General features: G+C 39.8%; 3 protein-coding genes across 4 annotated transcripts; 2 read left to right on the top strand and 1 right to left on the bottom strand.

The window, feature by feature from the left end:
• The first annotated feature begins 21,572 nt into the window (after positions 1 to 21,572).
• On the top strand, positions 21,573 to 74,599 carry TBC1D9 (TBC1 domain family member 9). Of its 2 annotated transcripts, none has more exons than XM_050320433.1 (21): positions 21,573 to 21,796; positions 36,318 to 36,428; positions 43,780 to 43,898; positions 45,331 to 45,559; positions 46,599 to 46,860; positions 48,006 to 48,213; positions 50,911 to 51,117; positions 52,759 to 52,929; positions 53,377 to 53,527; positions 55,086 to 55,300; positions 57,319 to 57,436; positions 58,399 to 58,684; positions 59,404 to 59,533; positions 62,575 to 62,703; positions 62,825 to 62,893; positions 64,281 to 64,521; positions 68,815 to 68,880; positions 70,155 to 70,241; positions 71,136 to 71,210; positions 71,349 to 71,449; positions 72,394 to 74,599. In XM_050320433.1, the coding sequence occupies exons 1-21, from the start codon at positions 21,670 to 21,672 to the stop codon at positions 73,105 to 73,107; spliced, it is 3,816 nt and encodes a 1,271-aa protein (XP_050176390.1). In that variant the 5' UTR covers positions 21,573 to 21,669; the 3' UTR covers positions 73,108 to 74,599. The 2 variants fall into 2 exon arrangements, with proteins under 2 accessions (XP_050176390.1, XP_050176391.1); XM_050320434.1 differs by having other exon boundaries at positions 21,577 to 21,796; positions 62,605 to 62,703.
• A 4,898-nt stretch (positions 74,600 to 79,497) lies between these two features.
• ELMOD2 (ELMO domain containing 2) lies at positions 79,498 to 90,821 on the bottom strand. The gene is made up of 8 exons (XM_050320435.1): positions 90,561 to 90,821; positions 89,378 to 89,406; positions 88,673 to 88,767; positions 87,758 to 87,887; positions 86,694 to 86,827; positions 86,053 to 86,121; positions 84,559 to 84,692; positions 79,498 to 84,132 (listed from the first exon to the last, which is right to left on the bottom strand). Exons 1-8 carry the CDS (start codon positions 90,703 to 90,705, stop codon positions 83,975 to 83,977), a joined length of 894 nt encoding a protein of 297 aa, XP_050176392.1. The 5' UTR covers positions 90,706 to 90,821; the 3' UTR covers positions 79,498 to 83,974.
• A 5,962-nt stretch (positions 90,822 to 96,783) lies between these two features.
• Positions 96,784 to 130,138, top strand: MGAT4D (MGAT4 family member D). The gene is made up of 15 exons (XM_050320550.1): positions 96,784 to 96,874; positions 106,699 to 106,860; positions 109,415 to 109,555; positions 111,329 to 111,462; positions 113,613 to 113,659; positions 116,167 to 116,280; positions 117,595 to 117,670; positions 120,724 to 120,835; positions 121,554 to 121,684; positions 124,796 to 124,903; positions 125,843 to 126,036; positions 127,302 to 127,380; positions 127,491 to 127,569; positions 129,460 to 129,572; positions 130,103 to 130,138. Exons 1-15 carry the CDS (start codon positions 96,784 to 96,786, stop codon positions 130,127 to 130,129), a joined length of 1,608 nt encoding a protein of 535 aa, XP_050176507.1. The 3' UTR covers positions 130,130 to 130,138.
• The last annotated feature ends 1,792 nt before the right edge of the window (positions 130,139 to 131,930 follow it).

Raw genomic sequence — 131,930 nt, forward strand, 5'->3', positions numbered from 1 at the left:
CTGCCACGGGTACTCACAGCCCGGCGTGACAGCAACAATGCTCCCTGTTCGGGAGGGTGCTCAGGGCTGTGCGCAGGCTGTTCCTGGGCACCCATGTCCCAGCAGGGCAGGAGCAGCAATGCCGTGCTGCCAGCACTCGTGCAGGGTTCAATCCCTTCAAAATATTTTGGGCAGTCCATGAAGTGTAAGGGCAGGAGTCCTCCCTGCAGTGTCCCTCTGAGGCAGCCTGTTTGTGAGCTGGCAGCATATTGCTGGTCAAAGGCAGCCTGTCTGCTTTGCTCGATTTTGTAGCACATTTTTCTTCTCTCCTTTTAGTGCAAGTTCTTAGCTGTTCATATTCTGATCACACAGGAGGAGCTATTTTCTGCAGCAACACCTTTCCATGCTGGCTGTACTCAGGCAACTCTGGCCTGGTTTTCGTTCATCACAAAAAAGGCAGAGAAAAAGGTGGTTCTCTATCTAGGGTGTATATGAATGAATTTGAAGTATGGTGGGGTTTTTTATTTGGGATTTTTTTATTTCCACAGAAAAGCTTTATTCTTTGGCTGTGGAGAGTCTATGTACATACAGAAATTCAGGTTCACCTGCCTCTCGTGGTGATGGTTATCATTCACCTTCATTTATCACCTGCTTGTCTACATGTTCAGAGCATCCCCAAATCCAGGTTCCTGGGAAACATGATGGTGGTGAAGCTTGCCACACAGGGATGTGACACAAACCCACATTGGTGATGGATGCTAGCAGCGGAAATAATTCACTGTGTATCAAGGGTTGTGCCCATCTTGGGGAGCTGAGGTGGGCAGAAGAGCCATGGTTGCCTTCAGAGCTGGCTGCTGGGATGGGGCTGGAAATCACACCAGGGCTCGTGTTAGCTGGTGTTCTGTGTCTGCAGTGCTTTGGGCACTTCTAGTCAGTCCTCAGAAAACTGATATCTGCTGCAAGAAGTACCCAGAGAGTCATAAATATTGTAGGATACAAAGCACTTTCTAACCCCATTAAAGATGGATATCAAAATGTGTGTTACTTTGTTTGTAGAGGAAGCTTAAGGGATGTGTAAAATACCATTGCAGAAAACAATCACGTAGTTATTTACTTCTGTCTGAGATAAAGGCATGGAACATGTGAAACCTAAAAGCAATGAAAGGAAATAACATAATGCAGTATCCTATTGATCTGTGGGATTTGCTGCTGCTTAAGATGATGGCGCCACAAGTAATATTTGTAGTTGTACTAACTAGAATTAAAATAATTATAGGATGGAAACAACCCAAAACATGAACTCCTCAGGCTTAAAGCTTTCTGCTGCTCACTTGTTGGCTGGTGGGGCCCAAGGGGTTCTGCTATCCCTGCGTATTACTGCAGTGCCCAGTTACACATGATATGAATGTTTTGTGTCTTGCTGTGTAGTCACTGGTAACATCTCCCGAGGCAGGCTGAGTGCCAGGCCCTCGGCTGATAGAAATCGATGTGGTGCTGAGTTCGCAGACAGCCTGTCCCTGTCATGGGCTCAGCCAGCTCCCTCCCAACCCAGTGCCTTTAGGGAGGTCACATATGGAATAAAATCAGAATATGTCCAAGTAACAGGGTAAGAAATGAAGGAAAACCCTCCTTCTGCTAGGGGGACAAACAGCCTGGCATCCCAAAACAAAGAAGCAAGGCACAGAGACCTGCATAGCACAAGGTAGCAGGGAAGGTGTGATGTAGTTGTAGGTAATCGGTAGCACCGTGGTAATAAGTAAACGATTAATTTTAATTATGTTGTGTCACAGAGCTGTAGTTGAAAGCTGAGCAAGTAACAGGTGATAGCATGGAGACAACTCAACTTTTCCCTAAGAACCATTGCTGTGTTCACTGTCACAGATTAGTGTGAGTGGATGCCAGTACAATAGTTTTTATTTATTTCATCCATTTCCAGAGTAAACACAGTGTCAGGTCCTTCAGGAGCTGGGGGTAGGCTCCTGGCCTCACCACACCTGCAGAGCTTCCAGGGTACCCACATCCAAGCTGCGTGCAGAGATGCCTTGGTGCATGCTTGTGCTTGGGTCAGATCTGTACTTGAAGGCATTCATACCAAGCAGTAACTGCTTAGATGATTCCTTTCCAGTATGTAGCAGTTTCCATTACGCTTCAAGTCAAATATACTTTCTGCTATTAGAGAGAGAAAAAAAATATTAAAAATAAAATGCAGTGACTGCAGGAACCATGGGATTTTTTTCATGGGAAGATTTGACTGCTTTTGACTTGCATTAAAGCTGATCAATGAGGGCTCAGGTTGCATCATCCTTCATAAGAGAAAACCAGCTCACAGGAATAGCTTCTTCAGTGATGTGCTACTTCAACAGGCAGGTCTTAGAGACCACACAGAGATTTAAGCACCTGCAAAACCTAACCTCCAAGTTACCCCTGTCAGCCCTCTCTGAAGTGATGCATAACATTTATTCAGGAGAATATGGCAGTCCACAAAACCCTGATGCCTTTCATCCTGCCCCCCCCCTCCACCCCAACCTCAATATCCTGCTGTATCCTTGGATCCTACCAAACAGTCACTAATCAGTCCGTGGGTCTTTTCTTCACAGTAACAACTTGTAGGGGAACCAGATGGGAGCTGAGACTTGTGCCATGGATTTTCATACAGGCAGAGAAACAGGGGCTTTAGCTAATTACCCATAGAACTGGCTATAGGAAAAAAAGCCTCAAAATTTGTCTTCTGGGTTTTCAGCTGCATATCAAGTAGTAGGCACTCCCAAGGCTCTGGGTTTTTTCCACCAGCCCAATGATGATGGAAACGTTCCTGTGAGAGCTGGGTAAGACTATTTCCCTTGCAATTCCTAATATCCCACTACGTTGTTGTAACACCTTATTTTCCGTGTTTATTTGCTTTTTCTAAAGAGACCCCTGAAGGCAGGTGAACAAAATCCTTTGCCCGTTTTGTCTCCCTTTCCTTCTCGTGTGATGCTTCAGCACAGCTTTGAGTGAGGCTTTGGTATCAGCCCACAGGGATTTTGCAGGCTCTGTTAGCGCAGTGTCTGAGTCATACTCTAAAAATAGCCAGGAAAATGTCAGCCCAGCCAAAGTCATTGGTTGATTAACAATGAAGTTTCGTGATTCCGGCTACCTCCAGATACACTCCTGATCTGAACTATGTATCTGAGCTTTTTAAAATAAATAAATAAATAAATATGTAATAAATTATGAGTAGGGAGTTTAAAGGAAAAAAAGCCCCAAAACACGTTAGAGGTAGTGCAGAAACAGCTTTCCTTATCCTCCCCAGGAAGGTGTGTGATTAGGAAAGGGCTAGAGGGACTGTCTGGCTGGAAATGCAGCATGTCCCTTCTAGCAAGAAGAATGAGAAAGAAATTAAAGACTGGACAGGAATGAAGATGAAGCAAATCTTTGGTCCTTGAGGGCAATGTGGTACTGTGACTGTGGTCTCTGTGAAAGTAGAAGATGGTCTGAGGATAACCTGAAGCCAGGCTCTGGGACAAAGTGGAGGATCAGCCATGATGCCTGAGCCCATATGTGGGAGCTTGTCAGGCAGAGGTGGGTGGAAAGCCTCTTGCTAGGAGGAGTTGTGCTTGGCCAAGGAGGCAGGTCTGCTTTACCAGGACTGATGCAGTTAAATGTCCCTCCAGCACCTGTGTGCAGTGTCATCCAGTGCCTGTGGATGAGCTGCCAGTCTCTGAGCTGTGGTTAGGCGTGGGAGCTTGGCCAGAGGTGCAGGAGAGAACACCCCAGTTTCAGAAACATCTGTCTGCTGCAAGAGTTGAGGGTGTACCTGAAAGAGCACCTGGCAACAGTCCCATCAAGAGCCTCGGGAAATAAATAAGATGGAACTAGTTCTCTAAAAGCTGATGTGGTGCCAAGTGCAGGGACCTTAACGCTGCAGCAGCACCTTGTAATGGCCACACATCCCTTGGGCCAGACACACCAAATGGCTTGTAGTGTGGTGCTGGCAGGCTCTGGGAAAAGAAGCTGAAATACCTCATCTGGAGAAACAAGGGAATGAATTGACAGTGAGCAAATTGGGCACTGGTGGCTGACAGCTGCTGCCAGATAGTGAATGCCCTGCTGGCAGAGTTACCTGTGCCTGTTACTTTATTCTGGAAAAATCTTTGCTCCTTGTTGCTGATTCCTTACATGGGACTCAGCCAAAGGCTGCTGCCCACATGGGCAAGGGGAGAAAAAAAGGGATGCTCAGATATGACCGAGCTGTTGGAAACGGCAAGGACAAGGGTGGTGGTGCCAACACCCTCTCCAGTATCCGGTCTGCTTTGTGTGCCTGGGAGGGAGTGTTGTTTTGCTGCAGCTTTGGCAGTCTCTTCACACCCCCTTGTGAGCTCATCACCGGTAAAGTGCCCAGGATAGTTATAGTGGGAGTCACGACCAAAACAACATAAGTATGAATGAGCACATTGCTCCTGCACATGGTCCTTAAGTCATCCATTCAAATAAATGAGCTTTTCTACCAGTTTTTTCTGGCAGGGAGTATGTTAAGTTACTTGAAAAGATGTCTTGCTAGGGTGAGTAGCTAAACAAAATTGCCATTAATGGCAAGGAAGGGAGAGCAAAAGCTTTTAACCTGATATTTCTGATGTGCTTTCCTTCAAAAGAGGAAGGAAATGTGATTCCCTGCCAGACCTCATCATGCTTGATACAGCACAGTGGGATGCTTTCTGCAGGTACATGCTGCAAATAGCCTTTCCACCCTGGGAGTCATCACCTTCTCCCTGCACATCACAGCTCTGGTGGGCCCATGAAGGTGAAATCACGTTAAAGAAACAGTGATGGAGTGAGGTTACCCTGTAAGAGGCACTCCTTCCCCCATGGCATGGATGTGCCTCTGCATCCAGCCAAGCAGGTGCTGGTGGGGGAGCTGCTGACACCCCTGGCACCACTCCCTGTGTTCACCCTTTAAAGACTGACCCGTGGCGTTGCCTGCCTGAGTCAGTGGGTGGGAGAGTTGGGGAGCACCCATTGAGGAGGGGGATCACATTTGACACCCCATAATGTTGCAGTGGTGTCCCGACTGATGGCTGATGTCTCTGCAGGAACATCCTCTGCCCCCACCAGGGGACCTTCTTGTTCTTCCTGAGCTCACTGCCTCACTCCTTTGAAATTTAAGGTCACTGACCCATGGAAGAGCTACCTTCTTGTCAGCTTGCTGAGCTCATGGTTGAGCAAACACTGCCTCCAAGGCTGATACTCAGCTGCTGGGCATGTGAAACAGTCAGGATGTGCAACGTGGTCTCCTGGGTCCCTCCTTTGCCAGATAAAGGTTACCATTTCTTGCAGAGGAAGATTAACTCCTCTTGAAAAAGAACCTCCACATGGTGCACCTTGAAAAGCTTAATGTGCCTCAGTGAGGAAGTAGGGCTTGGTTGACCCTGTTTTGGGATTTTAAATCTGTATCCCTTGTTTACAGTCCAGAGAAAAGTATATTTTCATAAGGAGAGTGGCCCCACTTTTCCAGCTCCTACCCTGGCCTAGCTGCTCTTGGTGATTCAAGAGAGGTGAGAGAGAGAGCTATGTGCTTCACAAAGAGGATGCAGGAGTGGGTGTGGGTAGGTTGCTTGGTGCACTCTGAAATCCAGATCCACTGGAGCAAGGGCAAGGCTGTGGATCTGGATTGAGTAGCACAGGAAAGAGCATGGAAGTGACTTGACTGTTGTTTGAACTAATGTAATTATTAAAAAGCGGTTTAAACATTCAAAGGGATGTAATGTTTAAATCTTTCACTAATGCTGCTTACCACTGAAGTGTATGCTATGAAAAAGAAAATATTTCTACCAAGTGATTTTTAAATAAGTATTCTTTCATGACCTCTGAGCTTTAGTAGATGCATCTGTATAAGCTGAATAGATGCAAATTAGCAATAATGTTTTCCTGATTTGGCAGTCCTTCCACTTTCACTGAGGACAACAGGGGTGCAGCAGATAATGGGGTATTGTTTATATGTGCTAGGAGAGGCCTCTTCCTTCTCAATAATCAAAGAATAATTTCCCATGCCATCCTGGTGTCATAACGTGCTCTTGCCATCCATCAGTGTTACCCTGCACTGTAACTCCATCTGTCATCCCTCATAAATAAGTTTGAAAGATGCAATTGGTTAAGCAAGCAGTGCAGCTTTATCAAATAAATATTTTGTGCCCACAAATAATAAAGCAGAATGAGGCATGAATGAATAACTCATCCATCATATGCCTCCCTGTTCTGGCTGTTACCAGACCACCTCCCATCCGGACACACAGGTGAACATTGGGAAACAAATATGTGGGCTCCCCTGGCTACTGAGGCCATCAGCAGAAAGGAAGACAGACCATGCTGGCATGTGTGGACACAAAATGCAAAGCTAAATATAGGCCATGATAGTGCATAGACACAACTGAAATGCATCAGCATAAAGCTGTTGATGTGTGGATTTGCAGCAGGTGGAAGCCACTGTTATCTTCCCAGTGGTGTCACCCTGGTCTGGATCTACTGACCTAAGTGATGATTGGTAATCAATGGACTATCCCCAAACCTCCAAATTATCCCTGGTCCCATGGTCATGAACTAAGATGCAGCTGCTAAAGCATCATTTCAAAATACTTATAATAGCAATAATTTTCAATTTTGTCCTTCTTCAAAACACAGATCTACATATGAAAGTTAAGGTAGGTTATGTGAGGTGTGGATTTATATTGCAATACTTGTATCTGAAGGATTCCTTGGAACATTATCTTGTTCTGGGAGGAAAAAAGTAGTTGCTTGATCCAGATCAATACAATTCACTTTCAGATTTAAGCTTGATGAAAGCAAATTTGTTCTTAAATGTGTCTGAGGAGTTATTTTGGAATGATTACACAGGTTATTCATTACACTGGAGTTTTGTTCCTTGAACAGATTACCCAGATTCCACTGATATATTTTTCCTCCCTACCTTTTTTCTTCTCTTCCTTCTCCAATTACTTTGATACTCAGCTACTAAAGAGCACAGAGGAAATGCTGAGAGACTGACCTACAGCTGGCAGGCAGCCCATGAAAACTTTATCAGGTCAGAACACTGTTTCTTTAGCACGGTTTTTTCCTGCTTTCTGAAACTAGTACTGGCACTTCATTATCAAGAATATCTGAGGGTAAATGTCTCTCTACAAATCATCTAGGTTTGAGTTCTTTTATTTGCTTGGTTGTTTGGTTGTGGTTTTTTTAACAGGAAATGTGGTGAAAGCAGGTGTGTAACTTTTGCACATTATCCAACTGTGACTGTACCTCCTGTTTCTTGTATATGTTAAATGTCACGGACTAACAATATTACCCTCTCAATATTCTGGTAACAGTCTGCACAAAAGTGCTCTCTTGAGGTCCTTCTGCATTAAGGAAGGCACATTTTTGCATCTTTTGACCCGAGTGAGAGACAACTCTAAGCTTAAACAGAATTTACCTTGTTGTTGGTCATTTATTATGGAAAATTACCAGTGAGGGTGGCTCTCATTCATGGATCTCTTCAGAGGTGTTCTTATCCCAGGCTGTGTTTGATGTCTGAAGGTGTCAGCAGTTTCCTTTACGTTTTGGAGTATGCTGAAGACTCTCACAGATTTTAAGGGTGTTAGATACTTTTGCAGGTACAATCAGAGGGTTGGAGTCTAAAGCAAGTGGCAAAATCATTTTCAACAGATTGGTGTTCCAGCTAACTGTTGAAATTTGCAGGGTTGGCTCCAAAAGGGATTTTTGACTACATGATCAGTTTGTAGAAAATCAATCACAGAATTAGGGTTGGAAGGGACTTCTGGAGATTGTCCAGCCCAACACCTGTGCCAAGGCAGGGTTACACAGGAACACGTCCAGGTGGGTTTGGAATGTCTCCAGAGGGGAAACTCCATGACCTCCCAGGGTAGCATGTTCCAGTGCTCTGCCACTCTCACTGTAAAGAAGTTCTTCCTCATGCTGAGGTGAAACTTCTTGTGTTTTGGTTTACTGCTATTGCTCCTCATCCTGTCACTGGGCACCACTGAAAAGAGTCTGGCACCATCATTCTGGCACCCCCCTGTGTGCAACTAATATGCATCAGAAATCAATCAGAATGAGAAGAAAACACTGTAAAAATGTAGATGGGCATGAAGACTTGTGCTTTGGTGAAACATGCATGCAACAGCAGGGCCTTCTGATAGCCAAAATGCATAGAATTGTAAAATTATTTGTGTTGGAAGGGACCTTAAAAGTCATCTAGTTCCAATATCTGTCTGTGCTATGTGTTTGTGTGAGCCTGTCTTCATCTCTATAGCAATTTCCTTCTGTATCAAGAGCTTGTTTTCTTCCCCCCACTTTTTTTTTTTTTAAAGAGTAAAACAAAATCAGTCTGATCCAGACATACATGACTTTCCAGTCTCTGAAAAACTCTGTGTCTGTTCTTGCCTTGAGAGCAGAAACACTTCATCTTTTCAGAGCAAACCACGAATAAAATAAGTCAGGAAGCTGTGCAGAGAATGAAATGGCTGCTTCTCTCTGATATGCACAAATTGATTTCTGAGTTTTTCCATTCTATATATATGTGTGTGTACATGCATTTTGAAATATGTTAGGACTGTAACTGCTTTAATGATTGTTTTATGTAAAATTGAATCAATATTTTCTGAATTTATTGTACCAGATTACCTGCAATGCTTTTCAACCTTGTCAGATTAACTTCCTTGAATTTCCACAACTCTTTTTCATGACTACAGGAATATCACTTCTCTGCATAGGTATGCTTACAGAAAAAAAAAAATGAGTTCTGAGGTATAAAATAGTTATTTTTCCTAAATTACTTGTTGTAAAATTTTAGACATTGAATGCTCGAGCCTCCATCCTACCACAAAACTGATGTCTGCGATGACACACTTCGGTCTTTATGTGAAAACCATCCATGCTTCTATAAAAAGGAAAAGAAACAACCCATAGTCATTATTTTCAACCCTAATTTTCTCTTGTCTGCAGTTGCTGATTTGTAAGGAGCTATGAGCTGCGGAGTTTTGAGATAGTTGCTGTGCATGAATGCTTCTGAGTGGGGATGAAAAAATCCTCAGGTCATCAGGTATTTCTTTGGCATTTGACAGCTTCTGGAAGGGGACAAACCAAAGTCATTAGCGCGGGTTTACAAAGCTATTAATAATGCATATGCATACAGTATACATAATAATAAATAATAAGTTGATTCTACAGAGAAACTAATGAAGCTTATCAGCAGGGGACCTTCAGAACGGTATAGGCAGTCAGTTCAGAGCTTCCAAGTGGTAAAAATGTTCACTTGTTGAAAGACTGTGGGGTGTTATTAATAGAAAATTTTAATATGTGTATGTAAACTTGTTTCAACATTGGAATCAGTTTAAGATGGAGTGTGAGTTACTTAGAAAGGAGTTTTTTTCTTTCTATATGTTGCTATGTTTATGGACTGCTCTGTATAATTCAGAGCTGATATTTTATGGGATAGTGTTATATTCTGAAAATACACTTAACAAGTAGTTAAGCACAGCTGAAGACTGAGTAATGCTTCTGGTGCCCTACCTGTTGTGAAACAATTTCATACTTAGTCATACCTAGAAAAATTATTGAAAGTGCTAAAAGTGGTTTCCTGCTGTGGTTATGTGCCACTACCAACTTTACTTTTGGATGCTGCATGGAAAAAAACCCACAGAAGCAGCTTTTTTGTGTTTTAATGGAGCATATAATAGTGCTTGAAATGTGTCTTTCTTGAAAAATTATTTTGAAAGATTCATTTAATGCATCCTACTTTTTGTCTTCAGAGGACAAGATAGAGATTTCAAGAATAATTAATTTCAGTAAGAGAGCCATGGTGTGCACATTGATATACTTACTAGCTGTGAGATAATGACTTTTCTCCATAAGTCTATTAAGTAAATTCTTCCACCATCAATCTTAGGTACTGGCATATTTTATTCCCTTTCTTTTTTATCATTGCTGTCATCTTTCATTTATTCTGTCATCCTTGATTTGTTAACTGTTTTTCTCTTTTTTTTTCAACAATGTTTTTTGACCATTCTAATACAAAACCCTTTCTGAAATGGTCTCATCACCATGCTTGGTCATACTTAAACCCTCACCGAATCTGTTTTCCTTTCCTGCTATTATAGAATGATGACTTCTTCAACTTCTAAATTATTTAAGTTCTCCAGGTCACACTGGTTTTGCTGCTCTTGGTGGGTTGCTTTGTTTTTCCCTCAGCCAGTAGCACGTCTCTTGCCCTTTTCTGTGTAATGAGCAGATGATTATGCCACTTAAATTGGGCTGATGCTAAGCAGCAGGATTAATGGGGATAAGGCTTTCTTTGTGTCAAGTGATCTCTCTTCAGCTGTTTGTGGTTTTTTGGTGGTTTGTAATTTGAAGGGTTTTTTACCTTGCAATTGTGCAGTGAAAGTAGGCAATTTCATTCTGCCACTGGTAGAGCAAGCCTGACCCTGATGACATCCCATCATGATGGAAAGAAGGAAAATAAGGCACTGCCAGAGATGACAGGAGCACTCCTACGATGCTGTGGGCCCATGGAATCACAAGCCAAAGCACTGAGAATTGCCTTCCACTGAGGTTGAAAGTGGCAGCCAGAAAGAAACCACTCCCAACAAAAAGGAGCTGCCCTGAGGAGTGAAAAAGGAGATGAGCAGAAAGCAAGGCTCTGGCACAGGGCACAAAGCTCCAGCAGCACTTGCCAGGACCTGGCAGCGTTGGCTCTGCACACGCCTTGGCATGGATTGCCAGGATGTTTTTGTTGACTGAATTCTCCTGTGCTCCAAGAAAGCAGGCAACAAGGCACTGAAACAGTTTTCCAGTGATAAAACACTGCTATAATTTGATGTTCTGCCTTGGCCCTTTAATTTCTTCCTTTTTGTCCTTTAGTTCCCCATCCCATCTTCTGTACATGTCTATTAGTTGTTTTTCTCTGCCTCTATTTGTATATTTACGTATCCTTTTCTCTTACTTTTCCTTCAACTTTAAACCATTTCCTTTTGCATTCTCCTTCTTCCATTTCTCTCAACCCTTTCTTTCACTTTTGTTTTACAGTAGCCAAGAATGGGGTGAAGAATGATAAGCTTTCCACCCTTCACCCTGGCACAGATTACCAGAATGGCTCCAGGGCACAGTTTTGCCCTGAGCTCTGATGTTAACAACCAAGGACTTATCCCAGTAACAGCAAATACTTTGCATATTTGCATCTAGACAGGGTATGAGCCTCCATCAAGCACATTTTTGTTGGATTTAGCAGTGCTTTTGCTGTTTCTGCATATGTGTATGTGAGTAGGTACCCTGGAGCTTTACACTAATATGTCTTGGTGCAGTGCCAGAAATCAGGCTGTCTTTGCCTCAGAGGGGAACTGTGGGAAGACATTAGGACCTTTTTGGATGCCTGGAAAGCAGGCAGCTACTGAGCTGAATTAACCTGGAGCCTGTGCAGATTACAACCACTTAGGCTGGGCTAGCTCTGTCTCCAGCTCCAGCCCCAAACACCCCTTGTACCAGAGGCTGAGGACACTGGTGGAGAAGTTGGCTGAGCACTCAGGATAACACCACTGCCAGTAAAAGTAGGCATTTTGTGTGGAGATGGAAACCCTGATCCCAGATTCTCAGCAGCTGCTTGGTGGGCAGCCAGGAGGAGTTGGATGGAGGGAGAGCAGCAGCTCAAAGCTGCTTTTGTCCACACTGTTGAAATTGTGTGTGATATAATGTGACCTAATTAACAAGGAAACCCAAATGAAGACAAGTTCCCTGTAGCTGTGGCTGTGCAGTCACTGGGCTGCATCAGCAGGACTCCTCCATCATCAGAAACAACAGTGGGATCTGTTTTTTCCTGGGGTGGCAGGGCGAGGTAGCAAAGACTAAAGCTGTTATAAGCAGAACAAAATGACAAATGTCAACCTTTTAATTGGATCTTACCTTGAAATAAGAGCTTTAATTTTGTTTTGGATGTACCTCATTACATCAGTAGCATACATGGCTTAGAAATCTCCCAGTTCTTTCCTTCTTACATGTGAAATTTGACCTTCCTGTTTGTTTCAGTTTTCAGAGACCTCTAAAACTTCAGGTTTCTCCAAAGTGTTGCAATTCAGGACTGTTGGAAATTCTGTCATGGCAATGTGACCACAGTATGTATACTGATAAATTTGTTTGAAAATAAAATTGGCAAATGATTCACTGGATACTGGGTATCATCTTTTATTACTGGCAAATGCATCTAAAATGTTGTCTATAAATGCATAGACATATAGATAAAGAAAATTTATATTTGTATGTTTACAGAAGTTCACATTATTTGAGTGCTATTTTTTCATTTGCAAGTCACTAAAAATTCCATGAGCTCAAAATCCTTACCACCAACAAAGGGTTGTTTGTGGTTGCCCACACACACCACCACCCCTGTGTACCACTCCACCTCCACCCTCCAGCAAAGTGTAGCATGTAAAATTATAGTTTAAATCAATATGTAAGGTTCTACAGATCCAGCTTAATGTGCAGTGACAAGCAGGATGGGTGTTCAGCTGTGAGGTTATCTGTCATGTATACTACATTTCTGGAAGGTTTAGGAACAGATTTGGGCACGTGTGGTATAAAGCACAGGCATGATCCTCTCTGCTACAGTGTGATGTTCTAAAGGCTTTCTCTAACATTAATTTCCACCCCAGAACTTAGAAATAAAGCTCTTCATGCAGACATACTTCTTCCTGACTATTGATTTTAAACATATATGATATGTTTAACAGAAGTTTCATTTCTGATACAAATCAACTTTTACACATCAACTCCATCAAGGTAAACAAGTAGAGAAGAGTAAAAAGATGTCAGAGTTACTATAGGACATTTAACAAAATAACACAGACCCCTAGAAATGCTGTTATCAAGGCAGTCTTGGATGTAACAGTCCATGTGAATTGCAAATCAAATGAACTGCAAAACAAAATATTCATTGTATTGGAAGCATAGCCCATGTTGTAGTTCAGGTTGTAATCCAATTGCCATAGCTCTGCGTGTTTATGACTTGTTGGTCGTGTGACTTTCACAACAGATTTCTTTTAGAGCTGATATTTTCCATGACTGCTCTTAGAGGCTGTTTTCAAGTAAAGAGGAAAATTTGATGAAATTCCACTTCTTGGTTTCTCTGCTCTGCACAAGTGAGAATATCCACCTGAAAATGATCCAAATATCATTATCTACAGAAAGCTACTGCCTGTACATGTGGTCAGCTGCAACATTTGATTTACTGTAGATAAATTTCCCTAGGCAGTGGAATGGAAGGTAAATTGTTATAAATGACTAATGAATCATTTTTAAGTATTCCTGGGGGGCCCTTGTTCTTACCAACACCTACTGGTCCCTTATTCCCTCACTCCAAATTCTTTCCATACAGCTCCCTTGGGACAGGGAGCACAGAGCAGTTCCTTGCATAGGAGAGAAGCATAAGACAACATGAAGTCATTGCCCAGCCCACAGCAGCCATTTCTTCTGAGGGGAGGGGGCTGTGAGTTGTCGTATTCTGCAATTTACCACAAGGTTTGCTTTTTTGTGTTCAAACAGTCAACTTCTGTATTTTTCCAGACGTTGCACAGTGGTATGTGCACGCTGGTAAAGTGTTGCTCATCCAGGAACTGTGCAGAAATTGCATCCACCATGATGGTTTCTACATTCATTTGGGTAGACACACTTCTTTGGTCTGTTCACTATGCATGTATTGCAATACCAAAATAAACTGCCACTCTCTTCTGCCTACAGAGAGAAAAGGGGGCTGGAAGAAAGTAAGGAGGATCCTAATGAAGAAATACTGAATTTTACAGGCTGGGACTAGAGAGGTGTGAATGACCAGATTTAACAAAAAGGCTGAGGGGTAAGTTGAGACTAGATCCCCTCCCTAACACCCACCATGGCAACGGCCCCCTGTAGTGACCTCTGCAACTTCAGATGGCTTGGGAGCCACAACCAGTACTCACTTGATGAAGCAACATACCTGTGACCAGGCCTATTTTTTGACTCATCTTCCCTCGCTCCCTCCTTGGAGGGAAGTAGGCTAATTCTAGACATAGAATGAAGATGGGGTAGGTCTAAACTTCAAGCAAGTGAAGGGTGGCAGTTGAGGTTTTTTTTGTTTTGGTTTGGTTTTTTTTTGTTTGGTTGGGGTTTGTTTTGTTTTGTTTGGGGTTTTGTGGTTTTTGTTTGTTTGGTTGGTTGGTTTGGTTTGGTTTGGGGTTTTTTTTGGTGGTGGTGGTGGTGGAGGTGGAGAGTTGTTTTGAGAGGAATCTGAGTAGGCCTTCCATGCTGCTTCACAAACTTGTTTCATACCTTTTCCCTTCCTGCAGTAATCAGTTTTTATCTCCCTCCACCTAAATATTCTCTTGCAAGTTTCCTAAGAACTGTAGATTAATTAAGAGTCCATGTGACATCACACTGGGTATCGCCCATCCCAAAGTTATAACTGTCCATTTCAAAACCTCCTTTGTCCACAGCTTTTTGGTGAATGCTGAAGTATAGCAGGCTTTTTTTGATCTACAAAGCCAGTAATAAGAACAGCAACAAAACCTTGCATTCTTTCTTCTTTTGTGTTTCAGAGAGCTACCATATTGGGTTTGTGTAGCAGGGTAGCTTTCGTGAGAAGCTGCCAGAAGCTTCCCTTGTGTCTGATGGAGCCAATGCCAGCCAGCTCCAAGAATGGAGGCCAAGGAAAGCCCATCAGCAACAGTGGTAGCACCTCTGGGATAACAGATTTAAGACAGAGGGGGAAAATAACCCCAAAAGCAACTGAACAATTGCAGCTAGAGAGATGAGTGAGAATATGTGAGTGAAACAAGTCAGTGGGCACCAAGGGGGAAGAGCAGACTGCCAGGTCAGTCTTTCTTTAAATGGTTCATTCAGAAAATTAGTAAAAACCAATTCATGTGTTCAGTTTCTGTGGGGCTGTGTAGATCCACTGCAATGGCAAATCTGTCCTCCTGGGTTGCACCAAGTACAATGCCATTATTTATGGGGGATTTTAATGTATTCAACTGCAAATGATGTGATGCTTTCAAGGGAAAACAGCTCTTCAAATTTCAGTATCTTAACTAATCTTGGTGCTGTCTATGTTACTTTCAATAAACAGGCAAGTAAGTGGTAAACAGTTTATTACCCATCATTTAGATGTCAAATCAAGCATATTTTATCAGCATTTCAGGAGCCATCTAGTTCCTTTAAGAACATGTAACAGAAATTTCATCTATCAATTCAGATACCAGCTGACACATATTAATTTTGTAAACATTTAGTCACACAAAGCAAGATTCCTTGTTGATGTATCTCTACTGACTGCACTGAGTTGTATTAGGAGCTTCTTGGGTGTATGCCACATACTCTTATATTCTGTAAGCAAGCACAGAACATCTCAGAGACACTTAAAAAGAAAGATAAAATAAAATAGGTAAAATGAGAGAAAAATACACAGCACAATAATTTGTGAAAGAAGGTAATGATTATTCAACTGAACCCAATTTTCCCCAATTTTTTTTTGAAGGACCTTAGTAAGACCAGCGAGGAGTTTAACCCAAAAATGACGCCCCCAGTTTAACCCAAGCTCAAAGTGTCAGAAATAATATCAAAGATAATTGGTTCTCTGAAGAGCCTGTTCAACAGAAAAGACATAACTTAGAACACAAACCTATATTGACTACTACTTTATATAATAAACCCCAGACAAACAAACCAGAAATAAGCAAAACCCCCACCTGCATTTACAGACTCTCTGAACAGACACATCCACACCCACAAATTATTTTACCATCTCCATGCCAGCACTTGCTAAGTCGACTTCTTTGTTGACTCCCTCCATAATCACATTGCATTATTTGGTAAGAGGTACACAATTAAACAGAAAAATCACAATTATAACATATTACTACAACTTTTATTTATCCACTGAGTTTGTAAGCCAAACCAGAGGGGAAAATGTGTATTCTGCTTCCTGATATCTCCCTGCCCATTTATGCTTGGAAGATCTCTGAGATGGTTTTCAGGTTTCTGATTTCAGCAACCAGAAACATTCCTGGAGACCCCGGGCTACAGTAAGAAAAGCATTGCAGTAAACTAACTGCAAATTAACTTAACCCTGTAAATCATTCAATACACAAATGAGTAAACGGACAGACTAGAACCCTGGCTTTTACTTGTAACCAGAGGTCTAATGTAGGTTTGTTCCTCATTCCTGATGGAATGTTGCTTCCCTAAATAATTGCACATCAGATGTACGCTCTTATTTTAAGATAACACAAACAATAAAAACAGCATATAGAAAAGCAAGGAACACCATAAACAAAATTTATTCTGAATTTAAGGATAAACAAACCTAACCAGTTTATGAATGGGCTAAGCTAATTAAGTCTTATGACACATACAAAAGTATTTAAATGTAGGTACTTCGCATAAGTAATTAATGAAGAGATTCTGTGGTAAGTAATTACTGAGAACTAACACTCTTAAAGACAAATTAAGTCCAGCATTTCTCTGTTGTTCAACAAAACTTATGTTGTTCCTCAAGAAATCTGTCATCTCCAACTGGTTCAAATTATTATCTACAAGAGCACGTAATGAAATCATTGAAATCTTTAAAAGAAACCTCATTCCTTGCCAGTATTTTTCTTCAAACTTTTTCACTCCTGTCATGCGGAAGAGGCAATGCCAAGGAAGCTGCTTGCTGAACTGGTTTGGTGACTTCTCATCTGCCTGGCTGCTGGTGGCTCTGGAAGGTGCTGACAGAAAGGTGCAAGATGGAGTTGGATCACAGAATCTGAGAGAAAGGGGCCAATTCTGCTGTTATCAAGGTGTACACCTCCCTTTTTTCTTAGCATCTCACTGAAACATCTTAACTGTGCCTTTTTCAGAGTACTGTTGCATTAAAATATCATCTGCAATGTTTCTTGGCTTTCCACTTCTGTTAGTAACATTGGCTCAGCTATGTGAAGTCTCCTAAGGCATATCAAAAGAGCTGCTTTTCTTCTTAGCTTTATCATTATGTCAGCTTTGTTGTCACAGGAAATTTTAATAACTTATTTGGAGTTTTCATTCTTAAGCTTTTTCTTTTTCCACTCCACTGGAAGATACCAGATGTTGAAATTCTTATATGTTCATCTGTATACTGATGTAGTTGCCACATTTTGAAACAAGCAGCTCTGTTAATTAGTTAGACTGAACAAATATGAACCAGATCATTACAATAGCAGAATAACCAATCTGTCACAATGTTAACAGATAGTTCCAGGATGAGAATACAACTGTATTTTTTCTTGACCATTCCAAATACGGTCTTGTGGAAGTAGGTCCTGTCAAACAAAGCTTGTTTTTTGGCAGGGTGAAGGCTTTAGGTAATAGACATAGTAGAGTTGAGTTGATATCACATGTCTGGGCTTTGCTGAAAGAGTTTTAATTGTGAAGATGGATCGTGTATGAAATTAACTTGGTCATAAGATCTGGGTTTGAAACAAGCCCACCGAGATATTTAAGAAAAGGGGATAATAGATGATTGGGAAACTTGTAGCAGTCCATGTATAATTTTAATATACCACATGATCAACACTCTGCTAAAGAATCTTTATGACACTGTTTCTAAATGACATAGGGATTGACAAGATAATACATAGTGATGTAAGGTCACTGCTGTATCAGTACTCAGATCACTCTACTACAGCCCAGTGCTTATATCTGTAAATCAGATGTAAGGCAAATGGTGCCAGTTATAGCCAAAATATGAATCCCTGATTTGGAAAGCTTTCACTGCATGAAGATTTTGGATAAAGTGCTCATTGTGATCCCAGGGCAGTGCTCTGTGAAAAAAACAAAACAAAACAAAACAAAAAGATGATTCAGACAAATGTGTCCAAACTAGCAAAGAGATCCCAGAATTACAGATCACAGAACATCCTGAGTTAGAAGGGACCTACAAGGATCTAGCCCAGCTCTTAAGTGAATGGCCTGTAGAGGGATCAAACCCACAACCTTGGCATTACTAGCACCATCCTCTAAACAACTGAGTCTGTTTCTGTTGAAACAAAACAAAAATTGGCAAAGCTCTGTTAACATACAGAGTCCAGCTCTGTTAACATACAGAGTCCAGTTCTGTTAACATACAGAGTCCAGTTCTGACACCTACACTTCAGAAATTACCAGAGTTCAAAGGATCTTATAGACACGACAGGAGAGCTGGAAAGTTTGAGTCTGCACACCTCATGAAACAAGGTAGTCCACAAATAGATGTGTGGGCTTTGGACAGGCATCCCCCTTACCCAGGGAGAGCCTGGTACACCAACAGGGCTTTAGCAAGAGTAAAGTAGTCAGTATGGCACCTAAGGGTGGCTAAATATAATATGTTGCTGGAAAGGAGGGAACTGCTCTTTACCAACCTGCAACAAGTTGTCTCTTTGTCAGGACAGAACAGCAGAATCCTACGCACACACACACACACACAAAAAAAAACAAAAACAAAAAAACCCTAAGAAAGCTGTTATTCACAGTGAAAGTAAAGTAGTAAGTGGTAGGGAATTGCAAAAAAATACATCACAGAATATGAAACTGTTTTATTTAACCTTCCTGATGAGGTAGGTTCCTCATCCAGACTGAAAGCTTGCAGTCAGTTTGTTTCTCCTGAATATATATGTCTGTTATTCCAACCTGAGCAATGTGTGCATTTCTCAAAGATTATTTTTTGACATTCTGATACTTAATCTTTGCTCCTAGTCAACTGAATGGCTATCCTGAACCACTAGCAAATGCTACTTGGCTGCAGCTGAAGAACAGGTCCATTGTAAGAAGGACTTCTGGGGAATAAATGTCTGCTTTATTTAATCTTTTTTCCTGCTTGAGTAGTGTTAATATGCATTAGTCTGTGATACTAAGCAGAATGGTTGTCCTTCTAGAAACATGTTTATTTTCTTCCCTGAGAGGCTTATAATACATCACTATATGAAATAACTCCTTAGTTTGTATTGATATCTGCATCTGATTTCTTTAATTCATTTTTCAAAATTGAATGGCATATGTTGAAGTTTTAAATCTAGTGACAGAGAGAACTTTAAACAGCCCCATTCAGTGTTAATACAACAATGAGGTTTCAACCTGATACAATTAAAAAAAAACAAAAACCAAACCTCTACAAAGCATGCAGGGGCAATTATTCTTTTATTTCCATTTCACACTTTTTAAAAATTCCTATCATATTTCACAGAACTAGCCAGAAGTTTTTAAATTTGTTCCCAAACTACATGATGAAAAAGAAACTTTTGAAACTTTATCATGGAGCATTAAGACTCCAGAAAACTCCCCCCAAACACATAGACAAGCACTCTGCATGAAGGATAAAAATATGTGATGAGCATGCAAGAAAAAAAACATATGTACATTTGCTTCATCAAACAGGTCAGCCATGATAGCACAACACCTATTTTACATTACAGTGAAAGCAGATCAGTTCCCATTTATAAATGCTTTGATACTATCTACAACACAGCAGCAAAAAGACACAGTACAACCTCCTTTTAAATGCCATTTACTTGAGTGATGGTATTTCTTTCCAATTTTATTCAAATGCTCTGTAACACTTAATGGAAAATAAATAGGAAATATGTTAGAAGTTCTGCTTTTCTAATATATGTCACCCTACTCACACAAAACTGACTAATTGGCAATAATAGGGTGTTTTTGGTGCTTACACTTTTCCATTCATAACTGTCTATGCCCATTTCAACAATACTAAAATTCAAAATAACCTCATTCTGTGATAAATTCAGAAGGGGTAAAGAAGCTCTTCTGCATTATCATTTGAAGTGCAGCTGCCCTTTAGCAATGATGATGAATATTCGCCATGGTGCACTGGAACTGAGAGCAGTACTGGGAACTTTTAAGTGTCCATCAGAGATGGTCACTTCCTTCTCCTGAACCTTTTACCTACACAGTAACAGCCTCATGACTGCTACCTCAGATGAAGAATCATTTCTCACATGACCATGTGTCCACCTCCACATGATGAGCACTGGGCACCAGCTCCATGCCAGCACCGGCTGATGAAAGGCTGAACTCCATTGCAAAGCTACAGCCTGCACAGGAGTAGTTTGTGCTTGGAATAGGGTTTTAATGTTTTCTTTGGGGCTTAATTTATTCTTCTCCACATCTTTAATAAACCAAAGATAAGCATCTGACTGGATAGTGACAGTTTTCAGAGAGAGTAAAGGGAGGCCAGCCAGTCCAGTCCTTTCCTGACAACTTGGAAAGCAAAGAGTGTTCAGAGCTGCAAGGGAAGAAAACTTAACCTATGCATACTACTGTTGCCTTTGAGTGTTCTTGGCATACCTGCCAAGTATACTGGTTTATTTTAGAGCTTTTCAGGGCCTTGAAAATTATCCCTATTTTGAGCAATAGGCATGATGTGGTCTTCACCAGCAGAGGTGAATTTCAGATCTGATGAGGGCTATAGCAGAGAAGGGATACTTAGAAAAGGGACTGTGGAAAGAGAATGGTCTCACCACCTCTGGTGGATGGCTTCCTTCAAAGTTGAGGCCAGAGCCCTCTCTTAACACCCAATTTTACAAACTTCTCTGAGACATAGGATGAGAAGGTCAAATCTTTCAAGGCAGGCAGTTAAAAGAGGGAATCACAGAATGGTTTGGACTGGGTTGGAAGCAACCTTAGAGATCATCCAGTTCCAATTCCCTGCTATGGGCAGGTACACCTTCCATTAGACTAGCACTGCCCAATCTGGCCTTGGACACTTTCAGGGATGGGGCATCCACAACTTCACTGGGCTACCTGTTCCAGTGCCTCACCACCCTCCTACTGAAGAATTTCTTCCTAGTATCTAATCTACACCTGCCCTCTGTCAGTTTGAAGCCACATGCTCTTGACAAACGTCCTTCTCCAGCTCTCTTGTAGCCCCTTCAGGTACTGGAAGGTGCTCAAAGGTCTCCCCGAGCCTTCTGTTCTGCAGGCTGAGACAGCTCTGGTGTTCTCACAGAAGGCTGGACGCAGCACTCCTGCTGGGGTCTCACCAGAGCGGAGGGCAGAATCCACTCCCTCGCCTTGCTGGCCGCGCTGCCGGTGATGCAGCCCAGGACAAAACTGGCTTCCTGGGCTGCGAGCGCGCCTTGCCGGCTCACGAGCAGCAGCTTTTCCTCCAGCGGAACCCGCGGGTCCTTCTCGGCGGGGCTGCTCTCGCCCCGCACCTCCCTCCCCGCGGTGTCCCTGCGGATCCGTGCCGTGCCACGGGAAGCACCGTGCCCGTGCCCGTGCCCGGGGCGCGCAGGTGCGGGAGCGGGGTGCGCGCTCCCCGCCCGGCGGGCGGAGCGAGCGGGGGCGCGCACGGCGCGGGAGCGCGGCGGTTCCCGCGGGCTTTTGTGCGGGAGAGGAGCGCGGAGCGGCGGCGGGGCTGGCGCTGATGTCACCGCTGCGGCGGGAGCTGCCGCCGCCCCGGGCCGCCGCAGCCGCCCCTCCGCGCCCGGCGGAGCGCGGGTAGGCGGCGGGGGCCATCGCGGGGCTATGCGGCTGCTGCTGCTTCCACCGCCGCCCCTCCGCCCGGTGCCCGCCGGTGCCCGCGGGGCTGCGCCGTCGGCCGCGCCGGCCGGGCATGGTGGCGCCTGATGCGGGCGGTGCGAGCGTGAGCCGCCCCCGCAGCCCGCCGGGCCCGCCTTTGTCCGCGCCGGGAGCATGTGGGTGAACCCCGAGGAGGTGCTGCTGGCGAACGCGCTGTGGGTGACGGAGCGGGCCAACCCCTACTTCATCCTGCAGAGGAGGAAGGGGCACGGCGGCGATGGCGGCGGCGGGGGACTGGCGGGTAAGGGCGGCGGCGGCGGGCAGGGGTCCGGGCGGGGCGGTGCCCGGGGTGCGGGGGGTCCCCCGGGGATGTGGGCGGCGCGCCCCGATCCTGTCGCCCTCCAGAGTGTCCGGGCTGGGGGCGCCCCGTCGATGCTTAGGTGCCTGGAATACGCCAAGATTCCCGTGAGGATTTACGCACTGGAGCTTTGTGGGATGACCCCCCCCGCCCCTCCGGTGTCCAATGGCTCCATACATCGGGCTGTGACTTGCCCAGATTCCGGGAGCGTTTTGTTGTTGAGCCTCTAACACGCCTTCTATAAAACGTTTTGTAGACCGTGTTGTAATTCATAAATTAGAAGAGATTTGCTTCGGCTTCTCCGTATTCTCCACGATGTCCTTGTGAAGTATGTTCCCTGAATGCTTTTGTTTCCGACTGCTGGCTACTGGAGAAGCTTTTGTAGATGTTTGGATCATAAGCATCTGAGTCTCAATGATACTGTGCATATCCATTTGTCAAGATCTTCCACCCTTCTCTAGGCAATGTGTATACACATTTGCATATGGGTGATACAGACCCCAGTGGTATTTCCATTGGTACATTTTTGTATATTGGAGATACAGAACCCAATGGTGTTTCCACTGGTACTTTTTGAATTGTTACAGAACAGTCAAACTCATTCTCTGAAAACCTGTGCTTTCTTCTTTACCCACTTCCATGACAACTCGTACTTCAGACTAGGCAAAGTAAACATGTGGACTACATCTGTATTTGATTCAAGGTCCTGTACATATTTGCCAGGAGATTAAGTGTTTCTTCAGCTTTTGAATGCTCTATGGACTTGTAAACAATTTATAATCTGAACTAAAGCATTGCTGTGAAGTGTGTTTTCGTGTAGACTGCCAAGGTCTTCAGTGTTGTGTGTTGATAACCCACCTCATTCTTGTGTGGGAAGAGACCAGCAGCCACTCCAGATTGACTGTAGATTTTTAATTATTTTTTAAAATCTTTTGAATTATGGACAGGGTTGTCAAATCAATAAAAACACATATTGTGCCTCAAAAGTTCACCCCTACTCTATTTACTGAGAAGTTCTTTTCAGGCTCTCCTTTCATGGATTACCCCCTGGCCTCTGAAGGTCTGACAAGGCATTCTTCTACCTTTCTGGCTTTGTTATCTTTGAATTAGAGATCGTTTTAGATACCCATCTATTTTCCAGTCATTCCTCAGTTGTTGAGGCAACATTTTGAGAATTTAGAGTTTTCTCTTCAACCTGTTTGCACAGTGCATATATACCTAAGTCTTCTTGCAGTTGTATATATAATAGTCTGATTGGTGATACCACTGTACAGGTGGAGAGATCACTTTTGAAGATTTTGTCCTTGAGTGGGAGTAGGAATCATAAATGTGCAGGTTTTTTTGTGAAAGCCAGATAAGCCAGCAGCATTTGGTAGAAGAAATAGTCCCATCTTTGTTTCTTGCATTTTCCCCCTCCCCTTTGGAATGTAAATATTTGTGCACTGTATCCATTATTTTAGTATGTGAATGGAGTTTGTGTAGTGAATACTGTTTATAAGGCAAAATTGTTAATATTTTGAAACCTGCTTTCCATGTAGCTTTTATTAGTTCCTATGCTTTGCCTAGAATTGCAGCAGCAGTGGCATTGAGGCAGTAGCAACAAGGCAACTTCCAGGGGATTTGTTTGTTTGCACAGAGAAGAGACAGAAAAAAGTTGTACTTTTTCCAGTATGTTGCCAAAACCATAACTAATCAATCCCCCATTATGAAGTTATTAGTGCTGTCAGCATTTAAAGGGGCTGTACGGGAACTTGTTAGACCACGTGCTATAAAACGTCAAGAATTTTTGACACAGTGGTCAATAGAAGGTGGGAGAGGAAGGAAGGGAGGATAAAAGAAGGAAAGAAAGAGAGAAAGAAGGGGATGTAGACTGCGCAGGCCAATCACAGATTGGAACTTAGGATAATTTGTTTTTCATGGAAATACTGGAATTTTACATTGGTTGTTCTAACAGCTGTGGTCTGCCCGTTGAGGGCCAAGGCAGGCCGAGAAAGCCAATGGATTGTTGCCAGTAGGAAAGACTGGCTAAAAGCAAGGTATTGAGGGACCTAGCTGGTTCTGAGGCTTCAGAATATATAAATCTGCCGAAAAAGTAAACAGGATATATAATTTGCAGCAATGATAGCATTTAGGATGACCCTGTGGAAGTTCTGTAGATGATAATGATACTGTTCTTGTGACAGAAGTGGAGGTTATCTGATCAAAAGTGAGGAAACAGGAGTGAAAAAAACCTTTTATGAATGGTGGGTTAGGTTTTTTTCCTCCCTAATTGTCCTTTCTGTAGTGATGTAATGCTGAAATTTGCTCAGAGATAATCTAAAAAGTTATCCACCCATGAATGTGGTATAAAATTTGGCCTGGTTGCTCTGTGGGAAACCAGCTTATACGTCCTTGAAACTACCTAGAAATACTGTATGCTGGAGTTTTCACTGTGGTGGGGATGGCCTGAATTCATATATGCAACAGAGGATGTAAATACAACTGTCCTTTATTTTTTATTTTTTGATCTAGCTTTTGCTGACTTGTACTCCTTCATTATTGACTCTTGAAGTCATTTGTCTTGAACTGTAGAATGACAATTGACTTTCAGATTGATGAGACTATGGGGTTGATGACATTACATGGCTTCATTGTGTAACTTTAGCAGGGGGCAGACAATGAGAAGCATTGATTTTTCTGGCAGAGCTCTCAAATCTAGATTTGCTGTGAAACTACCCCATCAGCAAACTGATCAGTGTTAAGTGTGATGCCCTTCTCTTCATCTGTGGTCACGTTAAGTTTCAAAGAACTTTAGGTGGGGCTGCTCTGTAATGCAGCTGAAGGAAGAAATAGAGTGCTTTCCTGTGAGTGAGTTGAGAATGAGGCGGGGAAGGCTGGGGACAGACCTCTTTGGAGGTGAATGGAATGCTGTGACTCTGAAAATGAGTCTGGAAGGCATGAAATGTCTACCAGGGTCTCTGTGTTATCAATCTGCCATCACTTAACTACCATCCTGTGGACAAATGTTACCATCGCCAAAGTCTGGAAGTCCTCATCTTTCAGGTCTTTTGACACATCTCAGTCTAAACCCAGCCTGGGGGGTGGTGAAACTAATTCCTGATGGCTTTGTGTTGGAGCAGAAGAACAGTACTGGTGTTATCTGTCCTGGATCTGCTCTGAGTGCTGCAACCCTTTGCAGGTAAAGGGAGTATCAGTTGCTTTGGGGGAAGGGGTAAAAAATCGGCCCTTTCTTCTCTGGTTCTCTCCTCTTGGCCTTGGTTTGTGTAACAGTTGAACAGAGAAACACTCTTATTTAAATATTTGTTTGGAAATTGGAGATGTTTTCTCCACTTATTTTAATATTGTATTGTAAGAAGTTAGAAGAATTAGGATGATCTTTGTTATGTGTTAAGGCAGTGCTGATTAGTGAGTCCATAGGGGTCATCTCTGCTAATAAAGTGTATTTGATCAATAGTTTATTAAGAGATACAGCATTTCTGCTAAAAGTCTTACTGAAGTAAGGTCTGTACTCATTTAAATTATTGTGTCTATGTCAGCACTGCTCACATCAATGTGACTTTTCTTTGTAAGCATGCCTTAACTGAAGGGTTGCTTGGGTTTTATTTTCCTTTTTAACAGAAGGAAAATAGGAAAGACTTGTGAATTGGATTTTAAATTGGATTTTCATAGCTGTTCTGCAAATTCACATTATCTTGCATCATTGCATTAATCTTCCGGGACAGGAGCAAAAAAGTATATTTTGCTGCTTTAAAAGTATTTGATGGTTGATGAACCTTCTCCTAAATTAAATTGTTTTGTGCATTGCACATAATGCCATGCCTATATTTTGCTTCTCTGTGACCTTTGCTCGAGAGCTTCATCTTCCCTTTGTTCACCAACAGGGAAAAAAGGATTTTCTTTCCTCTTATTAGTTTTGTCAAAGGTGTTGAATGTTTTTAACCTTCTCTCTATATATATTCTGCTTGCTTCCATGGGCAACCTGGTAGTTTGGCCTACATGAAATAATTCCTTTTCCAGAGGAATCTGATGTATTTATTTGCACAGCAGCCTGCAATCAGCTGAAGCAAAGGTGTTTGGAGAGAACATGAACCCAGATCTCTACCATCCTTTGGGCTCTGTGCCCTGTATGATAGTATTACTTTCATGGACGTAAGGATCTTGAACATGCCATAAAGTTTATAAACAACTAAAAGGCTCATGTTTTTAAGCGTATCTTGCATTCAGATGCGACAAATAGGTTTAAAAATGTATCTCACTGCTTTCTGCTACACTGGGATAATGTTTGCCAAACTCTTCTACTTGGAAACATTATTAAAAGGAGTTAGTGAGACTAATAGTGGATGGCAGAGCAATGTATTCACTTGGAGCTTACAGGAAGAGAGACTTGAGTGTGCGGTACAATTATCTTGTGTCTACTGTGCTCCTTTTGCATGTGTACATTTGTGGGTGAAATAGAGATGAATTCTAAGGAATTTTAAGTGTTACTGTAAGATCTCTTTGGATCCCAAGGCAAATAAATTGTTCTTAGCTTGCAAGAACTGTTTTTAGGAGTGAATTATTTTGCAGAGTGGGTATATTTATACTTAACAGCTGGGACAGTGCATGCGTGAGAGATGCAGTAGGAGTTTATAAGTTTATGAGATGTTGCCAAAGATGATTCAAATGTTTAAGCAGAAGAGAGCAGATGGAAATTTGCTGACTTCTGGTGATAAAAGAATCTGATGAAGTACTATCTTTCTCCCCAGATATTTTTGCAAAAGGAATTATTGTTTAATTTCCACGCTGGAAGGGCAGAAAGGAGAGGTTCTGAACTTGGCTGGCTTATGTGATCCTTCAGTGTCAGATCTAATACAATTTTTAATACTGTGACAGTGTTCTAACTTGAAAGACTTTTCTGCAGCCTTGCTGGACAACACAATTAGTAAATCAAATTTGGAGATAAGATTCTGTCTTGCTCTCTCAGCCTGTCAATTCAGAGGGCTGAGGACGAGGTTGCTTGAAAACCTGGTTTTATGCTTAAGGTTTAGAAAATCTTTTGACCAGTGTATCATCTGCCTGAACAAAGGATGGTACATGCTTTAACAACCTTGGCACTCTCTGCCCTTGTTGACTCAAGCAGTTAAGATTGTGCATGTCAAACTTGATACACTTGAATAGAAAGCGTGTGCTTTTTCCAATACTTCAAATGTAGCATTTATCAAAATGGATGCCATTAGCATAACGAATAGGGGTGGCCAGCCTGTCTACCAGCTTTTCATGTTTATTTCAGCTCATGGAGTGGAAACCAGTCTCTTTTGCTCCACTCTGTCATTTGGCAGTACCCCAAATCTGCTCTGATGCTTCTGAGCTTTTCCTTGGGATCTGCTGCGGGTGTGTTTTGCTTTTTCATAGTAGTGGATTTCCATTTCAAGAGAACATGCAGATGTCTAGGGTTGAACTGCTGTTTGATTCACCAGTCTTTCTGTTGAATTCCCAGATGCTTTCCCAGTTCCTCAGTTGGAAGGTGTGTCACTTCCTACTTAAAGTTTCTCTTGATCTCCAGTTCTTGCAGCAGGGCATTGTTTGCACAGATACAGGGCTGGAGATGTTGCTTGGTGTAGCTTTGCTTTCTCTGCTGTAATGCTTCTTGGTCAAAGACTTTTCTTGAATGATACTTCACCTTTTACACTGTGAGTAGTTTCCATATTTCCATCACTCCACTGTCCAGTTATGCATCCTTGTAAGAATATATCATATTTCACAGAGATTTGGGCCCTCAATAGTTTCAATTCTGCAGTTTCAATTTCTGCAGAATTAAAAATGGTTCCACAAAGTATGCCAGTATATACTCAAATGCTTTTGGAGCTTAATAAAAACACGTGTATTGTCATACAATATTTCTTCTTGTAAATATTTGGCATAGGCAGAATCCACTCGGTTTTCTTCCCCAGGATTTGTGACCTCTACTTGTTTTTATCCATCATAGTATCACACTACATATAGCTTTTCCTGTAATAGATGGGAGTTGTCCCTGCCACTGATGCTATTGAAGTATGATGATACAAAATGTATAAAGAGCTGTTAAGCATTTGGCTGAAATCTTGCTTTTCTTTCCCTCTTTGATCACTAATCATCCTTCTGTTGTCTGATCAGTGTTGATATTCAGAAATTTCATTCACATTTTTGCCTTTAAATCTGGTACTTAGGTAGGCTTAGGTTCTGGAGGACTTCTTGAAAACCTTTCCATTTGTTTTCTTTTCAGAAGAATGATTGTAAGTATTTTCTAGGCCTGATTTCTGATTTTTTTTTTTCTTGAAGTTTCCAAGTAGGGGTGTATGAATTTGTTCTACAGCAGTAGTTTTAGTGTCACCTAGTAATTTTAAATTTTTTTTTATTGTTCTTCTTTCCTCACAGTCCTGTCTTATGCTTTCCCTCTGCCTTTTACAATATTTTGTTAGTCAAAATTACTGAAATTTTTTGTTCAGCATCATTCATTTCCCGGTAAAATACCTCCTCTCATACCTTATTGAAATCTCACCTATATGCAGGTATTCAATCAGAACAGTTAGAAATTAAAATTATCTTTTTCTGAAACTCTTGCTTCTCTTCAGGTTTAGCTTGTATTTGACCATGCTGTGCTTCAGAACTGTTCCTTCTTAGTTAAAGCTGAGTTTACTGTACACACTTCAGTTCTCAATTTAAACCATCGATTTCATATGACTAGATTTAATTTACAGTAATTTTTCTTGGGTTAGCAGTGCTGATGTTTGTTTGGGTTTTTTTCTGTTTTGTAGGGGACTTTTTGTTTGGTGGTTCTTCTTGGGAGTTTTTATGTTTGGGGGGGTTTGTTTGTTTTTATTTGGTGGTGTTTTGTTTTTGTTTCTGTTTCCCTATAGGGCTCATTCTTACTTGATTTGTTCATTAGTCTTACATAGTTTCTCTGAACGGTATATTGGTGCAGATGTACTTGATTTAAATTCTGCTCTTAGATGAAATCTGTTTAATTTGCTTATGCTACTCTGAGAGAATGAGATACTTAAAATAATTAGTTTTGAGTGAAATTCAGTGACTTCACTGCTGCTTTGGTCAGTGACACATGACATTGCTTTTCCTAAAAAAAATTTTTTTTTAAACAAATTTATGAATAATTGTTTATATCAAACCAAAAGTAGTATAAAATTTATCTTCTTCAGGACTGTGAGGTTATTTGTTTGAGGTTTTGTCCAAATACCAGTTTTACTCTGTGTTGTAAGCCATGGCATACCTGTAACTGTCCAGCATGTCCTGTCAGTGCTCATCTGTCTGTATTTTCCTAAGTCTAGTAGGTTTTGTTTCAGTTCAAGTCTGGTGGGTTTGTTTGTGGGAACTTACTATTTGGATGTATTATTGTGTGAGTTCTTTGCCTGGACTTTTCATCATCTACAAAACTGAGCCTCAGTGGAAATTTTTTTTATTTTTTTATTTTTTTAAATTATTTTACTTTGTGTGTATTTATCAGTATGTAATGATAGATACAGAATGTAATGCACATTCTGGTTTCTTCTCTGTTGCAGAGAAAGCCAGCAAAGGTTTATAAATCTGAAATACTTTAACTATTGTTTAGTAGGTAACACTGGCAAATGTGGTTACACTTACACTGCTTAGGGCCCTTCAGCTTAGCAGAAGAAGTTACCAAAAATTCTGAAAGCTGGAAGTGTAAGCCCAATCAGATTTAGGTTTGAGTTAAGATACAGATTTTTTACAGGGATGGTCACAAGTTGTTGGGACACCTTGACAACTATTGTGGTAGTCATTCAATTGCTGATCACTTTAACATATTTGGAAGTTAATCTAATTCAATTACAATTGCTAAACTTGTAGGTTGGATGAAAGCTTTAATGTTTGTTACTGCTTTATCCCTCAGTAGTCAAGCCAGATCATCAAGATCATCACACTGACCCTTCCTGAGCTTCTTTTTTTTTTTGAAAGATTGGTGGTTAGGTTTTCTATCTTCCCTCATTTGTGTCCATCAGTCTGAAGACAGAAAATGCAACTACTGTCTTTGCTACTTTTCTGGCTGAACTGTCAGTAGAGGGACAGTTCATCCCCAAAGTCCATGGCACTGAACATGTTTGAAAAGTTGTGTGTAAAGGAAATGGTGAGAGGAACAAAGGCAGACACTGGAGAAAACATAACAAATCTTAGTTTCAACACCTTATGTTCAGAGGAAAAATTTCTTTTTCTTGATACCACGTTACATGCCCATGTAAGCAAATGCTGTATAACCCACATGGGAAGACAGTTATGAAATAAATCTTTGGAGTTTATTTTACCTTTGTTTATGTGAATGAACACCTGTTAAAAAATCCCTAACCTGTATAACCCTTCATAAAGTTTTAAGAGCGGTGTTCACGGTGAAGAGGTTATATTCCTACTTTTGTGGGTATTATTACTGGTATTGAAAGTTTAACACTGTAATTATTTTTGAGTGATGTATAATATTTACTATTCATATAGGCTTTCCCATGAAATCAAACCAAACAGAATTGACCCTCCCTGTTAAAAGGATTTGTCCACAGTATTATCCATGGAGTTCAGACTGTTGCTCTAGGTTGAGTTTTGACAGACAAGTAATTGGATGATCTCATCCTGTAATAACAAATGAGAGGTAATCACATGAGCTGCCTTGAGAAAGAATGGAAGAGTAATGGTTCATTACACTTACTAGGAAAAACAATAGCTTATACTGTATGTTTTAGCTATGTATTCTTATGAACTATTGTTTTTATAATCCAGGAAGTAATACTTAAACTTTAGGAGGAGTTTATTTATTGTCCATTAAATCGATATAAAACTGAATGGTCGTGGTACAAATATGACTTAAATCAACCCTATTGATTGAGGCTTTCTTGGAAATCATCTGACATCTACGGTCTAAATAGGTCCCTTGGGTGTTCCAGGTTTATGACCAGAGCTCATTATGTGTCCATCACTTCAGTGGAAAGAGGAGACGTCATCATCAGCATACTTTAAATACTGAGAACCTTTTAAGCAGTGTGCTTCTGATTCAGTGTTGGAATGTCACGATGCCTGTTTTGAAAAGTTCTTACTAATGGTACATGTGACGTTGCAAGTTCTGGTAGTCGCAGTGTTGAGCTCCTACACAAATAGGCTGCTGGCATGCACAGGACTCTTTGACTGATAGCTCATGAGCATGACTCCAGGAATCTGTCTGACCTGTACTATATCTCACCTCTTTTGGAGGATATAGTTTTGTGTTTGCTCTGCATGCTAAAAACACGTATGCTCTTTGTTCAGGCATTTTTTTAGATAGAAATCTCCTATCAGAAGGTGTCCTGAGAGCCTGTCAGGCTGTAGATTGTATTCATGTAGATGTGGAAGAAGGATATGGCAGGGCAGGGCTCTGCTCCTGGCAGCCAGGTGAATAACACATTTGTAATCTGGCCAACTGGGGGAAAGGAGGGTGTTCCTGCATGGCAACGTTGCACAAAAACAGTGATACCAACTGCAGAGTGACCTCGTTCCAGCTCTGGGCAAGGTGTGATACAAGTTGCCCCCGAGTCACTGAAGAGTGGATGCATCACAGATCACTGGGGTGTGCTGAAAGCACCTGTGCTCTAAGGTTAAAGCTGAGTTGGAAACATCACTGTCTGATACCATCCCAAACTTTTTCATGGTGCTTGCTGTGCAACAAAGCCGTGGCTGCTGGTAACTCCTAAGCTTTGAAGTGTCATTATTTATTGTAATTCATTGGCTTCAGTGTTTTAATAAGGTGTGCTAGAGGTAGGTCTAGCACACGTGTGTGACCTGTGCCAGGTCCTCACTGTTGAATATGTAATCCAATTTACTCTGAGAACCCGGTGTATTTTAGCAGGTAAAACGCCAAAGCCTCACAGATATAATTGTAACATTGCTGTTAGAGGGACTGTAGAAAGGTGATAAAGACTCTTTAGTCTTTGTCTGTGTTTTATTTAAATTAAAGTGTGACTTACTGTGAAAGAGGATTGCTGTTGTCATAAGAAAATCCATCAATAATAAAAGAGATTATTCATGTGTACAGTGCATAAACTCCCTTTTCCTTTAAAAACACGAGTAATCAATGTTTTACAAAGCAACTTCCTTGTGAAAGATAAAAGAATAATCACTAGTTCTACTTTAAAAGAAAGAAAGTAAAGAGGAAGAAATATTCCTGCAGTGAAGATCTGTGCCATGGATATGCACTCACAGACATTGTGACTTATTACAGGTATTTGAGTCCCCATACTCTTAAAGTATGTGTGCTTTCAGTGGTAACTTGCAGTGTACCAGGTTGATTCTACAGCAGATCATCCCTTGATTTCATTACTGTTTGTGGGCAGTTTGTAATCAGTCTGGACTGTAAGTCATGTGGAATGCTGGTCTCCCAAGAGCAGGGAGTGCGGTGATGCTTGGAAAAATCTGAACTGGCTGAAGCAATTGGCTTAGTTTTCGAACCAAAATGACCTACCTTTCTGGAAAATATTCTTTGGTGAGATAGAAATAATTTGACTTAAAAGGAGTCTGTGTTGTGCAGGAGGTCAGGCTTCATGTGATCATAATCCCTTCTAGAAAAAAAACAGGTTGAAAATCATTTGCTAGGACAAGGATACAAGTAGCGTACATCATAATTTGATGTGTGAATACAGACTGCTAGTCTGTACACTTTCTGCAGTGGTTACAGGCTCCCCCTCCAGTTTATGGCTAAATGTGAGCCACCACTGAATGTGGTCAGATAAGTAAAATGTAGTGTGATATCTTCCTTCAGCACAAATTGCATCAGGTAACTGAACCCCTTTCCAGTAATTCCCTCTAGTGCATTGGTTGTCCTTCCAGTAACATGATGCAAGAGCAATTGCCCAGGCCCCCAGCCAGTTGTGGCTTTGTATTCCCTGGTTCCAGGTATTGCATATCACTGGTTTTCCTCTGGTAATGTCTATGTTTTACAGAAAAGAAAGAGAATACTGAGAAATTTTCTGTACCTTTGCTTTAGAATTCAAGGTTGTGAAAGAGGAAGCAGACTATACAAAAAAAAGTTGTACCAAACAAAATGAAGGCTTCATCCCTCCCTTTTCCCTATATTGGTATGGTTGCTCTAGAAATTTGGCAAGTGTGTCTGATGGGACTGTTCCTCGATATAGGGTTGCTTGTGCTTTAGTGCCTTCAGGGTCGGGGCTGCCACAAGTTAGACAAATGTTAACCCTACAAATTATACCGTGTGCTTTAAACCTTTGCTCATGAAAACATCACACTTCAACAAGGGCTTGCAGATCTAGTATTCTTACATTGAGAATTTCTTCCCTTATTTCAGTATGTAGTCAGGAACCTGATGAAATAATGGGAAAAAATTTGCAATCAGTATAGTCATGTGATTTGATGCCTGGGTAATTTACTGGCTCTTGCCCAAGGGTCTGTCTAATCTAAGGAATATGATTCCTTGTTTCTGTTCTGTTTCTATAGAAACTTTCAGTTACTTAATCACATCTGAAAAGGTACTTGCTCTATGAAGAATTAATGAACAGTATTAAAATGCTGTTAATGGTCTTGGTTTTTTTTTTTAAATTTTCATTTCTACTTCATGTTGAAAGTCCCCAAAGAGATCATCAGCATGAAATGCTGTGACTTCATTCTGGCTGCATCACATGTCTGCATTGCAAAAAAACCCCAACCAAACAACAAATATCCAAAAACCAAAAAGACAATGCCGACTTAACAATGCAAAACAGAACAGTTCCTGAAGGAGGGCAGACAGGTGTAGCTGCATGACTGCACAAGGAAATATTAACCAGTTTTAATGTTATAAAACCACATAATTTTTAAAAAATATGGCATGTATTATCTATGAAAATAGTTATTTCATGATAGAAGTAAGATTTTCCTGATAAACTCTCTGTAACAATTATCTTGGTAAGCTAAATTTTGAATTTCCATGGGATCTTCTGGAATTCTGTGAATTTCCTTCCTTTAACCTCACTACACGGTTATTTCCATGTCCTGTTGCCACTGCTGAAAAGCCCCAGGGTAACACCTACTTACTGCACCATTGGAAAGTATTGTTTTCTTTTCCTTTCCTACCTCCCATCTATTGTTTCAGTGCTGGCTTGTCTCTTTTGTTAGTGTTTTTTGGGGTTTTTTATAGTGCTTTCCACGTTTCTTGGGTACATGCTCTATCTTACAATGTTTGGTGGCACAGGGGGCTGTTCCTCTCCTGTCTCCCATATCCAGGGGAGAAGGAGTTAGGATGGGAAACTCTTCTGAACTTGACGTTTCTGCACCAAGTCAGTAGGTTTGTTCTGACTCCCTGACCTTACCTGCATATCCCAGTTTTCACAGCTGCAGTCCCTCCTAGAACTAGGGGCAGAATTTGTTGCCAGGACCACCCACACGCCAACAAATTTGGAAATACAGCAGGAGGAGAGAAACAAGCATGTTTTTAAAGAATGCAGGGAATTAACAGCGTTTCTGTAAGCTCAGAGAAGATTGCATTTGGCCAGCATACAACTTTATTTAGATATTACATCATGCCTAGTGCATATTTAGTACTGTCAGTAGTCATGTGAAGCTGAAAAGCATAAAGAATCTTTTGCTTAATTCTGCTGTGTTTGCAGCAAACCCAGATGATGAAGGCAGTGTAGTGTCTGTCTGGCTTGGTCTGCACTCCAGCTGAGCAGTACTCTTGAGCTCATTGGCAGCTTTAGGTGTCTGAGGATCTTTGCCCTCAGTTGAAGCAGTCATGTTCGTTCTGGACCGGGACCATACTGGGTTTGTGAAGCTCAGATGGAGAGTATATTTAACTGGAGAAAAAAATAATTTAAAGTAACATTAACATTATAACCTACTTAATTCTCCTGAGTTTGGAGGGAATCAGGGTGTATCTAGCAGGACTGGGGGAGGATTGTTCAGAGGCAGCTTCTCAGTGTATACCAGTAATCAAAATGCTTGAGAGATGAGGGATTAAGATGGCAATAGGAGCGGCTAAAGCTAGTTAGACTAATGAATTTTGGGATATTTTACATTAATAGTTTTGTTCCTATCTTATAATCAGCAGATAGGTTTGTAACACAACTTACTAATGTCCTCATGTTGTGTCCAGACTGGTTTCTCGTGTATTTTAGAACTCTTGTATTAAAAAGTGGTGGATATTAATGCACTGGGCAGAAAGAGGTTACAACTGGTCTGACCTGTGAAGATCTGTATAAAACAAAATACAAATAGAAAACATAAAATGGGGAAATACAAAATCACTGATAAGCAGGGTATTTCTAAGTATCAGTTTCAGTTCAGATTTAAGGGATCTACTGAGATGGAAAACAGGTAGTGCTTTTTTCTCTTTGTGATGCATAATGCAAATCTGAAAGAAGAACAGCAAGGGAAAGAGTCTTCTGAACCAGTTGTGACAGAGGAGAATGAGGAACTAATAAAACTAATGACAGTAAAAAGTGAAAATAACCACTGGAAAGGAGAAGAAACTTTACCAGGGGTGTTTTAAAATGTTTATTTCAGCTGTTTACAAAAAAAACCCTAATAAGTATTTGCAGAAAAAAAATCTTCAGAACTTCATCCATTTGTTTTTAGTGTGTTTGAAATTTTTTTCAAACAATTGAAACAATTTGCTGGGAACTTCAGCATGAGAATTTAAATCTGACATCTCTGCAGGGGAGATGAAAAGTTCTTTTGGAGGTGAAAAGGGGGAAACCTTTTATTTCTTTCAAAAATAAATCTGTCTTTCTTGTGGGAGAGAGTTTTGGGGGGTTAGAGTTCTGTGTGTCGTTTATTATAAAAATAGGATCAAGACTTTGTGGAAATATAGTGAGGAATTATTGGTAGCTTTTGGTATGCAACTGTTGATGGCCCCCTCGGTAGCAAAGAATTTTCAAAGCTACTTCTGGAAAACAGTATGGCTTTGTCTTTCCCTAGTATCCTTTCATCTGAGAAACAGCTTGACTCTAAGGTATTTTGATCCTTTCTACCCTGAAGAATCAGACGGTTAAGTAGCAAGATTATTTTTGCTGGAAGTCTTAGCTTTTTCCTAGCTGACATTCCAGTTTTGAACCTTTCAGGGTGTAATCGTCTGGGTTTTTTCTGTTGGTGTTGGAGGAGAGGGTTGTAGTTGGTGGTTTGTGTTTTTTTTTCCCCAGGGTTCCAACAGTATATGAAACACAGGAAAGAACTAAATAAATTTTGGACATGATTTCATAACACAACTACCTTCTGCTTTGTTTCAATTTGTTTGTCTTCGTGCTAGAATTGAGGTACATTTAAGAGTTGAAGTCCTGTTGAAATGGAAGATTTTTCCTTCTTGGGTCACTTTTCCTCTTTACAACGTGAGACAACAAGCAAGGCGATGAATATATAGGTCTGCATTTTGCCATGATGGGTGAAATGAAATGGGGAGGGGCTGCAGAGGCCCCTCCTGGGGAATTTTGCATGATCCATGACTGTTTATTCATCATAATTTCCTGTTCCATAGGTCTCCTTGTGGGTACTCTTGATGTTGTGTTGGACTCCAGTGCCAGAGTGGCACCATATCGAATCCTCTACCAAGCTCCAGACTCCCTGGTCTATTGGACTATTGCCTGTGGTAAGGACAAATACACTGACGTGTGGATTTTTATTCTTCCTGGATACTGTGTCACATAACTTAGAGAGCAGCCTTCCTGCTGAGCACAGTCGTTTCAGGACAAATAAATGGGTCAGGATGAAAACCTGCTGTAGTGGTAAAACTGAGAAGCTCACGAGTTTCTGATAGTCAGACTTGAATGCCAGAGTGTGTGTGTGTGTTATGCACAGTGACTGAGTGAAACTAGGAATAGCCATGAAGCAGGGACAGAAGCCTCTGTTATTTCCCACTCTTCATCTCCCAAGGGTGTACCCTGACAAGCAATATTGTATCCATTCCTTGTTCTTGCATGCTCTTCTCCATGCCCATGGCTCACTCCTGCAGCGCTTCTGAAGTGCAGCATTCCTGGGGGCTGGGGTATCTCTAGAGAGGATGGTGGGAGGAGTACCTGAGTTATAGGCTCCAAATTACCGAGACAGGGCACCTGTCCTCCCTTGCAGTGGTAACCAGGAAAAATATGCAGCCCCAGTGCTCACCTGCATACCTACACGCTGATAGCACTTCCTGGGTGTGAACTCAGTCTCCTCCAGGATAATACCATCTAGATCCCAGGGATGCCTACCTCATGGATGTTTATTTCAGGCAGTGTGTGGTCCTTCTAAATATGATGTACTTAGAAATCCAGCAAGATGATAGCTAGGTTAGAGTTAAATACAGAAGTGTATGTTTTGGTCATTAATGCTCCAACTTGCATAGATCTAACAGTAAGACTGCTCCTTCTGTCATTAATAGTGGAAACAATTGAGTTTTGAAAAACAATTGAGTTATGAAAACAATTGAGTTAATAAAAACAATTTTCATACATTAAATAGGATTTTTGAATGCATCAGATCCTGTGCTAAATGCTTCTTTCTGTGGTCAGGTACCAACTGTTAGTAGCATTAAAGAGAATGTAGTTGGTCTCGTGTTTTGTTTGCTGGTTTTGTGTCCTGAGTTGAATGCAGAAGATGAAGGTCTCTTGGCTTTGATTGGCTAAGCCTGTAAGGTCAGATCCTCAGTTTGATAGTTTCAGGCTTAACAAATGGTAACTTTTCGATGCAACACCTCCAACTCAAGAGTCTCAGCAGCTGTTTTAGGCAACAGCTAAAATTCAGTTTCATTTGAAAGAAAATTGAGGAAAAAGGGTCAGATGAGGAGTGCACACATGCCTGTCATCTCTTCAATGGCCTGGTAACCTCCAGCACCCTCAACACTGCCTGACTTTCAGAAATACTAGTTAATGAAGCTCTAGGACTCTTCTGGCCTAACAGTTCTGTCTCATCAGTGCACATTCTCTCAACAAAAATTTTGGCATTTAGATAATTTGGATGACTTCTCCTCCGGAAAAATCCCCTCTTGGGAAGGGAAGAGGAAGAGGAATGGATGAAGGTTTGCTATAGATGTAACAATGTTAGCAGTTCAGAGCAGGCTCTGTTCTTAGAAGCCTATGATTTGTGTGTCTGACAAAGGTGATATTGAACCTGTGTCACATTCTAGATCCAATAGCAAATTTTTTAATGTCTCGTATTAGCACAAGTATTTCTTGTTATTTTTGATAGTATCAGACCTAAAAGAAGGCATCAATTTAAACAACCTTTCCCCCCCCCTACATCTGTTAGTACTAACTCCATGAGGATTTTAAAATTCATATGACATAATTTATCTTTTGTGACAGCTAATAGTAAACCCAGATATTAATGAGACTGTCAATAATATGAAGGTTTTTTCCAAGTCTTCATTTAACTGCTTGCTTTGTACTGTCATCTACTCTGCTGTGACCATAAAAAATGCATGTTAGCTTTGCATGGATCTCAGTCATGAGAAAGAAGTTTAAAAGTACTTGCCTATATGTTTATTTACACTATTGGTGCACAAGTAGAGGTAGTGGCACGTACAATCCCTTTTTCCCTTCATCCAGGTGTCAATGTGCAGCGATTAGTAACCACCTCCTTCCCATAAACTTGAAAGGGAGTAACTGAGGACACAAGCTTTCTTGCTGTTTGCAGATTCATTTCCAAAGAAAATAACTTTGGAAATAGGCCATATGACTTTTCTTTAAGTACATATTTGCAGGTTGTTTTGCATGGTGCCTATAGGCAATGACTATAATTTTATACCTACAGTGTGTGTCCTCAGATAACCAGGGGCATAAAGTGGAAGGCAGATGAGTTAAGGCCCTAGAATAAATGAATGTACCGTTCATGTAGAAATTTATGGTGTTGATGAACTGTGAGAGTTTTTTTTTCTCTTCTGTGACCAATATTGTTGATTTTATGCAAAAATATGGTGCTGTGTTTACATTTAAGCTACTATTAATAAACATGCTCTTCAGCTATGAGTCTTAGCCCTAATTGAAATTGGTAATGTAGTTAATGTATGTATCTGTGATTTTGTTTAGTGGAGTGTTTCTTGAATTTTTAGTCTCCTAATATCTGGGTGATAGCTTAGTTATTTTTGTTAAATTACAAGACAGCACCAGCTTAGTCTTGTCACCTGAGGGGAATAGTGTGGGTTTAACAGGGAGGTAAAATTTTACAGAAAGCAAACAATTTATCTACATAACCTTGAAGCTGAGCAGCCCAGGGTTCCCTAAGGCTCTGCACTGTGGTTATTTTATGAATTTGCAACTAAAGCAATTCCGTCTGAACTGATCAAGGGTTGTTAAAAATATATGGGTTACTAAGGAGTTTGGCTGCATTTAGCTATGCAACTCGGATTTGTCCTGCATTGTCCTTCCATGTTCCCTAAGGGAAGTGCTGGTTATTTGGTACTTGTAAGCTCTTACTTTTACAGAAATGTGTCATATTCTTCATTGCCATTCGGTTGAGGGAAGGGATTGTCCCACTCTGCTCTGCTACTGGGGCGGCCTCACCTTGAATATTGTGGGAGTTTTGGGCACCACAATGTAAGAAAGATATTAAGCTGTTAAAGAGTGTCCAAATGAGGGAATGAAGATGGTGAAGGGCCTTGAGGGGGAGCCGTATGAGGAGTGACTGAGGTCACCTGGTCTGTTCATCCTGGAGGAGACCTCACTGCAGTTACAACTTCCTCGTGAGGGGAAGGGGAAAGAGGAGAGGCAGGCACTGATCTCTTCTCTGTGGTGACCAGTGACAGGACCCGAGGGAATGGGCTGAAGTTGTGTCAGGGCAGCTTTAGGTTGGATATTAGAAAAAGGTTCTTCCCCCAGAGGGTGTTTGGGCACTGGAACAGGCTCTCCAGGGAAGTGGTCACAGCTCCAAGCCTGACAGAGTTCAAGAAGCGTTTGGACGATGCTCTCAGGCACATGGTGTGAATCTTGGAAATGGTTGTGTGCAGTGCCAGGAACTGGACTCAGTAATCCTTGTGGGTCCCTTCCAGCTCAGCATATTCTGTTGATTCTGTCTTCAGTAAAGAAATAATCTCCATCTTCAGCAAGTAGATGTACAGACTGACTCAAAGAAATGTATTTGTTTCCTTGTTTGTTCATGCTGCATGACATTTGGGCTTGCTTGGTACAAAACTATTCAGAGGGTGAAAAGTAATCCAGCGGCGTTTGTTTGCTCTGAAATGGTTATTGACGTTATGTTTACATACAAGATTTATTTATAATTAATTTTGGATGTTAATTTCTTGGGTATTAACTCTACTGATCTAGGCTGTATGAGAATGGTAGCTCGTAGATCTTAGGCTTTATAGCTCTGGAGAAGAGGCTTCTTAGTAGTCCTTTCTCCAGTGCAGTGTTGTGTTAGAGGTGTCATGGCTTAGACTTCTGTCTACTGAATTATACTGGTAAGATGTTATTGGTAATTTTGCAAGATCAATTTTAAGCATATTAATGGTCTAGAAATCCAAAATGTTGCACATGATCAGCCTTTCATATTGTAATAGCTCTTCTGTTTCCACGTCAGTGTCCCTCCCCTATCTGATAGTGCTCAATTTAAAGGGAAAATGGTGGTGGAATTTGTAAACTCTGGTTGGAAATGAACTTTTTTAGGTCCTTCTCCAGCTATAAAATCAGTCATTTTTACAATGGCTTTGTGTGTTTTTCAGGTATAGAACTGCTGTGGGGTTTTTGTGGTAATGGTATTTGTATGCATTTTCGTAGAAGTTACACATGTGAAAACAAAAATGAGGTACTGATTACTTTAAAGCACCAGCCTTAAATTTTTATTACATGCCTTGGACAAGGTTTTTAGAAAAGCCTATGTGTTTCATTTAACAAGTTTTATTTAGAGTGCTGTTGAGTTTACCTGCTGTAACTATTTTCTCCTCCCTCGCTGTGCAAATTGAGGTTTTGCCAGACCATTCCTGAACCTGCAGTTACTGGCAATAACAGCTTTAGGCTCCCTGAAGTGTTTCAGGTTCTCTTGCAGGGCATTTTGTTAATGGCAGCAAGTTCAGGTTGATAACAAGCATTTCAGGGAAGTATATCTTCTTGGAAGAGAAAACTGGACATGATAGCCTCATCAGCTGTCTCAAGTTATGCCATTCCTATTTCTTAGTCACCAGCTGAAACAAAACTGAGATTATACTTCTGAGTATGTTTGAAAGCATGTTTATATGACTTATACATTTTCTTCTCAGAACTTAACTTGGTCACTCTTCCTCCGTACCTACACCTCCTACCTTAGACAAACCAACCTATATGTTGGAAACCTAACCCGGACACTGAGAGACACTCCCATGTTGTTCATGCTGTTACTGCACCTCCCCTGCCAGGCAACTGCCCCTTCTCATCTTCTCTGCACTTGGGGATATTAATCAAGTTTATTACTGACAAAATCAGAGCAGGATAAAGAGAAGTAAAACAAATCTTAAAACCACTTTCCCTCCACCCCTCCCTCCTTCCCAGCTCTACCTCCTCCCCACAGCGGCACAGGGAGACAGGAGCGGGTGGGTTACGGTCAGTTCATCACAAGGTGCTTCTGCCGCTGCTCAGAGAGAGGAGTCCTTCCCCTCCTCCAGAGTTGGGTCCCTCCCATGGGAGAGAGTGCTCCATGAACTTCTCCCACGTGAGTCCCTCCCACAGGCAACAGTTCTCCACAAACTGCTGCAACATGCGTCACTCTTCCATGAGATGCAGTCCCTCAAGAACAGCCTGCTCCAGCATGGGTCCCCCACAGGGCCACAAGTCCCACCAGGAAATCTGCTCCAGTGTGGGCTCCTCTCTCCATGGGTCAGCAGGTCCTTGCCAGCAGCCCACTCCATCATGAGCCTCCCACAGGGTCACAGCCTCCTCTCAGACATCCACCTGCTCCGGTGTGGGGTCATCCACAGGCTGCAGGTGGATCTCTGCATCCCAGTGGTCTTCTGCCAGCTGCAGGGGCACAGCTGCCTCACCACGGGCTGCACCACAGGATGCAGGGGAACCTCAGCTCTGGCATCTGAAGCACCTCCTCCCCTTTCTTCTCCACTGGTCTTGGTGTCTGCAGAGTTTAATACGCTAAGATAGGCAAAAACTTGCCAGTAGTGGAGAGAAAATAACCTGTAGTTTAAAACGCTGCAGCAAAAGCGTTTTTTAAGCCTGAGTGAACAAAACAAAGAGAAAGATCTAGCCTGTGATGATGAACTGATGAGAACTGGGGTGTAGGTTTTGGGCTGATTTCATGATCTTCTGAGACTTGGGAGAGTAAATAGTAATACAGTGGGGACAAAAAGCGGTGGTAAAAATCAGATGGATTGTCGAGAATCCATCTCAGTTCTCAGGTTGAGAATAGTCAACCAAAGCAGGTCCATAAGAAGTGATGAAAAATAATTGATGAACCACAAACCTAAAATAGACAGCTTTAATAAATAGTTCATCATGATATCCTGTCTGCACTGCTTGTCACTGATCTTCAAGAGATAAGCAGTTTGTCTGATGACAGTCTAGTTTTTTATATATAGCTCATGCATTTCATCATTGATTTTTACAACAGTGTAAAACCCAAGAAGAAATAAAATGGTCTTCAGACCACCTCCTGAGTTCCAGAAAGGTCTGGTTGCATCGAGTAGTTTTAAGGAGAAGCAGCAGTGGTTCTGAAATATTGATTACATATGCAGGCTGTTCTGCAACATCATTTGTGTATCCGTACTACAACTAGAATTGTGAAATTCCTCTGGAAGTTGCACAGAATGTTGCGTTCTGTTGCCTTCTTGGAGTTGTGTTAAAGCTCTGATTGTATGCTGTACAAAGAATATTGTTCCCTATCATTTGCTGTTGAAGGAAGCTGAAGAAGTAATTAGGAGCAGCATGTTGCTGTTTAACCTCTTTCCGATGGCTGTTTCACATGAGCCCCTCTTTTTGTTGGGTTCTGTAGGCATTATTTAGCTGGTAACTCTGTGAATATGTAATATTTGTTTTCTGAAACGACTTGAATTTTGACATAATTTTTGACACAACATACTTTTTGGGGAACAATTTTTTTTTAATAATTGGGTTTATCCTTCCTTCTGGGAGGGGGGCACAGGGAAATCCTGAAGAGCACCAGTGACTTTAATTCTGGAAGATGTTGAGAACAGGATCAAAATAGAAGTTATCTTTATTACAATTCCATTTGTAATAATGAAGTATTTACTTCATTAATCAGTAATTACTGAAGTAAAATGGAAACAAAGTTTTGCATTTATGAACACTAGTTCATACATGAAGCTTTTTCATCCCTTTCTGTAAGGCTTTACAGACTACATGTATGCAGATTCCTCAGTATCAGTTGTCTCACTTGACCCCTTTTGATCTCCTAAGGAAAAAAGGGTCATCAAAGTTTAGTTTATTATTTTATCATTAAAAATAAATCACCTCTAACAATCGTCTTCCCCTAACAGGTACAGCTTTTTTATAGGTCATTCAGCACTCTCCTTTTGAGGAAGGGACATTGTAGTAGAATTGTCAGGAAAATGATCTCTTTTAGCTATTATTCTTGAAATTTTGTCATTGTTTTGTAATTTGTAGGTGCATCTAGTAGTGGAGATTCTCTGAACCAGTGTTAGAATATACAGCTGTAGGGGTTGTGTTGTCAGTTCCTGAAAGATGCAGGTAATACCTTTCTAACTCTTTAATGTGACAATAGGCAGCTCAGTGTCATTGTAGTTAGAATTCTACATGTAGGGGGCTTTTGCTCACGATACTGACATAAGTAGCTTGTGCTTCTCACAGCATAATCTTGAACGCTGCTGTCTATTTATTATGAAATTAAATACAATGGGAGAAAATTTTGGAATTTCCAGAGGGATGGCATCTAGTGAAATCCTGCATCTCCAGTTACTGGCAAATTTTCTTAGAGTCTTCTGTTTATGATTAAGAGGACATTGACACTGGTGAAATACTCCTTTTGTTACTTTTGGTTTGGTTGGTTGTTTTTTTTTTGATGTACAGGTTGCTCAAGGAAGGAAATCACTGAACACTGGGAATGGCTTGAACAGCATTTGTTGCAAACTCTTTCAATCTTCGAAAATGAGAACGACATAAATACATTCGTCAGAGGAAAAATACAGGTAGGGTATATACTACTGTAAATGTTGTTAGTGATAAATGTGACTCTGGAAGGAAAACTGATGTGAATTCCAAACAGATTTGACCTGGTAGTCCCTAGGCTGCTCTGTGTTTCTGAAGGAAAACCAGATGCTAGGTAGCAACATGTGTGTAAAAATCTGGGAAACTGGGATTAGTGCACATAACTATAGCACTATGATCTAAAAAATCCCCATATAAATATATAGGCAAGGCTTTAGACATTATAAGTTCTAAAATTAATTGTGCTGTTGCCTGTCTTAAACTTTGACAGTTTTCTGCGTAACTGTTTTTCCAGTGCAAAGCTTATTTTTTTTTTCCCGTGTACTAATAATGTCTCTTTCCCCTCTTCTGTGTAGTTAAATCCTTAGTTCTGGCATTTACATTTCATGCATTAGGGATTGCTGGTTCTTTATCTGTTTGGTTGGTTGTGGGGTGTATGAGGGTCTTGGTTTTCTCAGAATTTCTTTTTCTCTTCCTAGGAGATATAGTAGCTATACAGGTAAATTCTGCACTAAGAATTATCTAAAGATAAATACTTGGTAAAAGATTGATTATAAGCAACATAACTATGCTCACTGGGTGTGTGTTCTAAGCATTCACTTTGTTTCATTCCTTTTTTAACAGTTCATGTGATAAGTTCAACTGTCTTAAGAATCCTTGCTTGTGTTTTACTAGTGACTCAGATTTGAGGGCTGTAGATGGTCATGGTAACATATGAGAAGATCTCTCTCTTGTGAAATATAATCCTTTAGGTGATTAGATATCCTTAGAATTGGACAAACACTAAATGTGAATTTAGTCTTATACTACTAAATATTACTCAAAAGTAGTATTATACTACTTCTATTACTAAATGTGAATTCTCTGTCTTATACTCTGCATTCCATGTAAATATGGAGCAAGTTGAAGGCAAAAAGTCAGTTTCCATTTTATAACTTTAATATGAAAGGCAATAGAGATTATTATAAAAGAAATGAGAAAAATAAGTGAATAGACCAGAGCTTCAGCATAGACCAGAAGAAACTGTAGTCTTCCAGATATCAAGAGCAGCTTTTCACCAGACAGTTGCCACTTCAAATTTCATGAAGCTTGTCTGTACCTGAAAGTGGGAATAATTTTTCCATCATGACAGTTAATCTAATAGAAGATTTTTTTTTCCTTTTGCTCTCCTCTCTTGCTCAAGGTCCAGTGAAAGGGGTCAGAGAAGTCGTTTGGTATTTTCCCTGATGGATAGCAGATCCTTTTTTCCTTTTATTTTTCCTTCCCTTTTGAAAAAAATTTTCTGGTGAAATCCTATCCCAGGGAGCACATTTATGTGGAGGAGGAAAATATTAAAAGTCAGAATGGTAATTAGGATATCTGATGCCCCGTGTCAATTAACATGATATGTGCTTCTCTCACTCGCTACTCTAGGGCATCATCGCTGAGTACAACAAAATCAATGGCATCAAAGAGGATGACGATACAGAGAAATTCAAGGAAACCATAGTGAAATTTCACAAGCTGTTTGGGATGCCAGAAGAAGAGAAACTGGTGAACTACTACTCCTGCAGTTACTGGAAGGGGAAGGTGCCTCGTCAGGGCTGGGTGTATCTCAGCATTAATCACCTTTGCTTTTACTCTTTCCTTATGGGCAGGGAAGGTATGTTTTCGGTGGAATGGTAATCTGTGCATCTAAGAATTGTTGGGAAATCTTCTGTAGTTTGTTACTGTTCACTTGCTGAATGCTGGGGGTACAAAAGACACTGCTGAGGAAAAGAGGAGGAGGGAGCAATTCCCTGATTGTCACCCTGCCTCACTGCACGCTTTTGTTCCCTTGTTTGTTGAGTATTTCTCAAAGTAGTTCTCTCTAAAACAATACCTCTGCATTGTTTAGAGACATGGTTCACCTCGAGGACTGTGCCCAAAAGGGAATAGGGACGAGATCACACCAGTTTTGGCTCCTTCTGCTCTTATACAATCCTCCAGTACTTCTCTGGCAGACTTTGCAACCCTCAAATGCCACATGTACTCTTGTACAACTCCAGAACATAAAGGTCTCAGAGGAGACCCAGAATGAGCTACATAGTGTGGATGCAACCAGTCTGCTCTAGAGGGAGTTAATTCGAAGCAGTGTGGAGGTGAATAGAATCTACAGTACTTGGTTATGGGCAGTGGATCAGTCTCCAGTCATGAATGGTTGGTTTTCCTGTTGTTGTTTTTTTTTTTTTTTTTAAGTAAATGTAGATTTAGCCTCCATTTTAAGTACACCACCTGTATTGGTGTTGGAAAAAAAAGCAAAGGATCTGTCATTGCTGTAATACTTGAAACTTTTAATTGTATAAAAATAACGCAAGCCTGTCTGATGTCTTTAGACTGTTTTCTGTGCTTCCATAGGAAAAGAGCATATCAGAGTCTGAGCAAGTGCTGTGGCAATGATAAGTTACATTAGACTACTCAGCACTGTAATGCTTGTGTGGTGTTCTGTAAATGGAGTAAATTGTATTTAAACTCTTTTATCTGCTGCTTGGCAGGTGATAGTAGTTTGTTTGTATAAGCTGGGTCTATTTATCCTGAGCTCCCAACTTTTCAAGATGCAAGGAAAATTCATCTGAATGCACTTCATAGGAAGAGGAAGATAAATGCTCTTGAATATGCTCATTTTTGTGCTGAGTGTTTTTTCTCTGTTTGCTCCTGTTCAGCAAAGTTAGTTATCCGCTGGGTTGATATCACTCAACTTGAAAAGAATGCTACACTGCTCTTCCCTGACATGATCAAAGTGAGCACAAGGTCAAGTGAACATTTCTTCTCAGTATTCCTTAATATCAGTGAGACATTTAAACTAATGGAACAGCTTGCCAATATAGCTATGCGACAGCTTTTGGACAATGAAGGATTTGAACAAGACAGGTCATTACCCAAACTGAAAAAGAAATCCCCCAAAAAAGTATCTGCACTAAAACGGTAGGTAGCACTGGCTCTTAGTCATTCGTTCTTCCTCAACCCTTTTTACTTTCAGGATTTTGTCCAAAAGTTTTCTAATGTTGCTGTCATTTACTGTTACTGCAAAAAGAATGATTGATTCCAGCAGTGGCAAAATGTGAGTAATTATATGAATATAATTACTTTGTGTCCTGTTGAAATAGGAAAGGGAAAAAACATTTGAATATGAACTTATTGTAAAAAATAAACTTGAGCCAAGTTCTAGTTTGTTGAGAAGCTCTTTAGAGTATTTCTCAACACTAGCTGCATTAAGTATATGTTTTAAGGCCATTTTATGTCACTAGGGGAAGGTAATTAGTGATTTAAGTGTTATTAAGAAATATGCCTGACATTAATCTTTGGTCCTAAAACTGAGATTGAAAAATGACTCTAGATAATGAATTCTATATAAAACTTACTTTAGGGTTACAACGATACAAAAATTGACATAAAATCCTAAGGGACGAAGAACCATCTGGAAAATATTTCTATGTCTTTTGTATAATACTGCAATTAGGTAGTTCCTTTTTAATTTTTTTTCATTATATGTTGATCATTTTAGTGACCATATAGAATTGTAATCAGTGCTTGTTTATATATAGACATCTATATATATAGTTCTCACTACTTAGTGACATCTAACATGCAATAGATCCCTTGGGTTTGTCTTTCTTAATAGTAAGTGTTTTGCACTGAATATGTTATCAAGACTAAGGCTTGAAATTGTTAACAAACTCTAACCCTAAGGATTCCATCAAGGTAATAAAAAAGCTTCAAAGAAACATTTTTTTATTGCTATTTAATAAAAAATGGATTCACTGTATATATTCTCAGAAAGTAGGGCTGAATATAAGAAGCTCATCCAGTCCTTTCCCTCTGAGAAGCCAGGATCAATGTTTAAGTCACTCATGGAAGATTTTTATTTTTTTTTCCATGCAGTTTTAGAGCCTTCCAAAAGTGAAGACTGTACATCCCCTACATGCAAACTGTTTCCACTGTTTTGCTGTACACTCCATGCTTAGCTGAGTTGTATGTTGCAAGTAACTTGCAATGATTTGCGTAAAATATATCTTAAAATGTATTATGTATTTCTTAAAACAAGAAAGTCTCTCTGTGGGGTTTTTCAGGGATCTTGATGCCAGAGCAAAGAGTGAGAGATACCGTGCATTGTTCCGACTTCCTAAGGATGAGAAATTAGATGGACACACAGACTGTACTCTTTGGACTCCATTCAACAAAATGCATATTTTGGGTCAGATGTTTGTTTCTACAAACTACATTTGCTTTACTAGTAAAGAAGAAAACTTGTGCAGCCTTATTATCCCCCTTCGAGAGGTAAATATTTGTATTTTAAATTTATAGTGCAAGTAATAAAGCAATATTTTCTTGGATATTGCACTGTAGCTTTGATTTTTTTTTTTTTTTTTTGGAGAAAAACCTCTTTTGATCCTTTTAATCTCTTGTGAGCATACCATTCTGATGTGTTCTAAGTAATATTTAATGACTGTGTATCTTAGTTTGTGATTCCTACTACTAAAATTCACAGGGAATGCTTTCTGTCAGTTTTCACAACCCTTGTGAGTCCTTTCTGTCCCATGATTTGTATTCAGATTTACGGGCCCACTGTTCATTTTTTGTGTCTCATGGGGAGGGATGGACTGTGAACTTTACTAGATCAATGAGTGAAAATTCTTTTAAAAAATCTGACAGACAAGATTTGCTTTTGTCAGATGTAAAAAGGTTAGAAAGATCCTAAAGTTTTGAATTGTCTCTTCATGCAGATTTGCAACTGTTTATTCCTGTATATGGAAAATATTTGTCAGCATTTTTCAAACTGGTGTGTTTCCCTTTTTAAAGCTGGTTACTTAAAGAAGATGTTCAGTAAAGAGTTTGTTTGATGCAATAAAAAAATAATTATGTTGAGAAGGTTTTTTATGGTTGACTTGATTTGTGGGTTGATGGAAAATTGTGCAAAGTTTTGGAAGTAGTAGCAAGGCTGATGCAACCAAAGACAGTTTAGCTTAACTGAAGAACCATGGAATATTTCAGGGCACTGTTTCCCCTCACAAATCACTAAGAGTAAAGCAGTATTTGTTTGGAAATGTTGAAGCACAGCTTCTTGAGAGCATGTTGCAATGGCTTTGGTTATTTGAGATCAGACATTCAATTATGGTTGCGCTGTTTGTCTGGGAATCAATGGGAACAATGGTCCTCCAGGTAAAGTGGTGGAGGAGGAGAGTGAGGTCTTCATTTAGCAGGGCCTCTTTTCCTGGATGCAGATTCAGCAACTGCTTTTGATAACCACAGCCACAGCAGCACAGGATTCAAAGCAGTTCTAAAGCTTTAAGAAATAGCTGAAGGAATAAGTAAGTGCTTTTGTGTGAACAGGTTTAAGTCTCAGCACCAGCAAGGAGAACAGTAACCCATGGGGTAATGTCATTCCTCAGAACAACTGATCAGTACCCTTAATGATTAAGGGAAAGCTTTCTGTTTAATTAAAGCTTTGAGTTTAGACCCTAACCTAATTCCTGAATTCTGTGGTATCCTGGAGGTGTTTTGAGACAATAAGCATTGATTCAGAAATTATGATCAGAAAAGATGATTTTCAGTGGCTGACTGCACTGCTCACTGCACTCTCCAAGATCAGCACTTCAGATGTGTGTGTGTCACTGTTGAATTGGAAATAAGTGGAGCAGAGCATGCTTGCTGTAATATCTGTCCTGTGCCTTTAGAAATTATCTGTCTTTTGTGCTGATGGGGCTCAAACAGTTTTTAAGTGGAACAGAAAAATAATTTTTAGCTAATTTCCATATACTGTTAGTGAAGATCCTATAACTTAACAAATATGTTTGTAGTTAACAGAAAAATAAAAGGAAGTGGGAAGAAGAGAGAAGTGATTTAGCATCTGAGCTGTGCACTGCAGTCATTAAATACATCTTCAAAGCAAGTGTGTGGAAAGTGGTCACTCTATCCACTTAGTTAGAGAGATATTAGTATTATAGCACTAATGTCTTACCATTGATTTCTGTTTCAAAAAGCATTTTAAAAAGGAGCAAAGATAAAGGTCCTAGCAAACTGAAATGTGCCCCTTTCTATTCTGAAGGCAGTAGTCAGTTTTCATTACCTAAGACATTGTTTAAAGTCGTAAAAGCAGTATTTACAGTTGTGATTTGTGTTTTGTTCAATGTATGAACTGCAAAAACTTGATTGATTGATTTCTTTTTAAGGCTAATAATTGGTGATGTTTAGAACACGCAGCTGTTATGTAATTCATCAACGGTGTGTGACTTATCCCTGAGATTTCTTTGTGTTAACATGATTTACTGAAACCTTAGGGAACCAGTTCCCTGTACTCAACAGATTGTTGTATGAGTACTGTTTACAGGTTGGATGGAGTTCAGCTAGATGAGTGACCACTCTGCTAACAATTGAAGGCCAAACAGAAACCTGCACCTCACAGAGTTAGATGCTTTCCTTTGTAAGAGAAGACATGGGGTTAGTTTCCCGTTGTTCCAAGTTTCTGTGTACTGTGAAAATACAGTTAAAATGACAGTTGTTATCACAGTATGCAACTAGGATATAATAGTACAGGAGTGTTGTCTCAAAAATGGCTCATTCACATATATTGGCCATGAAAGGTAAGCAAAAGTCTTCACTGATTCAGCTTATACTGGTGCTGAGAAGCAGGAGAGGGATTTGGAAGTCCTACAAAAAAGCCCATAGATCTGCCTCCCACAGACGGAATTCTGTGTTACTGATTCTTTTAAAATAAAACCTGAAGAGTATAAACTAAGTTATGCAGAGGAGTTTTGTTGGAGATTGTAATGAAGCCAGTTGTTTAAGGGATGACAGCCTTCATCTTTCAGGCTTGTAAATCCTTGTATGCAAATCATGTTTCCCATGCAGAGGGATGTCCATAGTGACTTGATACAAAGGCAGAAGCAGCATGGGTTTATTGAATTAAGATGGTTTCTTAGACCAAGCAACTTGATTAATTAAAGATCGTAAGCTGTAGCTCCTGTTTCTCTCTAGGTGACAATAGTGGAGAAGGCAGACAGCTCCAGTGTGCTGCCCAGCCCACTGTCAATCAGCACAAAAAACAGAATGACATTCCTCTTTGCCAACTTGAAAGACAGAGACTTTCTTGTACAGAGGATCTCGGACTTTCTGCAACAAACCACTTCAAAAATATACTTGGAAAAAAATATTTCTGGAAGCTATATCAGCTCAGATGATGAGGTATGTGGAGGAACATGAATAATTTACTAGAGGGGGATTTTAACTGGTGTGGGAAGAGGGGAACCAGGAAAAAAGCTAAACCTTTGTACACAGAAATATTACCTCTTCTATGTTAATACATTTTAGTTTCCTTAAACTGAAGTGTTAAAATTTTACAATTAAGATATTTATTTTTTTATGTTAGACCTAAGAGAAATCATAATTGCTGAGGAAAAGCTACTCTAACTCCTGCTGCCACATTCTGAAATTACAGTGTTTCTTGTTGGAAAGTGTCGTAGCTAATTAATTGGTTAATTGAATGATATTTTTAATATCTGTTAACTTGTCCAAGTCAAATGTAATCATGGAATTTTAATAATTTGAAGAAATTATAATTTGATATGAAACTCCTTTTATTCAAGACTTGAGCTGCTAAATCCCATCCTTTGATTCTTCTGAAAACAACGTCTGAGCTGAGCAAGTTTGCATGTGCTCAGTTAGTGAACTTTGGAACATTTGAACTATGAAAAAAACCCCTGCCCTGTCCTGGGCATGAAATGCCCCTGTTCTGAAAACCCTCCCCCCTTATTAATGTGTGTGCAAAGTAAATGGTTCTTGAAAGATACAGTAAGGTACACTTTTCTTAGGCACTTTGAATGCCAAACCTTCTGCTGAATTCCAGATTTTATGTATGAAATTTAGGTGCTTCATACAACAACCTCATCAGATCTGTTGAACCCAGAAGAGTTTAGTAGTTCATAATCTCAAAGCAGAAAAGATTGTTGTGGGTGTGTCATTTTGGTTTTATGCAGGTAGATCTCACATTCCAAGTCTGTACTAAGCCATACCTTAGTGTTGCACTGAATAACCCTCCCCTGTTTGCTGTGTATATCTTAATAGAATTTTTTTTTACTTGCTATGTTGATGGTGAGGTATAATTACTCTGTTGTTATAGTTGTATGCCAGAGCACATAGGCATGTATAATGCTGAAACTTTGTCTTGCCTTTTGCCCTAAATGGATCTAACTATTCTACCTACTGAGTTATAAACACAGATTAGTAATTGCAAGCATTATTGCTGCATTTAGTAATACAACTACATATGTAGACATGCATGACTACTACTTACAATTTCAGGCATTTGGTATGAACTGCTCTGAGATTTTACTGTGATACAGTTTCAAAAATGTTTGAGAAGTCAGAAAATCCATTTTCTTTAAAGTATTTTTCTTCCACATCACGGTCTGATAATGTTGAAAATTTTTCTGTAGAACATATTTTTAATCAAGGGGAAAAATAATCAAGGGGAATAATATTTTTATATGTGTACACACTCATATAAAAATACCTGTTATGTATAAATCTTACATTCTGGACAGTCATGAAGCCACCCATGGAGTTAACAGTCCTACAATGTCACAGATCAAGGGAGCTGGTTCAGTTGCCCAGGGCTACCTAAAGTTAACATTACCTTAGTAATTCTCATTATAGAATTTGATATTGTTTCAGGGCAGTTATTGAGAAACTGGTTTAATTTCTGCTGTCCTATGGTCAACCTGTACATGAGTGACTCTTTGCTGTTAGCATGTATAACTTTTTAGAGTAAAACGAGGTAAAATGGGTCATCCCCATGTCTGTATTGCTTGTGACTGCTTTCTGCAGGTGTTCACGAGGTCAAGTAGTTCGGTTTCTGCCAGCCCTCACAAAAGCCTGAGCTCTGAGTCGGAGGGGGAGCGACAGTTCAACCTCAATGACAACGGCATTCCAACAGCAACTCAGGCTTTAATGACCATGTATCGGCGGAGGTCACCTGAGGAGTTCAACCCTAAGCTGGTAAAATGCGCCCCTGAGTGCTGTACCTGGCTTAAAAAGCTGTCTAATCATGTTTTCTTTAAAACCCGTGTTTCTGACCCAGAATAGTTTCATCCAGAGCTAACAGAGCAGTACTTTTCACAGAAATAAAGCATTGAACATGATGTTGTTTTACCGACACAAATAACTTCACTACACAGGAAAAGAAAGCAAAGCTGGATGTAAATCAAGGAGAGGTTGTATTTCTGCTCTTTAGTACAACTACTTCAATAATATTCTCTTAGCAGCAAGGTCTACTGGGATAGAAACTAGGCAGCCCACTAAGAAGAAGAGTGGACTGCAGCCAAGTTACTTCTTGCTCACTTGGAAAGTTAGGACATTGTAGGCGTTTTAGCACTTTAGATTTCAGTGGGGCAGAGTGCTGGAAAGAAGGGCTGCATCTTTATGCCTGCCTTCCTTTGCTTTTAGGCTAAAGAGTTCCTGAAGGAACAGGCCTGGAAGATTCACTTCGCTGAGTATGGCCAAGGAGTCTGTATGTATCGTACGGAGAAAACCAGAGACCTTGTGCTGAAGGGCATTCCAGAAAGCATGAGAGGGGAACTTTGGCTACTCTTTTCAGGTAGGTGTTCATTTGAATGTGTCTGTGGGGTACAAGCAAAAGCATGAGGGAGGCAAAAAGACTTCAAGGATGATTAAAGGAGCAGATAATAAGTGTCTGAAAATATTTGGAGTAAGTAAGGTTGTGATTGTTAGCAGGCACCAGACAGGTTTAGACAAGAGTTCTGTTTAGACCAGTAAATACCCTTTCTTCAAACAGGCTCACGAATTTAGGGAAGAGGATAAAAAAGAAGAATGCACAGTGTTACCAGAAGCCAGCAGTCTAGGGGCCTCCTGAATGTTCAACATCTACCAGCAAGCCTAATTCCCATTTATTCAGTAATTTCTGAATCCAGTTAAGCTTTTGGCCTTCACAGCAAGTTGTTGCAAGGAATTCCAAAGTTCACGCATGTTGCATGGAACCACTATCATTTTTTGTTAATAATACAAAAAAAGTTACTTTATCATTTTATTAGGTGTTCCCATTATGTGAAAAATAGGGAGAAAATACTTCTGTACATCTTCTATGCCATAAAGGATTCTCTAGATCTGTGTCCCCTTAGGTGGTTTTTTTCCAAAGTTGAAGAATTTTAGTAATTTTTAAAATTTTATTAATTAGTTATGTGGAAATCAATCCAACCTCAGGCTTTCTTCATAACCTTTCACTTACTGTATCGCCTTCTCTTGCTCTACCCCACCCTGAGACTGTTACCACAGCTACCTACACCATTTAGGATATGAGCTCACCAGAGACTTTATATGATGCTTTCTGGTTTGTTTTCTATTTCTTCCCTAATAATGCTTAATCATGTACATCTCTGTGCTGCTGGGCATTAAACAAATGCTTTCAGAAAATATGCACAGGAATGCACAACTCTCTTTTGTGTCTGATTATCAGCCTGTTTGGACCAATTTTCATGGTGTATGTATAACTAGTATTTTCCATTTTGTGCTACTGATGCTTGATTTTCCTTTCCAGTGAAGTCTTAAAGTCAGTAATGAAATCTCATAGCAACCCTGATGGTATCCCTAAGACAGGCTAAGTGTCCTGCCCAAGATGACAGAGTCATTTTCAGAAGCAGGAATAGAGCTCATGAGTTACTGTCTCTTGCTTTTGGCTGATGTATCATACTTTCTGGAACCAAACGTTAATCTACTCCCTTCTCAGGGCAAGTTACTTTCTCAGAGGGACATGTTTTGGGTTATTTAGGATAGCCAAACCCACAGCCAGCTGCAGAGGGAGCTCATGATGCCATGTGACTGCATAGGTGGTTTGTTCTTCATGCCTCATTTTTTGTTCTGGCTGAGAGACAGGCTTTATCTTCTTCCTGTTTTTTTAACCTCATTATAAAAATGCCACTAGAGGAGAAGACAAGAGGGGCTGATAATCACATAAGCACACCCTTTTTTTTTTTTTTTTTTTTAATCACCTGTACTGAAATAACATTTTGTATTTGCTTTTGAGATGCTTGGTGATATTTGAGATGAGAGGAAAGGGCAGCAAATTGTCATGTTGGAATACTGTACCTGCCAACCTTTCATTTTTTCTTCCGGTTTTAATTATGTTCTCCCACTCTCAGGAGCCATTAATGAAATGGCCACTCATCCTGGCTATTATGAGGACCTCGTGGAGAAATCGATGGGAAAATACAACCTTGCTACAGAAGAGATAGAGAGGGATCTGCACCGCTCCCTCCCAGAACACCCTGCATTCCAGAACGAGATGGGTATTGCTGCTCTAAGGAGAGTCCTGACAGCTTATGCTTTTAGAAACCCAAACATAGGATATTGTCAGGTAATTGAAACACCCTGCACTCCTTTGGTCTCTGGAATTCCACTTCTGTCCTTACACTCCTGTTCCTTCAGCTGTGCACATGGGTGTTCAGCTGTGTGAAGTGCACTGATATGTGGGTAATGCTGTGAGCTGACACCTCAGTGCTGCAGAGGTGCTGAGGTCAGAGGATTTGACACAAGGAGCTACTCTGACAGCAGGATTAGCAGCACATGCTGAGAGATGGGCAGTTTTCTCTATGTTCTGCCCATAAGTCTAGAAACTGGACAGAGCATCTACAGAAAATGACAAATAAAAATGATTTTTTTTAATGGCCAGTCTTCGCGAGCGAAGATCCGGGGAAGGTCTTTCCACCTTCCAGCCTGCGCATTGGATTTTTTAGGTGAGACACAGTGTGCGCGGAACTGAGCCCACCCTTTAATCCTAAGGTTCATCTGCCGGGGCCAAGCGAGCTTGGACAGTGGCAGTGAGGTCCTTAGGACGTAGGTGGGTTGCCTTTAAGGGCTAACGAGCCCCACCTGCCCGGGATAGAAAATGACAAATGGACTATGAAGAAAGATTCTTTTCTTTTTAACGAAGAAAACGTCAAGCCTTAAATATTTACCTAGTTATTCAATGTATAACTCTCCACTTGTGAAAAAATTAAGCACCATAGAGGATATCTCATCACTGTGAGCCACAACCATGTATCCGTAGAGTTAATGCTGGTTAGTTCTGGTTTTGGGGTTCTTATGCCTATGATTCAGGTCACTGTAGCTTCTGGTCCTAAATCATTCTTTCTTGCTATACAAATTTGGCTTTTCACCTGGGCCTTTTTTTTTTGCCTTCCTACATATTTTTGCAAAAAGGAAACTTAAATTCATGAGTATTAAGGAGCCTGATTAATGTTTGACTGTTAAGACTCCTAGATACAAGATGAGTAAGTGCAAGCAGTTCTAACAGATACCATCATAAATTATTTAATAACAAATATAATACTAAGTAATAGCTACAACAACATTTGCAAAGGTTGTTTAATAGGGGAACAGTAGAAAGACACTTCAGTTCTGGTCCCTAAAGCTGTCACAGTAATTAATAGCCTTGAGATTTGGTTCCTGGCATTCATAGCGCTACAGTGAGAATTCAGGCACTGAAGTATTTCATGCATGGTAGACAAGATAAAAGGAATAACATTGACTTTGACAGAGCTGTAACATAGTTTGGAGCTTCAGTTGAAACCTTAGTTGTGGTTTCAGACAGGTGATGATCAAGCTGGAGTCTTAAAATGCTAGAGGATTTGAAATGATTAGCTAATTCTTTCGGAGACAAACTGAGAAGAAAATAGTACTGAAATACTTCATTTCTTCAGACTGACAGCAGTCTAGTCAAAGGCTGCAAGCAAACAATTTGAGGTCATTGTACAGTGCTGTGATATTTGAAATAGAGTCAAACAGGCTGTAGAAAACTGTCGTATCCAGTCAAATGTGGAGAGTGAGCAACAGCACGGCACTTGTGTTTCACTGTGCTCTGGTTGTTCGTGAATGGCACTGTTACAGGCATTTGTCTGAGCTCACAGGTGCTCTGTCTAGACTCTTCCATGGAGCAGAAAGCATGGGCAGCACAGGCTGCCTCTGCAAGGAGTGCTGGAGCAGTGGCCATCATTAGTGCTGTAGGAGGTATTTTGGCCGCACCAGACCCAGATTCCCCGAGAATGGGGGATACTCACCTATGGGAGAGTATCAGTATCGATGTAATGGGATGTTTGGGGATCTGAGTTGGCCCTTGATTAGGAAAAGAAATCTTGATTTATTCCTTTTTTTTTTTTTTGGGGAGAAAGAAAACAACTAACAATTTTTTTGTGATTTATTTGAGGCTTTCTTAAGCCTTCCTTTGAGCACTGGGAGAACACTGTCTTTCTCTTTTCACACGGAAATACTTGAACAGTTTGGGGTCTGCAGGGGGAGATGTAGCTGATTTCCTAACCACTTAACTTCCCAGGTACTGTGCTAGGTATTGAATAATTACATTTCTATTTCTTTTAGGCTATGAATATTGTCACTTCAGTGCTCCTCCTTTATGCAAAAGAGGAGGAAGCTTTCTGGCTGCTGGTGGCTCTGTGTGAACGGATGCTTCCTGACTACTACAACACAAGGGTTGTTGGTATGTCATGGGGACATTTTCTGAAAATAACAGTACAAAAAATAACCAAAATAATTGGTGATATTTGTACTGAAACAAATATATGTGTAGATGTATGTGTGGCATAGATGCAACTGTGAATGCCAGTGACAAGACAGCTTGCTGCAGGAGCACAGAAGCAATTCTCTAAACACATGCTGTGATAGTTAATAGTTTTTTCACTTAGGATTAGACAGCATTCCAAAGTGGACTTAAACAAAGTGAATCAAAAAGAAATGGGAGGCTAAAATTTGAATTTTAGATGATCCAGTTATCTACTTAAGGTAAGGTGGAAACAGGAGCTTTAGCAGTTTGCAGTAGAAGTCTTTGTGCCTGTTTACCATTGATTTGAAAGGGCACAAGTAGATGAAAGGTGTTGTCAGATGAGTTTACTTTTGTATGTGGTAGTGGCTCTTCAATTTATCGTGGAAACTGTTTTTACTGTAGCTCACAGATCCTTGAGATACTCATTCAGCCTTAGAAATTATTCTTCCTGCACTGCATAAGACACTGATGTTATGGCATAAAAATGTATAACATGGAGTTTTCTTGAAATAATTCCAAACCTTCACAGTCACCCTGGCCTCGCTCAACAGGTGATGCTGAGGCCTTATCCCAATTAATAATGGTAAATATCAAGCCACCATGTAACTTCTGTAGGTGCTAGACCAAACTGACTCTTTGTTAGCTATTGTGAAGTATATAATTAAAGCAGAATAAACCATATTACAGTTTAATTTGTCTGTACAGCTCAGTAGTGTAGTGGAATCTGTTATTTATCTGAAAGTGAGAAAATGTGTGTAAGCATCGTGTAGAATGTTTTTAGGCTTTGTACTTATATACATATATTTAGAACATATGTATATATTTTTTTCCTCCCCTAAATGGCAATGTGTCCATTGCTCCCAAATTAATGGCCATTCAACTTCATTTATTTTGGACAGGAGCATTGGTGGATCAGGGTGTCTTTGAAGAATTGGCTCGTGACTACATTCCACAGCTTTATGACTGCATGCAGGACCTGGGTGTAATCTCCACCATTTCCCTGTCCTGGTTCCTCACTCTTTTCCTCAGTGTAATGCCATTTGAAAGTGCAGTGGTGGTTGTGGATTGTTTCTTCTGTGAAGGAATAAAGGTGATATTTCAATTAGCACTCGCCGTCCTCGAAGCTAATGTAGACAAGCTGCTTAACTGTAAAGATGATGGAGAAGCCATGACAGTCTTGGGAAGGTATTTATTACAGAAAATAAAGTATCTTAATTTTTTTTTTTTGCTTACTTTTGTGGTTTGTCTTCTGTGTTGAAGTACTAAATTTAAACCAGTATGATATATGCAAACCTTTTACATTCTTATAGTCCCCTCTCATCCCTATAAGGTAGTATTTATGTTACCGTAGAATAATGTTAGGTGACCAACAAGATATAAATTCTTCAAGACAATCAAATAAACTTCCCAAACCTGGTTCTAAAAACCTAATTTGTTTGATTATTTTAGTTACTTACACAGGTTTTGTTACTTCATTTTTTGCCTGTTACCTTTTAAGTGTTACTAAGATAAACCCTTGATGCCAAGGGATATTGTTTTGGGAATGGACTAAATAGAACTCCGAAGAGTTAAGTAGGATCTTGAACAAATAGATTTCGGTGAAACAGGAGGTTGGTAAATAGAGGAGCTTGAGTCATTTAATACAAACTAATATTGCTGAATGCAGCCTCTGATTTCCTCATGTTTGGTAGTGGTGCATAGTTTTCAAGATGCTGCTGAAACTTCGGAATTTTTATTCATTATAAGTTTCATCAGTATAGCCTTACTCTTATTAGAGAGCAGCTTGATAATTTTTACATTTAATAATCTAGATGTAATCCTTATTCTGTTAACCCTCAGAAAGGGAGATAAAAGTGTATCTTGGGCTTCTCATTTCTTTTTTTTTTTTTTTTTCCCCCCACCAGGTATTTGGACAGTGTAACTAATAAGGACAGCACTCTTCCACCCATTCCTCATCTTCACTCACTGCTCAGTGATGATGTAGAGCCTTATCCTGAGGTGGATATCTTCAGACTAATCAGGTCTTCCTATGAGGTAGGATAAGATTTGCTAACAGGAACTTGCCAACGCACACACCTTTTGCCTCACAGAGGAATTTGATGTTCTGTAGTTTGGCTTTGCTGGAAACCGAAAGAACATGAAAGAAATACAGACTCATCTCAGAAGGCTGAAGTGGGCCAAGGGAGAGGGGTTAGACTCTTTTTCTCTTAGCCAGAACTTTTAATTGGAGATGTTTTATTCAGAAGCTTGAGGACTCAAAGGAGAACATCCCACAAACAAAAAATTACTTACAAACAAAAGGCTGAACTTGTACTTTGAGAAAGGTTAATTCTTATCTCAGTTTTTTCATACTTTTCCAAACTGAAATATTAGAAAGATAAGTGAAATCTGTAAGATTTCAGAAGATCTTCCTATTATCAGTAGAGTCTTGTTTCTTTTACCTCGTTTGTTTGTTTGTTTGTTCCCTCTCAGCAAGTGCTGATTATGATCATGGGGCACTACATTCTCTACTATCACTAAAGCTAAAAAAATTTCAAACAAAAGGATTTGGTGATAACTAATATCTATAAAGTGTAGGACAAAGCCTGCAAAACCAATTGTGATGTGAAAACTGGTTTTATTGTCCTTAAATTTTAAAAATAAGCCATCAGTTAAAAATCTCTGACGTACCCCGACATAGCCGTATAAAAATTAAGGAGTAACTTTAAAGATTTATTCTCCTTAATTTCCTTTTTTCCTTCCATTGACATGCAGACAAGGTAGACAAGTATTTTTAGTTCAAGGAATCAGTTCATACTTAGAAATAGGACAACATTTTCAGAGGCACTTCCTATGTTTCTTAAACCCCCTTGCTTGATATCTATTAAATGAGGAAGTAGGTGGTCTTTAGTGTATTCTGTGCTGAAGGGCAAAGTGTATCAAGGTATATTTTTTCTTGTTATATGAATTCTCTGTTAGGTTTCTTACAGCTACAAAGAGGGAAATACCAAGTACATGAGCATATTATGGTTATTTTTTAGAATTCAAAGTGTTAAAGGTGCTTGCTGGATCTTAATCCATCTTCTTCTTCTAGACATTTATTTTTTCCAAAAAGTAGGAAGACCTACAGCTGAAGGAAATGTTTTTTTTTTTTTCCTTGGAGACATTTACCCTCCCTCAAATGCACACCCTCCACCCCCAAGGAAAGGGGTGAACCCTGCAGACTGTCCTATGATACATGTCATGGGAATGTGATGAGCCTGACAACTTGATAGCACTGGCAAAAGCACAATGTTTGGATTGTTTTATGAAGAGCTGCTTTCCATCATGCTCTGACCCTGTCCAGCTCTTAGGTAATCATGTCAGATGCATTAGAAGTCTCCAGTGAAAGCTAAAGTGGTGTAGATGAATTCTTGGATAATTAACCAATGGTTTTGAGCAGACTTTCTACTTTCAAAGGAGAAACATTCTTGAAATAAGAGAATATACATAACAAGTGCATTTTACACTGCCAGTACTTTTTTTTTATTTACTGAAAATACATTTTACTAAGAAATCTCTTAATCTTTTCATTCAATATTGCATTTAATTCAGAAGCCATAGACCCTATAGGTGTCATAATAATCATAATAGAGGTGACTGAAATAAGGTATAATCTTTGCAGTTTTAAAAGCCTGTGCATAGTTTACTGGCTGTCAATTGAGTGTAGACTCCTATTTAGAGCTGTCAGTTTGGAAAAGAAAGTAGACCTTAAACACTTAAGCTGTGTCTACAGTAGTGTCTGGATCTTGGCCATTTTAAGCAAACAGCTGACACTCGAAGGTCTGTGCTGTTGAAAGGTTTGATACAGTTTTGACTTAAAAGAGGTGGCACACTTCCAATAACTCTCTGTGCAGTTTGAAAGTTAAAATGGGCAAGAGACCGTTCCCAGATGGTAAGTGCATGCAGCCTTCCTTTTCTGTAGGCTGCATGTGTCTTGGTTTTGTGGATGTGGACAGACCTTCTCGTTTGACTCCAGGAACAGAGAATAAACTCTGATTGCCAGAATTGGTGTAGTCTCAGGGCCAAAATATCTCTCTTTTCAAGGTTTTGTGACCTCTGTGATGCTTGATATTCATGAATGCTTATCTAGATTCCATTTTTGTCAAAGGACTTCTTTATTTGCAAAATACTCAAAGTAAATTAAGCATCTTTTTACTCCCAAGTTACATGATAAAGATGAACACCTTTATAGATAAATTCAGCTTTGGCATTAGTTTGATCATAAAAGAATGTGCCAACAAATTATGACCTGCTTGTGTAGATGCACTTGCACTGGAAATATAAATCCATCTTGTATGGAAGTTTCTTGCCACTCCTTTATAGTTTTACACGTGGGGCACTTGATGTGTGGCATTATTGTTCCTGCTGATCATCTGTGCCTTTCTAAGTATGTTACAAGTGTTTTTTGGGTGGTAAGAAACTTCTGCTTATAATACTTCTACAAAAATGAATCTTAGGGATTCTCTGCTTATGAAAATACGGAATATTATTCCTAATGGGTTTTCCCCTGTGATGCCTTTGTACTGTATTCTGGGGCTCCCTGACACTGTTATGTACATTGTGAAAGAAACTTCTGAAAATAAGACTTGGGTACTTAAAAGAATATTTTCCTGATGGAAGTTGCATTCTTGATACTTGGTTTCAGATCCTCAGAATGTAAGGACTGCTATACTGTCTCAGCCAGTAGAGATCAAGTTAGTTTAAATATCTGCTCTCTGTCATGGTTATGAGACATTCCAGGACAAGCTGAAATAAAACCCTGCAGGTGGAGTAATGAAACAATCTATTCATAGAGTTTTGCCAGGCAGGAAGTTTCTAACTACTGAGATTACAGTTTGAAATGCAAGAATTGGAAATTTAATAAAGACCTTTTCCAATGAAAATCAGTTATTGGGAAAAATAAAATCTAGTGGTAGATTCCTAAAGCCTTCATAGCTTTGTAATGTGTTAAAAAAATGCCTTAACAGCAGTTTCATTTGTGGTGCATCACATAATCAAATTTATTTCTCAAATACATTAAAGACAAGCTAAATATTCTGAATATTAATACACAGACTATCCTGTACTACTACTTCTCTTTTAAGAAATTTGGAAGTATCCGAGCGGATTTAATTGAACAGATGAGATTCAAACAAAGACTAAAAGTCATCCAAACCCTTGAAGATACTACAAAGCGCAATGTGGTAAGTGCTGAAATAATGTTCTTTGCAAATTTTAAGGTCAGTCAGTTTCTGAAATTCAAATTTAGTTTTTCGATGACACATGGATTTCGGGTCCATAACTGTTAATGTTGTGTTTCAAAAGGTACGAACTATTGTGACAGAGACTTCTTTTACCATTGATGAACTGGAGGAACTATATGCTCTTTTCAAGGTAAAGCCAAGTGAAGATAAGATCATATGCCTGCAGGAAATGTAAACATTAATTTTTGTTGTGGGACAATGTCTTTTCTAAAGACCAGGTCAGGTCTATGAGTTATCATTGTGATATATCTTGATACAAATGTGAATTAACTGCTATATTATTTATATATATTTAAAAAACCCAACCAAACAACAACAACAAAAAAAACCACCTCAAAACCAAAAACATGCCACAAAACAACAACAAGAACAAAAAAAAACCCAAGCAGTTTTTAAAACATCAGGAGATGAATAATTCACCAAGTGATTTGTCCATGGAAAAAAATGCCTGTTCTGGTGAAAACTATTAAATGAAAAAGTGAATATTTAGAGGCTTTAGAAACCTAACATATGTCTCTCTCTACCTGACCCAACTTTTGGACTTTAGCAGAGAAATACCTTTAATCTGTTGTCTCAGACAGCTAACACTTTTGAAGTCACAGTAGCTGTTTTTTGCCATTGTTAATGCTTTAATGTGTTACATGGGAATTTAGTGTCACAAAGTGATGTAGCCTTGTAAGTTGAATGTCCGAACATCTAAAGGTGAGAAGCTAAATGCTTTAACTTCACCTTCATGCTTAGTATCTTAAGATGCTTTCTTCCTCTGTTCTGCTATAACAGATTTTTTATATATATATATAATATATATATATACACCATGAAGAATTTATTTCCTTCTACTTTCCCATCTGTAAATGACAAGTTCTTGCAGTTGTCCAAATCCTTCAGTACCTTCTTTCAGTCTTCCATGGAATCAGTGAGACCGAGTCACTGGGCAGTGCTTGGATCTTTTTCTCTAAGCTTCTGAATTGTTTTTAAATAAGTGCTGCCAAAACCAGCTCCAGAACCTTCAATTAGTTCAGTAGAATAGTACATTATTCAGTATTTTTGAGAGTCTAGAGTTCAACAAAAAATATTTCAAACAAACAGCTATTTTCATATGATTAGAGATTAAACAAAGATTTCATAGGACTCCCCTTTCTGACTTGACAGTGTAATGAGAGTGAACAGGGTGACTAAGCACAACAAGCCTGTGTATATGTGGAAGTCACAGCTGCTTACTGCTCTGCTCAACACAGGAATTTCATGTTTCATCTGCTTAGAAGGCAGAATAAGTTTTGCTTTACCTTCTTTTTTCTTTTTTTTTTAATAGTGGGATGTCTTTTTATTCTGGTCTAGAGGAGAAACCTCTTCCAGAAGTGGAAGGGTTAGGAAAATTGAAATACATCTGTTATCTTGCACTGTTTTAAGAATGTATGTGAACAAGTTTGGTTTGTTTGGTTGTTTTTTTTATCACTGATAATGATGAATTGTTCACAGAGGTGCTGACAATCTCATGGTATTTACCTCCTGTTCAGGCAGAACATCTGACCAGCTGCTACTGGGGAGGAAACAGCAATGCCACTGACCGGCACGATCCCAGCCTGCCTTACCTGGAGCAGTACCGCATTGACTTCGAGCAGTTCAAGGGGATGTTCGCTCTCCTCTTTCCCTGGGCGTGTGGAACTCACTCGGATATATTGGCTGCCCGCTTGTTCAGGCTTCTGGATGAAAATGGAGACTTGCTCATCAACTTCCGGGAATTCGTCTCTGGGCTAAGTAAGGAGGATTCGTTCACCGCACCTCCAAAATAACGTGACCAAAACGGTTTGATTCTAAAGGGGATCCCCGTCCTCCAGAAACACAGATCTTATATGAGCTATCAGATAATGGGTTTAACATATGCTACTTTGCACAAGTCACTTTTCTGTTCAGTTCATTTTGTCGTGCCTGTGACAGTGGTTCCCACTGGGCTTTAGGCTGGTCTCAGTGGGTGCATCCACACTGGGCAGTGGTGTGTCACACTGGGAGAAGGATGACACCTGAACTGCACGTCGATTAGGATCTGAAGATTTCCCTCACTGCTAACTCTCAACGCAGAAATGGACTGCAGCTTGTGTGCTTAATGGTGTTATTACTCCTAGTCAGAGTATTCCCTTTGGAAAAGCCTTTTGTATGTTCTTGTGTGACACTGCATTTCATTATATGTTCCTTCAGCTTTCCCTGAAAGATGGGAATTTTTACCATTTGTTACTGCTTCTGGAAAGAGAGAGAGAGAGGCAGCATTTGCTCCCATAGCTGTTCATGAAGAAGATTCTTGAGAAACTTGTGTACATATGTGAGGGGCAGGGTAGAGGATGCTAATTTTGCCCCTGAATAAAAGTCCTTCTCTTTAGAAGTCTGCTGACATGGCACATAGGTGTATTCCTGTGTGAGGGGTAGAAGTGAGCACCTCACAGCATTTGTAGTGGGAGGTACTACCTGTATTCCTTCTGAACTCAGTAACCAAGGCTGCAGACTGAGAGCAGGATGGAAGTCACCTGAAAAGGAGAAAGTGGAGGTGCAGGTCAGAGAAGAAGGCTGAGTGTTGCTAGTGAAGGTTATGGCCTACACAGGTCTTGAAGAAGCCAGATTTCAGGACATGAGAGTCAGTATCACCACAGAGTGGAATGTGCAAGCCCCAGGAATAACATGAGGAAGCACAGATGAGGCAGATGCTGGCCACTCCTTTTTTGAATATAGCAGGAATCGTTCCCTCTAAGTGATCAACATCTCACCATCTGTCATGTATTATTTCATGGCAATCTGGCATTTCCTCCAGCTTTACATTTTGATCTTTTTGAGAGAGAAAAGGTTTCCCAATCTGGCTTTTAGCAACTCTTTGTAAGACTATGCTTAAGCATTAAGGCTCCAAATGCAGCCTTGCATTAAAACCTCTGTACAGCGAAGGTAACACCTGCTCTCTTGCAGGTACAAAATAGCTATGTGACAGTAAAACTGGTTGCACACCTCGCCTTCACACCACCCAAAAACCCCAGTGATGCAGTGATTTGTATTTGAGGGATTGTTTGCCAGGTAACACTCAGTGGCCTTTTGATGACCCGTGAATTAATTTTTCCTGCTGTTAACAGAGTGCTGTTAGTAACAATCAACCAGTTTTTGACTGAGGCAGCAGTTTTTGGAACCAATAATGAGTCATAAGAACAGGGCCCAATGTTGACCACTGTGAACAGAAATTAATATAAAATTCACAAATGTGGCTATAAGCCAATATGACTGAATTAAAATCTTGAATGGGTGAAATAATCAAAGCTGCTTGTTCTGGAAACCCACATTTTTTTCAGAAACTTAAGCCCAGTGTGGTGTAGTTTGAAAACTTTTTTTTCTAAAAAAAGTCAACCCTGCTGACCCTTTCTGTTTAAGAAGCATGTGAATGGTAGAAAGGGCAATGCAGTCAACAGAAACAACTTTGGATCTGTTTGAGCATATTTCACTGTGCCCCAGGACTTTTAATAATTCCACAAACATCAGCTGCTTTAGTCTGCCTCACCAACGCAATATGCCTTGGCTAGGAAAGTATCTTAAATAATGAGTATCTTTTGTTTGAGCAAGATGCATCTGCTCAGAAGATGCTTGTGTTGCCTTTTCCTTGTGGCTGTCCTGGAAAGCATGGGCAGAGGATGGGCATTCTGGAGGTGACCTGTGGGCACTGCCTTCTGTCTTCTTACTGAGTCCAAACAGCAGAATTGAACTCTGGCTCCGATTACTCAAGTCTGTTTTTCCTAAAGGAAGTGTCCTATCCAAGTACTTCCTAGGCATGGCCCATTTTGGAGGCTGCTTGTTGTCGTCTGAAGCAGCCATGGCACCAGAATTTCTGTTTCACAACTCTCTCTTTCAATAGTGTTATTCCATGTAACCATAAGGATTTGTTCCCTCCAAACCTCTCTTTGATGCCACTGACTTCTTCTAGGAGCTCCATGAAGAGGAGGTATCAAAGGGTGGTTCTGTGATCTCATGCCCCTTTCTTCTGTGTCAACCTGAAATCCTTGGGATATGAGAGAGCTGCAACTGGGAATCTTCATTTCCTTTTCACTGTCCGTGCAGCAAATAGCTAAAGAACCTCCTCCTTCAGGTGCCTCTAAGGCCTCAGCTCAGCAAAGATGGAACAACCTGGCATATTCTTCTGTACATTTACTCTCTGTTGTGTTACTGCAAGTTCAGTTAAAGGAGTTATCTTGATTAGTTTGCCCAAGGAGTTGTGCTGCTCAAAAGGGGTTATCAGCCTTGGTTATGAGCTGTTATTCACCTGCACCCCTGTACCACACTGGGTTAGAGCATGACAGTTGTTGACTCTGCTTCCTAGTAAGCTGGAGAGATTTCTGTGCAGACTCAAAGTGGTCTCCTGTCTCCTGTCATGTTTTTGCAGTACTCTCTTCTCAGAATGTGCAGCTCTTCCACTTCTCCAGTGGCTGCTGCTGACTGCAGCACTCATCACAGCCTTCTGCAAAAGTCAGCGCCATGAAAACTGTGTCTTGCAAGGAGTACCTGAGTGTTTGGTTCTTTTTGGAAGCACTTTTTCTTCAATCACAGATTCAGAAAGCAGAGTGTTAACCTCACCACTTCTCAATGCTTTAAGGGAGCTGAATGCTGTACAAACACTCTGCACCCCTCCACCTGTGGTCAAGAGAGGGGCAACTGCAGCCACCACTTTTGTGTTGCTGTGTTGTCCTCTGCTGGACCTGCTCTATGGAGCTCCATGTCTGTCATGTCCTGAGGAGCCCATAAGTAGACACAGCACTCCAGATGTGGCCTCAGTAGGACTGAGTGGAGGGGCAGGATCACTTCCCTTGACCTGCTGGCAATACTCTCCATAATTATGAGGGGGGAAGAAAGGGCCTGGCATTAGGAAGCACACATGGATACATCTCAGGTGAAATGCAGTATCAACTGAGCTTTTTCAGTTCTCATCTGGGGACAGAGAGAGGAACAAGCAGCCTACGTGTGTCACCCTGTGCCCTGGTGACTGCTTCCTTAGCTGTTGATGGAGGATGCAGAACTGCAGGCAATTCCATGCTTGGGTTATTTCAGGTTGCCTTTAGCAGTGAGGCACTTGGGGCATAAGCTAAGACACGGTTTCAATACAAGGGAAAGCATTATCTGCATGGCGTGGTGCACCAGAGAGGAACATAACAAGGTTTTGTGCTTAAAACACCAAGTTGAATGCAAAATGGCTAGATGTGCTCAGTCCTTTGGCCTAATCTCAGTATTTATTGTAGCATTCAGCTTTACAAAAGACTGTGATTGCTAGTATTTGCCAAACTACACATTGTAGTTTGCATAGCAGAGGCAAGTTGACACGGTCATCTGTAAGGTAAAATAGATCTCTGCATAACCTAATTATTGAAGGTTAATTCATTAGTTTATGAATAGCATGTCACAACAAGTGAGATTTATGAAGAACTCTGATTATCAGTTATTTCATTACTTTGAAATTAACTACTGTCCATTTAATTAATTGGAAGGAGGGGCTACAATAGACCGCTTGGATTTCATACAGCTAATTGTAGTGTAGACCCGAAAGGAATAGGGGTTGATGTGGATAAATCACTAGAAAGTATTGCCTGAACATCAGTTTAGCCCATGGCTAAGCTGTGATAAATGCTGTTTACTTGAATTTCTCTCTTTTTGTTTGGTAAATGTCTCATTGCTCTGAGTCTTGTGATGTTTTTATTGGATCCTCAGATCAGAAAGTTTGAAGTCCACACAAAAAGGTCTTGTTAACTTTCAGCCAGAGGCCCTTCTGGGTGGTAATGCCATGACCATAGCTTATTTTTGAACATTATAAAATAGGCATTAAATGAAGGACCCAAGGTTGAAGTGTTCTCTTGCTATTTCTACTGCAGACTGTATAATCTTATATATCAAGTGACTGCCTTGTGATTTTGGGCTGTAAAGGGACTACAGTGCTTCCCAGAGTAAATGTAGCAGCTTCTAAACCAAAATACTGCAGCAATAATAAATGAAATGACATTGAATGCTGAGAAATAATGTACTGTATGTAATGCTGTTTAGGTGCAGCGTGCCATGGAGATCTTACAGAGAAGCTGAAGCTGCTGTATAAAATGCATGTTTTGCCTGGTAAGTAAATGATGTTAAAACAGCTGTTGTCTTGTTGAGAACAGGAATTTGGAGCAGAGTTGTTTATGACTAGCTTTCCCAATTAAAAATTAATTTGTGGGAATTATTCTAGCTGTTTATGCAGCAGTAGAATGAAGATCTTCTACCATAACCAGACAGAAATTTGGAAAGTCTGAAAGCACCCACACAGCCCTCTATCTTTCCAGCCACACACAGACCATTTATATGTGTCTTCTGCCTGTTGATCTGGGGTTGGTGATATCCCCCATGCATAAATACAGTGTTCTTCAACCTTTGTTACCATAATAATGCACTTTATTTAATAGCAAAGATGGTTTGAAATGTTCCTGCATGCCCTGGTTCCTCGTTTCTATCCCCAGGCTTTCTTCTTGGTTTCCCCTCTGGGCTGACACAACTGTTTGCAGAGGGAAGCTCCAGATGGTTTCATAGATGTGTTTTCCAGGGAGCTGTACAAACTTGGACTCAGTTAAGTGAGAGAGGCAGTTTAGGGTGGAGAGGGGACGAAAACACCTCAAAACAATTTTGCCTCTGAAGAAAATGATATCCTGGAACTGTATCCTCTCTGTCTTGTCACGCAAGTGCCGTAAAGAACCTATTGGTGTCCTCACTGAACCTGCAATTTTAAGTATGTTGCAACTGCTTGGGTGGTTTAAGTCTTGTGTCCCTTTACATGCTCTGGTAAAGATGTCTAAAGGCTTTAGGAGGACGTTCACCTTCATGTGCTTTGAGCATCAATCCCTGATTGCTCCCAGCTGGCTTTGCTTGGAGGTAGGCTTGAGTGATTCGTTAATTAAACAGGGGAAAAAAAAAGGCTTTAAATACTTTTAAAAAATACTTCAAAAATTATTGAACCATAACAGAAGAGATGTCTTTTTAAAAATGCAGCTTCTGGTATTTGGGGAATATACATAAGAGATCATGACAGACTGTTTCCAGCTAGGAAAAAGTTGATACCCTGCTTAGGACACGCTGAGCTGCACAGAAGAAAGTAATGGAAGTAGCCATGGGAAGATGGGTAAGCCAACCTCTGAAGGCAAGCAGCTCCTTTTTAGACAGTATTGGATACGGGGGAGAAGACAGTTCAGGTCCAGCTGTTCATTTCCTGTGAGCTGAAAAGAGATGATTCCTAGCCCATCACATCCTCACACTTTTACTTTTAGAAACTGACATTCTAAATGTATCAATGGAACTATCTTTTAGTTTTTAATTAAAGGGCAGAATTGGTAATGAAATGTATTTACTATATTCCTTAGATCCGTCCCCTGAGCAAGAAGAGCCAGACTCTGCTTTTGAAGCTACTCAGTACTTTTTTGAAGACATCACACCAGAGTGTACGCACGGTAGGCAACTTTTGTCTTGGGCATGAAAAGATGAGGTAATGCATTTCAGACAACATGTGCTACCTTTTAATTGGGTTAAACTTTGCAAGTGAAGTATTCCCTGTAAAAGGAAGTATGAAGTATTTGTTTATATTTTATATCCTTAGAGGTGCAGGCATGTTTACACCAAGAGCCACCCTGGGTTGTGCATTTCAGAAGTACTTGCAGAATAATGTCGTCAAGTGTTTTGTAATAGATGTAGTTTTGTGATAAGTCCAGCATATATGTCTTGATGGAGAATAAGAATAGATACATTGGCTTTCACAATATATTTGGATCAGAACTTAAAAACATTCTGTGAAACTGAGATCGAAAGATACATCAAAATGTAGTTCAGCAGTTTGAAATCTTTTCATGCCCTGGTGAGAGGCAGCGTCTCATCGCTGTTGCCTTAAATGGCATTATCTTTCTTGAGATATTTGATGTGAAGTTTCTCTCTGATCCAAGGAAAATATAACCCATTCTTCTGGTTACAAGGGGGAGGAAGGTTGTTTGAAAATATGTCTAGGAGTTAGTAGACTAGAATTAGCAATTTTAAGTCCTGAGAGACTAGAGAAGGTGCGTTAATATAATCACCAAACATACATCATGCTAGAAGTTGTCCATGTTGTGGTAACACATTGTACTACACAAACAGAATTTAAAATAGTCCAAGTCTTATAAGTGATCTTATAAATTAAACTGAATATGTCAGCAGGTTTAAGAATAAGCAAAAATCATCATTTATTCCTATCATTTTTACTCTGCATTTTCTGCAGTGTAAACGTTTTCTTATTTTGCACTGTACACGTGAAAACTGTATATGTATCTAAAACCACACTGATCTCTCTCTCCCCCTGCCCCTCCACTTCCTAGTTGTTGGCCTAGACAGCAGGAACAAACAAGGAGTAGATGATGGGTTTGTTACAGTGAGTCTGAAAACAGACAAAGGTATGCGTGGTGTCTCCATGTGAGTTACATCTTTTGTTTCTTGTAAAGATGCTCCTTTTGAAAATGGGAAAAACGGTATTAATTTAAGGTTTCTTCATGGACTTTTTCCTGCATCTATGGGTAATTTGTTGACAATAGGCAAGAAGAGCTCACAAGATAATCGAAATTATCTGAGAATGTGGAGCCAAGAGAATAAATCCAAAGCCAAAAACACAAAGGATTTGCCCAAACTGAATCAGGTAATTCAGATGACAGTTACTTATTTTTCATTAGGATTGAACTCTCTTCACATATGTTTAAATATTCATTTAACACCGAGCAAAGGTTTTATTTTGAGGCAGATACTTTTTTACCATAGAGCAGCAGTCAGCTGATTACAGAAGTTAGTTGTTTTCAAAATATTGAGACTGGCACTCAGCTCCCAAAACATCCCCAAAATGAGACATGCACATATAGCAATGATAGCATTAATTTCATCTCTAGACAAAGGGTGATGTGACATTGAATATCACCAGCTAGCTAATAATGTCTGATACACATAACCTGAAAGAAGCATTTTATGTTTTGTGATTTATACTGCCAGTCTCGTTTCCCTCAGATCCACAGCTGGTAAGGAGGAAGGAGACCCACTGGGATAGATGTTCCCTCCAGAGCACGTAGGGAATTATTGCCTGTAGAACAATGATTCTTACTTTAGGTAGCCCTGAGCAAATCTCTTTCCTATTTAATGCATGAGTTTTGAATTTCTAAAGACTTTCATCCAGCTAAGTTACCCCTGTCAGTTAAAGAGTGCTACAGGTCTTACTTAATTTTTCATTATTTCTCATTAGTTTTAGCAGACCCCCTAGTTATACTTAGCATCATTCCTGCAAGAAAATCCACCAAAATGAATGCTGTCTTACTGCTCACCCTCTATTGCCCTCCTGTGGCTGCAGAGAATTATGTTTGTCATCTGTTGGATGAAACATCCAGCGGTTTATTCTAAGTAACTTCGAGATCTGCAACGCATATGTCTGCCCAGTCACTGAAAATGCTTTCTAGAGTGCACCCAGGTTACTTCCAGTTTTAGTTTAATCACGCCAACTATTGCCATTCCTCAATTCCAAGCTTTTAAAACTGATTTAGTAGACGTCAGCCTCATTTGTTTCCTGCTCTCATTAATGTTTCCTCCCTCTGTGTTCAGGGACAGTTCATTGAGCTGTGCAAGACGATGTACAATATGTTCAGTGAGGACCCCAACGAGCAGGACCTGTACCACGCCACCGCTGCTGTGACCAGCTTGCTTTTGGAGATCGGGGAAGTCGGCAAGCTCTTCAGCGTGCAGCCCGCCAGCGAGGCAGACAGCAGCAGTAACAGCTGCAGCAGAGCTCTCCAGAGTGAGCTGTTTCAGAAGAAAGAGCATCAGCAGTACCCCCTGGAGCAGCACAAGCCGCTCCAAAGCAGCGAGGAGGAGGCCGTTTGCCCCGACAGCGCCCTGGGCATGCAGATGGAAGACATTAAGCTTGACGACTCTTCTCCCAGGGACAACGGGGCCTGTTCCTCCATGCTCATTTCCGACGATGACACGAAAGATGACAGTTCCATGTCCTCCTACTCGGTGCTGAGTGCGGGCTCGCACGAGGAGGAGAAGCTGCACTGCGAGGACATCGGCGAGGACACCGTTCTGGTGCGGAGCAACCACGCCCCTGCCCTCCGCAGGAGCACGAGCATCGACAGGGACTGGGCTATCACCTTTGAACAATTTTTAGCCTCCCTTTTGACTGAGCCGGCGCTGGTGAGGTACTTTGACAAGCCTGTGTCCATGATGGCTAGGATTACCAATGCTAAAAACGTACGGATGAGGGGTAGACCCATAACCTCGGCCAGTGACTATGAAATCTCTACTATGTCGGGATAAAAGGCAGTCGGGTTTTTTATTTTGTTTTTTTTTTCTTATTCTGTATTTATTAGTACCTGGCACAGGCCCTGGTATTTTCAGAACATGATTGTTTTCACTAATGTGAAAATGTTGGGGTGCAAACTTAACTATCTTGAAGTATAATCACTCTTTCTGTGGGAAATGTTACACAAATGCAAATTTTATTCAAAATACAGAAAAAAAAAATAACGGTTGTCAGTGAAGTGTGTGTATTATTAATCTTGCTGTCAATATATAATGGTAAAGATAAGTTCTGAATTTCTAAATGTAAACTTAATGCCAATATTTATGTGCATTTTTAAGATAGACATATATAGAGATCTGGTTCTTGGGAGAAAAAAAATCAACAAAATGGTAAGAACCTAAAATTTAAAGGGATGCTGTCAACCTGAAAAGGACCTCAGGTGAAATTAAGTTCCAGGCAACATCCCTGAAGGATAATTTTATTTCATATAGTTTTGTTTTGTTTCGAATATATGAAAGACCACTTCAGTGACACCTGCCTGGCTCCTAACTTCCTCTACCTGAGACTGGTATGCTCAAGTAAAAGTGAGAAGTCCATCCCAAACCTAGCTGGCACATCAGGCAAATGTGGATAAATGTGATGGTTTCTGCTCTGATGGAGGGCAGAGCCCTTTTGCCTTTCCCTGGGTTCAGCCTGGTAGAGAGAGCCCTTTCCCACCTGCAGCCACCAAAGAGAGATTTCCAGCATGACCCTGCCCAGAGCTGTATTCCTAACCAGTGGACTTGGAAGCTTTGCTGGTGTGCTCCAAAGACAGTGTGTGCAGGTCCCAGAACAGATTGGTAGAGTCTCTTTTTAAAATTTGAAATCTGTTTTTAAAAGTAAAAAAAAAATAAATATATATATATCTACTTCTAAGGCTGACCTACAGCAAATATAGCTTAGCTCTTAAAACTAACCTTTACCACCAACTTATTATATCCTTGTTAGATTAAGAAAATGAAAGCCTGTATTGCATAAGTCTTTATTTACTACAGTGTAAAGTAGCAGTAATGAAAAAAAATCTGCAAGATAATGTAACTGAATGTTGAAGTCTTACTGAGAACACTGTCACTTTATATAAAATGAATAGTATCCTGTATTGACTTACTGAATAATATGTTCAAATGAAAACTGGAGCACCTGCACTTTGAATCCTTGCTTTTTTTATACAGAAATTCAGGATTTTTTTTTTTAAATTTTGTTAGCTGTTTTTTAATTGATATTTGTTCGGTTCAGGATCATGCCTACATGCCTAATCTTTATTTGCTGTTTTGAGAAGATTTTCTGTAGAATACTGTTGATTTTTTTATACTCCTGTATAATATTGCATCCATGTAACTTGCAGATTTTTTTAGCACAAGCTATGTTTAATTCCTTTGTTTTAAAAGAATGCTTTTAAACTGTCAGATGAAGTGGTTTTTAACCACAAATAGGTAATGTGAACAAATAAAGTACACTCTGCACAGATTTGATTTTTAACTCTTAAAGTCATGCTAGAGGGAAAAGCAGGTGGTTGTGCTTTATTACACAGATAAATTCAAGTATGCGGACATGTAGCAGTATGAAAAAGCACTATAGTCTGTGTGTGAGACTGTGGATTAGTTTACATGTGTATCAAATAATGATATTAGTTCAAACAGTGACATTGATTTGAAGCCCTAATTACCATTTTGAAGACTGTGGCTTTGTTTTAACTTAAGATGCCAAAGCCAGAGTGGGGTGCTTTATTGTAGTGCCTGGCAGCTGAATAAGCTATAATGGAAGTCTTCAGCACTAAGAGTTAACATCCTGAAGTGGGCTACTGACCTTTTTAGCTTTGCAGATCCCTGAAGTTATTTCTCTTTTAGGTCTCTGTTATGGTAAAGTGAACTTAAGCCTACCAGCAACCTTCCACACACCCCTAGAGACACACAAGCGAAAGCTCAAAAACCTTTCTTCTTCTCAGGCGGCTTTGTCAGCTTTGTTCCACACCCCACCCGCAGGGCAGGGGATGCAACGTACCATGAGAATTAATTTGCTGTTATGACTCCTGTTAACAAGAAGAGGCATCCACAAGTGGATTCCTGGTGTAACAAGAGCCATTTTACAAGGCAACTTCTGCTCTAGTAGCCTTCCTTACCTTCATGATCATGTCAGCAAAGCTCCTAAGTGTGAGCCAGGTCATCTTTAAGACTGGCTGTGCTGTAGGTAGCAGCCAGGTGAGCTGATTTTCTCCAGGTTCTTTTGGATGAGGCTGCTCACCTGATCAGGACCGACAGCAAACAGCCACAGGGCAGATGCCTACTTGATGACATCATCTGCTGTGACCTGTTCTTTAGTAGCTGACTGGGAGCTGGTGAGTGGAAAGCTACAGAAGAGTTCGACTGACCAGCGTACAGTGATGTGAAACCTGTGAGAGAATGTGAGTATTTTGAAAGTCTAATCTGTATGTGCAGGTGTCCTACACAGAAAGTGAGTATGGTTTTTTACAAGTACCTATGCCTTGTGCTTCCTGTGCTTGGAGATAGTCTCTTTAACCTGTGAACATAGAGTTCAGTTGGGGCTGCTATTTAATAGAGCTTTCTGTATTAAAAAAAACCCAAACAAAACCAAACAAACAAACAAAACCATAAGGAAATATTCTTCTCAAATTTTCTTCCAGTCTGTCTTCCAGCTTAGTCAATGCTGATAACACATGGAAGTTCTGTGGCATTTGTTTCCTTCGTTGTAGCATCTTACAGCTCTTGAATTCTAGGTGTTGGGGCTGAGGGTTGTTTTTGGGACTTGTAAAGGTTTGTTGTTATGCACGTTGTTACGCAGACAGAAAGTTCATTATGTGATGTATTAAACTTAGCAAAAAATTAACATCAAATCTGTTGTAAAGAGAAAAGCACTTCATGAGTTCTTATACAGTGATGCTGGGGCTTCTTTTATAATAGATGTCAGGTGTTGTGTCATAACTTTGGATGGCAGAGGCTGGTGTGGTATATATGGTGTGACATGTAAGGGACTGTGGCAGAGAAAGGCAATGTCATTAAAGCAGTTGGACAAGCAAAGAGACGGTGCTTTTGCATGGAAGGTTTTGCAGCCAGGTCTGGTTCCTCTGCTGGGTACTCTGTAAGCCTCTGCATTCCTCCTGTCAGAGGGCATTACTAATCTGTAATCTTGTAGCATCATACTGAAAAAGTGGAACTTGGATGTCAACAGTAGGTGCAATACAGTAACCAACAAGAAACTGCTGGGAAGAGTTTCAATTCCATGGGAATGCACAGAGCAACAAACTGAAGCTGGTGCATAAGCACTGTAAACCTACAACCTTCCTAAATGGGAGAGCAGTAGGTTAGGGGAGGCACCTGAGGCTGTCCCAGTGTATAACAGGTAGGGAACATGGCTCACCAAGTCCCTGCCAATTTGGGTTGTACGTGCCTTGGTGAGTTCCAGTGCTGTTATTCTGCAAACTTGTGGCATCCCTGTGAATGACAACCATGATGCCTGGTCTGTTCCAGGTACTGGTAATTCAGTAATAACAAGGTATGCTGGTAGAAGATGCCTTTTATCAGAAATTAAGTATTTAACAGTAAAAAATAGTTGATGCTGTTGTATCCGCTTTCGTAACAAACATGGGCTAGTTGGGCTTAGAGTAAAATATCTGGAAAAAATGAGAAAATACTGAGGAATTGTGTATCAGTTGGTGGGTTAGTTCAGCCTATGGCAGAGCATGCTGTAGTATCCTGGCCTTTTGGTTAGCTAGAGTATGAGGTTCCAGTGTCTGGGGCCTTTCTTTTGAATCCTGATGTCAACACCTGGTGCTGTGGAAGAAGCTGGTCTGTGACAAGAGCTCACCAGATTAGGTACATGCAGACATATTATAGTGAGAATGAAAGTGAAGCAATTGTGTCTATTACTGAGCCTTATCCTCTGCTATTTCTGCTATTTCTGTTTCTTTCCACTAGTCTTGAGTCAAGTGTTACTTAGTTCAAGTGGCAATTGAGACTTCTAATGTCGTGGTTCAACCCAAGGCAGCCACCAAGCCCCACACAGCCGCTCACTCAGTCCCTCACCAGTGGGACGGGGGAGAGAATCAGAAGGGTAAAAGCCAGGAAGCTCATAGGTGGAGATAAACAGTTTAATAGGGAAAGCAAAAGCCATGCACACAAGCAAAGCAAAACAAGGAATTAATTCACTGCTTCCCATGGGCAGGCAGGTGTTCAACCATCTCCAGGAGAGCAGGCCCCCATTAAATGTAAAGGTTATTTGGGAAGATGAGCACCTTAACTCTAAAGGTCCCTCCCTTCCTTCTTCTTCCCCCCACGTTATATACTGAGCATGATGTCATATGATCTGGAATATCCCTTTGGTCAGTTGGGTCACCTGTCCCAGCTGTGTCTCCTCCCAGCCATCCCTGCACCCCTGACTTCCTCACCAGTGTGGCAGAGTGAAAAGCAGAAAGGGCCTTGGCTCTGTGTGAGCCCTGCTCAGCAATAACAAAAACATTTCTATATTATCAACCCTGTAGCACAGATCCAAAACACAGCCCCATAGCAGCCACTGCGAAGAAAATTAACTCTACCCCAGCCAAAACCAGCACAATTTAAAATGCTGATTTATTCAATAGCAAAACCAGAAGGCAGCCTGAGAGCACATAGTAAGAACAAAAATGTGGCAGTGGGAAATGGCTAATAATAGAAAACTGCAACAGGCTGATATGGCAGCACTGCTGTGCAAGCATGACTTAGACCTGGGAATGCAAGGGGTGAAATACAGGAAGTTAGTCTTAACTGCTGTGCAAGATGCTCCTGATAAATGGTGGCAGATAACATCTCAAGGCACCTCACTTCAGAAAATAGTTTAATTCTGGTTCTTTTCATAGTACTCAGTATCTCAGTTTAAATCTCCTGAATAACTGTTTCCTCGTTCCATTTGCATAACTGACCAACCTGACATTTGGGGTTTGTAGGACTGGGATGTTTCTGTAGTGCAGTGCCTGTTCTGTGCTTCTGTAGAAATAAAAAATTGCTACAGGTGAGATCTGGCAGTTCTCATGTAATGGCACTTTGGTACATTACTAGAAGCATTTGGTCTCCAAAATTCAGAAGCAGAAACAAAGGCTGCTTGAGAGATACAAATGAACTGTAATAAAACAGCGCACACAGAGGTTCAAAAAAAAAAAAAAAACAACATATGAGGAGGGTTTTGAGGGTTTCTCCTTTCTCCAAAAATGTTCTCCAGAGTTGTTCTCCAGCTTGCAAATTTTGTTCTTGGAGTTTTGCTTCCCTGAATATAACCACCTTTCAAGTTGTCTCTGAGAGTTAACATCTAGGTCCTTCAAACAAAATTGCTCTTGTGAGGTTTTTGGGTTTTTTTGTGTGTGTTGGTTTGGTTTTTGGTTTTCTTTTAAAGCCTAAAACAGAGCTTTTCAAGTAAGGATTTAAAAAGGAACTGGGAAAAAAAAAAGCAGTAATAAACCTCTACCACTTGCAGCAGCTATCTGTGTAATTTTCTCTTACGTTCCAAAATCAAAACTTGGCTCCATCCCTGGAGAGTAATGTGGCACTCCAGCTGAAGAAACTCTGTCTCCTTCCACCTCACTATGCCATTTGTTTGTGGTGGTTGAGAAGGAAGTGAGGTCTGCTTTCTGTGGCCTGGACCAAAACAATGTGACTGAAGGGATGCTGCCACCTTTCCACTCGGGTATAGAACAAAGGGAGCTGAGGGCTGGGAAGCCTCTCTGCTAAGCCAAGCAGGAAGCATCTCCTCTGACCTCCCAGGAATGCTGATGGTCTGTGCAGCAATGCACTGTAGGTGAGACTGCATTCAGGGTAATAGGGAGTGAGGGACTGTTCCAGGCTGTAATAGTCCCAAATCCGTAAGATGTGTCAAACTCAAGACTTTCCCACTGCAGGATTTCCTCTTAGATGTAAGATACCAAGTGGACTTGCGTGCAAGCGTGTTTGTCTGTGGTATCAGACTGATCTTGAGAGGCTAAACCAAACACTTTCTGTGTAGATCTCACAGTCAGATTTAAATCTTACTCCTTTCTTCTTGTGTTTGATGTAAGGTGTGTATCTGGGATGCTGATCTAAAAACTAGGAGGGGTGTGTGAGCCAGCATGCACACAGATGTTGTGCTGCCCACCATTTCAAAAGTTGGTGCTGCAGTATTATTTCCTAACAGTGCCTACTTTCCTAGGCACAAATGCAAGCCCCGTACAAGAACCAGAGACCTCTAAACAAGTTCTTGGAGCTTGAGGGGAGTGGAGAGAGGAGGGAAAGAAAAAAAGCTAGGAAAAAACCTTCACATTCCAGTGCAGGTGCATGAACAGAGAGCACAGTTAAGTGAAAACTCTTACATTTTCTAGCAGGCCAAACACACTAATGCTGACAATATTTTGGAATAACCTGTTCTTTATTTGCTACCATTGTAAACATCTCTATTACACAGACATCACAGTTTACATTATTGCTTTTGTATCATGGTAAACAGGGATTCCTATTAGTATGCAGCTATCTAAGCACAGTGTGATAAGAAGAAACTACCCACAAGCTGTCTTGGGCTGGGTTGTTTTTAATTCCCTAGAGAAAGAAAGACAGTATCTAGACTGGTACATGAAACATCAGTCCAAAAATTGGTCAACATTGTACTACAGCAACACAAAAACAAGTATGACAGAAAGAAATCACAGGTTACATCTTCGCCACGCGTTCACTAGCAGTATTTTCAAGAATACTGACTGCCCACCTAACTAAATACAAAACTTTTTCATTATGATAATACCTAAAACAAGGCTAAGTAATTTTTTCATAAAATTTTATTTAAAGTGGGATGGAAAGTCTGGAAAACCACTGCTTGGGGCTTTGTGTGTGTCTAATCGATGTTTGCATGTTTTTGGTTTTGTTTTTCAAAGAGTGAAAACCCAAAAATGTTTATCTGAGGTGTTTAAATTGGCCCCTTTTCCAATTATTCTTTAGGACAAAATGGCCTATCCTTTACATGGCTGTATCAGATGACAGAAGCACAACCAGTTTAAAAACATTCTCATTTTCTTTCCTCCTAAGTAGCACTGTCTTCAGATCACTTTCCAGTCAAGTTGGTTACTTATGAAGCAAGGTGTTTACTTAGTGAAAGACTAGATTTTACTTTTGCTTGTGGTAAACTACTTATCTTCAGATTATTTTGTTCAGAGTGGCACCACGTTTCAAGCATACAACCATTTTGAACAACAAAAGTGGAGGTAGTTTGTTAAACAGTTGCTACAGGAACAACAAAAGATTTAGAGAACCACCCTGTCTTAAGTTTTAGAATTTTTTTCTTAAATTTGCATACAATCTCTCACATCGTGAATGCTTTAAAGAGGCAGCAAGTTAGAAAACCAACAGCACTTCCGAATTCTAAAGACAGTTTGTACTTTAAAGCGTGACAGTTGAAAAATAATAAGACAATTTAGCAAGTTTTTGAGGTTCTCAGAATAACCTGTGAGCAACAAATTCTGATGCTGAACAAATTGATTATATCAACCTTGCGTAAAGGTGGCCTGCCTCCATTTCCAATCTTCCATAACCTCAGGACTGTCACCCTACTACAGAGTTAGCATAAATTAGTGCTGACTAGTAAAGCATCATTCTTCCCTTCCCTAAACACAATTTTACCTTTTCCCCTGTATCTTCTACCTACCACCATAATACAATTAGCCTACCACTGGTGCAAACAGGGACACCCAGTACTAGTCTACATCTAGTGAGTGACTCCTAGACAGAATTACTGGGCATGCAAATTCTAACTCTTTACGGGGAAGGTGTACTGGAGCCTAACACATTCACCCTAATTACTATATAATAATAATATAATGGCCAGTCTTCGCGAGCGAAGATCCGGGGAAGGTCTTTTCACCTTCCAGCCTGCGCATTGGATTTTTTAGGTGAGACACAGTGTGCGCGGAACTGAGCCCACCCTTTAATCCTAAGGTTCATCTGCCAGGGCCAAGCGAGCTTGGACGGTGGCAGCGAGGTCCTTAGGACGTAGGTGGGTTGCCTTTAAGGGCTAACGAGCCCCACCTGCCCGGGAGTACCCTAATTACTACACGCAAACTAATGTATTCCCATATGTCTCACTCACTGATGATGGCTGGGTTTACTTTTTCCCCTTGTATACTGCCACAGTTTAGTCCCAGGTCACTCATTGATTTTAAAAAGAAAAAAAAAAGCTAACAGAGATGCATCTCACACTAAACTCTATCTACATTCTACACTAAAACATCTCAGCTGTATGATAGGAAATCTGAAACTTGATGCTTGGGCTTTAGAAGCCTCGGCAAGAGTTAAATGTCAGTCTCCCAGCGAACAAGGAGCCCAGTTAAAGTTTCAGTGCTGGACAGACAAGGGTGTACATTATTTTTACAACTGTTGCCAAAAAAAAAATAGAACTTGCAAACCTAGCTCCGGGGGAGTGTTTAGAGATGGCTCAAGCAATTTTGTTACTAGCTGGAAAGCAGCACATGAAAATAAAGAATAGGATCTGCTTTCCTGCTGCTGCTAAACATAGTGGGGTCACTTCTGAAATTGAAACTCAGTCTCGTGTTGCTTGCAAAGGAGATCTACAAGCAGTGGCAGAAGTTATTAATGAAGACAAACTTCACAGAAGCTGAGGTTAGAAAAGCATACTTGGAAGGAGTCCACTTTCCACTTCCTTCCTCAGATTTTAGGCATGTCCAATGTCTGCAAGGGTCAGAGGAACAGAGCTTCACTGCAGGACCTGAATCGCAGAACGCTCTCCACAGGATCCCAGTTTTTCAGTGGTGAGAATTACAGGATCCAAGTACCTGGAAGTAGCAAAAGAACTGGGCTTCCCATGGTCAATTCTGTATCTAATCTGGTCAGTTTAACTGTTCGGTTTGCAAGCCAGGGCATAACCGTAAATACTCTCCCTATGAGCATCTTCACAGTGCTTTTCCTTTTTTTTTTTTTAAGTGGAACAGCATCCAACCCAACACAGGTGAGATGAAGCCACTCTCCACTCTCATCTACACCTAAAGTACCATAAAAAGAAAACAGAACTGTGTTACCTCCTACACATGTACTGTCTACCCTGATCCAGGAGCTTTCCCACAGGCAAGAGATGACCAACATTTAAGGGATCAAGAGCATATGGGTGGAGGCAGTGCAACAAGTCACTAGTTACACAACACAAACTCACAGAATTGCTGAGGTGGGAAGGCACCCTCAGGAGATCACTCAAGTCCAATCTCCTGCCCAAAGCAGGGTCCCTCAGAACAGGCTGCTTAGGGCCATATCCAACTGGGTTTTGATGATCTCCAAGAGATGCAGTACTACATATTATAATATATTTCATACTTATGTAGTGTAACAATACTCATTAGAAAAAGGGATATGTCTCTTTTTTTTTTTTCTTCCCTTCTCGTGTTCAATGCTTGTATTCTTCAGGAATCTCTTCATGACTAGTCATTGACTAGAACTAGTTTACCTGAGATGATTTAAAAAAAAAATAAAGTCATGAAAGCTTGTATTAGCATACAAATTTTGTGCCACTGTGAGCTATTTAGGTACGTGGTGAAAGACTTTTTCTCAAATAAATCAAGTTTCTAAGGCTGTGATCTGGTTACAGAATCAAAATAAAAGACTGATTGAAAAAAGCAGAAGGCACTTATTAAAGAGTAGTTCTTAGAAAATGAAGTGATGGTCATGCCAAATCCATTTAAAGTTGCTCTAAGCAATAATTAGTCACAATATAGACATGAAGTCCTATTGACTAGATTGTCTGAGGACGGCAAGGTTAAGGAACACACCAAAGTTGCATCCCTTCCATGGAAAACACATCTTTGTTAGAGGCTAGTACTCAGATGTGAATTTAATTTCACAAAATAAGAACTGCAGCTGCAATAAAGGTTTTTCTTTAAAATTTATAAAAGGGCTAAACTAGATCTCTTGTACTTCCCACTAAGAACACCCCATTAGCTGCTAGAAGAAAGGGCTGACAACAGATACAATCATCCTGAGTGTCTGAAGTCAGATTATAAAGAATCAAAAATTTTTACAGTAGGAATACTTTTAGAAAGAGTAGCTTTAGCCTGAGAATCTTATCCTCATGCTGATGACTTGTGGTTCTTTTTGTTTGTTTTGCAAACTAAACTTCTTCCAAGCACAGGAATCGGCTGGTACAAATCCACAGATAAAAAACTTCCTTAGCCAGAAGTAACTTCCAGGAAGTACATCAGTATGGTGATGGATTAAGCCTCTTCTCCAAAATTATAAATGACTAATACATCCCCTCCGTGGACCTCTTAATTACAGAGAAATTTAACATTGACAAGTGAATGACAATGACATGTAATGGAACAAGAACACAAGAAGTCTAAAACCAGGGTAATTTCATCTAAAAATCAAACTGAACTCCAACTTATTACGTTAAGAAGTTGGAATTAAAGTTCTAAGTTGAAAAGTTGAACTTAAAATATCTTTTAAAAGACAGTTAACTGTGAAACCTATTCATAGAAAACGTGATGCAGCTTAAATACCTGCTTCATGTTCCTGCATCAAGAAATAAAAAAAACAAAATGTGAAAGCAAGCGATCCAGAGGCTCTTGAGATTTGTGGGTTGTTTTCTGTGTTGGTTTGTTGGCTGGTTTTTGTTTAACTTTCTTCTTAAAAAGTTGCCCTTTGGAGAATAGCATATAAATACCTGTAAACAGACGTTGATTGTACAAGCTTTCTTAACTGAATTTTGCTAATTTTTTTTTTTTAAATGTAAAAAAAAATTCTATTGTTAAACAGTTTTTGGTGAAACACACAAGACTTCAATCCAAATGCATCATTCAATTTTTGATGCAGAATGTCATGTTCTGCAGAGGAGTTACGGTTTTGTTGTATTTTGTAAGGTGAGTATCACGTTGCAATCCAGTAGAAGTCCCTTAACTTTTTCATGGAATTTCTCTCTGTATTGGTTGAAGTGCATAATGCTTTCTGGTTCTTCTTCAAACCAGAACTTGTCAAACTCATAAACTAGATAACCTGTGAAGAAAATAAAATACAGACCTGCAAAAATTACCTCCACAATTTCCTGCCTTGATCTAGCTAGTCCTAGGAATGATCCCTTAGATATTCTTCAATCTCTTAAAACAAGGACTGTCCCATCCTGAGCTACAGCAAGCTTTTGGATGCTGTAATAATAAATAAAAAAATTATATCTGCAAATATTGAGGTTTTGGACTGTAGTCTTTAATATATAAAAAGCCACACAAATTATCCCTTAAATGTACATTTCCACAGTACAATGTTTAAGTATCAGGTGCATTTTCAATACCAATGCAAGAATAAGAAGACACACAGCTTGCTCTGGCTAATGGGAAAAGGGTGGAAATGCACTCCAAAACCCCTAAACTCCACGTTGTAGGCCTCCCCTTGGTAGTCTGTACTAAAGGAGCTGCGGATACTTACAGTAAAACTGATGGAAGTGCTCCATCTGCGGCAATCCAGCGACCACGTTGTACAGATGAGACTTTAAAGCACCGTTCTTGAGCAAGCTGTATGCCATTTCTGTCAGATTGATCCCAACTATTGCATAGGAGTATCTGCAACAGAAATCATGGGGCTCGTTTTACCTTATGCATTGGTAGACTTAAAAGCTCCCCTGAAACAGTCTGCTTTAGGATACCTGCAAGAGTCAATTTTTGGGCAGTATTGAGATGGTAAGGCCATCAGCGTTGACCTCAACTTGCTCATTTGAAATCCTTAGATCTGCTGGGATATTAAAAATTGCATGTAAAAAATGTAGTTACAGTACAAATGGAATGGCTGTTGCAACTTGCTCTTCAAGCTGAAAAAACATCTGGTTTTTTGTTGCGTGGTAGAGAAAACATAACAGAAATTCTTAAAGAACAGTTAAAGTGGTTTTGGAGGAAGGAAAAATAAAAATGAGTTCATTTGTGTAAATTGTATGGTTATTTCATTGAGCAAAATAATAATAATAATAATGGCCAGTCTTCGCGAGCGAAGATCCGGGGAAGGTCTTTCCACCTTCCAGCCTGCGCATTGGATTTTTTAGGTGAGACACAGTGTGCGCGGAACTGAGCCCACCCTTTAATCCTAAGGGTCATCTGCCGGGGCCAAGCGAGCTTGGACGGTGGCAGTGAGGTCCTTAGGACGTAGGTGGGTTGCCTTTAAGGGCTAACGAGCCCCACCTGCCCGGGAGTGGCCCTGACCGGGAATCGAACCCGGGTCTCCGCGGTGATAGCGCGGCGCCTTTACCCCCTAGACCACCAGGGGCTCCATTGAGCAAAAAGTCTCAAGATATCCTATCCTATTGCACAGGGTAATACTATTTACAGTCATGAAGGACTCCTGTTCTTGGTAGGTCACTGAGTTAACCAGGGACTAGATGGATCAGATTATTTTATCTGACTGGTCTGAAAGTAAATTTACATGTAAAATTAGCTAAATGTTTAAATAGGCTAAGTTTTCAAAAACAAAGTTAAAGGTGAACAAAACATTTGTATATACTTATTACAGTACAGAAACCTAGCAAAAAAGAGGACCTTAAGAGATAATCTCTGCCATCCCAACACGTAATCAGTAAAAAGGCAAAAAATAAGTATTAATTTCTAAACCTAATCTAAGCCTATTAGAAATAAAGCAAACTATGATGTTAAAGACGTTCACTGTGTTAACCAAAGACAGTATTTTGCCACATTTTTGTCCCAGCAAATCCATTCTGAAAAAAAAATAAAGCTGCACACAGTTCCCCACCCCAAAATTTATTCCAGTGTTCGGTTTCTTACATTTTTCTATTTTGACCCTTTTTTCATTCTTTAATGAAAAAACAAACAAACAAACAAAAATATTTTCCTCCTGATTTTCTGGACACATATTTGGCAGTCTTCACATAAGCTCTTACACAGAACAAGCCAGAGAAAAAATCATACAGTGGCTTACCCCAGCTTTGGGTGATTTGAACGAGAAAGGATCTGACGAGCTTCGTGGGTGTAATGCTTACTGAAATACCTGTCAGTGTAAAACAGGATCTTCCATTGGTTTAAGTTCATATTAAAAAACCATTGTGTTCAACATTAAAATATGTAGCTCTAAACTAAAGCTGAATACTACTCTGTACTGAAAAATGGCACTAAATGAAAGCCAAGGAAAAGGCAGCAAATTTAAGTTATACTCAGCATGAACTAATACCGTAAAAAAAAATAAATCATTGTGATCTGAGTGTCAAATATGAAGTTCACCATAATCCAAATTAGCTTAGCAAAGATATGTAAAAACTTATCTGTTTTTCTTTGCAATAATAATTTGTAAAATTTTAAAGCAAGTTAGTTACAACCAACCAAATCTATCATATGACAACAAAAGATAAGGTGTCTTGGGCAAATTTCTGCCCCTTCCCTCACTTATTGATTTTAGCCAACCACGTTTACAGATGTGCAGTCACTAGAAATGTTGGCTTATTTACAATCTAATGGTTTCTATTTGCTTCTATTCAGTTTTTATTAGAGATAATAGTAATTAGAGAAAATACATGGGTACTGAAAATTAGTTACAGAAGAAATGAGATACTTCTTTTCACTTACACCAGATTCACTAAGCCCAGCAGACCCATTCCCCTGAAGTCTGTTTTGGGATCATCGCCTTGGAAGCCGATGTCACACCACTGCTTGCTGATTCTGGCCTTCAGATTCTCGTGAGGCATCAGCAAATTCCAGAGCTGCACAAATATGCTTCCATGTTACACACAGCTGCTACAGCATTCCAAGTCACATAATTCAGAACACTTGCTGCTGCATGTTAGAAACCCCTCCCCAAGGACCAGGATACAATCTGCACGCTGTTCTTTTCTGTTAGTGGCAATCTGGAGTCATGCCACAACGGCTTACTTCAGAAATCACGAAAATTGCTGCATTTAACATTAAATGTGATATTTTCCCTTCACAGACAAAGACACTGTAACAACACTAAAGAAACAAATACTTGTTTCGCCTTAGAAATTAATTTATGCATCATTTTGTGATAGGACAGCTATAAACTGAAATACAAATGCTCAGTGAATCCATAACATGTCAATGTCATGACTTGCATAGCAAGCTGAGATAATTAAGAAGTGCTAAGACAATAACATGCTAATATATTTGCACAGCAGAAGCTATTTTAAAAACCCCCAAGCAGTATTATGTTATTTGGTTGCTATTATTTATTGTTACCTAAAATACGTTACTGATAATTTTTATCTTCCAGCATTAAATAATCGTCTTTGACATTGACTGGGATGCAGTAAAAAGAAAACACTTTTTTTAAATTTAGTAATTACTGGTTTACAAAGTTACACACATGCATAAAGCTGAATATCTTTTTAGTAGCATTCAGTGACCCATTAGAAACCTGTTTTGCTACTTACATCTTGCTGTTGTTGTCTTTTCACACAAAATAATTCCAGTGCAAGCAACTCTAGTTTACTAATCTGTCTTACTTTGAAATTGTATTTTAATGTGTTACTTCTATAATGGCTTAGAAGTTTTTAAGTAGAAAAGAGCTTTAAATAGGTCAGCTGCTAAGAATAGTATGAACAAGTTCATTCAAGGTGTTGGACTTGGAGGGGAAACCCAAACAAACAGCTTTTGTATTTAAAAAATTATTTCACCTCAATTAACTGTTCCTCATGTTCTTCGTTTTCCGAATCATATGGGACCTTCCTTAGGTTTTCCACATTCAAATACAGTTTTTTATAACCTGATATCTGCAGTAAGGATATATGCAGATTTGCCTTAAACCTGAAATAATAACAAAACACCATAAAGAAGCTATTAAACAGGCCAAATTAGCCATAAATTCCACCTTGAACTACCAGATAAGACCTTTCTTATGTTAATGCAATGTAAACACTAGAATTAGGAAGTGCTTAATGGTTATCTTTCAGACTACAGCATATTAATTAAGTACACTGCCACATGGATCCCATATACTTTAAAAATCTCTAGCCCATTCCTGTGCTGCAATCTCTTAGCTTAAATTATGGAAAAAACCCCAAAATTTAGCTAAAATCTGCTATGACACAAGAAAACCCCATGTACCATCCTGACCCCTGTACCTTCTCCAACCCCTAAATATTCTGTAAGTCCTAAAGTCAAACTTTCAAAGAAGCACTTCATTAAACTTTAAAATTTTGACTGTTCACAATTTTCCCCTCTCATTTGCTAATTACTTATGCCAATGAATGCAAACATTAATCAGGCATCACTGTGCTCTCTCAAATGTATCTAAGCAACTACACAGTTCTTGTAATTAATCTATGCAATAATCATATTAGTTAAAAATATGGAGTAACAGAAGGGGCTTGCAAAATAGAGATGCAGTAATCCCAAATCCATGTCAATTAAAACTTTACAATTTATTTTCTAGAACTGGTGAGGACACAACCACACTTTATTTTCTAGTTTCAATGTAAACATTCGTGTTGAATGGCTTAAATATTGCATAAGATTAAGCAACTGCAAGAATATGCTAAGAAGTGAGAGTTATCTGCCATGAAGAACTTAGGTTTGGTTTCCAAACATACCCTGTATCCCTCTGTTCAATTCTCTTTTCTTTCATTACATCTCTGACACACTTCTCAACTTCAGCTTCTTCAACATGTACAGCATTTCTTAAAACCTAGGAAGTAAACACAGCAAATGACTTCACAAGGAATGCAGAAATCATGTAATTCATTATTATTTCTCAGCTTCTGTATACCTGCCTTGTATATATTATTTACTATAAAAGGAGAAGAGTCAATTCATTGCAATTGTTTACAATAAATTGGCTCAGATTGCATATAAAAGATCTGCAATAATTACATAAAAGCATAATTGATAATTTTTTCAGACTGTAAACAACGTTTATCCAGGAGTTCCATAAAGAATAAATAAGAAGCTGGAGAGTTGCTTGGTCTCGGTTCTTTTTGCTTTCAACTGCTGAATTGAAACACGTTCTTCCTAATCCAATCGAAACAATTGCAGCCAAGGAAATAATGCTTCAGAATTAGGAGACACAGAGCTAACCAAGCTGAGGTTTCAATGGAAATAAACATTTGAAGGGACATGGGGTTATTTTGGAGAAACCTTAACTAACCCAAGCATACAACCCAAAATGCTGTTCTCTCCTCTCTGTCTTTTACTCCTCTACAGAGCTCCACTCTCAAAAAGTAAATGCACATGTTCTTTTCCAGGGATCTCTCTCTGAAATAAGGTTTTACTAAGGTTTCATCCCTAGAATCTCTTACCTTATTCTTTGATGATTCCAGTGAATGTTCTGCAACACAAAAAAAAAAAAAAGATGTCACAGTTAAATTGAAGTGTTTTAAATAACTGACAAGAGGTGTTCTTGCAGCATATAAGTATTATAAGATTTTGCATCCCTTTAAAACATATAATAAAAAATTACTCAATCTTAAAATGAACACCTTATGAGGTAACTGAAGGCCTTAATTTACATAGGTTTTTTTTAATAACCCTTACAATGCTGAAAATAGACTTGGATTCTTTTTAAAACATCAATTAAGTGTACAAAACAAAGACAAATTTGAAAAAGTGTCAAAACAAAAATATGCCTCAATGTGTTTCTATTTTCAGAAATTGTTTTGTGTTTATTACCAAATAATAAGGAAATGTAAAGGTCACTTCTGCAAGCTATTGTGAAACCACAGAAATGTTAAGTACTTTCATAAATTGCCATTGCTATTTCAGATCAAAATTCTGCATAGGTAGAATTCTAAGTTAAATCACTCTTCCTCCCTCACCCCCCAAAAATTTATTTACGTCTGTGTGAATTTTTTTAGTAAGTAAAAACATACACGAAGCGATGGGAAGACCCTGGGGGAAAAGATACGATTTCTGATTCAGTTTTTGCAAGACACTGGAATTACCTCAGCGAACAGAGAAGGAAACTAGCTCTGCCGTTCTGATTTCAAATTCTCGTTTAAAATGAAGGGAGGAGGGAACACACAGTGCAGGAGACGCACAGGGCACTCGGGACAGGCCTTGGTTCCCACCTACTGGAGACCAGAAACCTGGGAAGCGGAGACCTCTGCAAACCCCTGGGAAGGAGACTGTGGCCAGGTGAGGGCCGGTCTCTCCTCCCAGCTCCCAGGGAACAAGAGACAGGACGAGAGGAAACGGCCTCAGGTCGTTATATCCAACCCTAGAGCAGGCTTAGGTTGGATATCAGGAGAAAACGCCTTCACTGAAAGGGGGTTGTCAGGCACTGGGACAGGTTGCCCAGGGAAGCGGCTGAGTCGCCATCCCCGGGGGTATTTTTGCATGACGTGCTGCAGATGTGGCGCCTGGGGACACGGTTCGGCGGTGGGGTTTTAGTGCTCGGGCTCGGAGGTCTCTTCCACCCTAAGCGACTCGGTGCTGCCCGCGGCGCTCCCGCAGCTCCGGCCCGGCCCCGGCCCCTCCATTTACCTACGCTCAGCGTCCGCCGCGCCCCCGCCGCGGCGCCGCCCAGGACGCGCTGCAGCTCGCACTTCCCGGTCAGCAGCCGCAGGACCCACTTCAGCCAGAACCGAAAGTACTTGTCGTACAGGAAGCCCCAGAGGCGCCCCCACATCTTGCGCGGGCGGCAGCCCCGCGTGTGGCGGGGCGGGGGGGGCCGAGAGCGCCGTGCCCGGGCAGCCGCTGCCCGGGGCCCCCTCAGCCCGGCGCCCCCTCGCGGCCGGGCCGCTGCGGGCCCCTCACGGCGCGGCGGGGACCCAGCGGCTCCCGGCCGGCCCCCGCATTCCCGGCCGGAACCCGCCCTCCCGACCTGGAAGTGATCGCGAGGCGGAAGTGCCGGTGGGGAAGATGGTTCCCTGTCGGCCCCGGGGCGCTCCGGCTCCCTCGCCCGGCGCCCGCCCGCCCGCCCGCTGCCCCGCCGGGCGCGGAGCGCTGCCGTCCCGGGGCTGCCGTCCCGTTGTCGGCAGAAGTCGGGTTCGGCGCGCAACAACCCAATAGTTACACACTCCAGAGGGGCACTGCTTGCTTAGCCCAGCCCTGGGCGCCCGGTGGGATTCCACAAATCGAGCGCCCCCGACTAGCAAAACTTCTCGCTGTTCATTCGTTTTAGCAAACAAAGGAATTAGTGTTCATCGGCTACGAGTTGCATAAGCAGTTCGCTTATTAATAATTAATGTTCTACTGTTGGTTAATGATTGCCCCTCATACTAATTAGTCCTTATGCTCAGTCGTTGTTTTCTCTTGGGTGGGTGGGTGGGTTTCTTGGGTTGGGGGTCCGTGAGTCGGTGGTTCCCATCTCCCCCTGCCGGAATTACCTTTTACCCAGTTGGAGCTGATTCCAGCACAGTTGCTGAGTTGCGTTTATTAAGTTTCTTCCCTATCTCGGGAGTTAGCGGTACATCCTTCCCAAGTTTTGTTAACCTCCACTTAGGTCTGAGACCATTGAAACGTGTCCAGTCCTAAATCTTAACAAGACAATTCTACCAACAAGTAATTTGTCTAACTCGTGAATATCACTTGGAGCTTGCTTATTAGCTGCTCCCTGCTTCACAGATTAAATCTTCCTTCTTGTTGATTAGGCTTAAAAGTATACAAAAATCAAACATCAAAGAACATCTTTTCTTATGAAAATTTTTATATATTCAACATTTTGCAACAGTTAGGCTAAATGACTTTAAGGAGAGGTGCGTTGCCAAGAGTCCTGCCTTGCCTTTTCTGAATGGAAGTTCAGCCATTGTATTAATGATTATTTCAGTAAACATGGGTTGAACTCAGCAGAATTGTATGCAAAATTTGGCATGTTGAAAGAGAGCTGACAGACTTGCTTGACCACATTCTGATATATTTTTTTGATGTGTGGAAATTGGAGTACCTTTTACACAAAATCAAAAGCCACAGAGCAGGTCTGGTGGCCTGTGTCTCACAGAGGATTTCAGAGGGTGGACCAACATGTTTAGCGTCCTCTTTTTGGATTTTTACACTCGTAGGGGTGCAGTTTCATGTGAGGAAATCATTGCTGCATGAACTTCAATCGTTTGCAGATCTTACTCTTAGAAACTATGAGGAAAGGTGGTGCATGTTGCACGTTAAGAGGCAATGTAGCTTCTTACATAAACAATATGACTTTCAAAGCGTTGGAACACTGGATGAAAATAAGCTTAAAAGTATTTATCTCCATTGAAAAGTATTCTTACTTTTGGTGACAGGATGACATGATGGTTCTATTGCATTACCTGCATATAAGTTGGTCCAAGATAGCCAAAACCCAGTAAAATATCTTGAAAAAAATATCAAAGATCCGGTGCCTAAGAGCTGATAAAAGAAACTGGAGAACAGAAATTTGTCTGTGTTGCAGGACTTGGGTAAGCTACAGCTCCCACCTACCTTGTATGTGAAACAACTCTAAGCAAATAATCCTGGAAAAAAAAGATTGTGATATACCTCCTATCTGATAATCTGGCAGAGCACTGCTGCTGTGGTATTTAAACATGAAAGTTTGTTGTCAGAGGAATCCTGGCTGCAGCAGCAGCAGCAGCAGGATGTTACAGTTTGACTTGGGAAGGCAGAAGAATTGTAACAACGTGAAGAAATGTTAGGGGTGGTCGGGTATTTCCTGTCAGTCCTTACGCCCACGCGTGGATTGCATGGAGATAGTTCACTAGAAGCATGAGCTGCTGGAATTTTACAAAGTCCAGCAGGTGCATCCTTAAAAGCGTGGGTTTGCACAAACAACATAGCTTGATGACACTTTTGCTGATGTGTACCAAACTAAAACCTTTCTGCTGCTTCAAGGGTTTCACTTTCCAGTGCATCTTTTAATGGATTAAATAGCTTGATATCAATATGAATATTTTTCATTATATTTACACTTAAATAGAAATTTCTTTTTTTGTGTGTGGATTGTTAAGAACCAAAGTAACTTCTATTACAGGTTTTGGAATTTGTTCCACTTCCTGTTTTTATTTACTGTAACAATACATACACACGGTAGGGGATTATTATTTTCCCAGACAGTTCTCTTTGCTTCCAGTCTCCAGGTCTGATATGTAGAGTATCTGATGTTGACTGTACATTGCACCCCTCTTCTCTGTGATATAACTAGATTTGTTGAGCTAAGCTTGACAATTTTTAAGGTCCTGCTTTAAATTAAGCACTTCTGAAATGTGAGAGTTTAGAAGATGCAAGTTTTTTAGTCTAGCTTATACTGGTTTTTTTCCTCATGTGATGCTTTCTTCACTTTAAATTTGTATTTTAAAGTAAAATCTCTAATCACCTGAATTTATTTATTTTAAAATATTAAAGCATGCTTTTTTGACATTTTTTCACAGCTTTTTATAACTTTCAAAACATCGAGCATGTTTGATTTTACACAATTCTTAGTACTTGAATCATGCAAGATGCTCCTGTACCATCATGTTCAGTCAATTCATAGATTATATTGAGACAGTCAATATAATTTAAATATAATATAATATAATGCAGTAGCTTAAAAAAATAAATCTAGCTTCCTCTTTTTGTGTTCAGTAGTTGCCGTCCAGTATTACCTTCACAGAGTCTTTGGTTGAAGTAGAGGTGAGTAAAGGTAAGATTTTACCTTTTAAAATCACATTTCTTATGTGACAGTAGGGCAAATAAAAAGAGACTTAAACCAGCACTATCAGTTGGATCTCTATGCTGTCAGAAAACTTTCCATGGCAGCAACTATTACGTATTGTTACTGGTAGTTATTCTTTGTTCATGTACCCTTGTAGATGAAGGACAGCTGCAACCCACATTCAAAAGAACCCATTGCTTGGTGGTCAAATATTGATTTTAATGTTTCATATCTCTACCCTTGCTTACACACAGATTTGTGAGAGCGGTATCAGAAATGTGAAACAATCATCTGAGCAAGAAAAGACATTCAGTTACAAAGCACAAGGACAAGCCTAGAAACTCTCTCTTGCAGGTAAAGCACCTCGATGAAACTAGTCCACTGAATCACTTGCTCAGCAATGTGTTCTTCTAAAGAGTATTTTTAAAGATGATCAGTCTGCCAAAAATATAGAAAGTCTGCTGATGGGAGCTAAAACTGCTCTAAATCATTTAACACTCCCCCAAAACCCCAGCCAGTCTTATTCCAGTTGTACACAGTTCTTGAGCATGTGGAGAGAGCACCAGGAGAGAGATATTAGGAAACCATGAAGCAAGTAAGGGAGCCTACTTGCTCACTTGCAGTGGAAGTTCATGACAGTTTCAGTCATTAGGTTTTGGGATTTTTTTTTTTTTTTTTTGAGGAACACTTAATGCACTATCTCATTGTAAGTTAATGAGCTAGTCTATGAAATCAGCATTAAGTAAATGATCACCACAACTCAGCAGGGCTGATTAACTGTGTCTGCTCTGGAGTCAGGCTTAATAAATCACCTCTAATGCAGTCAGTGACAGTCTCCACAGACATTCCCTATACAGTGTGTATGCTTATTAGTTTCTAGAAGTATAGTTTTGGTGCTTTTTTTCTCTGAAAAAAAATAATCTAAAATTAAGTGTGGGTTAGATTTCTGTGGTTCTTATCTTCAGGAGCCCTTCTGCTTCACTACATCATTTACATGTTCCCTTTGGCTTTGTAACAGAACACCACACCAACCAGTCAATTAAAAGGCATTTTATTCATTACTTGTGACATATTTAATTTTCATTTGTTCCTCTTAGTTCTAAATCTCTATTTTACTGCAAATGTCTCAAAATCTGCCTTGATCCTCCATCAAAATTAGTGCCTTGAGCGTTTAGTTTATTGTCTGGGAGAGGGAAATGATGATGGAAAGGAAGTCAGAGAAAAGTTTTGAGTCATGATTGCCTTGGTTAATATGAACAATTATAAATCCATATTCAAGGTGTAGCTGAAAGAAGATTCCTCAATAAAAATTGAGAAGATACAGCCAGAAACAGAATGTAGAGGGAAGCTTAGAAAAAATGAGTACAGGCCAGGAATAGTGAGGTCTAACTTGAGACTTCATGGTGATTTATGGAGCAATACTCAGGTTTTTAGTTCACCATTTGTATACTGATGCAGGCTACTAGCAGTCTCCTGCATTATTAATGAATAATAACACTTATAAGTCAAAGTAATTAGTAAACAGAGGAGTAAACCCATCTACATCATAATTCAAACACAGGAAGGTCACACTAACCTTGTCAGAGAAGCAATATACAATTGTTGGGGTCTAAGATTAAGTTTCTGAAAAGGACATAGTTATTACTGTTGGTGGTATAAAGAGTGGCACATAAAGGCAGCGCTGACATTGGGACTCCAGCACGCCTGTCAGGACACCAGTGTTGTAGCATTTGGGATTTCTTTACACAACACTATTCCAAATGATTTTGGGGTGTGGTATAAAGTGAGATCAAATTGTTCAGTAAGCAAATAGAGGAAATGAGGGAAGATATATTGTATTAATAATATATTTTTCAAAACCAAATTATATAAAATACTATATCCTTTGGGTAAATAAGGCAATGAATTATATATGCTAATAATACATTAAGGAAGTAGGTAGCAGATTAGATAGCAAACAGCTTCCTGCTTTTGTCAGATGGCCAAGTCCAGTCTGATTTCTGAAGTTGTCCTTTAGATGTTTGCAACAGAGAACAAGAAATCATATTTTCTTCATCACAGGTGGGTAGATTTCATCAGTGGAGGGTAGATTGGTGAGCAGGGAGAGAATATGTCAAAACAAGAGCAGCCAAATACCTGCTAATCAGGCATAAGAAGGAGGAGCATTTTTTCTTTTAAAACATAGGTGGTTCTACTAGAACTGTGTCCCTGTAAGAGGCTCCAGGAATCTTGGTAAATAAGCTATCCCTTCCCTTTATGAACTGTATTATAGAGAATCATAGAATCATAAAATTAACTGGGTTGAAAGAGACCTCAGAGATCATCAAGTCCAACCTTTGATCCAGGGTGTAACAGTGATTAATTTTTTTCTTTGCTTATGGATGAAGACCTGAGAAGGAAAAGAGGTGTGCCTGCCATAATGGAAAGGCACATGTGGGAAGCAAAGTACGATAACTGAAATAAAATATCTTTATCAGTGGACGTTAGACTATCATCAGGTTATATATTTTGCAGCTGCTTGCCCCTAGTTTTTCTTTAAAGGTGAGCTGGAAAGCTTTGGTTGTTTTCCTGACTCTGAGACTGTGCTAAGTGCATGTATTAATTCTACACTACATCTCGGCTCCCTGATACGATCTTGCAAACACATGGCCCATTGGCTTTAAATGAGCAAAATGCTGATAACTACTACGATGTTGCGACTTGGGTTAAAGAGCACCTGCCGAAGTGCTGATCTGAGGCGTTTCTGCGGTGGAAATACAGCCGCAGCCAAGAGGTTTTCCAGTGTGGGTCCGAGCGTCGGGGAGGGCTGATGTTAGCGGAGGGTTTTGCAGCGGGAATTGGCGCTGTCTCCAGTGGGATGGCCCGGCGGCAGGAGGAGCGGGCGTCCCTCCCGACGTGCGCCCGCTGCCCGGGGGACACCGATGCGAGGAGGGAGGGCACTGCGGCCCCGCCTGGCGGGTCAGCGGGGCAGGGCACGGCCGGGCCCCCAAGCGCAGGGGGCGGGCAGGGCAAGGCAGGGCAGTGCGGACACGCCCGTTCCCGCGTTGCCCGGGCGGAGGCGGCGGGGCGGGGGGCGTGCGGGGCAGCGCCCGTCGGGAGATGCGGCTGCGGCACGGGCAGCTCCTGACGGCGCTGTGCCTCGGCGCCGCCTTCCCCCTGCTGTGGTTCGTGGCGTGGCAGGACAGCCGAGGTGAGAGGGAGAGCCGGGGAGCGGACGGGCGGAGGGCGGTGGCGGCACCTGCTGCTGCCGCCCCGCTCTCGGGGGCAGAGCGGCGCTGGGGTCTCTGCCTTGGTGCGCCGGGGCCGCGGGCGGGAGGTCGCCCCATCCACCCCCGGGTCTCGGCAGCCCGTGGAGGGAAGGAGGGGGAACCTCATCCCCTCATCCTTGCTCAGCTCGGCTGGCCGGGTAGCGGCCGTGGTGGCTCCGGGGCTTGGAGGCGTGTAGGGTTAAGGGTGCGGGTGTCGCCTGTTCCCCCGGGTCACAGCTTACCTGCACCCTTACCTGCAAGCTTGCGTAACAGGTTACAGGGTTGCATCCTTGAGTAGTCACACGTGTCCTGTTAAAAGTAAACCCCTAAATTTAGGAGACAATAAAAGATTCCTTTTAATTTTTAAACTTTTTTTTTCCCTAACTCTTTTTTTCTGACTTTTTCTAGCTAGCATCTTGCGTTAAGAGGGGAGGAAAAGTCTAAAAGGTGATTGCTGTAGCTGTTGCTTTTTAAGCGTTTTTCATTTTAATTATGGAGAGCATAGTAGAATTATCCATTCTGCTGTTGTATTTTTGCCTCACGTACAGTCACTTTTCCACGTGTATGTTTCCAGCATTCCAGAATGCAGTGTTCCAGAGAAAAAAACCTGAATTTTTATACTTCATCTATAAATTTTGAAATGACACAATGTCTTTTTAATAGGTTATGTAGGTGGCAGATGCCAGATAGATCTACCAAAAGCCACTTATAAGTTTCACTGAGCTAACATAGGAAAGATGAAGCTGATAGTATTAAAAAAAAAAACAACTCTCCAAAAAGTACATCTAAGGCCTGTAGACATGAATTGTTATGGGTGAGGGGTGGTTGGTTTGGGGTAAGGGAGAGAAAGAATCTTTAGGAACTTCCTATATGCACCTTCCTATATGCACCTTTACAATAGGTCTGGTTTTAAAGATACAGAAGAACTGGAATAAACCAATTAGTAATTCCTGGGATGAACACAACTCCATCTAGCTGTTAATTTGTTTACATTAGTTGTTCCTGTAACAAAGAGAACTGGGAGTAGAGAATTTGGCCCCACAACAGCATATTGAATAAAGTCGAGGCAGTGCTGGTACTCCTGCCTATATGAACTATATGATTGTTAATCTTACAACACTTCATGTTTTTCTCAGTGGCAATCTTGCTAGGAGTGGGGGAGAAATGAATTAAAAGCAGGGTGTGTCTTAAGAAACTAAGATCCAGGAGATGTCAGAAGGAAAGCGTTTGTCCAACCTGCAGCTACTCTCGTATTGTCTTGTGTTTTATGGCTCCTGATAACTGACACTACATTTTCATTTCACTTTCTTGTTGGCCTTTCTCTGATGGCATTCAGTGCTGGGTTGTCTTGCTTTGGTTAGTTTGATTGTTTAGGGTTTTGTTTGTTTATTTTGGGGAAGAGGGATAATATATGTTGTTGTGTATATGTGTTGTGTTTTAACTTTTCTCTTTCTGCAGTTGCCTCCTCCTCCACAGTAAACTGAGTAACTAGTTCCTCTCATATGGTGTAATTTTCCTAATTACTGTTATTATTAGCACCTGTTTTCTTAGTAAACTTTTAACCATTACAAATATAAATATGTAGTGTTCAGAGACATGTTCTCTCAAGCTTGATAAATCTCACAAATGTGTAAATAAAATAGTTAATGTTAGGAACTAAGGGAGGAGGTAACAGCATGTGGTGAATGACTTTGTATTATGTTTATTTCACTGAAATAAACACTTTGTTCACTTTGTTCCCAAGGGGTGTTGGAAGACTAAAGCCTTCTAACTATCCAGAAAACCCCAAGAACAGCCAGCCATATGTTGTTACCTTTTTCCGCAGAGAGAAAAACATTGGGAGCAAACCAACTAATGCTCTATTGTTGTCACAGGGTATTTGTTTAAGAAGGTGGTTTGAAATTAATCTTTTGCTCTGAAAAAAGGCAGATACCTCTGCTTAGATGCTGTTAAAGTTCTGTTCTTCCCTTCTGCGCTGCTGAACTTGCTCTCCACTGATAGGCTTAGAGTGCTACAGCAGTTCCCACTTCTGGTGCATCTCAAACTGCGATGTGTGTTTTCTTTTCTAATACCCTTTTCACTTAGCCCACCTGTTACTGAGAGGCCAAGTACTGCACAGTACTTGTCAGCTCCCACCTCTTTCACTCATTTGTCAAATGTTGTTTTCTGGCTCATTTTCTTCCCCACCTTTGTTAAATGTCCTCTTCAGTTTCCTTCTCTGCTTTGCCCATTGACATGTTTAGGCTCTCTTGATTTTTGACTACAGTTTATCACAGTAAGTAGTCTGTACTATTCCCTCAGGTTTTTATCTAGTTAGTGGTTTCTTGGATTGTAGTGACGTTGGGACAGCAAATAATCTTTGTTGTACAACTAGGATAGGACAGCCTAGCTCAAGGCTAGTGGTTTTGAGTACTTCCATAGTATAAAGAGTACATAAAAGCTCTGTATAATGTTGTTCAGTTTGTCCACAGTCTCAGAGCCTTTCAGCCCTTTTAGCCTTAAGTGTAAGTCAGATATTGGCTCTGTCCTGAATTCTGTGCAAATAAAAAATCAATAGCTAATGCCAATGACCTTATAGTTAAGGTAGTTTGAGAGATTTGAGTTGAAATGTGTTTGCTGTCAATAACAGCAGTAAATAATTGGCTGTTTGGTGCTGCTTCTGACTATTATGTGCAGCCTTAGCATTGACTTGGAGTTGTGAGGCTGAACTGAAGTATGAGCAACTCAAACTGGCATAGTAGGGAAGGTGCTTCCTGCCTCACCCATTCGCTTAAAAATGAAAAATCAGAATGTACCAATGTCATTAGACTTCAGCTATTGTGGATATTATCGTATGTATTTTATCCTTACAAAGATGGTTTTATAGTCACTTTTTCCCATTGTTTTATAAATATAAGCAGAGATTTCATATTAAAAGTGCTGATATTTTTATAGCCAGGAAAAGAAAAATGAGGTAAAAGTAGTTACGAGGGCAGTGACCAAATTTTCAACGAAACCTAAGACTATGTCTAAAGTTATTTGGTGATTTCTTCAGCATCCTCTAGAAAGCTTGCCAACACAGGCTGCTATTAGAGAGTAATCAACTGGACTGTTGCAGCAATGCCTGTTTCATGTCCTGCATGGTTTTGCTGTAAGCTTTTTGGTCCCTCCCCAGGCAAAACCTGTCTGAGGCAAACAGTTTGTGTCTGAGGCTAGAAAAGGTTGTTGTTAGGATGGTGCAGATGTTCCTACTTGTTGTGAAACTGTGTTACAATCTACTTGCTAATTCACCTGACCAAAAATTATTTACTCTCATAGAAACACTCTTCATATAGATTTTTAGTTATGAGGAGTAGTATAGAACCTTCAATATATGTAGTGCTTTCCATATAAATATTAATCCATTTAAAAATCTAAGTGTAAGGAGGTAGTGAATTTTTACCCCACTTGAAAAACAGTAAAGGAGAAGGCAAAAATACATTATAAACTGATTACGAACTTACATAAAGGTTCTTCAGAGGAAACAGTATTCTTGAATAAAAGGAAACTTTGGTGTCTTTGCTGAATAACAGTGAAGTTTTTGTAAGTCACATCTATGAGGTAAATCGTATCATCTCACATGACAGTGAGTCTTCATGTTGCTTTCAGAGGTTACAAAATTAGATCTCTTTGAGTTTACTTGTAAGATGTTGCTGCCCTCTTCACCTGAATTTGTGGGATAATTTATCCAAGTAAATTAAAAGTAAGCTTTGACTGGAATTTAGGAGAAAGTGATGCTGAAATACGATATCACAAGGACCTAGGCATGTTAATACATACATGTTGAGTCAAACATTGTGTAACATGAATTTCTTTAGTTATTCCTTTGAGGTAGTGAGAAGAAGAGAAAAACTGTTCGTACATGATTGCATTCATGGAGGTATATTTAAGGATTATCAAATTGTTTAACGTATAAAATTTTTCTTTGTTTCACAAAACCTTTCATTAGGGGAAGATGTACAAAATGTTAAAGAGGTACTTCTGATTAAAGTAGTTCTTTATTCAGCTGAAATACAGTAATGCACGTGCTATCCCAAACAACTGATTACACATTTGTTTCCAGTAATCTTCTACCCATGGTGTGATGCTTTGTTTCAGCTGGCCCACCTCTGCTCCTGCTGTGCAGCCAAGTGCAGGTCATTTGTGATGGAGTTCTTTGCAGGTTTCCTGTCCAGACCCAACTGGCACACTCTGGCTCAAATCTTCAATTAAATAGGGGCATATTGACAGATTTGATAAGGAGTCTTGAATTACACCATTCTCATTTCAGCCAGCATAGCTTATCCAGATTAGTGTGCAGAAGCCAATTTTCCTGCCTTCTCCAGGACTGCTAGGCTACTATTTTTCCCAGTTGTCCCAGCTGACTGGTAGGCTACATCTTCCCTTTATGTGTACATTTCCTTCCAGTGGCACTGAGAGCATACAGAGGTTATTGCACATCCAGATGTTGCCCCAACATGCAGTCAGGATGTGGCTGAAATGCACAGGGTGATAAGGGAAGAGTTTTTGCAGTCCATCAATTGCTTACTCAGTTTCTTTGCATAGTTCTGCATTTAGGCATTTAAAAAAACCCCAACATACAACAGCCTCAAATGGAACTTAAAACTTAGTATTTCTTGATCCAAAATTTTATATCAAAATTCATATCCAAGACTTAAAGAAGCTGTGTAGTTTTACTGGCTTCTATATGTATAGTTTACTGGACAAAGAGTCTGATGCTTCTTGTAGTTACTTCGGGTAGGACAGTGCCTAAAGAGTAGAGCAACTGAGTCATGAATCCTGTGATACAAAATGAGGGTAGTTACTATTGGTTTTCATAGAAAAAGGGATAAGGGAGCATTTCAGACCTCCCTTTGTCTCATCACAACCTGTACTTAAACAAGTGTTTGCACTTTCCCAGTGTTGTACACTGAGTCTTGAGGAACACAATTTTATCTAGAAATACTTCAGTTAGTGGCTGGGCATTTAATTAGGTGTGTGTATAATTGATTAATTGTTGCTACATCAAGCAGAGAAGTAAAAATGTTTAAAATATCAACCAGAATAAAGGAATAGCCGTTGCTTGAAGTGAATGAGTACCATTTTAAAACCAAAATGTACCAATTATGGCCAAACACCATGCAATATCCATTCATTTTCTCTATTTTTCCACTTCTTTTAGTATTGCTTTTGTATATGGTGATGTTCTGACTGAATGTTTTAAGATCACTTTTCACTACATTCTAATATAGGAAAAGACCTGGATCTCAAATGAGGATTGTTTGCAAACATCTAGGAAAATATTAGAGCTTAAGTTGTATTTTCTTTAAAAGAACTTTATTTGCTGCTAAACTACTTTCAATTAGATACATCATGCAAATGGTTCAGTAAAAATTATTCTATGCCAAACCCAATAGATAGTCCGTGTTCATTAGATAATTGTATGTGTTTTCAAAATTCAGTTATAAACTTTGATCTGCCTTTATCTTTGTAAGGTGTGTGTTTTTTTAAATACTGAAAAGCATTCTGATTCTCTTCCTAGTATGCCCTTTATGGGCACAGAGGAACCTTAACTCCCGCCCTTTGCCCCAAATTGCTGGCACAGTTTTTTTCTTTGATGTCACTGGACGTTAAACCTAATGGGTGAATGTACCTGGTGCAGGTGAAGCAGCTTCAGACTTTATAGTAGTTTTTCTTGGCTGTCTCTAACGCCTTGGAAGACATAAATAGTATTGTAAGGCTATAAAGAAAATATTTAAAGATAATGCACATTGTTGAATTTAAGTGTTTGCATTAAGAACTGGCTGTTCTAACCCAAGACAGAGGCATTGTTTGGGGAATTTCTTTTCCTTCCTTACTCTGAGAGAAGAAAACCTGAGCTTGCAAAAGCGTGTAACAAGGTTCAGAAAGGTCTCTCCATTTAAGATCAGTTACGGGGAGATAACAAACTGCTATGATTAGTACAATTAAACCTCAATGGTTTAATACGCTTCATTAGCCTAAACAGTGAACAGTGAGTCCAAGCATAGAGTATGATATGAAGTTTTACAGTTAGTGTGCTTATATAATTTTCTTTTAAGGAGGTCATTAACCAAAATTCATTTTCTAAAAGAAAGAGTCTTTAAGTAGGATAAACCGTGTAGCGTGTAATCAAGAAATAAGAACAAGACTCCCTGATAGGCTTTGGAGTGCTTTCTTCCCTCCTTTATGCCACTCCCCATTTTCTTTCCATTTTCTTTTCTCTTTGAATGCTAGGAGGAGATAGTTTTGAATTGTTCCACAGCTCTTAAATATTGCCAGAAATAATTAATGAAACTCTGAGCACTTATGATGATAGAGGAAGTGTGTGCGTGTGAAGCAAAGAGAAATAATCAGTCAGCTTTTAGAATAAGTATTTCCTTTAGAGATTAGTATTGTTTCTAAACAGTTTCAATTTCCCTGCAGGAAGTATATATATGGATGCATTAGGAGATGACACAAGATTGCATTTAAAACCATTTTAAGTGTTGCTTTCTGAGCATTACAGTAGCCATAAGAATATATGAAAGTGTGTAGTTGATAGAGGAAATGCTACCGTAGAGCTAAAAATTCATTGCGAGAGCTTTGAGTGCTATCACTGGTTGTCTGGTTGCTGGCTGGGTCCTTTTTTCCTCCCATGGCTAGCAGCTCACCAAGCCTTTACCTTCATTTGCTTTTTGTGTTTTTGCCATAGAACCTCATCTCGCTATTTTCTGCTTTTCTTCTGGCGTTCCTTGTTGCCGATAGAACCGTTGGTAGACAAGGCATTACCACATCAGGCTATTGCTGGGCACAGTGTGTTTCATGATATGTCCAAAGCTGCTTTTCCCTGGCCCTCCCTGTCAGAGAGTTGTACTTGTAAAAACACCCTTTGTCTTTCTAAGCAATCTGTTGCAAGCACCTGTTTTACTTCTGTGTAGAAAAGAGCAACATTTTACAGACACACACACACACAGTTCATTTAAACCTAATGACTGTTCAAATAATTAGAGTATTTAGCTTCATACTGCTTTCAAAACACACATTTTTTGTCAAGAGTTTAGTAATAGTACTGGTCATTTACATGTGCTCTAGTAACACTTAGACCATTTCATGTTCTATTTCCAACTATATATTTTTCTAATAAATTCATCCTTTGCTAAGGGTGAGTGAATATTATGTTGCTTTTGTCAAATCCTTGCTTCCTCAGCTATCAAAATCAAGTGAGATAAGTGATTACTAAAGAGTCTTGCTCTCCTAACTGAACAGAGGTTTCTATTCTGAAAGACTCGAAAGTGTAATTTACTGGCCTGAAGAAATAGATAAGGCTGATTTACAAATACCATCTTCTCTAGGTGCACTCAGTGATAGTTGTGTATTGGCCTTTTATTTGCCAGAGGTGTCTGTGATATTTTGGTAGGCTCACCTGTAAGTATGCAAATAAAACTATAATTGCTTGGTGCTTGCCAAAATGTCAGCATAATAGTGATACCCACGGTTTTGAGTCACACTGACATGCGTAGCTGAAAGAATTGTGAAGAAGCTGACTATGATGCTATAATTCATCTATAATTTCTTTACTGATTCCTTCTATAATGCAGTTGTACTGAGGGGAATTTTAACTTGGTTTGGCAAAATCTTATGCTACTGCAGCACTGGAAATGTCAATGGAACAATACTTTTCAGCATTTAATTATAAAGCACTTCCATTACAAAATGATCGATTCCATTTTCAGAAGCAATAAGTTGCATCCTGTGATAGCATGTATTTATCCAAAGGTTGTGGGCTTGCTCTTTGTTGTTCGCATCTTCCCAGGAGCATGTGGAACTTTACTGCAAGTTAAGCCTCCACTTTTTCTTGGTGCTTTTATTAGCTAACTCCTAATAAAGGCAATTGGAAATTAAAGAAAAATGCACACTCATTACTATATCTAGTTTACACCTTTGAATTAGTCTTGAAATTGCAAGATACATCTCCACCATGTTTATATGTGTTGATGTTCTATCTGGGATCACTTTCTTGCTATGAAAACAGTCTAATGAATATCTGTCGGTCACCTAAATCACCTTAAACCTTCTGTTATCATTTTATTCATATACGTTCTAAAGAAAAAAAGCTAAAGGTTGGATTTGGATTATGGCATTGGAAACACAGCTACCAAAGCAAAGCATAAATAAGAAAGTGCATTCCCATTTGGTAGTTGATGAAAGGGATCTTTCTTAGGTGTTCCAATAATTTTGTTCTTTGGGCCTCTGTAGTCTGATGCCTCATCAGAGGTTTCTGTTGAAAATCTATTTTAATCTATTTTAAGTTGTTTAAAGGCAAACACCGAATCTGTTTTGACCTTTTTTTGACCATTTTTTAATTTTTAATTTATTCACTGAGTTTTTTTAGGGAAGCCGACTTCAGTAAAGTAGGACTTCCTTGTTGCATGCAGCTGAAATAATCCAGTTTTCCCCTTCCTTCAGCGATGCTGATTTTACATTTATAGCTGCATAGTACTGAATAATCATAGATAAGAATGACTTTCTTGCAAGTCAAAACATTTTTAGGAGTGTCAGAGAATTTTAGGAAGCATTCATTTTATGGGCATTTTTTTTAACTACTTTCTTCATAGATGTTTTTAAACTTCGGAGTCTTCAAATCATAAATTTAATTATTAAGCACTTCTGTTTACTGCAAATAAAAGCCCTTGTTTATCGAAAATGCAAATTAATTCCAGTTTGAAATGCCTCTGCAAATCCTCGCAAATTTGTATTACCTGTGCGTTTTGACCTTAGTTTCTTTTACAGGCTAGAATTCCTGGGAATTCACTTGTCCAGAGAGACAATGGTGGGTCCTAGAAAATGAGGCATGCCACAGACGGGACTCAGCACAGTCCACAAATAGTATGGGAGAAGTGTCTAAATAACAGCATTTACTAAAAAAAACCCCAAGCAACCAAACCAATAAAAGAAGCAGCATTACAAAACATTTTCAAACGAATCAGGAGTCCCCTTCTACTTTCTTTACTCTCTGTTGTGAAGTGGGTGACATCATTGAAGTGTAACGTTATATTAATTTTAATAAGCCTCACAAGCTTTGTTCATATGACAATGAGGCAGTGAATGCTCCACAAGGTGAAAGTCTTGTATACCATCTGTGATAACTGAGTTCTGACATCACCTGCCTCTTGGGAAGGTGGATCTTCTTTAAACATAACGTTGGTGTTATCCTAGAATACTGTGTAGAACGGCAGAGGTGTGTGATAACTGTGACCAAGTACAGCGTTTCTAATGTTGATGTAATTGTAGAGTATTTAATCAAAGGTGGGCTCTATATTATGAAGGTATCCTTTGTGCCTGAGCAGAGTTTTTATCTAATTAAATATATATATCTCCACATTTTAGTCTTAATAGTGTTTGGTAAAAAATACAAGCTGTTACATAATTATACTTTCCAGCATGAAAAGGGTCATCAAGACTTGTCGCTTGGTGAAAAACATTGTTTGCTTTACCAGATAGCATCTTCCCCTGCAACTCACAGACTTTCAGTGACTTTTTCCTTATTGTAGATTTCTTATTCTTGGTTTTGTCTTCAATGAAAGCCTTTATGCAGCTGTGCTCCCTAAACTCTGCCTTCTTAACACTCTTCTGGACTTCTTCTCATGAATAAACTTTATTATTGTTTATACACTTCTGGCGATGTCATCTTCTGGACTTTCTCCTTCTCTTTAGCTTTATTCCATGATCTAAATCACCTCTTTGAAAAGAAATTATGTTCTCACTGCAGGAAATGACTTAGACACGTATGAAACCCAGTTTCTGGAACTTCGACAAAGACTACTGTATGCTGAAAAGGAAAATAGAAGAAGATCACACGAACTGAGCAGTGCCCTCGATGAAGTTAAACGTATAGTTGCAAGACAAGTGAACTTGACAACAAATCATACAGGTCTGTATGTTTAAAAATGTACTGTCTTAACAGCTCAGTTTTATGTGCTCACGTTTATAACAGGTGTGGGGAGAAAAATCATTCGATTATATCAGCGTTAAGTAGAGGGTTCTACTTTTAAAGAAAAGGCTGGGGGAGTAATTCCTGTTTGAAATACCTCTGCAAATCCTCACAAATTTGTATTACCTGTGCACTTTAAACAGGATTTTATGATTGGTTAGTAGCTGATCAAATAAGGATATAAATAAAAGGGGGCACACTGGGCTGCAGCGGTGTCATAGTGCCAAAGCCATTTATATTGCTGATCGAGATTCTTACAGCCCTCATCCCTCTCTTGCTGCCAAGTACACAGCACTGAATATGCTATTTTTACCAGCTTTTACTGTGCCAGTACACCCTGATAAAAAGAGGGCCGTGTCTGACCTGGAAGGCAGGTACACCTGCTCAGATGTTCCACAGTTTCAGGTGGAGTGACTTTCTGGAGGGGCATGTGTGGGTGTGCAGCCTCATGCCGGCAGGCACGCCACATACGTGTTTGCCTGAACCCAGGAGCTGGAAAGCCCCATGAGGACTTGCTGACTAGATACAGCCCAAGAGTGTTCCTGCTAGAATTCATCTTGCAAGTAGTTGATAATCACAGGGAAAATGTGAATGCTTGTAAGTGTTGCCAAATAGAACTTTTATTTGGGGGGAGAGGGGTAGGGCATGTCTCCACCCCTTTTTTGTGTGTGTTTTTTGGGGGGGCCTTCCCATGGTTTAATCGAACTTCTCAGTTACTTTGCCTTACAGACTGTTGTACATCTCCATCTATCTGCACACTGTAGCTGCTTACAATAGATTGACAGTTTGATCCTGTCCCCTAAAATAAGTGATGCAGTTGTGCAGGATCAGCCTTCTTCCCATGTTCAGATTGAAAGAGCTACTAGAAGAACTACTTCCCTGGGGAGAGAAGGGAAACTAGAAGAGGCATCTCTGTGCTGGAGACATTTTACAGTACACCCCAACTACAGAAAGAATCTGGTGATACTGAAAACTGCCATCTAAAAATCCTTATTTGCACTGAGTACAGTGGGCTGGTAATCAGATTAAAATAAGGAATTAACCAGGACTGTTACAGGGGAAGAAGGAACAAGGTGCATTTCTTCTTTGTATAGTCAGATTTGTTTCTCACCTGTTCTTCCCTGCCAATTCAGTGGGACTGTTCAGATATGCATAAACAAACAGCTCAGTGTTGACAGGATTGTGGTCTCACAAGCTTTAGAATAGAGCCACGTTGGCAGCCACCAGTAGCCCCACATACTATGGGCAAACAGTTATTGCCAAAAGCACATAATAGCAGGAGAGGAGAGCTCAAGTTCCCCTTCCCTCTTCATTCACATTGGAGCCAGCTGAAAGTATTACAGCTGTGAGTTCACAGGATTTAAAGCAGAAGTTTCTTAAAATCACTGAATAATTTTCCTTTTGTTTTTACTTGCCCTTCTGCTTCTCATTCCAGCCAAATTTTATTGTACAACGAGAATGAAAAGGTTTCTAAGCAGCAAAACTCCTGTATATTTAATGGTAAAACAGAGTGAGAGGAGTTGTGGGTCTCTCATACACAAACGTCTGGACATTATAAATACATATATACATATATATATATATGTGGTTGTTTGGGATTTTTATAAACTGTTTTTTGTAGGGTTGGGAGTCTCTGAGTCCTAATTTTCAGTGGGAATACCTCTTGGAATTTGAAAAACTTAAAATATTGCCCATTCAGTAAGGCTCTGTCTTTGTTGATCTAAGCTGAGTGAATAAGGCTGATGGTTGTTTGTGAGACTTGTATGTCAGTTTGAAGGGTGGTAAATTTTGGGAATTATCTTAGATATATTTTTTAGGAAAAGTAATTTTCCATCCAAGTCAATAGACCTTCTGTTGCTTTCATCTTTATTTTAAACCAGTAAAGAAAAAAGATTTCTCTTACCTACTACAGTCTTTGCTTTCTTGAATACTTTCTGAAGGCCTGGATAGGGTTTCTTTTTGCCATAGGACTTTTTAGAACCTGAGAACTTCTCTTTGAGCCTTGAGAATCACCATGTGTTATATTTTAGGGAAAGCATTTAAATTTATTAAGTAATTAAGGAAATTATTATACAGAATCTGTGTTTCTTTTAGTTTAAAAAATTGCTTGCCAACAATGTAAAACAAAAACAAGACAGTTTTTTTTACTGCTGCCTTTAAAATTACTGCTAATTGTGTTGTAAGGTGGCTCAGTCCTGCAAGTGTTTAGTCATAAGGAATTGTGTACTGAGTTCCCAGGTTATTCAAGCTTGGAGTTCTGGAGCATCACCTGGGTGGCAGGAAATTGTACTGGGCAATTCTCAGTTTAATATAGTGTAATATATATGACATAAAATCACTTCTGAGGAATAGTTCTGATTTAATAACCTTGTGTGTGGTAATCTGCCAGTGCTCAGTTGAGCAAAACAGTTGGGGAAAAAAAAAAAGGCTTCACTGCTGAATTTTTACTTTGTGTGTATGTGTGGTTTGTTGTTTTTTTTTTTTTTTTTCTAAGATGATACGAAGTTGAACGTGTTAAACCTCCCAAGAAAACTCCCCATGCATCTCACAAACGTGCACTACTATCTACCTCACCTTCGAGAATATGAAGATGGAATTTTCCCAAATGTTATTTTTGGGCAGCAGAGAACTGGAGGTGGGAAATTTGGTTTGGCATATATTTTCTACGTGTCTGTATTTTATACTAAATTCTAGCAATGAAGCATACTCAAAAGTTTGGAGTGGCTCTTCTCCCTTAACTTTATAATGTTGCCAATCTGAATTAATTTTAATGGGGATTGCAAAAGTACTCACCCCTATTTAAAGTCTTTACCTCAGAGTATTATGAAAAGCTTTTAAAATTTCAAGAAAAACACTCATAATTGAAAAACAATATTATTTTTTGTTTTGATCATATGTTCTTATGGCTAAGATGCATTAGCTGACATTTTTCCCCCACAAAATTAGTAAGAATGAAGAAGCCAAGGTGAATTTTTAATGCAGTCAGTTTGCCAGTGTAAGAAGCAAATGGAAAGATGATGTGACAATTTAAAGGACGTTAAGATATCTTCAGTGTAATTTTTCATCCACATGAGAAATCAGCTGACACCTGCAGAAATCATAATGAATTTCACTGAACTACAATACAAGTTATAGAGTTACATCTTCTCTTAACGGTCATGTCGCAGGTAAAAGGAGTATTCAGAATAGTAAGCAAAGAAGGAACTAGTCAACCATTTTGCTGAGTTTTGTATTTTGTTGAAATTTTGACTTTTCTCTAGGGTGATTTTAAATAAAGAAACACTTGGCAGCACTTTTGATTTAACTAAAAAACCCCAAACCCTTGGCCATGCCTATGACAATGGATAACTTTCTACAGACTTCTCATTAGTAGGTGTACAACAATTAGCTGTATCAATGTGATCCTGTGTTGTAGTTCTCACCCAAGTGCCCATAGATCAGTGTCACTAGTAAAAGAATGCTCCGTGTTTAATTTTTTTTTTATTTGTACATGAAAATCACAATAGCAAGACTGCAGTTTAATAAGGACAGGTTGACCTCCAGTGTGTAAAACCCCAGTGGTTTAGCAGGATATATGCTGGGAAGGAACACTGGAACTTTGGCATTTTTGAGCTGACACTCTGGCATGGATATTAAAGTCTGGTGCATATCGCTAGTTGCACCTACTCCATTCTTTTAAAATCTGCTGCTTCCTTACCAGCCTCCTCAGGTTTTGGTGAATAGAAATCATCTGCAAGTACTAAGGTTCCATAGGTTTACTGAGCTATGTTTTGCCACTGATTTAGGTAATGCCTGTATGTATCCTGCAGATGCATCCTGCATGCAGTCTGATGTAATACAGCATAGGTTTGGTGCTAGTGGAACCTTTGCCAGAGATAATTTCAGCTCTTAATAACAATATCTAAGTTCTTTCTTCTTAGTACTGATTCTATGAAAGCCATTGATGCATATCAATCAAACTGCTCAGCAAGATGTTTGAATTTGATTCCTTCTGAGATACATACACAGTATTCACTTCCTGTGAGAGCCTGCTCACTAGAACAGTTTTGATTTAACCCTTGCCACTTAGATCTCCAACTCCAAAGCAAGAGTTACCAGTTATTTTGCAATACTCACTTTTGAAACTCAGTAGCAGGCCCCTATGTGTTTGCCAGAGTTAGTAGTATCCCCAAGTTCTAAAATGTTGATAGTCTACACAATGTAAACCTGGTGCTTATAACATGCACATGGGGGTGTCTAACCTAAACTTAGCTGGAGGTGTCTCTCCCTCCAGGTAATAAAGCAAATGCTGTCACAGTGCTAAGGGAATACTGACTGTCACCAAATGTCATGGTCACATCAAAATTAAAATGTGATTTCAATTTCCTTTACTTAAAATTACATGGCTTGAGGCCTTCTCTCCTTGCAGTCTCACTGGTGATGGGTATTCCTACTGTGAAAAGGGAAAAGAAAAATTACCTGATTAATACACTGCATTCCCTGCTGCATGGACTTTCTGAAGAGCAAAAGGAGGACTGTGTAATAATCATCTTTGTAGCAGAGGTAAGTTTGCATGGAAAGGTGCAGTGTGCTGATAGCAAGGCAATATGGAGATTTATGTCTTAGTGTAGTAATGCAGGAGAGGCTGTAAAATACTGTTCAATAGGCCTTTGGGAGAGGTTTCTTCAGGCCTGGAGGAGATGGTGAGCAGCTGGTGCCTTAGTGTTCATATGTGGAAAAAACCCTGTTAACTCAGATGATCGAAGGGTAACAAGCCACATTACATTTATGGAAACAGTTGTTGAGTCAGATTTTTCAATAAAACCATATGAACTCATTATTTATTTCTGAAAATAAGGTATTCTGCTTTCAGAATGAATTGTAAATTGTCCACAGAAAAGTTCTATAGAACTTTAAGAAAGGGAACTTAACCTGTCTAAAAAATGTTTAGATTATTTATCTTCTAGTTTAGTATCATATATCTTCCAAAGGTCATGTTGGAGCCTTCTGCATGCGTTTTGACATTTTATGTGGCAAAGAAGACTGTTCAGAGACTTGAACAGTTCCATGTTTGGGAAAGTAAACAGGGCTCAAGGTAAAATATTAGGGCTAAATGTATTTTTTTCTTATTCCAACATGTCTTGATCACATTAGAAAAAACTACAGGAAAGGAATTAGTTAGTGATAGGTTCTTGCAGGTAAATGACTGTGCAGTTATTCAGACTTCATATTTTTTCTTTGTATTTCTTTATCCTTCCATGAACAACATTAAATTCATACATGTATTCATTAGCAGTTACAGTTTGCTTTTTTTTAGTTCAGTCACCGCTTTTGCAGTTGTCATATTGTCAAACAGAACATAGTTCACTTTAGTAAGTTATGTCATGACTTCCACTTTTCTGTTTTGATCACAATGATAAGTATATAGGACAAATTTTACTGGCTGTAGTTCCCCATGAGCGTAGTTTTCAGGAGCTGAACTTATTTTATAGTTGGTATTTCCCAGTGACGAGCTTTGGCAATGATGAGCTTTGCCAAGCTGCAGTTCAGATAAACATTTTGTTACAGGGCTTCAGAGGGTTCTGTGAGTTTTTAAGTGTTAAATTCTGAATAGTGGAGAGTCCTAATGTGACACTTTAAACAAGCATCAGGTCTGATTGTAGTAATATAGTCCACATCAGCCAATTTAGGATTAAACTGTCCTTGTAGGAATTATTCTCCCCTTTATCCCTTCCCCAAAGTCACATTCTCACTGCTTCCATTTTTCAACCATGCAGTAAATTGGAGCAGCTTGATTGTGCTGATAAGAACATTTATTATGAGAGGATGGCAGGTGAATTTACACCTTCCTTTTCCCCAAAAAGTCTCAAAAGATCAAGTTAAATGTTTACATCATGGGTTGAGTCATAGTAACTTATTGACTGAAAATGAGTTGTAAGTTCTGGTGTTTTTTTTTTCTTATTGCAGCTCTTTATTTACCTCTTTACCTATTTTTTACTTACTAGAAATTTAATATATAACTGGTAACAATTATTTGTGTATTTAAAAAAAAAAATCGGAACTGCTAAGACACATATTGTGTTGCTTTGGAAATCACATCTGTAAAACTTTAGATTCTTTAATGTAGCTAGCAGATGTGTTTTGCACATCAAAACTGTTACCTCTAGGAAACAGCGGGTAACAAATAAGTATGTCCTCAAAATTTCCAGACAAAGGGCCCTAAGTTTGTTATATTAGGGAGAAACAAAATAAAAAATTTAAGTACTGCTAGCTTTAGAATATTTTGCTTAGGTGATTTTTCTCAACAGCATCAGGTGTCTTTTGTGATTTTTGGATGATTAACCTGAAGTAGCTCTTTTTATATTTCTCCTCTGACATTTCTGTGACTGTGCTTTTCTGGCATAACTGAAAGCTATAGAACAGATTTTTATGCAGAAAATGGCCTGGCCTCCTGCAAGAGCAGTGAAAAACAAAATGCAGAAACCACACCTGGAGGTGCTTCACTTTTGCATTCAAATACATTGGAAGTTCAATTGGCTTGAAAAGCCCAAACTGTCCTTTAGTAGAAATTCTATTGTAACATACCATGTTTGTTTGGAAGGAAAAGAAATAGAGAATAAAAATGAAGTGTTTGCATATAAATATTCCCTACAAAAGGTTGTTAAATTCAAAAATAGGTGACTTGAAATGAAACCCACCCTTCTTTTCTTTAGGTGAATGCGGAGTATGTTAACAGTGTTGCAGAAAGTGTTAAAACCAGGTAAGTCCTATAGAGTGTAACACCCAACAGCAAGTGAGATTTTTTTTGAAAGAAAAATTATTGAAAGAATTAGAGCATTTCAGCTGAAATAGAACTGCTAAGTAATGAGGCAAAGGTGCACTCTTGGTATGTGTGCCATAACGCACTGTGAAACACAAACTTCAGAACAGAAGAATGTATATCAGTTGATTTTCCATTTCTCATTTCATAAATATCCTTTAACTAACCAGTCAAGGTGTCAGCTTAAATCTCTGACAAGTATTTACCTGAGCCTAAGTCTTTTCTCCACAAAATTGATGATACAATTCACACACCTGAGGCTGCATATCCCCACTGACTACACAAGCCTGAAATGTATTCTGATGTCTGTCACAGAACCATAGAATTGTTTAGGCTGGAAAAGGCCTGTAAGATCGGTTGAGTTTAACCGCTAGCCCAGCACTGCCACCACTAAAATACATCCACAAGTGCCACATCTACATGTTTTCCAAGTGTCTTTTTTTCCTTATTTGACTACTTTTCTTTGGGCAGCAAATGGATTACCTTTATAATCTTACATACTATTATATGATGGGCAACATGAGATGGGTATTCTTTGCCATGCCAAATTAAAGTAAGAGCTATGAAATAGAAGCTTTATTCCCACTGCCGTTCTACTTGCTCTTATCTTCCCCCCCCCTTAAATGTTTACAGCATCTCGTGCGCGTTAAAAGCTGCAGAGCAACTTCAGAGGAACTACTAAATTAAAATGTTGGGGGAAAAAAAAAGTACACTCATTGGTAGATTTTGGTCTTTAAAAGTGCTGCTTTTTAAGAAATAGTGTAGTGTGGCTAACAGTCACAAAACAGATAAGGCTAAAGGCCCTGAAGGGCAGTGGACTGAAAGAAGCAGGAGTTGAAATCTGCGCTGTGCTGCAGTACTGGTGTTGCCACTTTCTTTGATGCACAAGCTTATTGGTGAATTGGTTACTCTGACAGAACCCGCCAGTATTTGAAGCGAAGCAAACTTTCCCCTCACTCCTTTGAAATGCCTACAAGAGAGCTCTCAATCTTTGTATTAATATTTTATTAGAATTATAGAATAATTTAGTTTGGAAGAGACTTTTAAAATCAAGTCCAGCCATTAACCCAGCACTGCCAAACCCACCATTAAACCATGTTCCCAAGTGCCACATCTACATGTCTTTTAAGTACCTCCAGGGATGGTGACTCAACCACTTCCCTGGGCAGTCTGTTTCAGTGCTTGATAACCCTTTTGATAAAGAAATTTTTCCTAAGACCCAATCTAAACCTACCCTGTTACAACTCGAGGCCATTTTTTCTTGTCCTGTTACTTGTGAAAAGAGATGGACACCCACACAAAACAAGCAACAACAGAAAAAAAAAAAAAAAATTGAACAAGATCCCTGGAGGAGTTGCCCTTTTCCTTCGCTTTTGAGGCTTTTCTGCAAGTCCTGCTGCACTCCATGGTTTCCCACACTGTATTTAGGGTGTAGGTTTCCCCCAGAAGACTCCTTGTGCTGAGCCTGTTGTTTAAGGAATAGCCATGGCTTCTTGCCTCCAGAGGGTTTATCTCAGCTGGGAATACTGCAGCAAGGACAAGGGTAAGAGGCACTTCTCCTTGGCTCTGTTGAGCACTGCTAAGGTACAATACTTACAGCAGTTTAGGCACATAGATAATTTTTATGATTTCTTCATGGCTTTTGAAAAAATTCTTGCAGTGTAAATGATTTGCCCGAGTTACACTGTAAGAGATTTTTTTATTTTCCATAATGCTTGTACTCTGATGTGCCTAATTTTTAGTGTTGTTTTTTTTCATTAATCATAGGAAATGTGAAACTGCATTCTGAAAGCTCTTTATTTCAGTGATCCTTTGTTGGGTTGGAGTCGGTTTGTTTGTTGGGGTTGATTTTGCTTGGTGTTTGTTTGTTGGGTTTTTTTCTGGAGGAGGGGGAGATTTGACTTTCAGGTTTGACTCTTAAAGTAGATTATGCATTTTTTTCAATGACTTTTTAAAGGGAAAATTTAATCCTTGGAGCAGAGACTGGATCCAGACTCCCCAGCCCAAACTCCTGCTCTGGACAGTGTAATTTTGGCTAGGATGTGCAATTATAATTGGAGCAAGGGTAAGGGAACTTGGAGCTCTCACACAAGGAGGAACAGTCATGTGTCATTCTAAATGGTGGATTTAGTTGTGAATTTCTGCTGCATTTTGGCAATCATCTCAGGATTGTTAGTAAGCATCTATGGAGGCAGGAGGGGCAGGATTTTTGAGACACACTTCTCTTCAGTGTTTTCTGAGACTTTGAGTTACTGACCTGTCTGTTCTGATGGTGGTCAGAGACCAAATGGTTGGTTCCAAATTTGCAGTCTGTGTGACTTAGCTTCTTTGCTGGAGTTGTGAATTCCACTTGTGTGGAAGCAGACCTAATTCTGGGGAGCTGCTGTCTATTGTTGCACTCAGAGGTCTTTTGGAGGAATGGGGTCTCACAAAAATTCTTCTCACAGCTTCCCCAGAGAAATCCAGTCTGGAGTCCTAGAGGTTATTTCTCCTCCTGCTTCTTACTATCCAGATCTTTCCAACCTGAAAAAAACACTTGGGGATTCTGAGGACAGAGTAAGGTAAGATGGCTATATAAAACCTAAGAACTTTTTCTTAGAATAAAAAATGAATAATTCTGCAAAAGTCAACTTGGTTGAGCTGATAATGCTTTTATGCTTCAAAGCTAGTGGATCTCAACTGTAACTTTAAAAAAAAAAAAGTTACACAAGGAGATCTTGAGAAAAGCTATGCTGCACATCAGCTTCAGGGTGAAAGCCAAGGCTTCTCCTTTGGGTCTTGACTCCGGGCATCCCACGGGTTTTAAACCACATGGATAATGCCAAAAGGCAGTAGGCTATATGATCTGAGCATAAAGGAAACAAAATAGGAAAATCTTTAATGTGACACATAAGGGAGAGGCTCTGTGAACACTCAAAGGAAACCCCTGTGGCCCCTTAGCTAACTACTGACAACTACTGTGGGTTTAATTAGTGGCCTAACTTTTGGTGATCATACACGTTTTATCTACTGTTAATGCATCCTAACTGGTGATTTCATTCACTCACATGCCCCAAATTCACCGAGGCAGAGATTATTAAAAAAAAAAAAAAAAGAAAAAAAATGATTGGAGGAAAGTTATTTTCTTTCAATCATCAATAAATAATTTAGCAGAAGCTTTTTTTTTTTTTTTTTTTTTTTCTCCCAACAAAGAAGCAGAGACCTGCAGTACTGAGAGTTTAGGCTAGAGGAAATCAGCAAGTGCATGTATGCTTGTGTTTTGGCTTTATAGATAAACCTTATGTGTTTCAGAGCATAAACAAGTTTACATACTTAAGTTTCAGATATGATTAAAATTAGATACACTTTTATGTTAATTAAATACGGATAAATTACTCTCTAATCTTTCAGCATTTATTGTCAAACATCAACTTCATCCTCTGGTAAAATGAGAGACTGTCCAAAGTCTCTATTTATATTTAAACCTGAAAATTAAGTTTATCAACCTGCTTTTGTGCCGTTCATAGGTAAAAGCACTTTGTTTTTCATTTTAGAATAATCCATATGTGTTTACTGTTCATAATATAACGAGTAGAATCCTTTAAGGCAATTGACATGAATAAATTTGTTATACATTTTGTTTCAGGCTCCATTGATAGAGATCAAAATTTTTTTGCTTAGTTAATGTTAACATTTATAGGAAAGTCAAATTATTTATAAATGCTTACACTGATTGTAGAGGAATGTTTTTGCACTTAACTATGGGTTAGAATACTCAAACTTACAATTTCACTGTAGAGAAAAAATACCACAGAGCACTAGAAATGCTTTTATTATAGAAATAGCTCTTGCAACCCTCCCAAAAAAACTTATCAGAATTTGCTGCTTATGTTTAGGTGGAGAACTAAACAGAATTTGGATTATAGCTTTTTAATGCTATATGCCCAACCTAAGGGAACATTGTATTTACAGGTATGTCTATATTATCATTAAATAGCTGCAATACATCTGTACTGTGTAGTAGCTTTGGCAATTTTAATTTGTTTCAAAAGCCTCAATAAAATCAGAAGTCTGTTGTTATTTTCTGTGTGTTTTACCTGTGACTCTTTACAAGCATCTGCGTATTTCTGTGTTTATGTTCATCTTGTGGCCAGGTACTATTTGATTAAATCCATCTGTACCTTCTTGTCATTTGTGAGGTTGAATAGCAAGGTAAATGAAGCATGAAGCCCTTATTTGATTAGGTTAAGAAAGTCAGAGTTTAATATCTCTTTACTTAGTGCAGCAAGGCAAAATTGTGGTGGTAGGTCCAGGTTGTAGCCCAGATCCCAACAAACCAGAATCCCTCAGGTAGGGAAACACACTAGTATAGTGATACTGGAATTACTGGTTAATTACTGGTTAAACTAGAAGTTGGTACAGATCCTAATTTCTGCATTCAGGCTTAGCTTTAGCTATCATTCTAAATTTTGCTAAATTTGCACTCCATAAAGATCATGATCACTACTAGAGAGTCCAAAATTTATCAGAGCTGTTCAATAATGGAACAGATCCATAGAATTTTCGCATAGCTCATTAATGTCAAGAAAGCTCAGAAGAGCATTTCGCTTGGTTCTTAGTTTTCCTGGATCTTCTCCTGCTCCAGACACTAGACTCTAGGTCAAACCTGTTATTTGGCAGAGCTCCTAAAAGGAGCTTCTCAGTCTCTACATAGTCATTTTCAGTGTCTCAAAAATATAACAAGACCTTAATGTAACTTAGAAAGGAAGACACTTTCCTCTCTGATACCTACTTTGAATGCTTTGACTTTTTTTGTTACTACTTCATTTATACTTCTCTTAGCATAAGAAAAACAAATTTATTGTCTATCATCTTGAAAATTTTCATAGCCTTGCTATAGTGCCTGTATCTCTTTTCACCCAAAATTACTGATGAGTGAAAGGAAATTAGCTGCCATCGTGTGTTTTGCTGACCTTCCCATGGCAATGGGGCAAATGGACTAGACCGTTCATATCCTAAGCCTCCTGCTCCAGCTGTGTGCAACCACTCCATAACCTCCTTTGGTAGATAAGAGCGTATGAAAAACAAGTGGCTATAAGCTGAAGGCAGAAAAATTCAAATTAGAATTTGGATACAAAGTATTAAACGTTCAGGATAATTACGATTATCACGTACTGAAAAAGAACTGGCACTGGAATATCTAAGCAGTGGCACGTGTTCTCCAAGATGTGCTTTAGTTGAAGACAAATTCCAGGGCTCAGTACAGGGTTATATAAACAACTTGGTGGCCTGTGCTATGCAGAATATGAAACTACATTCTCTAATACTCACTACCAGCTTCAGGAAAGCCCATGCTTCAGGAAAGCCTGACTTATCACTTTGCAAAACTACCTTCAGTTCATAACCACATTCACAGACTCTGTATTTTTATTTTTTACTGCTCTCGTACGCTTTCTTATGGTGTTTCTTGATATGGTGATCTCCCTAGGTTTTTGAGCTACTCCTCTCTGGTATTGATCCTTTTTTGGTGCCCCTCAATTTCTCTTTAAGGATTCTCTAACCTTACTCTTTCTCCTTTTACATCCCGCTCCTCTAAGTTCATTTAATTTTATGCAAGATTTCTTGTAAGTTGATGTTTGGGGTTTTTGTTGTTGTTCTCTTCTGCATAGCTGTCAACTCAACTCAGTCCCCGCATCTCAGAATCCATTAAGAAGCATTCATCTTGATCAGTTTGTCTCTGTCTATCTGGGTTTTTTTGTACTTTACCATCAGCAAAAGCTGACAAGGTCAAATCTTGTCTTTCTGACCTCATTCTGCTTCCTCCTGGCTTCACTGACAACACATTTCTTCCCAGCCAGTCCTTCACTTGTAGTGATAGCTAAATTCAGCTAAAAGCTGTGGGGCTGCTCTCTCAAGCTCTTGATGATGACTCTGTGCTGAGTCAGTTGAAGACATAAACCAGCAGGAAACTGTGCCTTTTTTTTTTTTTACCCTCATAGCATTCATTTTCTAGCTATTTATCTTTCGGAAGCAGATTCTAGCACCACGAGACGTGTAAGGGCCAGTGAAGTACAGCAGTTAGGTCAAATTACTGTATGATTACACTACACCCCAACAATATTCTCCTGAAGACTCAGCCTCCTCTTCCTGTGTTTTGACACCCATACTGAATTCAAACTGTGAATTACTTGCTCCTTAACTATTTCTCAAATACCTTTATTTCCTTTGTGTCATTGCCTCCAACGTCCTTGTTTGGATTCATTATCCTCAAGCTTTTTAGTATCAGGAACAGCTTCTGGTTTTTAGGTGCCCTGTTCTTCTCTGAAAGCCAGGCAATAATGCAGCCAAGGCCTTTCCCATTTCCTTCATGGATGTCATCTCCTTTTCCAAATACCCTTTAGCTGGCTCCACTGCTGCATTCTCTGTCAGCCTTTACAACACTTCAGAAGCTCTATGTATTCCTGTCCTTCAGTGTGAGTCACGCAGCACATCCCTTCTTTCATTACCAGCATTCCCTGGGACAGCTTGCTTTCTACTGGCATCTCAGTAGTCATCCACAGTTCTTCTCAGTCACCTTTCATGAATGACAAAGTCTGCCCAGGCTGCCAGAGCCCTTAATCATCTGCATAAGACTCTTTTCAAACAGTTAGCTGGTGTTGCCTATCAGTGCTTATACAACTTCAGTACAAACTGTTTATTGTTGTCTTCCTTAACTTCTTATCTTTTTGCTTAATATTTTCTTTTAAGTGAGATCTCTTTAAGGTAGGGAGTCCTCCTTTCTCAGAAAAGGGACAAGCACCCAGGGTGTTATGGTCACTCCTGTAGACAAATATTTAATGAATGATACTAAAACATATATATATGTAGAGGTTAAATAGCAATCCACTGTAGTTTGGCAAAGTTTCAGTACACACAGTACAGCAGTCCACACCTGAATGTGGCAACATAAGTACCCCATCTGCAAACAATAAAATCACTGCTTGCCTTCTCTTTTTCTCTGTTGCCATTCTTTTTTTTTCCCTCAGCTCGAAGATGATATTATAGCCAAACCTGATTATATTGCAAGTATAAAAAGCTTTGCTGCTCAACAGTCCCAAGACTGGATGATTCTTGAGTTTTCACAGCTTGGGTTTATTGGTAAGTACTAAGATCTCAGCAGGGTCAACTGGATTTGGAGCTGTGTAGGTCAAAAAGGTCTCACTCAGAATTACATTTCAAAGAATGGAAGGACTTATGTATCAAAACTTCCTTGGTTCTTTGAGGAAGGTCCCACTGGAAGTCTTTTACTTTTTGTGCTCTTTAAAATCGTCCTTTCCATACAGTCTCCTCAGCATAGGATCCAAAGTTGGGTTCCCATAAGAAGGCAATTGTTCCATCCCAGGGCACTGTGTGCCCCTTTAATGTGCATTCTTCAAGAATCAAGCAATGTTTTTTTCATATCTGTCTTAATTTGAAGATCTTTGGTATAATATTGCCACTGAAATGGCATGTCTGGTATTTTTAGGAATTATTAAGACTCTGTTTGCATCTGACACTCTGCTACAGGTGACTGGCAAGTTTGTGTTTGGAAATAGGATATAATTACACACATTATTAGTCAACTGGTTGACTGTGTAAGAATATCTCTAGGCATGGGATGGACATCTTTGCAAAATCTCAAAGAGCTGGAGGATCAAGAGCTCTCCAAAGCTGGACACTATGTGAAATTTTCACTAAATATCAGAATTACGTTCAGGTGTTTAAGGCTGGTGATGCTTAAATATTTATTTAAATAAGTTACATTTAAATATAAAGCTGGTGATTTTTGCATAGCAATAAAAATATCTGAACATGCAACTTTTTGTCTTGCTTTCAGGAAAATTGCTTAAATCAGAAGACTTGCCACTCATAGTGGAATTTTTTCTCATGTTTTATAAAGATAAGCCCATAGACTGGCTTATAGACCACCTGCTCTGGGTTAAAGTGTGCAATCCAGAAAAGGATGCAGTAAGTATGTCTATGAGTTTATGAACATAAGTAATATTTCAAACAGGAAAGGCAAAGTAATTTAATTTCAATAAGCAGAATATAAATCTCTCAAATCTGATATACTTTGGAATTCGTGGGGAAAACTGCTGTGGATCTGCACAGAGTGGCACAGTGTTTGAGCACATTTGGCCATATCGGGAGGTCTGACTCTCAGAAATTCACATTTTCACACCAGAATTGTCTTGCTGCCTCTATCAGCTCAGAACATGGAAAGCACAAGCTCACATCTGCCTGCAGCTGGTCACGTAGGCAACCCTGCAGCATGGAAGAAAAATATTAATATGTAAACCTATGGGTTTCTGGTAACCTTCTGCTGACCTTCTAATATGAAAGTCCATAAAGCATACAATGTTACTGCCACAGTTGTTCTGAAATTTACCTATCGATTCCTTTCTTTCAGGAAGCAGAATTTAAGTGTTTTGCTTTAAATATTTTGCTACCTGGGAATAAAATTGACTGTTTTCCTGAAAAAAAAAAAAAGGCAGGAAAACATGTAGATTGAAGGAACTAAATGATGCTTTTTTTACTGAAAATGAAAGAAATAGTTATGTTGTGCCATTTCTAGCACTATGGGTAAGCCCAATAATAGTTGGGGCTAGTTTTTGGTGCTGGTCACTACTCATAGTCTTCTTACATAACAGGCTGTGCCATGTAGGACTGACCAAGGAATTTCTGCTCCTTCTTGGTTTTTAAGGTTCAGGAGTTTTAATGAGTGCAGCCAGTCCCTACTGCAGGCACTTGCATGTGTTACGTCGTGTTGATAAGGAAGCAAGAAGAGACAGATAGGAGTTATGCAGAGCAGGAGATTAAGGGGAGCAGAACACTGAGGGCTCATGTCCAGCCTCTCACCCACCAGCACCCCCAAGTCCTCAGCAGGGCTGCTCTTGATCTGTTCATCCCCCAGCCTGTTTCGATATCAGGGGTTGCCCTGACCCATGTGCAGCACCCATGAGATTCCTGGTGGCCCACTTGTCCAGCTTGTCCAGGTTTTCAGCCTGGACTGACCTACTAACATATCAAGGTTCAGCTACATCTACTCACCGAGTTGGAAAAGACAGTTTGTGGTGATCAGAACCATCAGACCTCTGCGGGGTTCAGAAACTTCATGTTTACCTCCTGTGAATCATCATCCACCTCTGGGGTCCCCAGCACAAAAAAAGCCATGGATCTGTTAGAGCAGATGTAGAGGAGGCCACAAAAATGATCAGGGTGCTGGAGCACCTCTCCTGTGAAGACAGGCTGAGAGAGTCAGGGCTGTTCTGCCTGAAGAAGAGAAGGCTCCAGGGGAGACCTTACAGCATCTTCCAGTACCTAAAGGGGGATTCTAAGAAAAAGGGAGAAGTGTTTTTAGCAGGGCCTGTTGTGACAGGACAAGGGGCAACAGTCTTAAACTGAAAGAAGATGTGTTTAGGTGGGATATAAGGAAAACATTTCTTATGGTGAAGGTGATGAGTCACTGGCTCAGATTGCCCAGAGAAGCAGTGGATGCCAGATCTAATGTTCCTGACCAGGCTGGAGGGGGCTCTGAGCAACCTGGTCTGGTGGAAGGTGTCCTTGCCCACGTCAGGGGGGTCAGAACCAGATGGTTTTTAACTGTCCCTTTGAACCCAAACCATTCTGTGGTTGTGTGATCACATGCAGTGGTGTGTGTCTATCACATGCAGTGGGGACTAACAGCCTGCAAGGGTGGAAGTCCTGATTCAAGGAGGAACCTTATCTCAGCTTCTGCAGAAATGACCGCACCAGCCCTATGCTGATTATTCTCAGCTGTCACTCTTTTAGTAGTGCTGCTATAGCATAAAAGGAGACATGGTAGAGACTACATTATTATAAGGGATGAACTGCAAACCCTGTCTGTAGAAAGATTGCAGATTTATTTTCTTATAATGATTTTTTTCTCTAGCAAAAGTATAGCGTGCTTTTCAAAGAAGGAGCTGCCAATAAACCAATTTGCATGTGCTGTGTTTTTACATTGTTTTGCTGAACATCTGCTGGACAAACATAAAAATACTTAGTTATTGCTTTCCAGGGGGTTTTGAATTTTTACTTAGTACTTCTGTGGAAATCATAAATCCCCCATAAGTTTTGATATTTAAGCCAGCTGAGTGAAGACTTTATCACTTTTAGCTTTAGAAGGCATTGATATAGTTTATGTAACTTTTTTTTTTTTTAATAGAACTGAAAGCACTTAATTGAAGAGGTAAACACATTATCCTCTCAAATTTTAAGGTGTGAGACCTGGGATACAGAGAAGTTAAATGATCTTCCAAATTCATACAGTAATTCTGTGGCAGAAATGAGAATAGAAACCAGGGAGTCTCATTTTAGCTCTTTGCTGTGTTCCACACTATTATGCTTTGTGGTCTCATTAATTATTGTGGCATGTTTGCTTCATTGCATCAAACTATGATGCTCTACAGATACTTAAAAAAAATTGCATTTAAAGAAGTAATTTGCTATCCTTCAAAAATCAAGAAACTCAGAAATTAGTTCCAATTACAGTTATTTGTAATATGTGTATTGTATTGTCACAAGGTATATGTATTGTCACAAGTGTAGTAAACTGGAGAATTGTGTTTGAAATACAGCATTTAAGGGCTTTATCTAATTATATGATAAAAGATCCATGACTTATAGTATATTCTAAGCCTCTCAAACATAGCAGAAAGAGCCAAAATGATAAAGATTGAAGTATAATCAGAATATATCTCAAGAAGGTCAGTTTTGATCAAAATAGTTTAATTACAGTGATATGCTAAGAGTTGAAATAAAATTTGCCAGAAACAGTTAAAAAAATTAATTGGTTTCAGATTTGAGGTCCATTTTTGTCACTCTGAGATGTGATCCATGGTACACAGTGCAGAAATCCCTGAATAACTGGTGATTGAGCCTTCAAATCCACATAACACCCTAAGTGGAATTATGAGTTTTGGTCTAAAACCAGTGTATTTGATGTAAAGTGATGGTTAATTTAAATATTGAATAAAAACCCTGGACCTATACCCTCAACTACAAGGTGAAATTGCCTTATGGAACGTGGTTTGTCTCTCCCTTTTACTTTCTTTCCAGACTCACTGTGAACAGGAAAAATCAAAGTTGCGTATCCGTGCTAAACCATCTCTCTTTCAGCATATGGGAATTTATTCATCATTGGCTGGGAAGATACAGAATCTGAAAGTAAGAGTAACAAATTAATGCCATGTTTCTAAATTACATGCTTGTGTTCTGACTTTGTTTCTCAAATCAGTTTCAAGAGTCACATATTTGGCACTGGAAGGCATATCCATATTCAGTTATGTTGTTTTACAGATTTGGTGGAAAATAGTGATCTGGCATCTAAGCTGCAGCTGGGGCACACTGCTTTTGCACAAACAGTTTTGAATCTCTAATCTGAACAATGGCACCAGTCACAGCAGCATTTAATGGCATGTAGGAACCCTCTTCCCAACACAAGGTTACACGTGCTCCGCTCCACGCAACACACAGACAGCTGCGATGATTTGTTTTGGCTGAGCAGTTCACATTCCCAATATGAGGGATATTAAGAAGGTGTACTGGTAGGACAGGGGTGTCCCTAATGTGATGGCCATAGATTTCTAGGGAGAATTCGGAGGGCAAACCCCATATCTGATAAGGACAAGAACAATGGTACACCAGACTTCAGGAGTCTCCTGATGGTGCCACTTAGACTGGTCACAAGATCATTTGAATTTCTCTATTTGATCAGACTAGAGATTCATGTAACCTTTAGCAGAGACCAATGTCACATGTTCTGGCAGTAGACAACTAGGAGATAGCCTACTGTGGAGAAGTTTATTTTTAAATGTTAGTAACTAAGGAGTAATCAGTACAGCTCTGTCTACAAACTGTAATGTTGAGTCCCAGTGACTGCACTGAAATATTGACCACGACCCCCATTCCCTGTCCCCCTGCACCCCAAGGGGCAAGGAGATAGAAAAAATCAAGAGTAGAACATTAAAAACCATTAAAAACATATTGTATAATATTTTGACACTGAGTTAATTATTTTCTGGAATACCTTCCTATAGTTATACCAGATATCAGTGCACTTTTTTTCATTGTGTGAGTGAAATTAAATTTCTTTATATCCAACAGGATAAAGATTTTGGAAAAAATGTGCTGCATAAAGCCCATAAGAATCCACTTGCGAAAGTGGATACAAGCCTAAAAATATACCAGCAATATACCCTGGAAAAAGTTTACGAAGGACAAGACTGTTTTTGGGCTTCAGCTCCAGTGGCAGGTGACTACATCAAGTTCACCTTTTTAAAGCCACTTAAAGTTGAAAAGTAAGTATTACATGATACGGAATACGGAAACCTACATATATCCAGTTTGGAAATTATTGAGTCTGTTCAAAATCAGTGTTCAACTGTTTGCCTTGTTACCAACAAAAATTCATTATTTGCTACTTATCTATCTGCTCTTCTTCTTGAACTCCCCTCCTGAAATACATTTCTTCCTTGGTAACTGGGGAGCTTCTTAATTTTTTTTCTTTTTATTTCTTCAGGTAAATATTTTTCACTCTCTCATGGTAGTTCTCAGAGGATTTTGTGTTTCACTAATGAATTTCAACAGTAGAGTTAGTGAAAGCTTTATTTGTGTAGTTGCCAACAGAAAGGCTGTTTGTATGATGTCAGGTCTGTATCTCCACCTAGTGAGCTGCACTAAATGACAGTTGTTATAATAAACACTGGTGTTCTGTGATCAGTGGTTAATTAACTGGTTTATGCTTTAGGAAACTCGGGTAGCCTGTATTTTTACATTTTCCTGTTACTGGGAAGCTGTCCTGGATGAAACCAACTCACACATGGCATTGTCTAATGGCTCATCCCAGCCCCATCACACTGCTAACCTGTGAAAATGTGTTGTTAATCCTATAATATTTGGTGGTCTTAGGCCTTGAATGTTTGCTACCAGAGGAGAGAGGTTGATGCTTTAAATTTTCTTAGTTCTTCTTGGATCTAAAACCCTAAGAAATCTTGTGCCAGAAATTTAAAACCAAACAAGGGTTTTTATTTTTAAATCTTTTAGGTATTTTCACTTGGATTTTTGTTTTGTCAGTGCTCTTGCTCATTGGCTAATTGGAAATTATTTAGAAGCACCTGAATTGATCAGTATTGATAAAAAAGGGGGATTCTCCTGGCATGCAGCGTATTGTTTGGTAGAAACAGGAGGTTTTGCTGCCATTTGCCTTCCAGAAACTCATCTCACTTCGGACTTAAAATGATAGGAACAGATGAGAGGGCTGATCTTCCTTGGCCATTTAAAACCTGGGAAGTTAATTTTTTGGAGCTTGAGCACTGAAAAGGGGAAACATTTGCATTCATGCTTCCTGAGAAAGATGGTTTAAATGTTTGTTCTATTAAAATAAAAGCCTCTACTATAGTTTGGTCACACATCTTAAAGTTCCAATGCATATTTCTGTTCTCAATAGCCCACAGCTATTTAAAGAAAAAGTATCTGAAACATTCCTTCAAAACTGGAAAGAATTACTTCCCTCGAACTTTTCTAAAATATGAAATGCCTGGAAATAATATACTTTTATCATCAGGTACTTATTCAGAAGTGGAAACATGGAGCACCCTGGTGACAAACTGTTTAACACTACTGTGGAAGTTTTGCCAGCTGATGTAAGTCTCTTGTTTCCAACTGTATTTCATTTTAAGGATGATGTTCAGCATAAAATGTCATACCCTAGACAACATTTCTGAAAGTTTTATTGTTTGGTGGTTTTTTACAGGAAATGCAAAGAGAAGAACTGGTTGATACTGGAAATAAATTTAACTACCCAGCAACCAATGATGGATATTTAAAAATAGGTAATTTTTTTATTGTCACTTCAAAACCAGAAATTCTGTTCTTACATAAAAAGTGTTTCTGCTTGGGAGCATTTCATTAACTCTTTAATAAATTCAACATTCCAAGATGAATTAATAAGGAAAATAAACCCTTTGCACTGTTTTGTAATGTAGCGTATGATGTTTGACCAATGACTATCCTATTTTGGTTTAAATAAGAACCCTACGAGCAGCAGCAAAAGCCAAGACATCTAATAAGAAGAAAATAAAATAATTACAGTCCCTGCAAGATCTTAATAGGATGGATTGGATTTGTGTGGCAAGGTTTTGGTAGCAGGGGGGCTACAGTGGTGGCTTCTGTGAGAAGGAGAAGGCTCCAGGATGAACCATCCACTGGCCAAGGCCAAGTCCATCAGCGATAGAAGTAGTGCTTCTGGGGTAACATATTTAAGATTGGGAAAAAAACCCTGAGTGACAGGAATTGGAGCTGGGGAGAGGAGTCAGAATACATGAGGCAAATAACTCTGGAGACACCAAGACTGATGAAGAAGGATGGGAAGGATGCCATGCTGACTCCCCTGAGGAGGATGGAGGAGCAGAGACAACACAGGATGAACTGACCACAACCCCCACTCCCTGTCCCCCTGCACCCTAGGGGGCAGGGAGGTAAAGAAAATCAAGAGTAAAGTTTACCCCAAGGGGGCAGGCCTGGGGGAAGGTGTTTTCAAAATTTGGTTTTATTTCTCATTACTCTGCTCTGATATGATTGGTAATAAATCAATTTTTTCCCCAAGTCAAGTCTGTTTTGCCCATGACAGTGGTTTCTGAGTGATCTCTCCCTGTCCTTATTTCAACCCACAAGCTTTTAGTTGTGTTTTCTTTCCCCTACCCAGCTGAGGAGGGAAATGATACAGTGGCTTGGGGGGCACCCCTTGTCCAGCCAGGATCAACCCACCCTACAGGATGATAGATTCTGGTTTGGCTTTTGCAGCCAAAGATGAAGACAAAGATCATGATTATGACAGCATTAACTTGTGCTCTAACCTGAAATAAAGCACGATACCCCTTTTTGCCCCCACCCCTGCTTTCTCTTCTTCCTTTCTCAGGGTGGTGAGCAGCTTCTCTTAAACAAACTGCAGACTCTCCACATGCTTGCCAAGGCCTGGTTTCTACTGTTACCTAAACTAAAACACCACTACGTGAACAAAAATGGTCTGCTGGGAGATCTGATTTGCTTGCCACTTCTGTGCCTTCTACTACTTAATTACTCCTTTCTCCCAGTGAACCACTGTTCATCTCTCCTACACTTTGTATGCTTTGGCTTTTCTCTCACCTGCTCATGGCTGCTTTGCTCTAATTAGAGATGCAAACTGAGATGCTGTCAGCTCACAGTTGCACACGCAAGTTTATAGGAATGAATATCATATATGGGATGAGTGTTTTTTATTTATCTGCAGGGATTTCATGCCAGTTTAACAAGGTAGGTTAAAAAGCACTAAACTATTGAAGAAATGTGTCACCATTGGTCCATGATTCCCAACACATCTTTTTACAGATAGTAATGCTTCTCAGAAAAACTGTTCTAGATGATATAAAATGACCATGTGTGCCACATGTATATGGTTACCACTAGCATATGCAAATTTATTTAACATTTGTAGCTATAGGTTATTCTCTTGTATTCTTCTCCAGATCCTAGTTGGTGTAACTGAAGGAATGAATCCTTCTTCTTGTTTAAAGCTTTATTTTTCATTGTTATTGTTTGACCTTTTCCAAAAGATTCTTTTCCTAAATGTTTTATTTAATAATATGTGGATTTAATTGATAGCTTGTAATTTAGAGCTTTTGCTTGGAAATATATTTCATTCTAATGTATGTTTGCATGGATCTTGTTCTGGTTTTTTTATTTAGGAGCTTTTGAAAATGGAATTGCAGAAGGCAGTATCAATCAGTCCATAGGAAGAATACAGGCTATTCGTTTATCGATCAGTTCTGATTCCCCTGTCTGGGCAATACTTAGTGAGGTAAGCATGTTAATAAAAGCACTTTTATTATTCGTTGTTAAATGAGTTTTGGTTGTTCCAATCCTATAGTATTGAAAATCATGAATTCTGTTTAATTTTGAATGTAATTTTGTGTGGGGAAACTCACACAATTATAATTAATTATATTAATTATTCAGGGGAGGAGTTAAATTTATGTCACAGAAAGTGCTGGAAATGCTCAAATGGGATGATTCTCCAGTTTTGCAAGTGTAGTCGCTAGGATTTGGGTCTTGATTAAAAAAACTTTTTTTCAGTCACCATCTTGTGTATTAATTATATTATGTCAATATATTATATCATTTTTAGATGAACATGTGATTTTTTAATTCTTCAAGTTTTTCCCAAGTGTTTCCCAAGTGAGCCAATAAGTAGAAAATACTCAGCAGAAGTCACTGAAGAGAATTACTACAGCCTTAAACTCTAGCCTTAGCTGGAAAAAGGGAAAACCTAATGTCTTAGGCAATGTTTCTGCAGATTTTAGAAAATAATAAGATTTTGGTTTTTTCCAGGTACATATCAAGACATCTGAAAACTGAAAAAAAAACCCATTTTGATGTGTCGCTTGTAAAACAAGGCTGACAGCAACAGAAAAAAGAACTGGGTAAAAAGAGCAATTCCAAACACATGTAATTCTTAATACTGTCTATTAGGAAAGAGTTGAGATAACTCTTTTGTCTTTATAGACAAAGGTATAAAGAACCCAATTATGTTTGTGATTTCTATAAAATGTTGTTGAGTAAGGTGTCTTTTATAAAAATCTCAGCTTGGCAACGTTTAATATATATATTCTTATAAACAATTGATAAGGCATTGCAGGCTGTCTCAGGGACTAAAGCATAAACCTATAACAAATTTCATCAGAAGTAAAAATATGGACATTTTTGAAAAACGTTAGGACCACAGTGGATTCCACTCCACTAAAAACACTGATCGGTTTTGTAGAGAAAGGAGAACTGAAGGAAAAGCTGTCAATATTCATTGCAAGTATTTAAATAAGTCCATGGGAGCTATTTAACATTATGAAAATGGATCTCAAACTTAAGTGTGTTTCAGCCTTAATGTAGTGTAAGTTATTTTTTAAATGGGAAGTGCCTCCAAGTTACCATTTGAATAATTTTAAACTTAAACAGATATTGTTTGGAAGGTTGTAAAACATTTCAGTGAATTGTGTATTGAACTAACTACAGGAAATAATCAGGGTACTATGTGTAATTATATTTTTGTAGAAAGAAAATCTATTTCAATAAAATTTTGGATCCTATTGTTTGATAATCAGCGTGTAGTCATATTTAAATCCTGGTCATAAGTTAAAATTCGACATAAATTTGAAAATGAAAAGCAAACCACAGTAATCTCATTTGAAACATTTCTGGGAAATTACAATCCAGCTCAGGCATCTACCTGTAAACAGGCAGAATTCTGGAATCACATCCTTAGCACTTGAAGGAAGACAGTGCCCTCATTCCCCTGCACAGGCATTGCATCCTAACAGCAGGAAATAAAATGCAGTGTACAGCTCTGTGTCAATTTGTATTGAATGGGTTACATTAATATAGAATTGTATTCTTAGTGCAAGAGCGTTTTTCATTTAGAATGAGTTGAAATTAGTTGTCTTAAATTAAGAGTTCAGAAGGGGTTTGTTTTTTTCTTAAAGGCCACCTCTCAAAATGTCTTGATAACATTACTTGCAGGTTTGGGGTTTTTTTAACATTATTTATTTAGAGTATTATTTACAGGACTGTTTATATACTGTGGTGCTATATGTATGTGCGTGTAGACATATATACATACATATGTGTGCATGTATTTCTGGGACCAAATATTGCAGCTTTCATTATGTTGAGAGTTTAATGCCAGTTAAGAATCAATGCAATGATCCAGCATCCTTAGAGATACACCAAGGGACACCTTCATCCATCAGCACTTGCAGTGAAAACATAAAATCTTATTTTGCCATTGCTTTCACTGCAACAGACTCATAAGCTGGGAGTAGGGTCTGCATTCAGGGTGCCTTACACTCACTTGTTACAGGGCAGTTGTCACCGTGAGGAGGAAGGTTTAGGGCGATTATTAAATCAGTGAAAACGTGGAAAATACTAAGGTAATAGAATTTGCTATCAAAACCACTTATTTTCACAGTGAAATGAGATTTCACTCTAACTCATGAAGCGTAACTTCAAAAAGCTCATCAGAATACCTGAAATTATATTAGGAAGTGATTGGACTTTTAAAAAAACATTGTTTAAAATGTAGTTTTTCATCCTGTGCTGCCTGCTTTGTGCTTCATTCATTGTTCTGGTTTTACACCTTTTACATAAGTGATTGATAAGAGGTTTC

This window comes from Myiozetetes cayanensis, unplaced genomic scaffold (assembly GCF_022539395.1).
Source record: "Myiozetetes cayanensis isolate MyiCay16 unplaced genomic scaffold, myiCay2020 scf24, whole genome shotgun sequence".
Taxonomy (NCBI): domain Eukaryota; kingdom Metazoa; phylum Chordata; class Aves; order Passeriformes; family Tyrannidae; genus Myiozetetes; species Myiozetetes cayanensis.

Excerpts from the sequence above, each read along its gene's own strand:
- ELMOD2 (XM_050320435.1), bottom strand. The coding sequence starts at position 90,705 with ATGTGGGGGCGCCTCTGGGGCTTCCTGTACGACAAGTACTTTCGGTTC. Across the intron at positions 88,768-89,377 it reads TGGAATCATCAAAGAATAAG|GTTTTAAGAAATGCTGTACA; the intron begins GTAAGAGATTCT and ends TTTACTTCCTAG. Across the intron at positions 86,122-86,693 it reads CTGGGCTTAGTGAATCTGGT|GTATTTCAGTAAGCATTACA; the intron begins GTAAGTGAAAAG and ends TTACACTGACAG.
- TBC1D9 (XM_050320433.1), top strand. The coding sequence starts at position 21,670 with ATGTGGGTGAACCCCGAGGAGGTGCTGCTGGCGAACGCGCTGTGGGTG. Across the intron at positions 48,214-50,910 it reads TTATTATCCCCCTTCGAGAG|GTGACAATAGTGGAGAAGGC; the intron begins GTAAATATTTGT and ends GTTTCTCTCTAG. Across the intron at positions 71,450-72,393 it reads ATTTGCCCAAACTGAATCAG|GGACAGTTCATTGAGCTGTG; the intron begins GTAATTCAGATG and ends CTCTGTGTTCAG.
- MGAT4D (XM_050320550.1), top strand. The coding sequence starts at position 96,784 with ATGCGGCTGCGGCACGGGCAGCTCCTGACGGCGCTGTGCCTCGGCGCC. Across the intron at positions 111,463-113,612 it reads TAATCATCTTTGTAGCAGAG|GTGAATGCGGAGTATGTTAA; the intron begins GTAAGTTTGCAT and ends TCTTTTCTTTAG. Across the intron at positions 121,685-124,795 it reads GCAATCCAGAAAAGGATGCA|ACTCACTGTGAACAGGAAAA; the intron begins GTAAGTATGTCT and ends CTTTCTTTCCAG.